Source organism: Coregonus lavaretus (assembly GCF_964263955.1).
Source record: "Coregonus lavaretus genome assembly, chromosome: 27".
NCBI lineage: Eukaryota > Metazoa > Chordata > Actinopteri > Salmoniformes > Salmonidae > Coregonus > Coregonus lavaretus.
The window spans coordinates 4814258-4958436 of record NC_140014.1 but is presented as its reverse complement, the minus strand read 5'-3'; the positions used below and the strand labels follow the sequence as shown (position 1 = coordinate 4958436).

General features: G+C 43.9%; 1 protein-coding gene across 1 annotated transcript; it reads left to right on the top strand.

The window, feature by feature from the left end:
* Positions 1-45613: 45613 nt before the first annotated feature.
* LOC311103151 (prostaglandin E2 receptor EP2 subtype-like) lies at positions 45614-66433 on the top strand (the record flags this gene model as incomplete). The annotated part of the gene is made up of 2 exons (XM_084144701.1): positions 45614-46429; positions 66140-66433. The coding sequence occupies 2 exons, from the start codon at positions 45614-45616 to the stop codon at positions 66431-66433; spliced, it is 1110 nt and encodes a 369-aa protein (XP_084000827.1).
* Positions 66434-144179: the final 77746 nt, after the last annotated feature.

The following is a 144179-nucleotide window of genomic DNA, read 5'->3' as shown; positions in this document are numbered from 1 at the left end:
GACACCCGGCAGCGGTCCCATCATAGGCCCTCGGGAGCGAGAGTTGAACTCCTCTGGGTTCCGGAGCGGGAAGGGGATGACTTGCCGATGGTGGGGGCAGGGAAGATGGCGTTGGGGGTGTCCCTCGGGTCTCCCAGCGTTGGAGGGTGGTGATCACCTCCTGCAGGGCGGACCCCATCCACAGGATCTGGTCATTCTGCTCCCGGACTCTGTCCTCCAACGTCTCCTGTGCGGCTGCGGCTCCTGCTGATTCCATTCGAGCGGGTGTGTGTTTCTGTCAGTGTAGCTGTAGGTGGGTGTGGTGGTGGAATCAGGCGCAGGACGCAGAACGTTAGTCCAAAAGACTTTAGTAGATGCACAAAACACAAGCACGAATAAACGCCCTGAGGCGAGAACTCCGCACGCAGGCGAAAACAAACGGGCGCACTAAACAGGTGCGACAAAACACTCCAAACACTATGGAGAACAGCTCAACCGAGCAAACAGTAGAAGTACTAGCCAACCGCACGACAGTAAAACAAACACACACAACACTTGACAAACACAACGAGAACTTATAGGACACTAATGACACTAAACGATAACAGGTGTAACAACAATCAGACAAAAGCAAACGAACATAGAAACATGCAACGGTGGCAGCTAGTATTCCGGAGACGACGAACGCCGAAGCCTGCCCGAGCAAGGAAGAGAGGCAGCCTCGGCCGAAACCGTGACAGGAATTATGAAAAACTGAGTTTAAATGTATTTGGCTAAGGTGTATGTAAACTTCCGACTTCAACTGTAAGGCTAATGTTAACTTGCTAACGTTGCCCATGAATGGAAGTTAGGTTAGCGAGCAAACATTTTAGCCAGGTAGCCTGTTGCAGGGGAATTAACGAAGAGGCAACTCGAATGAGCTTTTACAATTATTTTTCAGGCCACGAGAGGAACCAGATCCGGCAAAATAGGTTCCGGAACGAAACTGTCCAAAACAGAGAGCTGGCTCAAATTAAGCACTGGTGTCAGACAGTGTGGTGTCTGTGTGGTGCAGTATGTCACTGACCCATACGTTCTCGCTCAGACTGGTCTGACTCCTCTCATGGAGGCTGAGGTGGGGCACGTGTCTCCCGAGACACATGCTCACCCTCGCTGCAGACAAGGGCCACTACTGTGAGCTCCTCATCAACAGGTAATTACTGCTACAATCAACTTACAGTATGAGAGTGAGAATGCCATTGCAGTCAGAATATCATTCCTCTCCAGTCTCACTGCCCAGACCTGCGACTCCTCACTGAGTGAGTTATTACAATGTTACAGCCAGCAGTATGTGTAGTTAGACAGTTGCGTCTAGCTAAAGTCCAAATAATTCACGTCTTCTCTCTCTCTTTTAGTCCCGTCGATCTCAGAGCTGTGACCAACCCTCATCTCCCGGGCCTAGTCCTACGACTCCTCTCTGAGTGAATGTGTGTGCTGTTGTGGATGGGACTCTGATACCTACTCACTACCCTGTGATTTGTTGCTTGAATGGCTTTGATCTGAGACTGTAGTTTATATATATTTTTTTGTGTGTGTATTTGTATAAGGGGACAATGCTGTTGTGTATGTGTGGCACAGGCCTCCCTACTCTCTATATTGAATTTTGTTGTATCAATTGTAATAATATTTTTCCAGTTTTTTCTAGTTTTTTTAATCAAAAACAATTCTGAGCAAGGAGTAAATGTCTACTTGTTCATTGTTTAAGGTTGTTATTTACAGCTATTTGTGGTTTTATATAGTATAATGCAACTGAATTGAAAACTATCAGGGGGGTGGCTAGGTAATATGAATATGAATTTGAATCGAGCAACTGCTGGGGGGATTCTGGCAAGACACTGGCAGTGTCGGCTTAGTTCTGGCAGACGGGATGGGCCGATTCTGGGCAGTCATTCAATATGACATTGAACTGAGCCTGGCACCCGGATTCAGGTTGATTAAATCAGTTCTGGCGCACCAGAATAGGGTCAAGATTGGGCTGAGTCCTCATTGCTAGCTGGGGTGTAATTTACTGTAGATGAAACAGTCACATTAGCCTACAGGGAATAAATAAATATTGGATGCAGTAATGGTTGTACTAGCTAACTCATGTATGACTACAACAGTGTACTAACGAGCAGCAACAAACCCAAGCCAACCCAAGGCTATAGCAAAACATGTCACAGTTGGTTACATAGTGTAACGGCATCACCGGCCTGAACCCAATCTGGAACCAGTCAGTCTACATCTGTAAAGCATACAATTAGCTTCCAAATGAGATTGCGTTATTTCTCAAGCTATGTATATAATTGAGAGTTGATGACAATTGTTGAGCCTGTTTTTCTGTTAGACAAAGTGCACAGTTGTGTCCCAGACTGATCTACTGGTCATGCCGGGACCTACAAGAAGGAGCAAAGGTGCGTATCATAACATGTCCAGCAATGTGATTGCAATGGCTTAGGGACCTCCAAAAATCATTTAATTCACTGTTCACTTGCTATTTTCACAGCTTGTCAGGTAAGAGCTCAGACTAAAAGTGTGTCATGTGACACAAGTACCTTTGTAGACTCCTCTGTTGTTGCCAGAGTCTCCCTCAACTCCTATGAAAAGCACACGCCATCATGAGGCCTCTGATAGTGACCCGAGTTACTGCCCTGATGACACAGACGGCTTCATCAACAACGACAGGTAATGTGTGTTATGTGAAAAGTTGTATTCAAAAATACCCAGCTTGATAAACTAGTAGGCTAATTCCCCAGCCAAGCAGATACAACTAGTAAGTGCATTAGCAAAAAGCTTTGTCCTTTCTTTAGAACAAAAAGCAATTTACCACTTTTCTTTGCAAATGTATTACAAATAAAAAACTGAAATAAAACATTTACATAAGTATTCAGACCATTTACTCAGTACAATGTTGAAGCACCTTTGGCAGCAATTACAGCCTCGAATATTATTGGGTATGACGCTAAAAGCTTGGCACACCTGTATTTGGGGAGTTTCTTCCATTCTTCTCTGCAGATCCTCTCAAGCTCTGTCAGGTTGGATGGGGAGCGTCACTGCACAGCTATTTTCAGGTCTCTCCAGAGATGTTTGATCAGGTTCAAGTCCGGGCACTGGCTGGGCCACTCAAAGACATTCAGAGACTTGTCCCGAAGCCACTCCTGCATTGTCCTGGCTGTGTGCTTAGGGTCATTGTCCTGTTGGAAGGTAAACCTTTGTTTTCATCAAGGATCTCTCTGTACTTTGCTCCGTTCATCTTTCCCTCGATCCTGACTAGTCTCCCAGTCCCTGCAGCTGAAAAACATCCCCACAGCATGATGCTGCCACCACCATGCTAAACCGTAGGGATGGTGCCAGGTTTCCAGACGTGGTGCTTGGCATTCAGGCTAAAGAGTTCAATCTTGGTTTCATCAGACCAGAGAATCTTGTTTCTTATTGGTCTGAGATTCTTTTGATGCCTTTTGGCAAACTCCAAGTGGGCTGTCATGTGCCTTTTACTGAGGAGTGGCTTCCGTCTGGCCACTCTACCATAAAGGCCTGATTGGTGGAGTGCTGCAGAGATGGTTGTCCTTCTGGAAGGTTCTCCCATCTCCACAGAGGAACTCTGGAGCTCTGTCAGAGTGACCATCGGGTTCTTGGTCACCTCCCTGACCAAGGCCCTTCTCCCCCAATTGCTCAGTTTGACCGGGCGGCCAAGAGTCTTGATGGTTCCAAACTTCTTCCATTTAAGAATGACGGAGGCCACTGTGTTCTTGGGGACCTTCAATGCTGCAGACATTTTTTGGTACCCTTCTCCAGATCTGTGCCTCGACACAATCCTGTCTCGGAGCTCTACGGATAATTCGTTCAACCTCATGGTTTTTGCTCTGACATGCACTGTCAATTGTGGGACATTATATAGAAAGGTGTGTCTTTCCAAATCATGTCCAAAAATTTGAATTTACCACAGGTGGACTCCAATCAAGTTGTAGAAACATCTCAAGGATGATCAAAGGAAACAGGATGCACCTGAGCTAATTTTCGAGTTTCATAGCAAAGGGTCTGAATACTTATGTAAATAAGGTATTTCTGTTTTTTTATTTAATAAATGTGCTAACATTTCTAAAAACCTGTTTTCGCTTTGTCATTATGGGGTATTGTCTGTAGCTTGATGAGGATTTTTATTTTATTTAATTCATTTTAGAATAATGCTGTAACGTTACAAAATGTGTAAAAAGTGAAGCGGTCTGAATATTTCCTAATGCACTGTACATTTACATTTGAGTCATTTAGCAGACACTCTTATCCAGAGCGACTTACAGGAGCCATTAGGATTAAGTGTCATGCTCATGGGCACATCGACAGATTTTTCACCTAGTCGGCTGAAAAATCTTAACTGCTAGGCTACCTGCCATCATAAGATTGCCTGCTGCAGTTGTTCGAGATGTCCAGTTTGCAGCCGAACATGCAGCATAGAGAAGACCAGCAAGGGGGCCCTCATCGGCATCATGCAGACATGCCCTTGCTGTGAGCATTCCTATGACTGGAACAGTCAGCCACATGTTGGCAAGTATCCGGCCAGCAACCTTCACCTGTCAGAGGCAACAGCTTTCACAGGCTCATCATTTGTACAAATACAGAAGGTAACCCACTTCATTGCTTTGATACATTTTAGAATCCAATTGTGACACATAATTTATGTAAACTGACATTATTTGTTTTATTTTCTATATAATGTCCAGGGCAAAACCTAGCCTGGTGGAACCAGCCTGATCGCTGTGTTCACCATTCTATTTCACTTCACAATTTATGATATCTGAAGTGAAATAGAATGGTGAACACAGTGATCAGGTTGGTTCCACCAGGCTAATCATAACCACCATTGATAATATAATCAGTGCTCTCTCTCTCTGTGTGTGTGTGTGTGTTTGTGTGTGACCGACCAGTATCTTTGATGAGGACCCAGGAGCTGATCTTTACTGCTATGGGGCTCTGGCAAAGACCTCACCTCCAGCCTCACCTCTTGCCGGCTCACCAACGGTTGTCGATTGGGAGAACAGAATTAGGTTGGTGACTTGTTCAAACTTCAACATAGTATCTGTTTGTGTGTTATAGATCACCTATTCTAACTGCCATTGGTAATAGAACAGTGGCTATGTGTGTACAGTGCCTTTAGAAAGTATTCATACCCCTTGATTTATTCCACATTTTGTTGTGTTACAGCCTGAATTAATAATTAATTAAATAGATTTGTAAAAATATGTTTTTAGAAATCTTTGCAAATCTATTGAAACTGAAATACAGACAAATCTAATTTACATAAGTATTCACACCTGAGTCAATACTTTATACAAGCAACTTTGGCATGATTACGGCTGTGAGTCTTTCTGGGTAAGTCCCTAAGAGCTTTCCACACCAGGGTTGTGCATCCTTTGCCCATTATTCTTTTCAAAATTCTTCAAGCTCTGTCAAATTGGTTGTTGATCAGTGCTAAACAACCATTTTCAGGTCTTGCCATAGATTTCCAAGTAGATTTAAGTCAAAACTGTAGCTCGGACACTCAAGAATATTCACTGTCTTCTTGGTAAGCAACTCCAGTGTTGATTTGGCCTTGTGTTTTAGGTTATTGTCCTTGTACAAAACCCCTCCCACTCCCGACCTACCTGGAGGGGAGCCCTCGCCTCATTGGTCAACACACACCTCCATCAAAGCTCGTTAAGAACAATCATGTCCATCTGAACGAGGTGAGGCTACCCCTTTAAATGCCCCACCTGCAGTCATTTAGTCCTCTTTCAACCAAACTAGCACAGACCACTACAGGAACATTATTGACTGTGAATATTGCAGGAGTGTGGTGGCCAAGGTATTTAGTTCGTATTGTTATGTAGATATATATTGTTTGATTGTTGTGCATGTACAGTGGGGAAAAAAAGTATTTAGTCAGCCACCAATTGTGCAAGTTATCCCACTTAAAAAGATGAGAGAGGCCTGTAATTTTCATCATAGGTACACGTCAACTATGACAGACAAATTGAGATTTTTTTTCTCCAGAAAATCACATTGTAGGATTTTTAATGAATTTATTTGCAAATTATGGTGGAAAATATGTATTTGGTCACCTACAAACAAGCAAGATTTCTGGCTCTCACAGACCTGTAACTTCTTCTTTAAGAGGCTCCTCTGTCCTCCACTCGTTACCTGTATTAATGGCACCTGTTTGAACTTGTTATCAGTATAAAAGACACCTGTCCACAACCTCAAACAGTCACACTCCAAACTCCACTATGGCCAAGACCAAAGAGCTGTCAAAGGACACCAGAAACAAAATTGTAGACCTGCACCAGGCTGGGAAGACTGAATCTGCAATAGGTAAGCAGCTTGGTTTGAAGAAATCAACTGTGGGAGCAATTATTAGGAAATGGAAGACATACAAGACCACTGATAATCTCCATCGATCTGGGGCTCCACGCAAGATCTCACCCCGTGGGGTCAAAATGATCACAAGAACGGTGAGCAAAAATCCCATAACCACACGGGGGGACCTAGTGAATGACCTGCAGAGAGCTGGGACCAAAGTAACAAAGCTTACCATCAGTAACACACTACGCCGCCAGGGACTCAAATCCAGCAGTGCCAGACGTGTCCCCCTGCTTAAGCCAGTACATGTCCAGGCCCGTCTGAAGTTTGCTAGAGTGCATTTGGATGATCCAGAAGAGGATTGGGAGAATGTCATATGGTCAGATGAAACCAAAATAGATCTTTTTGGTAAAAACTCAACTGGTCGTGTTTGGAGGACAAAGAATGCTGAGTTGCATCCAAAGAACACCATACCTACTGTGAAGCATGGGGGTGGAAACATCATGCTTTGGGGCTGTTTTTCTGCAAAGGGACCAGGACGACTGATCCGTGTAAAGGAAAGAATGAATGGGGCCATGTATCATGAGATTTTGAGTGAAAACCTCCTTTCATCAGCAAGGGTATTGAAGATGAAACGTGGCTGGGTCTTTCAGCATGACAATGACCCCAAACACACCGCCCGGGCAACGAAGGAGTGGCTTCGTAAGAAGCATTTCAAGGTCCTGGAGTGGCCTAGCCAGTCTCCAGATCTCAACCCCATAGAAAATCTTTGGAGGCAGTTGAAAGTCTGTGTTGCCCAGCGACAGCCCCAAAACATCACTGCTCTAGAGGAGATCTGCATGGAGGAATGGGCCAAAATACCAGCAACAGTGTGTGAAAACCTTGTGAAGACTTACAGAAAACGTTTGACCTGTGTCATTGCCAACAAAGGGTATATAACAAAGTATTGAGAAACTTTTGTTATTGACCAAATACTTATTTTCCACCATAATTTGCAAATAAATTCATAAAAAATCCTACAATGTGATTTTCTGGAGAAAAAAAATCTCAATTTGTCTGTCATGGTTTACGTGTACCTATGATGAAAATTACAGGCCTCTCTCACCTTTTTAAGTGGGAGAACTTGCACAATTGGTGGCTGACTAAATACTTTTTTCCCCCACTGTAAGTGCACTTCCCTTATTTGCCAATTGTGTAACACTGTAGTGTTTGGAGTATTTATTTTCGGTATGTTTGCCCTTTATTTACCATGTGCCACTGGTTTACCTTAACGTTGTGTTTCTGTCTGTACCTAGACCTTACCATCTTTCATCACCTGTCAGCTTTGACATTTCTCATAATTTGAAGCCTACAAAATACCAACAAACCTGTTACAAGAAAAGGTAAATGGGCTACCCTCTCCTTGTGTTCTTGCAGATATACCCATTACGTTACCTCCCACCCAGTGCTTAATTTGTCAATTGGGAGGTGCCGCAACAAAATGTGAGCCCCAGAGGGGGGTGACCTGGGGGGTCTGAGGTACCAGAACGCATGAAAGAAATCACTTTTTATAATAAAGTATTGCATACATTATTGCTTTTGCGTACCGGCATAGAGCAGTGGAGTAGAGGCTCTTTCAGAAGTTGCATACATGGGGAATATTTTTAGTAGCCTAGGGTCCGGGAAAGAATTGATGTAGAATTGCATGAAATGCAATTCTACATCATTTGAGGTAACTGGGGACTTTAGCAGAATCTTAAATACCTCACAAATGATCAAAATGACAGGCTATACTTTGACACTGAGAATCTGAGATCAATAAAAACGACCCTGTCTTGAATCCATCAATAGCCTAGGTGTGTGGAGACAAATATTGTACAATCTGAGGAGGAAATTATAGTCCTAAAGGCTTTCCAGTTTCACTGACTCACCCAATGATGCGCAGCTCACTCACCGGCGATGGCCAACGCACTCGTGCCAAAAGTGCCAAAAGCTTATCTCCGTCTTATTTTACTTTGTATAACAATGCGGTTCGCTCTATAGGTCTATTTGGAAATTGATAACTTGGTAGCGTACAGACAGATTAGTCTTCTCATTTCAGCAGGATCTGTGCTTTCCTGTGATTGTATTTGAAACATCGCAAAAGGCCTGTTTTGGCTGACAGCAGTAATTCTCTAAATTTGGCAAATGTATTTAAATTTATCAGGGGTACCCGCAGCTATAATTCTATAAGGAAATACATGATTAAGAGCAACCCTGGAGAGATGAGACTTGAATACTCATTTCAATCAGAGCAGGAAGAGTTCATAGAAAGTGAATCTCATTCTAGTTCTTTGAGATACAGGCGTGCTTCTCTCACCACAGCAATGGTCACGCGTTGGTCTATGTAGGCTGCAATGTTGCGCAAACCATAAACCCAGGCCAGGCCAGCCCAACACAAATACATTCTTAGAATACCAGGCACTGTTTTCACATTACGTTTTTTAGGGGGCAGCCAGGAGAATTAAAGGATCAACCTGCAATAACTCTGACTGCTTTTATTAGAGTTGTTACATTGCAAACAGTGAAAATAAAGTTTAATGTCACGAGAGGTACCGGATCCTGGCAAATGGGTTCCTGAACGAAACAGTCCAAAACTGAGAGGTTCCCGATCCTGTTCCGGCAGGATCGGGCACTGCTCCCACCCATCCTACTTCCCACACAGGGCATCAAGGCCTCGCCCGAACCCAGGTCCTAAAGGCCTCCACACAGGGCATCAAGGCCTCACCTGAACCCAGGCCATCCCAGCCTCCCCAGATGATCGCGTAACCCTCCAGAGACCAGTTCGCACATCGAGTGGGGGTCCCATGGATCCCATCCCAGCAGCCTACAGGCTCCACCATTATCCGCTACCTCACCACCTGATCTGACCCAGGGGCTGCAGTACAGGACAAAGTGAAGCCTACATATACTGGACAGACCCACGACTTCAATGTCATTCTAGAACACAGTCGGCCCCTGACCCCCGTTGGGCACTGCCCTACCAGCCCCCGGCCCATCCATACCAGGCTCCAGCCCAGGATCCCGCTCAGCCCTACCAGATCCTGGTCTAGCAATTTGTATTTGTTATGGATCCCCATCAGCTACTCTTCCTGGGGTCTGGCAAAATTAAGGCAGCTATACAATTTCAAAAACATTACATTACATTAACACATTTCACAACACACTAAGTGTGTGCCCTCAGGCCCCTACTCCACTTCCACATATCTACAACACAAAATCCATGTGTATAGTGGGTATGTTATCGTGTGTATGAATGTGTCTGTGCCTATGTTTGTATTGCTTCACAGTCCCAGCTGTTCCATAAGGTGTATTTTTATCTGTTTTTCTAAATCGGATTCTACTGCTTGCATCAGTTACCTGATGTGGAATAGAGTTCCATGTAGTCATGGCTCTATGTAGTACTGTGCGCCTCCCATAGTCTGTTCTGGACTTGGGGACTGTGAAGAGACGTCTTTTGGGGCATGCATGGGTGTCTGAGCTGTGTGCTAGTGGTTTAAACAGACAGCTCGGTGCCTTCAACATGTCAATACCTCTCACAAATACAAGTAGTGATGAAGTCAATCTCTCCTCCACTTTGAGCCTGTCACGGTTTCGGCCGAGGCTGCCTCTCTTCCTTGTTCGGGCAGGCTTCGGCGTTCGTTGTCTCCGGAATACTAGCTGCCACCGTTGTATGTTTCATGTTCGTTTGCTTTTGTCTGTTTGTTGTGACACCTGTTTCTCGTTTAGCATAATTAGTGTCCTATAAGTTTCTCGTTGTGTTTGTCTAGTGTTGTGTGTTATTGTATTATTTGCTGTCGTTGTGTTGCTTGCTTGTTGCATTCTCGCTCGGTTGAGCTGCACTCCACTTCGTTGGAGCATTTTCGCACATGTTTAGTGCGCCGTTATTTTGTCGCCTTCGTGCGTAATTTCGCCTTCGGGCAAGTGTGTTTATATTTTCCTTGTTGGAAATATTACTAAAGTCTTTTGGACTATACTTCGGTGTCCTGCGCTTGATTCCACCACTACACCCACCTACAGCACGCTTGACAGAATAACACACCTTTACAAATGGAATCAGCAGGAGCCGCAGCAGCCCAGGCGACGCTGGAGGACAAGGTTCGGGAACAAGGTGACCAGATCCTGCAGATGGGGACCGCACTGCAGGAGGTGATCACCACCATCCGAGGCTGGGGGACGCCTCCACCGCCATCCTCCCTGCCAGCACCATCGGCCAGTCAGCCCATTCCCGCACCGGAACCCCGAGGAGTCCGACTCTCGCTCCCGAGGGCCTACGATGGGACCGCGGCCGGGTGTCAGGGATTCCTTCTCCAGGTGGAGCTGTACCTGGCCACCGTGCACCCGGCACCCTCGGGACATGAGAGCGTGTCCGCCCTGATCTCCTGCCTTTCCGGGAAGGCGTTGGAATGGGCCAACGCGGAGTGGAGGAAGATCGACGCGGACACCATCACATACGACGAGTTCTCCCGCCGCTTCAGGGCAGTGTTTGACCATCCCCCGGAGGGGAAAGCGGCGGGGGAGCGTCTGGTCTTCCTCCGGCAGGGGAGGAGGAGTGCCCAGGAGTTCGCCCTAGAATTCCGTACTCTAGCGGCAGATGCAGGGTGGAATGAGCGGGCTCTCGTCGATCACTACAGATGTAGTCTACGAGAGGACGTCCGTCGGGAGCTGGCCTGTAGGGACACCAGCCTCTCGTTCGACCAGTTGGTCGACATGTCCATCAGGCTGGATAACCTGCTAGCTACCCGCGGACGTCCCGTGGGGGGTCCGTCCATTTCACCCTCCAGCGCCTCCGAGCCGTGCCCCATGGAGCTCGGGGGCGCTGGCGCTAGAGAGAGGAGGGGTCGGCTTTCTAGGGGGTCTATCTCCTGCACCAACTGTGTTCGGGGAGGACACACCACGGCTAGGTGCTGGGGATGGCCTCCTAGGGGAGAGGACGACAGGTCCCGCACTGGAGATTCCTTCCAGGTGAGTAGGCGCCCCACTCACCCAGAGCTCTCTGTTGCACATTTCTGTATACCTGTGAGTTTTCCACAGGTAGCACCTCATTCCCAGCATAAGGCGCTGGTAGATTCAGGCGCGGCTGGGAATTTTGTTGATAAGAAGTTTTGTTTAGCGTTAGGGATTCCCCTTCTTCCTGTTGATGTCCCGTTCCCCGTTCATGCCCTAGATAGCCGTCCATTGGGTGCGGGCTTGATCAGGGAAGTCACTGCGCCACTTAGGATGTGTGCGCAGGGGGGTCATCAGGAGATGATTCAGCTATTTCTGATTGACTCGCCTGCGTATCCGCTGGTGCTGGGCATGCCCTGGTTGAGTACCCATAACCCATTTATTTCGTGGCAGGAGAGGGCTCTGATGGAGTGGTCTGCCCAGTGTGTGGGTCGATGTTTGGGCGTTTCCGTAGGGGCTACCTCGGTGGAGAGTCCAAACCAGGTGCCCGCATTGCACGTTCCCCCTGAGTATGGGGATTTGGCTATTGCGTTTAGTAAGTCGAGGGCGACGCAGTTGCCGCCCCATAGGCAGGGAGATTGTGCGATAGTCCTCCAGGCAGGAGCTGCGCTCCCACGGAGCCATGTGTATCCTCTGTCTCAGGAGGAGAAGAAAGCTATGGAGACTTACATAGATGAATCTCTGAGACAAGGATACATACGGCCTTCCACTTCCCCTGCGTCCTCGAGTTTCTTTTTTGTGAAGAAAAAGGATGGTGGTTTACGCCCGTGCATCGATTATCGTGGTCTCAATCAGATCACGGTGAAGTACAGTTATCCACTCCCGCTGATTGCGACCATGACTGAGTCATTGCATGGGGCACGTTTCTTCACTAAATTAGATCTCAGGAGCGTGTACAACTTGGTGCGCATCAGGGAGGGCGATGAATGGAAGACAGCCTTTAGTACCACCTCGGGCCATTACGAGTATCTTGTCATGCCATACGGGTTGATGAACGCTCCGCCAGTTTTCCAATCATTCGTGGATGAGATCTTCAGGGACATGCAGGGGCAGGGGGTGGTTGTGTACATAGATGACATTCTCGTGTACTCGCCTACCCGTGTCGAGCATGTGGCCCTGGTGCGCAGAGTGTTGCGGAGGCTGGTGGAGCACGACCTGTATGTTAAGGCAGAGAAGTGTCTGTTTTTCCAGGAGTCTGTCTCCTTTTTGGGGTATCAGTTGTCTGCGTCAGGGGTGAAGATGGAGGTAGACCGGGTGTCAGCCGTGCGTAATTGGCAAACACCAACCACTGTGAAGGAGGTGCAGCAGTTTTTGGGGTTTGCGAATTACTACCGGAGGTTTATCCGGGGTTTTGGACAGGTGGCAGCTCCCATCACGTCTCTTTTGAAGGGGGGTCCGGTGCGTCTGCAGTGGTCTGCCGAGGCGGACAGGGCGTTTGGGAGGCTGAAGGACCTGTTTACCTCGGCCCCGGTGCTGGCGCATCCAGATCCCTCTTTGCCATTTCAGGTAGAGGTGGACGCGTCTGAGGCCGGTATAGGTGCCGTGCTTTCACAACGGTCAGGCGCGCCACCTAAACTCCGCCCCTGTGCTTTTTATTACAAGAAGCTCAGTCCGGCGGAGCGAAACTATGACGTAGGGGACAGGGAGCTGTTAGCCGTGGTACAGGCCCTAAAGGTGTGGAGGCACTGGCTTGAGGGGGCTCAACACCCTTTCCTCATTTTGACGGACCACCGTAACCTGGAGTACATCCGGGCAGCGAGGAGGCTGAACCCTCGCCAGGCGAGATGGAATATGTTTTTGACCCGGTTTACATTTAAGATCACGTACATCCCTGGGTCACAGAACGGTAAGGCAGATGCACTGTCTCGGCGGTCCGTCTCCTGAGTGGCACAGTGGTCTAAGGCACTGCATCGCAGTGCTAACTGTGCCACTAGAGATCCTGGTTCGAATCCAGGCTCTGTCGCAGCCGGCCGCGACCGGGAGACTCATGGGCGGCGCACAATTGGGCCAGCGTCGTCCAGGGTAGGGGAGGGAATGGCCGGCAGGGATGTAGCTCAGTTGATAGAGCATGGCGTTTGCAACGCCAGGGTTGTGTGTTCGATTCCCACGGGGGGCCAGTATAAAAAAAGTAATATATGTATTCACTAACTGTAAGTCGCTCTGGATAAGTGCGTCTGCTAAATGACTAAAATGTAAATGTAAATGTAAATGACACGGAGGAGAGGTCCGTGGAGCCCACTCCCATACTGCCGGAGTCGTGTCTGGTGGCACCGGTAGTGTGGGAGGTCGATGCTGAGTTCGAGCGGGCGTTACGCACCGACCCTAGTCCACCGCAATGCCCGGAGGGTCGGAAGTACGTTCCGTTCGGGATCGATTGATCTATTGGGCTCACACGTCACCCTCCTCTGGACACCCTGGTATCGGCCGGACAGTGCACTGTCTTAGTGCCAAGTACTGGTGGCCCACGTTGGCAAGGGATGTGAGGGTTTATGTTTCCTCCTGCTCGGTGTGCGCCCAGTGTAAGGCGCCTAGACATCTGCCTAGGGGTAAGTTACTACCCCTGCCCGTTCCACAACGACCATGGTCTCACCTCTCGGTGGATTTCCTTACTGACCTTCCTCCTTCTCAGGGGAATACCACTATACTGGTCGTTGTGGACCGGTTTTCTAAGGCCTGTCGTTTGCTCCCCATGCCGGGCCTTCCTACCGCCCTGCAAACTGCCGAGGCACTATTCACCCATGTGTTCCGGCACTACGGGATACCCGAGGATATTGTGTCTGATCGAGGTCCCCAATTTACCTCCAGGGTCTGGAGAGCCTTTATGGAGCGGTTGGGGGTCTCGGTGAGTCTCACCTCGGGTTACCACCCGGAGAGTAATGGGCAGGTGGAACGCGTGAACCAGGATGTGGGTAGGTTTCTTAGAACATACTGCCAGGACCGGCCGGAGGAGTGGGCAAGGTACGTTCCCTGGGCCAAGATGGCCCAGAATTCCCTACGCCATTCCTCCACTAACCTAACCCCTTTCCAATGTGTGTTAGGTTACCAGCCGGTTCTGGCACCTTGGCAGCAGAGCCAGATCGAGGCTCCTGCGGTGGATGAGTGGGCACGGCGCTCGGAGGAGACATGGAACGCTGCACACGTCCACCTGCAGCGGGCCCTCCGACGTCATAAGGCGAGCGCCAATCTCCACCGCAGTGAGGGACCGGTGTACGCACCTGGTGATCGAGTCTGGCTCTCTACCAGAAACCTGCCCCTCCGCCTGCCCTGTCGGAAACTGGGTCGGCGGTTTGTAGGGCCATTTAAAGTCCTGAGAAGGTTGAACGAGGTGTGTTACAAATTACAACTACCTGTTGAATATAAAAGTATTAACCCCTCGTTCCATGTGTCTCTTCACAGGCCGGTGGTAGCTGGCCCACTCCAAGAAAGTGAGATCAGGGAGACTCCTCCGCCCCCATTGGACATCGAGGGGGCACCGGCGTACTCCGTGAAATCCATCTTGGATTCGAGACGTCGGATGTGGGGTCTCCAATATCTAGTGGAGTGGGAGGGGTACGGTCCGGAGGAACGGTGCTGGGTGCCGAGGAGAGACATTTTGGACCCGTCTCTCCTGACGGAATTCCATCGTGGGCACCCGACGCACCCTGCTCCGCGTCCTCCTGGTCGTCCCAGAGGCCGGAGTCGGCGCACGTCTGGAGCCGCGCGTCAAGGGGGGGGTACTGTCACGGTTTCGGCCGAGGCTGCCTCTCTTCCTTGTTCGGGCAGGCTTCGGCGTTCGTTGTCTCCGGAATACTAGCTGCCACCGTTGTATGTTTCATGTTCGTTTGCTTTTGTCTGTTTGTTGTGACACCTGTTTCTCGTTTAGCATAATTAGTGTCCTATAAGTTTCTCATTGTGTTTGTCTAGTGTTGTGTGTTATTGTATTATTTGCTGTCGTTGTGTTGCTTGCTTGTTGCATTCTCGCTCGGTTGAGCTGCACTCCACTTCGTTGGAGCATTTTCGCACATGTTTAGTGCGCCGTTATTTTGTCGCCTTCGTGCGTAATTTCGCCTTCGGGCAAGTGTGTTTATATTTTCCTTGTTGGAAATATTACTAAAGTCTTTTGGACTATACTTCGGTGTCCTGCGCTTGATTCCACCACTACACCCACCTACAGCACGCTTGACAGAGCCAGGAGAGATGGACATGCATATTATTTATGTTATCTTTCTGTGTACATCCAAAGGCCAGCTGTGCTGCCCTGTTCTGAGCCAATTGCAATCGCCTTGTTAGTGCTTTAAATAAGGCAGAGCTGCACTTTATTATGGACAGACTTCTCCCCATCTTAGTTACTGTTGTATCAAAATGTTTTGACCATGGCAGTTTACAATCCAGGATTACTCCAAGCAGTTTAGTCACCTCAACTTGCTCAATTTCCATATTTTTTATTACAGGATTGAGTTGAGATTTAGTGAATGATTTGTCCCAAATAAAATACTTTTAGTTTTTGAAATATTTAGGACTAATTTATTCCTTACCACCCATTCTGAAACTAACTGCAGCTCTTTAAGTATTGCAGTCATTTCAGTCGCTGTAGTAACTGACGTGTATAGTGTTGCGTCATCCGCATACATACACACTGGCTTTACTCAAAGCCAGTGGCATGTCGTTGGTAAAGATTGAAAAAAGTAAGGGGCCTAGACTGCTGCCCTGGGGAATTCCTGATAAGTGCTGTGCTTGTTGAATGTCCTTCCCTATAAGCGTGCTGAAAGTCTGTCAATTTGTTTAGGGGGGTGTAGGTGGTGGAATGGCTCTATTTGCTCAGCTTTATTCATTTGTTTAGTTCTTCAAAGCGCCACATTGGTGAATGTCAGAAGACCCTGTGACCCTTTTCTACTGCGCCTCCTCAGGGGTGAGCTCCCTCACTCGTTGAATAAAGGCCTGTGAAAAGTGCAAACACAAGGGATGGAGCGACGTCTTACAATTACAAATTAAGACACAGCTTATGTCAATGAGTATCCAAATGTGTACAGGTCTGATACAGTTCGTATGAAGACTCTGACACTCAGTTTGACACACTGAGAAACCGGTATGTCTACATAATATCCATCCACCTCATGAACGAGTTATAGCTTTTCATTATTTTTTTAAGTAATTATTTTTTAACTCTTATGAATCAGCTAACAACTGGGTTTAACAGTGGGTTAAATAATCTGGCATACAACAGTGGCTGAGGTGGATGGTGCTGTATTGTCAAATGTCCAGTGCAGCCGAACACCAGTATAGGGTGTAATTTCCCTAAAGATCCATAGGAGGGCAGAAGAAAGAAGGATAATGAATACATATAACAGCACACCTCATGGTATTTGGTTGGTGTCACAGGGAGGAGGGAATGCTGTCCTTACTGCAAATATCTGGACATTGTTCTTTCTCATCATGTTCTATCTCGTGTGTGTGCATAGCTAAGGAGATATGGACAGCTGGGAAGTATAGATCATAAAAGTTGTGGGAGAAATAACAGTGACTGCTATCTGTATCTTTAAGTTAAAAACAAGTTTGTTTAAAATATCATAACTCATCCCAGTGGAACGCAAGCCATGATTTAAAGGGGCAGTCTGATTTGAACATGCATTTTTTATATATATATCCATTGGTACTTGAAGAATATAACTTAGGTCGGGATTCATTCTGATCTGTGCTAGATCCGCCTAACCGCGTGCTAGAAATTGTAAAGATAATTTCCGATTTAGCTGACATGCAGTGTTTACCATGAGTGCAGTCTCCGCAAACAAAGCTTCAGAACAGGGTTAAAACTATCGTTTTGATCTCATGGATGGTCAGTCTTTGCATCCACATCTCTATGAATTTAAAGGGAAAGGGGATACCTAGTCAGTTTCACAACTGAATGCATTCAATCGAAATGTCTTTAACCCAGCAGAGCAATTGTCTGAGAGTGGTCAGAGTGTGGAGGGAAAACAGAAAACTAGCTGTTATTTTCAGAGGTTTGGAATTATTTCTTTTTGGTCTAACTCATTTACCGCCTGGTGATATCATCAGGCAGGCCAAAACTCCATCCCATCAAAACAGGCAAATTTCAGGTGTCTTTTCAAACCCTTCTTACACTAAAAGGGCATAATCATTTTCACAGTATTATTCCAACCTCATAGTGTGGAAATATAAAGAAAACACAGGAAAATCACGTTTTGGACTGCATTGGGCCTTTTAAGAGTGGTTAAATTTCTCCAGCGTCATCCTTCTGCTGTTTACCAAAACAAGGGCGGGTTGACCGCTTTGTTGTTTTTTCGAATTGCCCCTTCAAAAAGATACTCCATGTTAATGTTCTGCTATTGCAGGGGCCCTGAGGTAAAGACTGCTAAAGAACATGACCTTGATATCATATAACCCCTCAACATCAATTTTACATTATAATCCCTGCCAAGAATTGTTCAAAATATCTATAACTACTGAATCAGAGTTTTACACAGGCACCCCTTACAACCCCTATTTCCTAGCTTGGTCCCTTTGGTAGAGCTGGGTCCCCCTGATCACATTCTATGGGACCTTTTTGAAAAAGATGAGAGGTTTTTCACTAGCACAGTGTTCCATAAATCAGGGGCCTTATCAGTCCAAACCAGTAACCCGGGTTATGTTCATAAGGGCAAAACGTTTTGAAACTAAAACAATACGCAGTGTAACGCTGTCGTGTTCAGTGGGGAAAACCATAGTGAAACCTTTAATCTGAAAACTAAAATGAGTTTCTTTATAGGAAAAGTTCAGGAAGTCCCTCCCTGTTTGTCAGTTTTCTATGGTTTGGGGCATGAGGTTTCCCAAGTACAAAAATTAACATCTTCCAGTGTTGCCATAAAACATGTTTGAATGAACATGCGGTTACTGTAGGTACCTTTTTTGTCTGTTACAACAAACAGGATGTTTATTGTAACAGACAATCATTATTGCAGGGCAAAAAAAAATGTTTTGTCTTACCCAGACCATTTTTATTTGATTGAATAAGGCCCTTTGTTTTAATGTGGGTTTTATATTTCCATAAAAAGGCATTCTATGGAGTTAATGCAAATCCAAATCAAATAACAAGTTATGATCTATTTTGAGTTTTATTTGACTCTGACAATATCCTGCATTATTTGCCATAGTAAGTGACTTGAAATCGAATTACAGTGAAAGGGATGTGTCCAAAATCGTTTCTGTGTAAGCATTACCCTCTGTGTTAAATGCCAATCTGACCGGTTCACTCACACAATCAATTATGAATGGGAGTCACTGTACTGCACATTGTGTTGCTATACGACCCCGACAGCATCACAGGACTCATCTGAAGTCTGTACCACCGATCTGCCAACTTCTGTCTGTAGCGTCCAAATAGTTTGGGCTACACGCTAATATGAAAGGTGAGACTCACGAATACGTACATGTCATTTGTTTTACTCTAGGAACCCACAAACCTGACAAGACTTGCCTGAAGGTAGCCCGGTACCGGTTAAGAAAATGTGTGGAAGTACTTTAGTGCCAGAAAAAGGGGGTAGATATGGTTAAAATAAACTCAGCAAAAAAAGAAACGTCAACTGAGTTTATTTTCAGCAAACTTAACGTGTAAATATTTGTATGAACATAAGATTGAACAACAAAGGGGGTGAGTGTCGAAATAAGTAAGTCAGTATCTGGTGTGGCCACCAGCTGCATTAAGTACTGCAGTGCATCTCCTCCTCATGGACCAGATTTGCCAGTTCTTGCTGTGAGGATGTTACCCCACTCTTCCACCAAGGCACCTGCAAGTTCCTGGACATTTCTGGGGGGAAATGGCCCTAGCCCTCACCCTCTGATCCAACAGGTCCCAGACGTGCTCAATGGGATTGAGATCCGGGCTCTTCGCTGGCCATGGCAGAACACTGACGACCCTGTCTTGCAGGAAATCACGCACAGAACGAGCAGTATGGCTGGTGGCATTGTCATGCTGGAGGGTCATGTCAGGATGAGCCTGCAGGAAGAGCGGAGGATGTCTTCCCTGTAACGCACAGCGTTGAGATTGCCTGCAATGACAACAAGCTCAGTCCGATGATGCTGTGACACACCGCCCCAGACCATGACGGACCCTCCACCTCCAAATCGATCCCGCTCCAGAGTACAGGCCTTGGTGTAACGCTCATTCCTTCTACGATAAACGCGATTCCGCACATCACCCCTGGTGAGACAAAACTGCGACTCGTCAGTGAAGAGCACTTTTTGCCAGTCCAGTGACGGTGGGTTTGTGCCCATAGGTGGTGTTGTTGCCGGTGATGTCTGGTGAGGTCCTGCCTTACAACAGGCCTACAAGCCCTCAGTCCAGCCTCTCTCAGCCTATTGCGGACAGTCTGAGCACTGATGGAGGGATTGTGCGTTCCTGGTGTAACTCGGGCAGTTGTTGTTGCCATCCTGTACCTGTCCCGCAGGTGTGATGTACCGATCCTGTGCATGTGTTACATGTGGTCTGCCATTGTGAGGACGATCAGCTGTCCGTCCTGTCTCCCTGTAGTGCTGTCTTAAGCGTCTCACAGTACGGACATTGCAATTTATTGTCCTGGCCACATCTGCAGTCCTCATGCCTCCTTGCAGCATGACTAAGGCACGGTCACGCAGATGAGCAGGACCCTGGGCATCTTTCTTTTGGTGTTTTTCAGAGTCAGTAGAAAGGCCTCTTTAGTGTCCTAAGTTTTCATAACTGTGACCTTAATTGCCTACCGTCTGTAAGCTGTTAGTGTCTTAACCACCGTTCCACAGGTGCATGTTCATTAACTGTTTATGGTTCATTGAACAAGCATGGGAAACAGTGTTTAAACCCTTTACAATGAAGATCTGTGAAGTTATTTGGATTTTTACGATTTGTTTTTGAAAGACAGGGACCAGTGTTTTTTATATATATACAGTGCCCTCCACTATTATTGGCACCCCTGTTTAAGATGTGGTCGAGGACTTCCAAAAATTCTCATTTTTTTTAAACATAGAACCCAAATGCAAAAAAAGAGAAAAATCCAACCTTTTATTTAAGTACATTACTTTGGTGGTAAAAAAAAATCACACATTTAGAAAAAAAAAAACTTGAAATCATGTGTCCCACAATTATTGGCACCCCTAACAATTCCGCTGAAAATTTTTATTGAATTTTTTAAAAATATATTTTTCTGTAGTTGCTAAAGTTGGTCAGGGTATCTAGGAACTTTTAATTAGTAATTCATGACTTCCTGTTTCCCTGGGGTATAAATATGACGTGACACAGAGGCCTAATTCTCTTACCCATTTGTCAACATGGCAAAGACAAGAGAACACACCATTCAAGTAAGGCAGATTTGTGTCGACCTTCATAAGTCAGGCAATGGCTACAAGAAAATAGCCACTCGCCTTAACTTGCCCGTATCTACAGTCAGAGTAATCATTAAGAAGTTTAAAACAACTGGAACAGTGACAAACAAGGCTGGAAGAGGTCCCAAGTTTATCTTGCCACAACGCACAGTGAGGAGGATGGTAAGAGAAGTTAAAAAAAGTCCTACGCTCACTGTCACAGAATTGCATCAAAGAGTGGCATCTTGGGGTCACAAAGTCTCCAAAACAACCATCAGACGCTCTCTACATGCCAACAAGCTGTTTGGGAGGCATGCAAGGAAAAAGCCTTTTCTCACTAACACTCACAAACGTAAACGTCTGGAGTTTGCTAAGCGGCACTGGGACTTCAACTGGGATCGTGTGCTTTGGTCAGATGAGACTAAGATTGAGCTTTTTGGCAACAAACACTCTAAGTGGGTCTGGCGTAAAACAAAAGATGAGTATGCCGAAAAGCACCTCATGCCCACCGTGAAGTATGGTGGAGGATCTGTGATGCTGTGGGCCTGTTTCTCTTCCAAAGGCCCTGGGAACCTTGTTAGGGTGCATGGCATTATGAACGCTTTGAACTACCAGGACATTTTAAATAAAAACCTGATGGCCTCTGCCAGAAAGCTGAAGATGGGTCGTCATTGGGTCTTTCAGCAGGATAATGATCCAAAACATGTGGCAAAATCTACACAAAAATGGTTCAGCAGTCACAAACTCAAGGTCCTCCCATGGCCATCTCAGTCCCCAGACCTCAACCCAATCGAAAACCTGTGGGGCGAGCTAAAGAGGAGAGTGCATAAGAGAGGACACTGGATGATCTAGAAAGATTGTGCAAAGAATGGTCAAAGATCCCTCTCTCTGTGTTCTCCAATCTTGTGAAATGTTATAGGAGGAGATTAAGTGCTGTCTTGTTGGCAAAAGGGGGTTGTACAAAGTATAACATCAGGGGTGCCAATAATTGTGGGACACATGATTTCAAGTTTTTTTTTTTCTAAATGTGTGATTTTTTTTTTTTACACCAAAGTAATGTACTTAAATAAAAGGTTGGATTTTTCTCTTTTTTTGCATTTGGGTTCTATGTTTAAAAAAAAGGAGAATTTTTGGAAGTCCTCGACCACATCTTAAACAGGGGTGCCAATAATTGTGGAGGGCACTGTGTGTGTGTGTGTGTATATATATATATATATATATATATATATATATATATATACACAGTGGGGAAAAAGTATTTAGTCAGCCACCAATTGCGCAAGTTCTCCCACTTAAAAAGATGAGAGGCCTGTAATTTTCATCATAGGTGCTCCGTGGGATGTTCAAAGTTTCAGATATTTTTCTATAACCCAACCCTGATCTGTACTTCTCCAAAACTTTGTCCCTGACCTGTTTGGAGAGCACCTTGGTCTTCATGGTGCCGCTTGCTTGGTGGTGCCCCTTGCTTAGTGGTGTTGCAGACTCTGGGGCCTTTCAGAACAGGTGTATATATACTGAGATCATGTGATAGATCATGTGACACTTAGATTGCACACAGGTGGACTTTATTTAACTAATTATGTAACTCTGTATTTAGTCCGCCACCAATTGTGCACGTTCTCCCACTTAAAAAGATGAGCGAGGCCTGTAATTTTCATCATAGGTACAAGTCACATTGTAGGATTTTTTATGAATTTATTTGCTAATTATGGTGGAAAATAAGTATTTGGTCAATAACAAAAGTTTCTCAATACTTTGTTATATACCCTTTGTTGGCAATGACACAGGTCAAACGTTTTCTGTAAGTCTTCACAAGGTTTTCACACACTGTTGCTGGTATTTTGGCCCATTCCTCCATGCAGATCTCCTCTAGAGCAGTGATGTTTTGGGGCTGTCGCTGGGCAACACAGACTTTCAACTCCCTCCAAAGATTTTCTATGGGGTTGAGATCTGGAGACTGGCTAGGCCACTCCAGGACCTTGAAATGCTTCTTACGAAGCCACTCCTTCGTTGCCGGTGTGTTTGGGATCATTGTCATGCTGAAAGACCCAGCCACGTTTCATCTTCAATGCCCTTGCTGATGGAAGGAGGTTTTCACTCAAAATCTCACGATACATGGCCCCATTCATTCTTTCCTTTACACGGATCAGTCGTCCTGGTCCCTTTGCAGAAAAACAGCCCCTAAGCATGATGTTTCCACCCCCATGCTTCACAGTAGGTATGGTGTTCTTTGGATGCAACTCAGCATTCTTTGTCCTCCAAACACGACGAGTTGAGTTTTTACCAAAAAGTTATATTTTGGTTTCATCTGACCATATGACATTCTCCCAATCCTCTTCTGGATCATCCAAATGCACTCTAGCAAACTTCAGACCGGCCTGGACATGTACTGGCTTAAGCAGGGGGACACGTCTGGTACTGCAGGATTTGAGTCCCTGGTGGCGTAGTGTGTTACTGATGGTAGGCTTTGTTACTTTGGTCCCAGCTCTCTGCAGGTCATTCACTAGGTCCCCCCCGTGTGGTTCTGGGATTTTTGCTCACCGTTCTTGTGATCATTTTGACCCCACGGGGTGAGATCTTGCGTGGAGCCCCAGGTCGAGGGAGATTATCAATGGTCTTGTATGTCTTCCATTTCCTAATAACTGCTCCCACAGTTGATTTCTTCAAACCAAGCTGCTTACCTATTGCAGATTCAGTCTTCCCAGCCTGGTGCAGGTCTACAATTTTGTTTCTGGTGTCCTTTGACAGCTCTTTGGTCTTGGCCATAGTGGAGTTTGGAGTGTGACTGTTTGAGGTTGTGGACAGGTGTCTTTTATACTGATAACAAGTTCAAACAGGTGCCATTACTACAGGTAACGAGTGGAGGATGGAGGAGCCTCTTAAAGAAGAAGTTACAGGTCTGTGAGAGCCAGAAATCTTGCTTGTTTGTAGGTGACCAAATACTTATTTTCCACCATATTTTGCAAATAAATTCATTAAAAATCCTACAATGTGATTTTCTGGAGAAAAAAATTCTCAATTTGTCTGTCATAGTTGACGTGTACCTATGATGAAAATTACAGGCCTCTCTCATCTTTTTAAGTGGGAGAACTTGCACAATTGGTGGCTGACTAAATACTTTTTTCCCCCACTGTATATATACAGTGGGGAGATGTTTTCCTACTTACAAAGCATGTAGAGGTCTGTTATTTTTATCATAGGTACACTTCAACTGTGAGAGACGGAATCTAAAACAAAAATCCAGAAAATCACATTGTATGAGGGAAGGAGGTTGTTGGCCAAGATCTCGCGATACATGGCCCCATCCATCCTCCCCTCAATACGGTGCAGTCGTCCTGTCCCCTTTGCAGAAAAGCATCCCCAAAGAATGATGTTTCCACCTCCATGCTTCACGGTTGGGATGGTGTTCTTGGGGTTGTACTCATCCTTCTTCTTCCTCCAAACACGGCGAGTGGAGTTTAGACCAAAAAGCTCTGTTTTTGTCTCATCAGACCACATGACCTTCTCCCATTCCTCCTCTGGATCATCCAGATGGTCATTGACAAACTTCAGATGGGCCTGGACATGCGCTGACTTGAGCAGGGGGACCTTGCGTGCGCTGCAGGATTTTATTCCATGACGGCGTAGTGTGTTACTAATGGTTTTCTTTGAGACTGTGGTCCCAGCTCTCTTCAGGTCATTGACCAGGTCCTGCCGTGTAGTTCTGGGCTGATCCCTCACCTTCCTCATGATAATTGATGCCCCACGAGGTGAGATCTTGCAGGGAGCCCCAGTCCGAGGGTGATTGACCGTCATCTTGAACTTCTTCCATCTTCTAATAATTGCGCCAACAGTTGTTGCCTTCTCACCAAGCTGCTTGCCTATTGTCCTGTAACCCATCCCAGCCTTGTGCAGGTCTACAATTTTAGCCCTGATGTCCTTACACAGCTCTCTGGTCTTGGCCATTGTGGAGAGGTTGGAGTCTGTTTGAGTGTGTGGACAGGTGTCTTTTATACAGGTAACGAGTTCAAACAGGTGCAGTTAATACAAGTAATGAGTCGAACAGGAGGGCTTCTTAAAGAAAAACTAACAGGTCTGTGAGAGCCGGAATTCTTACTGGTTGGTAGGTGATCAAATACTTATGTCATGCAATAAAATGCAAATTAATTACTTAAAAATCATACAATGTGATTTTCTGGATTTTTGACCTCTACATGCTTTGTAAGTAGGAAAACCTGCAAAATCAGCAGTGTATCAAATACTTGTTCTCCCCACTGTGTGTGTGTGTGTGTATATATATATATATATATATATATATATATATGCAGTAATTTGCCATGTATGAATACGCTATTCAATGTGTTTCTATGGGCTAATAGCAGCAAGGCCAAATTCACCGCGACGCGGTTAGCTTTTAACAGCTAGGACCGCTATTTCTTGTCTCGGAATCCCGCTTAATTGACAGGTTAGTCTAATTGAAAGAGCCGCTAAGCTGCTAACTTTAGCCTTCAAGCTAACAAAGTTAGTCCCAGATGAGTTTTCCAATGGAGATCTCTTTGTCTGGAGAAGTAAATGAACGGTTCCAGCGCTGTAGGAGCTGTATCTACTACGCTTTATTTCGGGACAAACTGGATCACTCAGAGTTCCAATGCGGCGATTGTTTGCTTGCCGAGGAGTATAGGCTTGAGGTGGCTTCCTTGATCATGCAAGTAGCCAGCCTACTATCGTATCTGAAGATTATGCCTTTGTTAAATGTTTTTCATGACGAAATGGAATGTTGGTTGTTAGTATAATGTAACATATAATAGACAGGAAGTGTATTGTAAACTGGCCAGCAGAGGGAGCCATCTTGTTGCATTGGTTATAAATAGGGGTACACGAAGAAGATAGGTCAGAGCAGACATCAGAATTGGACGACACTACTGCTCTCCGGGTGTCATGTCACCTGTTACTCATGCTGAAGCTTATGATCTGAATAAACCTTATGATCGACGTTCAGTATGAGCAGACTCCTTGATTGACGGTAACACCTACGAATAACATACACTACACTACATAAGAAACTGGGGAAAACGCAGAGTGGAATGTTTACCTCTTCTACACCGGTGGCTGGATGGTTTTCATGCATGTTGGATGCATCTCCATCTTGTTGTTTGTCGTTATCCGACTGGCTGGTGTTGCCCGGAGTTCATCCGCCAGGGGAGCCATCTCCTGCCTCTCCTCCCCCATCTGATAGCGGAGTCAAATGAGCACAGCAAGAGGAGCATGGCAATCAATGATGGTCGCATGCCACGGAAGCCTAAGACAGCGGCCTCCCGCAAAGCAGTCTACACGCCCAACGAGTGGCCCGGGGCGGATACAAACAACTAATAGTTTGGTGTTAAGAAATGTGACTGTTCCTGGTGCAAAAACAATGTCCTATCCCGGAGCTAAAGTAAATTACATTACTAAGCTGCTCCCGAATGTACTACGCAAGGACATGGCAATCGATGCTATCATAGTCCATGTGGGTTTTAATGACATTATGAAGGGCAGCTCTGAACAGTTGAAACTGGATTTCAAAGAGCTGATTGACTCTGCTAGACACTAATAAAAGACCCATCATATCTGGCCCTGTGCCCCCTCTGAATCGTGGCATTGAATGCTTTAGTAGGACAACTGGCTACGTGATTATTGCAGCTCAATGGGTGTAACTTTTGTTAACAATTTCGATACCTTTTGGAAGAAAACACATTTTATAAGGAGGATGTTATCCACCCAAATCATTTGGGTTCCTGGATCCTTTCACAGCATTATAAGGCTACGTTGAGACAATGACCCAAACCCAGCTCCGTTAATCCCTACCATTGTGTCGCTGAGTCATCATAATGCTTTAGCAAATGTACATTATACCAGGAGCATTGGTAGACACAATCTAAGTAACCTAATGTATGTCCCTCTATCTGCCCTGAATGCCTCTACTGATCCTACAGCTATTGTATGCAGCAATCATGTCTATGAACCAGATTTATACTGTTAGCACTGAGGTGGTGTGCCCTAGTAGGAAGTGCACTGTGTGCAGCTCGCCCTGCACTAACAAAAACATGAACATCTACTTCTGCTAAGCTTCCCAGTAAAGCAATGACCACAAGCAAGCATCCCAGAATAGTGCTCAAAATAGCCCACGTTAACATATGTAGCTTAAGAAACAAGGTTCATGAAATTAATAATTTGCTAGTAACCAATGACAGTCAGAATATGAATATCTCTGAAACTCACTTAGACAATACCTTTGATACAGTGGTAGCAATACAATGTAATAACATTTACAGAAAAGACAGAAATGCCAGTGGTGGAGGTGTTGCTGTTTTTATATTCAGAACCACATTCCTGTAAAGATTAGAGAGGATCTCTAATCCCCCGTTTTAATTTTTTTTTTCTTTCTCTCTGATTACTATTAACTTGAAATTCATAAAACACCAAATGCTTCTGTAGTGAAAATGTAAACAAAATTGAGCATAGGCCTATTTATTTCTGCAACAACACACTCACTCATCACAAACTGTAAGCAAGCTAGTTACAGGGCCTCCTAAAGACATGATTGACATCAGGAAAAGAGGGTGGCCTATCAGCTGATCAATGATGTTGATGATTGATATAAATCTGATAGTTAGCTAGCTCGTTTTCTTTTACTAATTGTGATTTACCTCTGTCTTTCTGCCTCTCTCTGCAGCTTCTACCAGCCAACCAGGCTGAATATTGATGTAGGCTAAATCAAGCGTTAATCAAATGTTAATGGCGCCGGAGGGGATGGCTGCTGTTTTATGGACTCGTAACACAGTTGGTTTTTTTCGGCTTGTTTGTAACTTAATTTGTACATAATGTTGCTGCTACTGTCTCTTATGACCGAAAAGAGCTTCTGGACATCAGAACAGCGATTACTCACCTTGAACTAGAATAAATGTTTTTCTTTAATGAGTCGGACGAGAGGAATTTGCTCCAGAGACCCGACAGGGCCCTCACCCCTGTCATTCGCAGTAGAAAGAAAAGGAGATATCGCGGCAGGAGATCGGGGAGCTTGGTAAGGAGCCGGCGACGAGTGGCTAATCTGATACTATTGGCCAACTTACAATCGCTTGATAATGAAGTGGACAAAGTACAGGCACGAATATCCTACCAACGGGACATTAACTGTATTTTATGTTTCATCGAGTCGTGGCTGAACGAAGACATGAATAACATACAGCTCTATTGGCAGGATAAAACAGCAGCCTCTGGTAAGACAAGGGGTGGCGGTCTATGTATATGTGTAAACAGCTGGTGCATGATATCTAAGGTAGTCTCAAGGTTTTGCTCGCCTGAGGTAGAGTATCTCATGATAAGCTGTAGACCACACTATCTACCAAGAGAGTTTATCTATATTCTTCGTCGCTGTCTATTTACCACCACAAACCGATGCTGGCACTAAGACCGTACTCAATGAACTGTATACGGCCATAAGTCAACAGGAAAACGCTCATCCAGAGGCAGTGCCCTAGTGGCCGGAGACTTTAATGCAGGGAAACTTAAATCCGTTTTACCTAAATTCTACCAGCATGTTAAATGGGCAACCAGAGAAGGGAAAAAAAAAACTCTAGACCACCTTTACTCCACACACAGAGACACATACAAAGCTCTTGCTCGCCCTCCATTTGGCAAATCTGACCATAATTATATCCTCCTGATTCCTGCTTACAAGCAAAAACTAAAGCAGGAAGCACCAATGACTCTGTCAATAAAAAAGTGGTCAGATGACGCAGATGCTAAGCTACAGGTCTGTTTTGCTGGCACAGACTGGAATATGTTCCGGGATTCTTCCGATGGCATTGAGGAGTACACCACATCAGTCACTGGCTTCATCAATAAGTGCATCAATGACGTCATCCTCACAGTGACTGTACGTACATACCCCAACCAGAAGCTATGGATTACAGGCAACATCCGCACTGAGCTAAAGGGTAGAGCTGCCGCTTTCAAGGAGCGGGACTCTAACCTGGAAGCTTATAAGAAATCCCGCTATGCCCTCCGAACCATCACAGGCAAAGCGTCAATACAGGACTAAGAGCTCTGACGCTCGTCGGATGTGGCAGGGCTTGCAAACTATTACAGACTACAAAGGGAAGCACAGCCGTGAGCTGCCCGGTGACACGAGCCAACCAGATGAGCAAAATTACATCTATGCTCGCTTCGAGCCAAGTAACACTGAAACATGCATGAGAGCATCAGCTGTTCCGGACGACTGAGTGATCACGCTCTCCATAGCCAATGTGAGTAAGACCTTTTTAAACAGGTCAACATTCACAGGGCCAGACGGATTACCAGGACGTGTACTCCGAGCATGCAATGACCAACTGGCAAGTGTCTTTACTGACATTTTCAACCTGTCCCTGACTGAGTCTGTAATAACAACATGTTTCAAGCAGACCACCATAGTCCCTGTGCCCAAGAACACTAAGGTAACCTGCCTAAATGACTACCGAGCCGTAGCACTCACGTCTGTAGCCATGAAGTGCTTTGAAAGGCTGGTCATGGCTCACATCAACACCATTATCCCAGAAACCCTAGACCCACTAAATTTGCATACTGCCCCAACAGATCCACAGATGATACAATATCTATTGTGCTCCACACTGCCCTTTCACACCTGGACAAAAGGAACGCCTATGTGAGAATGCTATTCATTGGCTACAGCTCAGCATTCAACACCACAGTGCCCTCAAAGCTCATCACTAAGCTAAGGACCCTGGGACTAAACACCACCCTCTGCAACTGGATCCTGGACTTCCTGACGGGCCACCCCCAGGTGGTAAGGGTAGGTAACAACACATCCGCCACGCTGATCCTCAACACGGGGGCCCCTTAGGGGTGCGTGCTCAGTCCCCTCCTGTACTCCCTGTTGACTCATGACTGCATGACCAGGCACGACTCCAACACCATAATTTAAGTTTGCCGACGACACAACAGTGGTAGGCATGATCACCGACAACGACGAGACAGCCTATAGGGAGGAGGTCAGAGACCTGGCCGTGTAATGCCAGGACAACAACCTCTCCCTCAACGTGATCAAGACAAAAGAGATGATTGTGGACTACAGGAAAAAGAAGAGGACCGAGTACGCCTCCATTCTCATCGGCGGGGCTGTAGTGGAGCAGGTTGAGAGCTTCAAGTTCCTTGGTGTCCACATCACCAACAAACTAACATGGTCCAAGCACACCAAGACCGTCGTGAAGAGGGCACGACAAAACCTATTCCCCCTCAGGAGACTGAAAAGATTTGGCATGGGTCCTCAGATCCTCAAAAAGTTATACAGCTGCACCATCGAGAGCATCCTGACTGGTTGCATCACTGCCTGGTATGGCAACTACTTTGCCTCCGACTGCAAGGCACTACAGAGGGTAGTGCGTACGGCCCAGTACATCACTGGGGCCGAACTCCCTGTCATCCAGGACCTCTATACCAGGTGGTGTCAGAGGAAGGCCCTACAAATTGTCAGACTCCAGCCACCCTAGTCATAGACTGTTCTCTCTGCTACCGCACGGCAAGCGGTACCGGAGCACCAAGTCTAGGTCCAAAAGGCTTCTTAACAGCTTCTACCCCCAAGCCATAAGACTCCCGAACAGCTAATCATGGCTACCTGGACTATTTGCATCCCCCCTCTTTTACGCTGCTGCTACTGTTTAATATCTATGCATAGTCACTAACTCTACCTACATGTAAATATTACCTCAAAACGGCGGAACTGGGCATGAGCTCAGTACTGGGCAGATTAATTGGTCGTTATCAATAAAACGTCACAATATGATGCAGAGCGTTCGATTTGGCTGCTGGGGGGCAAGGAGATTTATAATTACGTGCCATTTTCAAGGGATATCAACACATTTCAAATTATTCCAAATTCAGCTCTATCATCAGAGGTATACAGCAAGTAACTGCATGCTTTTCAGGATCAATAAACATCAATTGATTATGTAATTTCAGACAATCTATTTGCCAGCTAGCTAGCTAGCTAGCTAACCAAACAACGTGTCATTTAGCTTGCTTCATCAGAGATTAGGCTTTTGGAAAGAGCTTGACATCGGCAAGTCCTCGTCCTAGTAAAGTTGTCTGTCGGACTACTGTCGTCACCACTATAGATGGCAAGCAAATCAAACAATTTTTGGATATAGCTATAGCCGTGGGAAGTAGGGGGTGCACAGTGGAGGCTCCTCAGGGGAGGAAGGGGAGGACCATCATCCTCAATTAATTTCAGAAAGATTAAAATAGTGAAACATTAAAGTTATCCTTTCTTGGAAAAACTATACTAAATATATTCACGTCACCAAATAATTGATTAAAACACAGTTTTGCAATGAAGGTCTACAGTAGCCTCAACAGCACTCTGTAGGGTAGCACCATGGTGTAGCTGGAGGACAGCTAGTTTCCGTCCTCCTCTGGGCACATTGACTTCAATACAAAACCTAGGAGGCTTGTGGTTCTCACACCCTTCTATAGCCTTACACAGTAATTATGACAACTTTTGGAGGACATCCTCCAACCTATCAGAGCTCTTGCAGCATGAACGGACATGTTGTCCACCCAATTGAAGGATCAGTGCATGAATCTAGTACCTAAAGCATAAGCTACAGCTAGCTATCACTGCAGTGCATAAAATGTGGTGAGTAGCTAGTTGACCCAAAGAGAGAGAAGTACAATAGTTGAACAGTTGTTAACAAAATAATTTCTTCAAAAATGGAGGGAGAGAGATTTTGTATTCTTTTCACTTACTTTTCAAGTGAATACAGCTGGCTAGTTTGGCCTACTCAAACACCCAGCTCAAACAGAGAGGGATGCTATGTTAGCTAGCTGGCTATGGCTATCCAACACTGGAACTCTTCCAAGTCAAGGTAAGCTTTTGGTATTATTAATTTATTGCCACCTGGGCCCACCGGTGTAACTGCTGAACTCCTTGCTGACTGTACACTGTACTGCGTGATTGTAGCGGGTTTACTAACGTGTTAGTTCTAGTAGCTATGTTGACTATAACGTTATAAAATGGTGACAACTATGTAGGCTGTGTGTAGCGGTTATGATATGAAAGTTAGGCTTGGAAAGATTTTTTTCTCCTGTTCCCAGGGAGCTGATGTGTTGTGCACTGAAGTCCACAAACGACGGGAAAAGGTGAGAGGAGGAGAGTGTAGATGCAAGAACAAATGATACAACGATCAAAGGGATCATGCTGTGGCTGCTATGAAAGTGAACTGTGTTTGTGTGATCAGGGGTGTATTCATTCTACCGATTCTGTTGAAAAACGTTTCTTAAACGGAACAAAACTGGGATAAATATACCTGAATTTGTCCAATAGAAACTCTCGTTTGCAACTTTTGGACTAATGATTACACCCTAGATCAGCTAGATGCAGGCAAGAGTGTGCAAGGTAGTATTGAATGTGTCAATGTCTGTCACCTTGATTACTCACATTTCTTTCGACCTGTGCACCTACATTGTAAAATTTAATTCATAGGCTAGGTTGTAGCAACCTCATGATGGGTATAGGGAAAATTAGAGTATCATTTAGTAGCTAACACCTATCGATGTTACATTGAGCTGGGTGAATGGAATATGAATGACAGTCATCCAATATGCTGTAATAGAAATAAGGCCATGCTCATTAAAAAAAATATCTGCCTCCCTCATCTAAAACGGCACTGACCGCCACTGGTACTGCAGCACCCCCAGAAAAATCTGGAGAAAAAATAATAATCTGTTTTTTTCACAAGTAGTGCACTGGGCCTTTAATAGTCCTGTATTAATGGACAGATATATCCATCTGCAGCGCCAGCACTGATGGAACAATGCTCCTATACGAAGGTTATAACAATTAACTTAGCCTTAAGATGCTTTTGGGAAACCGGGCCGTGATCCGTTGTTAGTTAGTTAGCTAGCTAGCCAATTTGACGTGGTCCATCAATCAATCAATGTAGCCTATCATTTCTGTCAGCAGCAATCGTGATTAAACACTTTTAAAAACAATGTTGAAAAGGGGATGTTGGCAAACGTCGCTAGGTAGGCCTATATTGGTTGGAGAAAAAAGTTAATCTACTTAACACTATGTTTGGCCAACTGTACAAAGTTTCTACAGGTAGGCCTAAACATTATCAGCTAACAGTAGGCTACATCGGCAAGTGTGCCCTTCTACTGCTTGGCAGGCAGAGCCCACAGAGGATGGGAAATTAACCTAAACCACTTATACTTGTCAGGTATAGTTAACTTTTTATTTTATATCCCTCAACTATCCAATTAATGGTGGTCAATATTGAACGATATCGTGAGGCTACCCACATGTACACTACATTACCAAAAGTATGTGGACACCTGCTCGTCGAACATTTCATTCACAGAAATCATGGGCATTAATATGGAATTTGTCCCACTTTGCTGCTATAACAGCCTCCACTCTTCTGGGAAGGCTTTCCACTAGATGTTGGAACATTGCTGCGGGGACTTGCTTCCATTCAGCCACAAGCATTTGTGAGATCGGGCACTGATTAGGCATGGCTCGCAGTCGCCATTCCAATTCATCCCAAAGGTGTTCGATGGGGTTGAGGTCAGGGCTCTGTGCAGGCCAGTCAAGTTCTTCCTCACCGATCTCGACAAACCATTTCTGTTTGGACCTCGCTTTGTGCATGGGGGCATTGTCATGCTGACACAGGAAAGGGCCTTCCCCAAACTGTTGCCACAAAGTTGGAAGCACAGAATCGTCTAGAATGTAATTGTATGCTGTAGCTTTAAGATTTCACTTCACTGGAACGAAGGGGCCTAGCCCGAACCATGAAAAACAGCCCCAAACTATTATTCCTCCTCAACCAAACTTTACAGTTGGAACTATGCATTGGGGCAGGTAGCGTTCTCCTGGCATCCGCCAAACCCAGATTCGTCCGTCGGACTGTCAGATGGTGAAGCGTGATTCAACACTCCAGAGAACACGTTTCCACTGCTACAGAGTCCAATGACGGCGAGCTTTACACCACTCCAGCCGACGCTTGGCATTGCGCATGGTGATCTTAGGCTTGTGTGTGGCTGCTCGGCCATGGAAACCCATTTCATGAAGCTCCTGACGAACAGTTATTGTGCTGACATTGCTTCCAGAGGCAGTTTGGAACTCAGTAGTGAGTGTTGCAACCGAGGACAGACGATTTGTACGTGCTACACGCTTCAGCACTTGGTGGTCACGTTCTGTGAGCATGTGTGGCCTACCACTTCCCGGCAGTGACCGGGGCAGCTCTAGCAGGGTAGAAATTTGACAACTGACTTGTTGGAAAGGTGGCATCCTATGACGGTGCCACATTGAAAGTCACTGAGCTCTTCAGTAAGGCCATTTTACTGCCAATGTTTGTCTATGTAGATTGCATGATAGTGTGCTCTGTTTTATACACCTGTCAGCAACAGGTGTGGCTAAAATAGCCAAATCCACTAATTTGAAGGTGTGTCCACATACGTGTGTGTGTGTGTGTGTGTGTGTGTGTGTGTGTGTATATATATATATATATATATATATATATATATATATATATATATATATATATAGATAGATAGATAGATAGATAGATAGATAGATAGATAGATAGATAGTGTATCTGGAATTACATGATCAATTGATGTTTACTGATCAGGAAAAGCATGCAGTTACTTGCTGTATAACTCTGATAGAGCTAAATGTGCACAATTGTTTTGCATGGAATAATCAGCATTTGTAGTTTTGACTATGCTCTTCAAGAGGTTAACCAAACAGTTAGCATTTATTTAATCATCCCTTGAAAACGGCAGGCAGTTTTCAATGGTTTTAGCAGAGCTTTGCCCCCCAGCAGCCAAATCGAACGCTCAGCACCTTTTTATTGTGAAGTTTTATTGATAATGACCTATAGGTGGAACCAGTGTGTTCCGAACAACAATAACAAAAATGTATTTAAAAAACTACATTTTTGTGGAAATTATACCAGCACCCAAAAGGGCACTTTGGAGACTGGAAGGGCAAAGGGGCATGTGCTCTGCACAGGTAGAGCCTTATCTGTGCATGTGCCTGACATCATAGCCATACTTAGACCAATTAAATTACAATTTAAATACTTAATCTAATTTAATCCACTTTATTGGCAATAGAATAGCCTATTCTCAACTAATCTTATCTAAATAAATGTTAAAATGCATTGAATCAGACCTGTCTATAAAATATAAACTGATGACTAATCTACATTACCATGACAGTCATCTCAATCAGGACCGGCTGTCTTGCTCAGAAGTCCAGAGGACATATTTAATAAATAAAACAATTCCCTCATTTATGTCTAGATCCCAACTTATTTATGTCATGATCACTACATAATAAAAGTTATTTTGTCGAGATCACAAGATAATCAAAAGTACCACGCGGCATCCATTCATTTGTTCATGTAACAGTGTTTCTTCCGTCCCTCTCCTCGCCTCTACCTGGGCTTGAACCAGGGACCCTCTGCACACATCGACAACAGTCACCCTCGAAGCACCGTTACCCGTCGCTCCACAAAAGCCGCGGCCCTTGCAGAGCAAGGGAAACAACTACTTCAAGGTCTCAGAGCGAGTGACGTCACCGATTGAAATGCTACTAGTGCGGACCGCTAACTAGCTAGCCATTTCACACCGGTTGCATTCAGATGGACGATAACCACCTCATCAAGGAGCCCATTGGCTGTGTTGATTGCAATGCGCTCGATGGGGGCATTTTAGCCCTGAGATCCTACAAGACAACATCCTAATTTATCAGTCTCTGGGGCTGCTATTGAATCTAATCAGCCTCCCAGGAATAGAGCACACCAACTCTTGATCACATACAGTGGGGAGAACAAGACGATTTTGCAGGTTTTCCTACTTACAAAGCATGTAGAGGTCTGTAATTTTTATCATAGGTACACAACTGTGAGACGGAATCTAAAACAAATCCAGAAAATCACATTGTATGATTTTTAAGTAATTAATTTGCATTTTATTGCATGACATAAGTATTTGATACATCAGAAAAGCAGAACTTAATATTTGGTACAGAAACCTTTGTTTGCAATTACAGAGATCATACGTTTCCTGTAGGTCTTGACCAGGTTTGCACACACTGCAGCAGGGATTTTGGCCCACTCCTCCATACAGACCTTCTCCAGATCCTTCAGGTTTCGGGGCTGTTGCTGGGCAATATGGACTTTCAGCTCCCTCAAGATTTTCTATTGGGTTCAGGTCTGGAGACTGGCTAGGCCACTCCAGGACCTTCAGATGCTTCTTATGGAGCCACTCCTTAGTTGCCCTGGCTGTGTGTTTCGGGTCGTTGTCATGCTGGAAGACCCAGCCACGACCCATCTTCAATGCTCTTACTGAGGGAAGGAGGTTGTTGGCCAAGATCTCGCGATACATGGCCCCATCAATCCTCCCCTCAATACGGTGCAGTCGTACTGTCCCCTATGCAGAAAATCATCCCCAAAGAATGATGTTTCCACCTCCATAATTCACGGTTGGGATGGTGTTCTTGGGGTTGTACTCATCCTTCTTCTTTCTCCAAACACGGCGAGTGGAGTTTAGAGCAAAAAGCTCTGTTTTTGTCTCATCAGACCACATGACCTTCTCCCATTCCTCCTCTGGATCATCCAGATGGTCATTGGCAGACTTCAGACGGGCCTGGACATGCGCTGGCTTGAGCAGGGGGACCTTGCGTGCGCTGCAGGATTTTAATCCATGACGGCGTAGTGTGTTACTAATGGTTTTCTTTGAGACTGTGGTCCCAGCTCTATTCAGGTGATTGACCAGGTCCTGCCGTGTAGTTCTGGGCTGATCCCTCACCTTCCTCATGATCATTGATGCCCCACGAGGTGAGATCTTGCATGGAGCCCTAGACCGAGGGTGATTGACCGTCATCTTGAACTTCTTCCATTTTCTAATAATTGTGCCAACAGTTGTTGCCTTCTCACCAAGCTGCTTGCCTATTGTCCTGTAGCCCATCCCAGCCTTGTACAGGTCTACAATTTTATCCCTGATGTCCTTACACAGCTCTCTGGTCTTGGCCATTGTGGAGAGGTTGGAGTCTGAGTGTGTGGACAGGTCTTTTATACAGGTAATGAGTTCAAACAGGTGCAGTTAATACAGGTAATGAGTGGAGAACAGGAGGGCTTCTTAAAGAAAAACGAACAGGTCTGTGAGAGCCGGAGTTCTTACTGGTTGTTAGGTGATCAAATACTTATGTCATGCAATAGAATGCAAATTAATTATTTAAAAATCATACAATGTGATTTTCTGGATTTTTGTTTTAGATTCCGTCTCTCACAGTTGAAGTGTACCTACGATAAAAATTACAGACCTCTACATGCTTTGTAAGTAGGAAAACCTGCAAAATCGGTAGTGTATCAAATACTTTTTCTCCCCACTGTACATAATGCACTGACTGCTAATCTGCCTTTTTACAGTTTTTCACTTTTTTGGTACATAATGTTTCCGCCATCGCTTCCTATGACTGAAAAGAGCTTCTAGACATCAGAACAGCGATTACTCACATCGAACTGGACGAGGATTTTTTTTATTTAATGAGTCGGACGCGAAGGATATACTGCTCTTCCCGGACCAGGCCCAAATCCCTGTCATTCGTATGAAGAGGAGATGCCGTTACAGAAGTCGACGAGCCGGATGCCTGGCGAGACTGCATCGGTGAGTGGATAATCCTGATTTACCCTCCGTTCTAATGGCGAATGTGCAATCACTGGAGAATAAACTGGATGAGCTCTGTTCAAGACGTGTAATATCCTATATTTCACCAAGTTGTGGTTGAACAAGGACATGGATAATATACATTTAGCTGGGTTTTCCGTGCATCGGCAAGACAGAACAGCAGCCTCCGGTAAGATCAGGGGGGTGGTGTGTGTCTTTGTCAACAACAGCTGGTGCGCGATCTCCAACATGAAGGAAGTCTCGAGGTTTTGCTCGCCTAAGTTAGAGTACATCTTGATAAACTGTAGACCACACTATTTACCAAGAGTTCTCATCTATATTCTTCATAGCTGTCTATTTACCACCACAAACTGATGCTGGCACTAAGACCGCACTCAACAAGCTGTATAAGGCCATAAGCAAACAAGAAAATGCTCATCTGGAGTTGGCGCTCCTAGTTGCCAGGGACTTTAATGCAGGAAAACTGAAATCAGTTTAACCTAATTTCTACCAGCATGTCACATGTGCAACTAGAGGAAAAAACTCTAAATCATCTTTACTCCACACACACACAAACGCGTACATAGCTCTCACTCACCCTCCATTTGACAAATCTGACCCTAACTCTATCCTCCTGATTCCTGCTTACAAGCAAAAACTCAAACAGGAAGTACCAGTGATGCGCTCAATATGGAAGTGGTCCGATGAAGCGGATGCTAAGCTACAGGACTGTTTCCATAGCACAGACTGGAATATGTTACGGGATTCATCCCATGGCAATGAGGAGTATACCACATCAGTCACCGGCTTCATTAATAAATGCATCGACTGCGTTGTCCCAACAGTGACCATACGTGTATATATCCCAACCAGAAGCCATGGATTACAGGCAACATCCGCACTGAGCTAAAGGCTGCAGCTGCCGCTTTAACGGAACGGGACACTAATCCGGACGCTTATAAGAAATCCTGCTAGGTCCGCCGACGAACCATCAAAAAGGCAAAGTGTCAATACAGGATTAAGATCGAATCCTACTACACCGGCTCTGATGCTCGTCGGACATGGCTTGGATTGCAAACTATCACAGATTACAAAGGGAAACCCAGCTGCGAGCTACCCAGTGACGCGAGCCTACCAGATGAGCTAAATTTAATTTCTGCTTGCTTCGAGGCAAGCAACACTGAACCATGCATGAGAGCACCAGCTGTTCCGGACAACTGTGTGATCACGCTCTCCGTAGCCGATGTGAATAAAACCTTTTAAACAGGTTAGCATTCACAAGGCCGCAGGGCCAGACGGATTACCAGGACGTATACTCAGAGCATGCGCTGACCAGCTGGCAAGTGTCTGCGCTGACCAGCTGGCAAGTGTCTTCACTGACATTTTCAACGTCTCTCTGACCCAGTCTGTAATACTTACATGTTTCAAGCAGAACATCATAGGCCCTGTGCCCAAGAACGCCAAGGTAACCTTCCTAAATAACTACCGCTGCGTCGCACTCCCATCTGTAGCCATGAAATGCTTTGAAAGGCTGATCATGGCTCACATCAACCATCATCCCAGAAACCCTGGACCCACTCCAATTCACATACCGCCCCAACAGATGACGCAATCTCTATTGCACTCCATACAGCCCTTTTCCACCTGGACAAAAGGAATGCCTACATGAGAATGCTGTTAATTGACTACAGCGCAGGGTTCAACACCATAGTGCCCCCCAAGCTCATCACTACGGACCCTGGGACTAAACACCTCCCTCTTCAACTGGATCCCTGACGGGCCTCCCCGAGGCGGTGAGGGTAGGCAACAACACATCCCCCACGCTAACCCTCAACACGGGCCACTCAGGAGTGCGTGCTCAGTCCCCTCCTGTGCTCCCTGTTCACCCACGACTGCATGGTCTTGCACAACTCGAACACCATCAAGTTTGCCGACGACACAACGGTGGTAGGCCTGATCACAGACGACGATGATGCAGCATATAGGGAGGAAGTCAGATACCTGGCAGTGTGGTGCCAGGACAACAACCTCTACCTCAACATGGGCAAACAAGGGAGCTTATCGTGGACTACAAGAAACGGAGGGCCGAACATGCCACCATTAACATCGACAGGGCTGTAGTATAGTGGGTCCTTAGTGATGTGGAAACATACCAACAAAGTTGTGAAGAGGGCATGACAACGCCTCTTCCCCTTCAGTAGGCTGAAAAGATTTGGCATGGGCCCTCAGATCCTCAAAGTTCTACAGCTGAACCATTGAGAGCATCTAGCCTGGCTGCATAATCGCTTGGTATGGCAAGTGCTCGGCATCCGACCGCAAGGCACTACAGAGGGTAGTGCGTACAGCCCAGTACATCAATGGGGCCGAACTCCCTGCCATCCTGGACCTCTATACCAGGCAGTGTCAGAGGAAGGACCTAAAAATGTCAGACTCCAGCCACCATAGACAGTTCTCTCTGCTACCGCACGGCAAGCGGTACCGGAGTACCAAGTCTGTGACCAAATGGCACTTGAACAGCTTCTACCCCCAAGCCATAAGACTGCTGAACAGTTAATCAAATGGCTACCCGGACAATTGACCCACTGTAATTTATTTATTTATCTTAAATATTTTGCACTGACTCCCTTGGCTGGCTCTATGCACACACACTAGACTCTACGCACACACTCACATATACTACACGCACACACTTACATTTACATTTTAGTCATTTAGCAGACGCTCTTATCCAGAGCGACTTACAGTTAGTGAGTGCATACATTTTCATACTGTCCACCCGTGGGAATCGAACCCACAACCCTGGCTACATACGCTCACACACAAAACGCACACACTCAAAACACACGCGCATATTGACGCCACACACACAAACACACTTTCACACTTCACATAAGCTGCTGTTACTCTGTTTATTATATTTGCTGATTGCCTAGTCACTTTTAACCCTACCCACATCTACATACTGTATTACCTCAACTACCTTGTACCCCGGCACATTCACTCAGTACTGGTTCTCCTTGTATAAAGCCTCATTGTGTTTACTGTGTTACTATTTCCTTTTTTATTCAGCAAATATTTCTTACTTTTTAATGATGCATAGTTTGGAATGGGCTAGTGAGTAAGCATTTCACTGTAAAGTCACCTGTTGTATTCTGCACATGTGACCAATAAAAATCGATTTGAATTGATTTTCATGTAAATATTCTAAAAACAACATGCACATTTTCCCATCAGAGTTGTTTCAGTCAAGTTGACTTGTTGCGGATAAAAGTCTGTAAATAAGTAGTGCACATAAAATAACTTTTGTGGTTAAATTCCCATGTACTGAATAAAAAATAGAAGTTAAATGGGTTTCCATCACATTTTAAACTCTAGGCTTTCTGAAGGTTCTGTCACTCTAGGCTTAATGATGGTTCTGTCACTAAAAATGTTGCATAGGTATAGCGAATGTGCCCACTCCGGTATTGGCACATGCGCTCTAGCCAGCAGCTCGCAGAGACAGTGCGTACACAATGAGATTATTATGAACAAAAGTGAGAGATTGACAAATAAAAATAAACTATCGATCATCATGTGATGAGCTTGATGCTTCTTTCAATAAATATCGAGGGTCTTATTCTGGAGACCTAATGATCGATGCTTGGCTGCCCTGTGAAGTTCATCATTTCTTCTGTAGCGTAATAAACTACATGCTTTCCAATGATGTCGTGACATTTTTCATCTGACATGTACTTGCATAAAATGGTCGGATAAGTTTGTTAATGTCAAACCACCTTGAGGATGCTGAAATTATATTTTTGGATGAACCTGCGCATGTCTACAGGAGACTTCTGAAGTAGCCTAATCAGATTAAAACATTGACTGGTTTTGTTTATGCCACATACTGTATAATGGTACTACATTTTAAAAGTTAGATTACAATTATTTAGGCTATATTGAAACGTTAAGTTCCAGGTGCGCGAGGAATAGGCGCTCGGATTGGAGAGGAGGCAGAGCGTGCATTAAGCTTTCCTGAATAACTGGGCCTGCCAGGACCATATGTGGCCACGTTATTATAAAACGACTTGGGAGAATGATGATGTGTAACAGAGCTCACATCTCAGTCAAATATAAAACAAAGTAAAAAATACAGCCAGTCTGGCCTGCTACTGTGCCTTTCTAGACCTTATAAACTGTAGAGGGTAGACCCACAACTGATCCAAATGGAATGAAACATTCAAATCACAGGGATTTTGCGCCTTTATTCAAATTACGTTTTCACTGCATTTTTTACTCCCTTGAAAACAATAATGCAATTATTCAATGCATTGTGGTGTTGTAGGCTATACTAGGTAGGATCATTGTATTGTCCCAAAAAGAGATCAATAGGAGAGCTTTTTCCGTTGCATGTCTCATTTCTTCACTGTCCTTTCATGTGCAATTCTACTCGCTAATGTTCAATCTTTAGTTAACAAAGTCGACGAACTACGGGCAAGGATTTCTTTCCAGAGAGACATCAAGGCCTGTAACATACTCTGTTTCAAGGAAACATGGCTCTCTTGGGATATTCTGTCGGAATTGGTCCAGCCAGAGGGGTTCTCAGTTCATCGCACAGACAGGAATAAATATCTCTCCGGGAAGCAGAAGGGAGGAGGTGTGTTTCATGATTAACGACTCGTGGTGTAATTGTAGTAACATAGAGGAACTCGAGTCCTTCTGTTCACCCGACCTAGAATATCTCACAATCAAATGCCGACCATATTATCTCCCAAGATAATTTTCTTTGGTTATAGTCACGGCCATGTATATCCCCCCTCAAGCCGATACCATGACGACCCTCAAAGAACTTCACTGGACCTTTATGCAAACTGGAAACCACATATCCCGAGGCTGCATTTATTGTAGCCGGGGATTTTAACAAAGCAAATTTGAGGACTAGGCTGCCTAAGTTCTATCAACATATCGACTGTTGTACTCGTGCTGCTAAAATCCTCGACCATTGCTATTCAAACTTCCGGGATGGTTATAAGGCCCTCCCCCGCCCTCCTTTCGGCAAATCTGACCACGACTCCATTTTGCTTCTCCCTTACTATAGGCAGAAACTCAAACAGGAAGTACCCGTGCTAAGGACTATTCAACGCTGGTCTGACAAATCGAAATCCACGCTTCAAGATTGTTTTGATCACGCGGACTGGGATATGTTCCGGGTAGCTTCCGAAAATAATTTAGACATATACACTGAAACCGTGACTGAGTTTAGCAGGACGTGTATAGGTGATGTTGTTTCCACCGTGACTATTAAAACCTACCCTAACCAGAAACTGTGGATAGACGGCAGCATTCGCGCAAATCTGAAAGCACAAACCACCGCATTCAACCATGGCAAGGTGACTGGGAATATGGCAGAATACAAACAGTGTAGCTACTCACTCCGCAAGGCAATTAAACTGGTAAAACATCAGTGTAGAGACAAAGTGGAGTCGCAATGCAACGGCTCAGACACGAACCTTATGTGGCAGAGTCTACAGACAATCACGGACTACAAAAAGAAAACCAGCCATGTCGCCGACACCTCGCTTCCAGACAAGCTAAACACCTTTGCCCGCTTTGAGGATAACACAGTGCCACTGACGAGGCCCACTACCAAGGACTGTGGCCTCTCCTTCTCCATGTCCGACGTGATTAAGCATGTTAACCCCCGCAAGGCTGCCGGCCCAGACTGCATCCCTAGCCGCGTCCTCAGAGCATGCGCAGACCAGCTGGCTGGTGTGTTCATGGACATATTCAATCTCTCCCTTTCCCAGTCTGCTGTTCCCACATGCTTCAAGAGGGCCACCATTGTTCCTGTACCCAAGAAAGCAAAGGTAACTGAACTAAATGACTATCGCCCTGTAGCACTCACCTCTGTCATCATGAAGTGCTTTGAGAGACTAGTCAAGGATCATATCACCTCTACCTTACCTGTCACCCTAGACCCACTTCAATTTGCTTACCGCCCCAATAGATCCACAAACGATGCAATCTCCATCACACTACACACTGCCCTATCCCATCTGGACAAGAGGAATACCTATGTAAGAATGCTGTTCATTGACTATAGCTCAGCATTCAACACCATAGTACCCTCCAAGCTCATCATTAAGCTCGAGGCCCTGGGTCTGAACCCCGCCCTCTGCAACTGGGTCCTTGACTTCCTGATGGGCCGCCCCCAGGTGGTGAAGGTAGGAAACAACATCTTGCTGATCCTCAACACTGGGGCCACACAAGGGTGCGTGCTCAGCCCCCTCCTGTACTCCCTGTTCACCCATGACTGCGTGGCCAAGCACGCCTCCAACTCAATCATCAAGTTTGCAGACAACACAACAGTAGTAGGCTTGATTACCAACAATGACGAGACCGCCTACAGGGAGGAGGTGAGGGCTCTGGGAGTGTGGTGCCAGGAAAATAACCTCTCACTCAACATCAACAAAACAAAGGAGATGATCGTGGACTTCAGGAAACAGCAGAGGGTGCACCCCCCTATCCACATCGACGGACCGCAGTGGAGAAGGTGGAAAGCTTCAGGTTCTTTGGCGTACACATCACCGACAAACTGAAATGGTCCACCCATGCAGACAGTGTGGTGAAGGCGCAACAGAGCCTCTTCAACCTCAGGAGGCTGAAGAAATGTGGCTTATTACCTAAAACCCTCACAAACTTTTACAGATGCACAATTGAGAGCATCCTGTCGGGCTGTATCACCCACCGCCTGGTACGGCAACTGCATCGCCCACAATCGCAGGGCTCTCCAGAGGGTGGTGCGGCCTGCCGAACGCATTACAGGGGGCAAACTACCCGCCCTCCAAGACACATACAGCACCCGATGTCACAGGAAGGCCAAACAGATCATCAACGACATCAACCACCCGAGCCACTGCCTGTTCACCCTGCTATCATTCAGAAGGTGAGGTCAGTACAGGTGCATCAAAGCTGGGACCGAAATAATGAAAAACAGCTTCTATCTCAAGGCCATCAGACTGTTAAATAGCCATCACTAGCACATTAGAGGCTGCTGCTGCTGCCTATTGAAATCACTGGCCACTTTAAGAAATGGAACACTAGTCACTTTTTAATAATGTTTACATATCTTGCACTACTCATCTCATATGTATATACTGCATTCTATTCTATAATATTCTTCTGTATCTTAGTCCATGCCACTCTGTCATTGCTTGTCCATATGTATATATTCTTACATCCCATTCCTTTTTTTTGTGTGTATTGGGTATATGTTGTGAAATTGTTAGATATTACTGCACTGTCGGAGCTAGAAGCACAAGCATTTGGCTACACCCGCTATAACATCTGCTAAACACGTGTATGTGACAAATACAATTTGATTTGCTATGATGCACCTGGCCTCCGCTTCCTATCAGCTATTGCTATTTGTTCTTGTGGATTCATATTGAAAATTTATACAGCTTTGAATGCTTTTATGTGTGGTATGATTGCTAGTTAGCCTATTGCAGATCTGGACAAAGGATCCACCTACCACTATTATCACTATGAAGGGTGGATATAGGGCATGTTAGACTGGTAGACTATACTGACCTGTGGTATAGTAAAAGTTAGCACATGTAAAAGCTTAGTGCATTAGGGAAGTACCAAAACACCTTGATATAGGAGAGGCCCATGCAAGCAGATGAGGAATTGTGGCTTGGATGGAATAAATTATATAGTAAAACCTGCAAAAGAGCGAATGTAAACCAGGGAAAAAACGCACTACCCTCCCCTGTGCCCAATAAAAAAAACACACAATCTTATGATCTCGACAAAACAGCTTTTATTATGTAGTGATCATGAGATAAATAAGTAGTGATCTCGACATAATGAGGGAATAATTGTTTTATTCAGATGTCCTCTCTGGAAATCTGTACTTGAGTCTCCCAATACTTCCACCATGGTATTTGAGAAGAGGGTGTGTCGACATGTTGGTAACTTCACTGCATCACCAAACTTCACTGAATCACCACTCAGACAGCTCATTCGGAGAGAGGAACCCTTAGCTCACTAGACTTCGCTGGTGATTTGTAATTCGTGTGAAGAAAAGGTGGAGAGAATATGCTTGCTGCGCCATCACAATAAATGCAGTCCTCTCTCATCACAAGCTCCCAGACACCGCAACCCAAGGACACAAACTTTTAGAGGAACGGAAGTGGGTCTCTACTACACTTTGCGCCTTTTTATTTTTAAAGTGCTGAAACTAAAGCACTTAAATATTATTCTGAGGAACAGCAAATATATTTTTCGAATATCACCCAGATAGAGCAGGACTGAAGTATTTGACGGAGGCAAAACTCTTCTTATGGCAAATTACACAGAGAATGACCCATGCCACAGCAAGCTGCACATTGACAAGGGGAACCCGCGCATTAGCGCGATCATGTTCTCCGCGGGAGTGATAGGGAACTTGGCGGCTTTGATCCTTCTGGAGATCCGCCGCAGGAAGGACCAGAGCCGTCAGCGACTGTCGCTTTTTCACGTTCTGGTCACCACGCTGGTCGTCACAGACTTGATGGGCACCTGTCTGGTCAGCCCTTTCGTCCTGGCAGCCTATTCCTTCAACACCACCATTATTGCTATGATTAGCACTAAACCGCCTGCAATGTGTGAGTATTTTGGATTCTGTATGACTTTTTTCAGCTTGGCCACTTTATTTCTCCTCTTCGCCATGGCGCTCGAGCGATGCCTCTCAATTGGCTATCCCTACTTCTACGGGCGGCACATCACTAAACGTTGTGGATATATCACCATTCCTTTCATCTATTTAGTTTGCGCGGTGTTTTGCATTATGCCCTTCTTGGGTTTCGGGGACTACGTGCAGTATTGCCCGGGAACGTGGTGCTTCATTGACATGAATCCGTTAATGCCTGAAGACCGTGTTTACCCAGTACTGTACGCAACTGTTATGCTCATTTTAGTCCTTTCTGTAGCGGCCTGCAACGCCTTTGTCGTTTATCACCTGGTTTTGATGTACCGGAGGCGCAAACTAAATGGGGGATCCGTGACAACTCGGAGTAAGAAGGACCGGAGAGTCCTCTCCATGTCCGAAGAGGTCGAGCATCTCATCGTACTGGTGTTCATGACGGTGATATTCATGATTTGCTCCCTTCCTCTGGTGGTAAGTTTTAAAACTATTATAAAGTTATAAAAGTTGTACTGTTTGCCTCCCAAGTGTCCCCTTTGATTGTCTGACAGATATTTTGCGCAATCGAGTCGAGCTATATTTGATTTCTCACTTGATAGGTAATAACATTTTACTTGGTCTGCAGACAGCTCTAATGCTATATTAATTGTTATAAGAGTGGTAGGCTACCTAGATAGTTTGTGTGTATGTATTGATAAAGTTACGTGTGCCTTTAACATTTTTAAAAAATGTTCTTCTGTCCTTGAGCTGTTCTTGTCTATTAATGTTCTCTATTATGTCATGTTTTGTGTGGACCCCAGGAAGAGTAGCTGCTGATTTTGCAACAGCTAATGGGGATCCTAATAAAATACCAAATACCAATATGGTAGGCTGTCTCTCTATGACATCTTTAACGTACTCAAAATTACTGTTATTTAATCAGGATCGTTATGACATGATAATAGTTAGACAAGCTAATAACAAGTCGTACAATGCATTAACTGCATCACAATGCATTATACCTTGCCATATAGTCTACTGAAAGTAAAAGGCATATCTAACATCCAAACAGTTATTATATTAGGATGCCTGTATACACTGAAAAAAGTGACTCATTGGATAAACTTTAATGAGTTACTTCAAGTGGTAACACGCAAATAAGTTTAGTTTTTTCAAGACAAATATATACTTTGGATTGAAGTAAATTATTAGGTCAATGCCACTTGTATCATTTGATTACAATGAAGTCAATAATTTACCTCAGTGCAACCTAATTATTCTGTAACTCAACTTACATTTGCATATAAAAAAAAAGTGATTATTTACTTTACCAAAAACTAAAATACTATTAAATTCCAACCAAAAAAATCAACTTGGATGAAAGCAAATCTCTGGATTGGAGGAACCCAACTATTTCCTTCAATTGGTAACATGTAATAGAACCAATTTCCTGCTAAACAAAATATTAGGTTGGTTTACACACACCTAAGTATGACTCAAAACATGGAAGAAATTCTAAGTCTCACATTTATTAGACCAATAAAGTGCTTTTGAACACAGTACAAATACATATACATTATGTAAACAAATGTAACACTTCCTCTTATTAAACGTTCAATATTTGCCACAGAATTCATTTTAAAATAAATGCATTTGCAACCTGCATTAATAAACAGAATTGTTTCCAGGTACGGTATTTGACTTCAATAAAACTGTAGAAGCTACCATACACATGTAAGTAGAGTGCTGTTGTACATTTAACAATATTTTCCAAGACAGAGCATATCGTTGCTGTCGGATGAAACTCCAAATATGAAGATATATTTTTTTGACATATAAATTGAAAGGCAGGACAACCCTTTTTGAACCTCGTAACATTTCAGATCTAGGAGCAAAGACACTTATCTAAAATACAACCTAATTAGAATTTGACCATTCATTAACATAGAAAAAACATTCTAATAATACTTTCACCCGACAGCGACGATATGAAGTCTTCTCTAACCAACAGCACAGCAAGAAAATGCTCCATTCCACTTAATGTTCAGCTGTTAGGGTCCATGATGGTTGCTTTATTTAAGAGCTCAAATCTGTAACCAAAATCAAATAGTAAAAACATACACTTTTAGGGCCCGAGCAATAACATCATAGTCTTGGTTATTGTGAGCTTTGCAGTTTGCAACAAATACTCTGCACTTTGGAAAATGTTTTGATGAACTTGGCCTGTAAGTGAAAGCTCAAAGACAACTCCTTATGTAAACAACTTTTTCCCCATAGTATAAAATCAAAGTGGTTTTTCTGGCAACCTGTATGAATAAACCAAACTATTTAGAGGTATATTTGAACTTTAAATGGTGTGTTTATGTTAGGAGCTACCTGGAACGTCCTTGCACACACTCAAATGAATTCAAATCTGTACCCAAAATCAAGTTGAGTGTAAAATCTGTAAACAAAATAAACCATAAGAGAAACACTATCAACACCTTGGTGTTGATTTACTGTGAGCCGTGCAGTTTGCAACAGATTCTGCACTTTTGGAGACATCTTGTGTCGATCAAGCTGCATTGGGACTTTCTGTAAGACTTCAAAAGTGAAACGGCATGATTTGGATAAACCAAGTTGAGTACATACATGAAACCCAAAAGGAAGGCACAAACAGATGCGACTGAACTCAGTTCATGCACCACCTCCACTCCTTCGATGACTATGCCGATTGCAGTAGTCCTTCACCTTCCTTACGAATGACAAACACTGCCATGGTGAGCTGCTCCAACTCCCTCTGAGCCTCATCAGCCTGGATGTCCTACAGAAGGCAACATAACATAAAGACAAAATGTTGAAAGGACCCCATTCACTAAGCTTTTTCTGTAATCTAAATAAATATATAATCAGTACAGGACATGCTGACAGAAACTAGGTACCAAGTATTCCTTGATCAGGTCCTTCTCATCTAATATTAGTGTCCTCCATCTGGGAAAACACAATCTTGATCAATTCTCATATTCCCACTCACCTGAAGTTCACCCGCTCCATCTCTCTCTCTTAATGAATCATGTTTAGCTCGCTTGTAGATACAAACACACACAAATGTGATAGATGCACCTGATACAAAATCTGCATGATTTCAGTGGTCTTTTCCCGAGTTACTCCTCCTTTGGCTCGGATTACTCTAATCAGCTGAGTTGAAAGCATGTCTAACTGGGCCATGAACTTTGATTCTAAGGGAACAGGCTTGAGCCTCAAACTCAGCATTGATCTGAAACATAAGACAGCAGGGCAGGGGAGGGGATCACTAAAACAACCTCCACCGTGTCAACAAATATCACCTACATCATCTATCTTCTTTTAACCTTCCCAAATTGTGACCAAGGTATCATAGCTGTACCTAAAACCAGTCACTCCAGCTTCTACATCAGGGGTGTCAAACTCATTTTAGCTCAGGGGCCACATGGAGGAAAATCTATTCCCAAGTGGGCCGGACCGGAAAAATCATGGTATATATAACTTAAAAACAACAACTTCAGATTGTTTTCTTTGTTTTAATACGATCAACATACAACATAAAGCTGGAGCCTGAGGACAGTGTGTCCAAAATAGTACAAGCACAACATCACTATTAATCATAAAACACCTCAAGTTATTTGAAAGTTCTGAGGACAAAAAACACACAATGCCTCAGTGATTCACAGAAGTATATCACAGATCACAGAACTATATCAGGGTGTCATTTCTCAGGCAGAAATGTAGATAAAAATAATGAAATCCTGTTCCCCAAACAAGTGCAAGAACCACAGAGTCAAGAATAGGTTAAATATACAAATAAAATAAAATCAATTAAAAACAATAGCACATCAACATAAAAACATATAAACATAAATCTGAAAGCGTTGCTCAAACTCCCGTAACAGTCCAGTTATTTTATCTTTGAACCGCTTCATGTCTGCCACATGTTGGGTCGCGCACACATTTTTCAGACAGGGGAAGTGAGCTGCATCACCACCGGCAAGTTGCGTCTCCCACAATGACAGCTTCAACTTGAAAGAACGTATGCTGTCATAATACTGTGTGACAACTTTGTTGCGCCCTTGCAGCTGTTTGTTCAAGTTATTCAGGTGCTCTGTAACATCCACCATAAATGCAAGGTCCGGCATCCATTCTGCGGAATGAAATTCTAACACTGGTTTGCCCTTTTCTTCCATGAACTGTTCAATTTCTTCTCGTAAATCAAAGAAACGCCTCAGCACAGCACCTCGGCTTAACCATCTTACCTCAGTGTGGTATGGCAGGCCATAGATGTGGTCTTTCTCTCTGAGAAGGCTGTCAAACTGACGGTGATTCAGGCTTCTGGATCGGATGAAATTAACAGTTTGGATGACCACCTTCATGACGTTATCCATCTTTAATGACTTGCAACACAAAGCCTCCTGGTGCAAAATAAAGTGAAAAGTCAAAAAATCACGTCCTCCATTTGCAGATTGCACTTTCTCTCTGAACTTTGTCACAACGCCTGCTTTTTTCCCGATCATTGAGGGCGCACCATCTGTAGCCAGGCTGACAGCGCGGGACCAGTCCACTCCGACCCTGTCCAGCGCGCCGACGAGTGCGGTAAAAATATCAGCTGCTGTCGTTGTATCTGTCATCGGCACCAACTCCACGAACTCCTCGGTGACGGTCAATGTGTCATCAACTCCGCGGATGAAAAAATGGCCAGTTGTGCAACATCTGTAATGTCCGTGCTTTCATCAATTGCAACCGAAAACGCAATAAATGACTTTACTTTTTGCTTCAACTGGCTGTCCAAATCCACTGAAAGATCGGAAATCCTGTCTGCAACTGTGTTTCTTGTCAGGCTGATATTTGCAAAAGCCTGCCGCTTTTCAGGGCACACAATCTCCGCTGCCTTCATCATGCATGTTTTTACAAATTCACCCTCACTAAAAGGTTTTGAAGCCACTGCGATTTCATTAGCAATGAGGTAGCTAGCTTTCACTGCAGCGTCACTGATGTCTCGGCTGTGAGTAAACACAGACTGCTGTTTCTTCAGACCCGCCAACAGTTCATTCACCTTCTCTCATCTCCGCTGTCCTTGAAAGTTGTCATATTTGTCGGCATGAAGACTCACATAGTGGCGACAAAGGTTATATTCTTTCAGCACTGCAACATGCTCTGAACACACCAAACATACAGCTTTCCCATTCAATTCCGTGATTAAATAGGATTACCATTTTTCTTGGAACACTCTGCACTCTGCGTCCACTTTTCTCTTTTTTGACAGAGACATATTGGGGCAATGAAGGTGCCAAAGCACATAATGTTAAAAGTAGAAGCCGTAATAAATATCGCGGGCAAAACAAAGTAGCTCATTGGCTGCACGTGCTTGACCTACTTGCTCTGCCCCAGTATAAACAGTTTGCTTGCTTAACACAATTGCTATTGCGCCATCCAGTGGACGTAATTGGAACAGCAGTTTATTTTATTGAAAAATTGCAGCGCATTTTTATACTTCAAAATCATCTCGCGGGCCGGATTAAACCCGTTTGCGGGCCTGATCCGGCCCGCGGGCCGTACGTTTGACACCCCTGTTCTACATCCTCTCATTTTACCTCTTTCTGTTGGAACAGAGCAGGCCATCTGGCCTTGACGTCCACAATCCTGGGTTCCTTGTTCACCACCGCCTGACATCTGTAAGCAAAGGTCTGAGCCATTTTGTCCGCGACTGTCCTCTCATTGTTCCTTTTTCTAATCTCTTTAAGAAGTTCAAGTCTCTCTTTTTCAAGGCTTACGGGAGTTTCACCAATTGGCAAGGATGGGTAGAAGTTAGCCTCAGCTCGTTTTGGCTTCTTCACCTTTTTAGCAGGGAAAGCATCTTCAGCTGCTTTGGATTTTATTGAGTTAACTGAGAGCTCAGGACACCTGTGTGATTTGAACTGGGTCCTGTAGTTTCCCATTTTGTGCTTCAGTCTTTGTTTCATTTTACATTTACATTTTAGTCATTTAGCAGACGCTCTTATCCAGAGCGACTTACAAATTGGTGCATTCACCTTATAGCCAGTGGGATAACCACTTTACAATATGTTTATTTTTTTTCTTTCTTTGGGGTGGGGTAAAGAATGATTACTTTATCCTATCCCAGGTATTCCTTAAAGAGGTTGGGATTCAAGTGTCTCCGGAAGGTGGTGAGTGACTCCGCTGTCCTGGCGTCGTGAGGGAGCTTGTTCCACCATTGGGGTGCCAGAGCAGCGAACAGTTTTGACTGGGCTGAGCGGGAACTGTGCTTCCGCAGAGGTAGGGGGAACAGCAGGCCAGAGGTGGATGAACGCAATGCCCTCGTTTGGGTGTAGGGACTGGTCAGAGCCTGAAGGTACGGAGGTGCCGTTCCCCTCACAGCTCCGTAGGCAAGCACCATGGTCTTGTAGCAGATGCAAGCTTCAACTGGAAGCCAGTGGAGTGTGCGGAGGAGCGGGGTGACGTGAGAGAACTTGGGAAGGCTGCGGCATTCTGGATGAGTTGTAGGGGTTTAATGGCACAGGCAGGGAGCCCAGCCAACAGCGAGTTGCAGTAATCCAGACGGGAGGTGACAAGTGCCTGGATTAGGACCTGTGCCGCTTCCTGTGAAAGGCAGGGTAGTACTCTCCGAATGTTGTAGAGCATGAACCTACAGGATCGGGTCACCGCCTTGATGTTAGCGGAGAACGACAGGGTGTTGTCCAGGGTCACGCCAAGGCTCTTCGCACTCTGGGAGGAGGACACAACAGAGTTGTCAACCGTGATGGCGAGATCATGGAACGGGCAGTCCTTCCCCGGGAGGAAGAGCAGCTCCGTCTTGCCGAGGTTCAGCTTGAGGTGGTGATCTGTCATCCACACTGATATGTCTGCCAGACATGCAGAGATGCGATTCGCCACCTGGTTATCAGAAGGGGGAAAGGAGAAGATGAGTTGTGTGTCGTCTGCGTAGCAATGATAGGAGAGGCCATGTGAGGATATGACAGAGCCAAGTGACTAGCGAGAATAGGAGAGGGCCTAGAACTGAGCCCTGGGGGACACCAGTGGTGCGAGCACGTGGTGCGGAGACAGATTCTCGCCATGCCACTTGGTAGGAGCGACCGGTCAGGTAGGACGCAATCCAAGAGTGAGCCACGCCGGAGATGCCCAACTCGGAGAGGGTGGAGAGGAGGATCTGATGGTTCACAGTATCAAAGGCAGCAGACAGGTCTAAAAGGACAAGAGCAGAGGAGAGAGAGTTAGCTTTAGCAGTGCGGAGAGCCTCCGTGACACAGAAGAGCAGTCTCAGTTGAATGACCAGTCTTGAAACCTGACTGGTTTGGATCAAGATGGTCATTCTGAGAGAGATAGCAAGAGAGTTGGCTAAAGATGGCACGCTCAAGAGTTTTGGAGAGAAAAGAAAGAAGGGATACTGGTCTGTAGTTGTTGACATCGGAGGGATCGAGTGTTGGTTTTTTGAGAAGGGGTGCAACTCTCGCTCTCTTGAAGACGGAAGGGACATAGCCAGCGGTCAAGGATGAGTTGATGAGCGAGGTGAGGTAAGGGAGAAGGTCACCGGAGATGGTCTGGAGAAGAGAGGAGGGGATAGGGTCAAGCGGGCAGGTTGTTGGGCGGCCGGCCGCCACAAGTCGCAAGATTTCAACTTCCAGAGCCAGGCTCTTTCAAACAAGGATACTTACTGATTAAGGCCTCTGAAACGGCACAGAAGTCTAATTCTTCTGGGTAGGCCTTGTATTTGAAGATTTCCTCTGCTAGTTTATCCAGTATATCGGACTTCATCTTGGAGCTGACAGTCAGCATTGTTTGGCTAACCTGTTATTCAGCATTTTCCCTCTCGAGTTGGATCTCAGTGTTTATATGAGAAGCGTGGAATCGGAAAGTCCTTTGGCCACTGTTCCGTTCGGGACGACACAGACTCAGAGGATGACATAATCAGTGTCATCTGATACTATGGAAATGCTGTCATCAGAGCCATGTGAGGTTGAGTGACATGCAGTCTTAACAGGGGTACTGGTCAAAGTTGGGTTAGTGTGCTGCTGAATCGCCTTTACTGTCCCCAAATCCCTGAGTTCAGAGGTAGAAGTCAAATTGAAGAACTCGTTGCCAAAATCTTGGTCCATAATTTGCAGTCTAATGCTGCCTTTTAACCCAAAGACACTTTATCGTTTCGAGCAGGTCATCCAAGAACTCTGGGATACCATTTTGGAGGGTACGTTTTTCAGAGTTGTTCTCCCCAAAGACAACTTTCAATCTTGTGGGCTTGGTTCCAGCCATGTTGATCTGAAAAGGAGAGCAAGGACACATTATTTTACTTAGTTTGATACATCTATCAATTTGCTTTAAAGTCAATAAAATGTAGGGCTCAATTGAATATAATGAACTACTATTACATTCACCAGTCTATCCTTTTCACTGTGACGAGACGCATCCCTCTTATTCTGTAGTCTAGTAGTGGGTATGCATCTTGGAGTTCTTGTGGCTCTACAAGTTCCACTTCCTTATTGGGCGACATTTTAAGGTCATATGGTCTAGAGTGTTCAATATACCACCCACAAAGCCTCCTGACAATGAAGATCAACTTCTCCTGCAATATTATCATGTTAATGATTTCACTCAACTCTGGCAGTCCCCCGAGTGAGCCATGTGCCAAGATCATGCCATCCCTGTAGTTAACTCCATTGTGTGTCACAATTTTAGCTAGGCATACTATGTCCACATTTGAGTAGTTCTGTCTCAGAGCATTTGAGATTTCCTCTTTTAGAACATCAATGTGAATAGTTGAAAAATGTGTCACTTCCAACAAAGGTTTGGGAAGGCTACATGTGTGCAAATAATATGCCTTCTGATACTGATGTCTCTCTGAGACTGAAAGGAGCACATTTCTGAAGCAGCTGATGTGTCTTACAACTTTCTTAAAAAAGCTATGTTTGGCTTCAAAACGCATTGTCCATAGTCCAACTAGTGGTCCAAACTGGCGTATCAATTGTGGATAATGTTCTAAGAAATGGTGTTTAGGCTTAAGGTCAGAGTCAGGGAAAACCACTTTAAATCTCATTCTGTGTACTGAGATTTTAAAGTCAAGATATGCAATGGATTCCTCAGTATGAATAGGTGTAACTACAAGGTCCACTATGTCCTTTAGGTCTGTTAAGATTTGCCAAGCTGGTTCCTCAAAGGGAATGCTCAGCAGACTCCAGTTCTCATGGGCATTTCCTCCAACAGTTTTTCTTGATCCAAAAGTAAGTGGCACAGGATGAGGCCGATTGAATTTTGTCAGTCCACTTAAAAGGAAAAGTTATTGCCTCGTTCAAAGTGGATAAAGTGAAGTACTTTTTTGTGATGCATACATTGAGGTACAGTGCAAACTCAAAAGGGACAATGCCTTCAAAGAGATCATGAACAATATCTGGAGGAAAACCAGTGGTCACATCAAAATAGGAGAGGTGCTTTGACAAAACCGTTTTTTTTTTTCACACCATAATAGTTGGACAGTTGCTTTTCCTCAAGCACCTTCAGATGACCTGCATGAATGTTCTTAGACAGAAAGCTCCACTTCTAACTTCTTTTGTCTGATATTCTAACTTCTCTGCAGTGCAAAATCTACAGGTGTACGCCCCTGTGAAATTGTCAACAAATCCTGCAATACCATGTGCACCAAGGTTGTCTGCGACAACACACTGAACTGTGCCTTTCACTGTTCTGCCCAACTTCGAGATAAAGACCCTATTCTGTTCTAAATGCACAAGATCACTAATCAGAGGTGCTAAAATGTTTTCATAACCATAGCACTTCACATCATTACTTTTGATTAAAGCAGCCAAATATATAGACGACAAAGTGGACTGACAACCTGGCTGCAAATTACCCAATATCCAATAAACGCCACAGATTTTTCTTTCTAGACGCACCGAGAGTATTGCAAATTTCAAAGTCGTCAAGTGCTATGAAAAAGTATTTGCCCCCTTTCTAATTTTTTCTAATTTGGCATATTTGTGATACTGAATGTTATCAGATCTTCAACCAAAACCTAATATTAGATAAATGGAACATAAGTGAACAAATAACACAACAATTACATATTTATTTCATAAACAAAGTTATGCAACACCCAATTCTCCTGTGTGGAAAAAGTAATTTCCCCCTTTACACTCAATAACTGGTTGTGCCACCTTTAGCTGCAATGACTCCAACCAAATGCTTCCTGTAGTTGTTGATCAGTCTCTCACGTCGCTGTGGAGGAATTTTGGCCCACTCTTCCATGCAGAACTGCTTTAACTCAGTGACGTGTGGGGTTTCAAGCATGAACCTTTCGTTTCAAGTCCTGCCACAACATCTCAATTGGGATTAGGTCTGGCCATTCCAAAACTTCCAATTTGTTGCTTTTTGGCAATTTTCATGTAGACTTGATTGTGTGTTTTGGATCATTGTCTTGCTGCATGACCCAGCTGCGCTTCAGCTTCAGCTCACAGACGGATAGTCTGACATTCTTCTGTAGAATTCTCTGATACAGAGCAGAATTCATGGTTCCTTCTATTAAGGCAAGTCGTCCAGGTCCTGAGGCAGCAAAGCATCCCCAAACCATCACACCACCACCACCATGCTTGACCTTTGGGATGATGTTCTTACTGTGGAATGCAGAGTTTGGTTTTCGCCAGGCATTACTGGAACCATGTCATCCAAAAAGTTATACTTTTGAATCATCTGTCCATAGAACGTTCTTCCAAGAGTCTTGATGATCATCCAGGTGCTTTTTGGCAAACTTGAGTCAACTTTTTGGACGAGATGGGTCCCATTTATGCCTGGCGAAAACCAAACACTGCATTCTACAGTAAGAACATCATACCAAAGGTCAAGTATGGTGGTGGTGTGATGGTTTGGGGATGCTTTGCTGCCTCAGGACCTGGACGACTTGCCTTAATAGAAGGAACCATGAATTCTGCTCTGTATCAGAGAATTCTACAGGAGAATCTCAGACCATCCGTCTGTAAGCTGAAGCGCAGCTGGGTCATGCAGCAAGACAATGATCCAAAACACACCACCACCAACAGCAATTTCCCCCCCCACACCAGACGCGATCAGGACACACAGGTTGAAATAAACTCTGAACCAAGTTATATTAATTTGGGGACAGGTCGAAAGCATTAAACATTTATGGCAGTTTAGCTAGCGAGCTTGCTGTTGCTAGCTAATTTGTCCTGGGATATAAACATTGGGTTGTTATTTTACCTGAAATGCACAAGGTCCTCTACTAATTAATCCACAGATAAAACGGTAAAAGTTTGTTTTCTAGTAATCTCTCCTCCTTCAGGCTTCTTCCTCTTCTTTGGACTTTATATGGCGGTTGAAAACCAACTTTATGGTGCATTACCACAACCAACTGGACTGGAGCGTAGACCTCAGTTCATATTTTAAGCATGTAAGGAGAAAAACCCATTTCTATGCTTCCGATTAAACAGAAATATTAGAATGAGGGGAATGTAAATGTGGATTCGCTCAACCTAAAATACAAGAAAAAGGTTGAAACCACTAAAGTATAATTTTTAATAAAACGAATCCAAAAACATATATACATTGAGGACTTTTTTCAGTGTAATACATTCAGCATAAAAATGTGCATGGATCAACAGTGTTTCTCAGAAAAAGAAAGACGAAAAATGAATAGCACATGTTCTTATTCAGTACATGCAATAAAGAGGGCATTGCATTTCAATAGACATTCACATATGTCTTATATCTCTACGCATTTTGCCACCTCTTAAATAAAGCATGAAAGGTTAACCACAACTAGCATGTCAAATCGTGTCCATATGTTGGAGCTATATTTCTCCTGAACTCCTACAAATCCTCCTGTCATTGATTGAGGAATTGCCTCAATACCCTGTTCATGGCATATTCTGAGGATCAATGTACATTTACATTAGATGAGATTTTGTGAATCTGTGTGGAATGGTATGTCAGGGGTGGCCACTTGTCTCTGTCAGCTGTGATTTGTTGTGATTAGCAGATTCAGTGCTGTAAAGACACAGAAATCCTAGTGTCCCATCTGCTAAATGACGTAAATGTAAATATCACCATTTATGGAGTTACATGGTCATTAGACAATAAAGTGGAGATTGAATCCTCCTGCCTCTTGATTTATGTCAGATTAGACTAGCGTTCCCTGAGGATAGTGTGCCAGTTATGCTATGATATAAACACATTACACAAATGGATGTACTTCAACACTTACTACATGGAGTTTGTGTTATTATTCGTATATTTGATGAAAGACACTCAGAAGGGGAAGGAAGTAGACAACAATAGGAAACAGAGTGGTACCTACTTATAGATCACCATATCCGTCATGTAGGCAGGAAACCAAATTCCAACCAACCAGTGACATTTCACACAGAAAAAGTCCCCCACAAAACCAAAACAGTTTAGTAAAAAAGTCAACTTTGGTAATTTAACTTTGACAGGTATACTCATTTTACTGTGCATTGACATTTATGATGTCTCGTTATAAGGCTATAAGGGGTCATACATTACGAAAAGTCAATGCATTATAACTGTATCATAAGGCATTCTGTCAGTCAGCTCTCTCACAACCTATAGAGATCCCATCACAGGACATTGGTCTCGTTCTAGGCTTCATAAGGGTCGCACAGTGGTGGTCCAGGGCCCCAACAGTGGGACCAATTCAGTTTCCCTCTCAACCATCCCCGCTCAATATGATGGATGAGATGCATTGATTGATTTTTAAAGGTCACCAATAGGTAGATGGCATGAAAAATGTGCTTGTTACCAAAGAATGCTCTACTGCTAAATTGACAAGGTGCCTGCCCCTATGGAGAAAATCAACAACAGCCCTAGGCACAAACGCATGGATGTCCCATGACGCCATTTGTAAATCAATCGTGAAAGCGGAACATCGGACTTGCTTATCATGCCAAACACAGGACCCCACATACTTTTAAAAGTCTGGTTGTTAACCACATAACTTGTATAGGTTATCAATAACAACATAATTAGTTCAATTTCAAACATTCTGTTGCGTTCGAAAACGGACTCTTTAAAAGGTGATAAATGAGGATCCTATACTTTTAAACGTATTTCCCATGTCTTGGTTAATCTTTTCTTATCTTGCAGAGGTAGTCCTATAGGCAGTATAGAGTACTAGACTCTATCTAAGGTAATGCAGACACATTCAGACCCCCCTGTGGGATTCGAGCCTATACTCTAGGTCGGCCTGCTGTAGATGAAACCGCATCCTGCCTCTGTGCTCTTAGTCACAGATGATATGATGAATAATTAAACATTGTTTCACTGTTGCGATTAGACACCTACTGAGAAAACCGCTATCTGCATGTCTCATCAACATCCACCCAGAGTGTTCTCTAACTAAACAACAAGCATCCGCATCAAACAATCCAGCCAGAGTTTTCTCAAAGTTCCAGGGTGCATAGGGTTCAGACATAACATAATTAGTGGACATTTTTTATTTAGTAGATTAAACCCTGGGGATAAGGTGCTGTTCCCTAACCCCCTGACTCTTGGCAAACAAAATGGCACCTCGGTTGGGGGGAATACCAAAATGACGCTTTTTCTTCATTTGTCTTTTGCTCGATCCCTCAAGTCCTATCTCAACGCTTCCTTCTCAAAAACGCATTGGAGGAGAAAGTCCGAAAGGAGGAACCATGGATGGTCTTCTCCAATACGTTCTGAAGAGCCATAGAGAAAGGACACAAGGAAAGAATATTGAGAAAGAGTAGTAGAGAATCAACATCTGGAGGTACTTATAACGCTTACTACATTTGCCTAATGCATACTGATATAAGAATGCATTTAGAGCTCTAATCAACCCTCTCACACTTAGCAGTGTCAATAATTCATATGTATGAGTTCAGCTCATTAGCTTGGCCCCAGGTATTCACAAAGTACAATAAGGTCCTGTACACAGTGCAGACACAAACATGTTTTTCACTCTACTCAAGGTTGTTCACACTGCTAGTTCCACCCACAGGATATTGGAGTAATTATGGTTGTTTCAGGAAATTGGCCCGAAAGTGTCTAGAGTACTTTCACTGGGAAACCCAAACAGTACACATAGCTTAGTCGCATAGAGCAGGGGCTGTGTGTTTTGTGTGTGAGCCCGGTCGAGGAATGTCTCACTAATACCGAGAGTAATAACCTGTGAGATGGTCACATTTACCCATCATTATTGTTGAATTGCTTGAGAGGGATATTGATGGCATTTGACTTTATTTCAGAAAATAGCATCTGTTCTAAGGTATCTAGTGACAGACAGACTGGTGGAAATTTGTACCATTGTTATTTCAGCTGTCTGAAGCTGGTGTACAAAACTGAAAGTAAAAGACTGATCAGTTCTGAACCTTTCTATTCTCATAGTTTCTACAGATTGGAAATTAAAGAAACATTTTTGCTAAGAGTATTATTATATTATTGATCGATTGACTATGACTTTTTAAGTCACCCAGCAGTGCTATTTGCAGAGTTAGCTCCAGGTAAATGTTGCAATTCTTCAGCCATTCCTGAACTTGCGACCAAAAACAAGCTACATATGGACAGTACCAAAACAAATGATCTAATGATTCTGTCACTTCGTAGCAAAATCTGCAGAGCTGGGATGGTTGTATCCCCTATATATATATATATATATATATATATATATATATATATATATATATATATATATATATATATATAGCAAGAATTTTGTATAATTTAAATAGGAAAAACTAAGTTTTGAATCAAGTGTCGTTTTGTGTATCGGTTCATAAACCATGTACCATGGAATCGGTACATAAAATCTCTTCCCAACTATTTTGCAATCTACATGGCACAGCTGTCCATTTTTTGGTCCTTAAATTAAACTGGTATACTTTATTTTATTTTTGTCAATTTTCTTTAACCAATTTTGGTCTTTAATGCAGGGCCGACAGACAAGTTCCTTACTTTCTCCCCCTTCCACTTGCCGCTTCCATTTTTGCAGTAATGCTGCAATTAGTTGGTTGTAATTTTGAGTAGAGCAGACATTTCCATATATTTTTGTTAGCTGCATGTGTGACAACACTACAAGTCCTATTTATGATATCATTTACAAAGATTATACTGTTTTTTTTATCAATTAGTATATTTGAGTTTATCCATAATATTTGTTGTAATATTTGTTCAGTTTTTTTCTGGTGGATTAAACTGAAATTGCAACCAACTTTCTATGGCTTTTTTTAATAGCGATATTTTGGAGATTTCATTTTCAAATAACCGAAAGTGAGAGATTGTAATCTGATTAAAGGGAAAGTGCCATTCTTGCATATGGTGTGAGACTTGTTTACTAATCTTCTAGAAAACCAGTTCGGGTTTAAGTATAACTTTTGTATGACTGAAGACTTTAGTGAGAGGTCTAATGCTTTAATATTTAATCATTTTTGCCTTCCGAATTCATATTCGTTATATAAATAGGTCTGTTTAATTTTGTCTAGTTTGCTGTATTTTTTGCTCATACAATAAATTTAAAAAAGTCACTAGGTGTAGGCAAGGCCGTAAGCAAATAGGTAAACTGGGATATGACTAAAGCGTTTAATCAGGGTGATTTTTCCACAAATAGACAGGTATTTTCCTTTCCATGGTAGCAAGATCTTGACGGAAGCTTGGGAGGTGTGAGCATGGCCGCTAAAGTGCTAGGGAAGGTTAATGCCAGGACTAAGTTTTTGGCTAGAAAGTCCAAGCTGCTTGATAAGGACTCCATGAGAGTGCTAGCCACTGCCCTCATTCAATGCCATTTTGACTACGCTAGTACTTCTTGGTTTGGGGGTTTATCTAAGCTTCTGAAAGGGAAGCTCCAGATAGCTAATTAAGCTGATCAGGGCAGTATTGAAGGTGAGTCCACGGACTCACATAGGCAGGAGCTGCTTTCAGGATTTCAAATGGCTGCCTGTTGAGGCTATAGTGTCCCAGATTAGACTGAGTTTGGTTTACAGGAGTATTTATGGTTCTGCGCCCAGATATCGAACATTATTAGATTACTTTCCCCATGTTAGCGACGCACACAACCACAGCACCAAATCAGGTGTTGCTAATGTGTTCTTATACAGGTTCAAGAGTAATGCTGGGAAAGCTACTTTCTTGTATACTGGAGCCTCAGAGTGGAATGTGTTGCCTCTGCCCATAAAAACAACGTCTTCTCTGGGCACCTTTAAAAATAAAGTAAAAAACTGTTTCCAGTACTTGTCTTGTCTTTATATTATCTCTAACGCATCGTCCATGTAAAATACCTTTCTAATTAGGATGAATAATATCCAACAATACCTTTTAAATTCTGGGCTAGGCACACCTGTATTTAGGGAGTTTCTCCCATTCTTCTATGCATATCCTCTCAAGTGCTGTCAGGTTGGATGGGGAGCGTCGCTGCACAGCTATTTCCAGGTCTCTCCAGAGATGTTCGATCGGGTTCAAGTCCGGGCTCTGGCTGGGCCACTCAAGGACATTCAGAGACTTGTCCCGAAGCCGCTCTTGTGTTGTCTTGGCTGTGTGCTTAGGGTCATTGTCCTTGAAACCTGTCTAATTAGGATGAATAATATCCAACAATACATTTTACATTCTGGGCTAGGCACACCTGTATTTAGGGAGTTTCTCCCATTCTTCTATGCAGATCCTCTCAAGTGCTGTCAGGTTGGATGGGGAGCGTCGCTGCACAGCTATTTCCAGGTCTCTCCAGAGATGTTCAATCGGGTTCAAGTCCGGGCTCTGGCTGGGCCACTCAAGGACATTCAGAGACTTGTCCCGAAGCCGCTCTTGTGTTGTCTTGGCTGTGTGCTTAGGGTCATTGTCCTGTTGGAAGATGAACCTTCGCCCAAGTCTGAGAACCTGCTCCAGAGCACTCAGGACTTCATCAATGGATCTCTCTGTACTTCGCTCCATTCATCTTTCCGTCGATCCTAACTAGTCTCCCAGTCCCTGCCACTGAAAAACATCCCCACAGTTTGATGCTGCCACAATCATGCTTCACCGTAGGGATGTTATTGGCCAGGTGATGAGCAGTGCCTGGTTTCCTCCATACGTGATGCTTGGCTTTCAGGACAAAGAGTTCAATCTTGGTTTCATCAGACCAGAGAATCTTGTTTCTCATGGTCTGAGAGTCCTTTAGGTGCCTTTTGGCAAACTCCAAGTGGGCTGCTGTGCCTTTTACTGACGAGTAACTTCCGTCTGGCCACTCTACCATAAAGGCCTGATTGGTGGAGTGCTGCAGAGATGGGAGAACCTTCCAGAAGGACAACCATCTCAACAGAGGAACTCTGGAGCTCTGTCAGAGTGACCATCGGGTTCTTGGTCACCTCCCTGACCATTGCCCTTCTCCCCCAATTGCTCAGTTTGGCCGGGTGGCCAGCTCTAGGAAAAGTCTTGGTGGTTCGAAACTTCTTCCATTTAAGAATGATGGGAGGCCACTGTGTTCTTGGGGACCTTCAATGCTGCAGACGATTTTTGGTACCCTTCCCCAGATCTGTGCCTCGACACAATCTCGTCTCGGAGCACTACGGACAATTCCTTCGACCTCAAGGCTTGGTTTTTGCTCTGACATGCACTGCCAACTGCGGGACTTTATATAGACGGTTGTGCCTTTCCAAATCTTGTCCAATCAATTGAATTTACCACACGTTGTAGAAACATCAAGGATGATCAATGGAAACAGGATGCATCTGAGCTCAATTTTGAGTCTCATAGAGAGTCTGAAGTCGTATGTAAATAAGGTATTTCTGTAGATTTTTTTTATTAGCAAAAATGTCTAAACCTGTTTTCGCTTTATCAATATGGGGTTTTGTGTGTAGATTGATGAGGAGAAAAATATATTAATCCATTTTAGAATAAGGCTGTAACGTAACAAAATATTAAAGTGAAGGGGTCTGAATACTTTCCGAATGCACTGTATATGCCAATTATTTGATGGTGTCTGTCCCCTATCAACACTTTTATTTTTTTTACTTTTGGTGCCAGCGAGAATGGCATAAGAAAGTAATCAAGACGACTAGCTTGATTGAGCCGCCACCATGTATATCTCACTAGGTCAGGATATTTAAGCCTCCATATATCCACTAGTTCCAATATAATCATGATATTTGTGATTTCCTTAAGTGCATAAGGGTGATAGTTTGTGGTGTGATTTCCTTGAGGTATTTAAAAACATATTATAATCTCCCACCATAATAATAGAGTCTTGTATTTCTTATAGGCTTGATATATATATTATTATATACTGAACAAAAATATAAACACAACATGTAAAGTGTTGGTCCCATGTTTCATGAGCTGAAATAAAAGATCCCAGAAATGTTCCATATGCACATAAAGCTTATTTCTCTAAAATGTTGTGCAGAAATGTATTTACATCCCTGTTAGGGAGCATTTCTCCTTTGCCAAGATAATCCATCCACCTGACAGGCGTGGCATATCAAGAAGCTGATTAAACAGCATTATCATTACACAGGTGCACCTTGTGTTGGGGACAATAAAAGGCCACTCTAAAATGTGCGCACAACACAATGCCACAGATGTCCCATGTTTTGATGGAGCATGCAATTGGCATGCTGACTGCAGGAATAGCCACCAGAGCTGCTGCCAGAGAATGTAATGTTAATTTCTCTACCATAAGCCGATTTGTTTTAGAGAATTTGGAAGTTTGTCCAACCAGCCTCACAACCGCAGACCACGTGTAACCACGCCAGCCCAGGACCTCCACATCCGGCTTCGTCTGAGACTAGCCACCCAGACAGCTGATGAAACTGAGGAGTATTTCTGTCTGTAATAAAGCCCTTTTGTGGGGAAAGATTCATTCTGATTGGCTGGGCCTGGCTCCCCAGTGGGTGGGACTGGTCCGAAGTGGGTGGGCCTATGCCCTCCCAGGTCCACCCATGGCTGCGCTCCTGCCCAGTCATATGAAATCCATAGATTAGGGCCTAATTTATTTATTTAAATTGACTGATTTCCTTATATGAACTGTAACTCAGTAAAATCACTGAAATTGTTGCATGTTGCGTTTATATTTTTGTTCAGTATTTAAGGTATATTTTCAAAGAAGCGTTGATCATCATTATTCTTATACTTGCTTTCAAGTAGAATTATGAATCTATAACTTAGGCTACAGTTACAGTAAAGATCCATATAATTATATTTTAATATTCTCCATAGGTAGGATTGCATATTTCCATCTTTGGTCCAGTTAATGTACTCAAATGTGAGGCTATGTTAGATAATAAACAAATTCTCAAGTGAAAGGCAGTCTTAAATAATCTAAATACAGTACTCTCTCTCGTGTGAAGGGTTACGAACATTCAGTGCATGGTTGTGTTGGTACATTTTCTCACCCACAGTCAATCATTGTTATGGCCCTTCATGGGCCCAGTAGTGTGTTGTATTGAATCACTTTTTATGAGCTTGCGAAGGGTGGTGTTCGAGAGGGCACAACCAAGGTTCCCATGCTGCTATCCACTGAGGTCCTGCCAAAATGTGTTTCTATATTTATTTGTTACTTTACAGCCTTCCTTTTTCTTTATTTGAGAGCGTAACTCCATAATTAGCTTCATCTTCTAATGTTTTTTGTTTCACCAAAGACAATCTGTTTCCGATAATCTGACATTGATCTCCTAAAATGCATTTTATCTGCTGGCCCTTGCCAACTTCAACCATTGCCGATCCTGTGTTTGAGGGTTTCAAAACATACAATGAGGATACAAGGAATGTGGTTTGGCTGGTTAGGTACTTGCAAGGAGTACATTCTGGTCTGTTTGACTTTTGGGAGAATGAGATCTACAGGATGTTTGCGAAAGCTTAAAGAATCTGCTCTGTTAAGCCTTGCCAGTGATTGATGGTGACAGCGTTGTGATCCAGTGCTTAGACAGTTGGTGACAGAGGTGGGATCCCACCCTTTTTTAAAGTATTATTTTGGGGTTATTTCATTTTATTCAGATAGGGATAGGATGAAATGAGTGGGGAGCCAGAGTGTGGGAATGTAGAATAGTAGTGGGGCTGGGATTCGTACCCACGCTGGGGGGGGGGGGGGTACAGTATGTGCTGCAGGTGTTGGCGTTACCCGCTAGACAAGCCTCAGGCATGGATACCACACTTAGACAGTTGGTGGCAGTGGTGGGATCCCGTGGTGAGACGTTAGGACTCGCTATTCAGTGTCTTCTCTTCTCTCTTGTCTCTTAGATCCGTGTCTACATAAACTCTGTGGGCCAGCGGAAAGAGAGCCACAACATGGACCTCATCGCCCTCCTCTTTCTCTCCACCAACTCCATCGTGGACCCCTGGGTGTTCATCTTCCTCAGCCCGTCGGTGCTGCGCTACTTCTGGGGAGCGTTGTGCAAGGTTCCCCTCCTGCGCCCCAGGGAGTCCTTCTTCAAGTCCTCCCTGGGGAAGGACACGCACGCCCAGCTGGAGCTGTGCCATCCCAGTGCCTCCTCTGAGTTCACCCAGCTCCCCGTGTCCACGCAGATGGTTTGAACCTCTGATGTATTGGACCTGAATGGGGCCTTGTATATTGCCTCCGAAGGGAGTAGCCACTCAGAATAGAGCTACTGCCCACATGTCCCGGGGGGGGTGTTGAGCTACTTAGGGGCAACAGCTGGAAAAGCGGAGCAGCAACCTTCACATTCCTGCGAACGTAGGCTGCTGCTACGTTCTTGTTTTGGAACAAGCTCTGAGAGGCTCAAATTGGAAGCCTCCGGAGGCCAGCAACAGACGTTTGATGGACAGTTGGACTCGAACTCCAAGGAGAGTGGGGTTGCAACACGGGTCACGTTCTTAAAAGCACCACACGTTATTTGTTTTTACAGCATGGACTCCCAGACCAGACGCCACTAGAAGGACAGCAACATAGGATTCACAACACTCAAGGGACTAAATCGGATAAGGACTGTTTATTCTATATGAGTTGATCATGTTCCAGAGGCATGCGTTGTTGGCACCATGCCCTTTTAGCACACCCTGGACCTCCAAGGGAAGTTTCCATGAATTCTTTGTATTGAGATGTTCCTTCCACTGTCATATGGCATCCTTGTGGTTTTGGGAATTGCGCATCATGATCAGGACATTCAGAGACTTCATCCATGTGATGCAAGCTGGATTCACACACACACTATCCCTGCTCCCTGCAGCTATGACCCGTTGACCTTTTCTCTTTCATCCGACTGGGCGCTCACCTCGAAAAGCCAAAGGGCAAGAGCTCAAGCATGACATTCCTTTTTGACACACTGATTTTTTTTCTCCTTTTGTCAGGTGGTGGAGCGGCACAAGAACTTCGAACCAGATGTTGGTTATTTGAAGTTGGGTAGCATGGAAAATTGTATGTGGTGATGTTATGCTAGAATCGTGAGAAGATAAAGGAGTAAGTCCTGTGTACTCTTATGAGGTTCCTTTGTGTTGAAATGACAGCCTGAGTATTTATTATGATGTGTGCTCAGATCTCAATGATGTATTATTGCACCTGATGACAAGGTGCTTATGATGATCAGTGTGCAGTTTTAAATCTGTCGTTCCCGTGTGTACGTTTGTGTGTGTGTGTCAGTGTCAAAGAGATGGCACCGAAAATACATGATGTTTACAAGGAATCCTACCTGTAATTGTCATGTACCAATTATACCTATTGTTCATGTATTCGCATTAATCAGTACTGCAGACGATCCTGATTGAGACTGTGACAGGCATGTGTATTAATGTGTGCGTGTGTTAACACTTCTGTAAATATGCGCCTGACTCATCCATTCGTCAGCCTTTATCCGTCAAACCCTTTCTGGAGCCCCACCTCCTGTCATAGGTCCACGTCGGGGATGACATCCAGATGTGTGTGTTAACAAAGTTAGACCCTTAACCACCCCTTTAAAAAGCTATTACTCTTCCATAATCGAAACAAACTGAGGGATCTGACTAGCTCCACCAATAGAACATACACAAGCAAATCAGATGCTCATGTGGCCTTTGGGAGAGCACATTGAATTAACAACATGCAGACCCTTAAAATGGATCACTAGTCACGAATACTAATGAAATAAACAGAATAATGACATCATAATTACATAGTGTTGATTACATTGCAGCTGGCTCCCCGGGAACAGGCATGTGATTTCGATTACAAATGTGATTAATTCTGTTTTCTCTCTGAAGTCATGTCATGTGTAAGTCCTGGGTCATGTTCATTAGGCACCAAACAAAACATAAACGGAGGAACTAGCTGAACCTTTCCAATAAGAAAGGCTCAATTTCGGTTTTAGCTGCAAAACATTTACTGTTGTGTGCCCTAATGAACATGACCCATAGAGCCTTTGAGGTTGGAGATGCCATAGCTAAGGTCTGTTATGGTAAGGCAGCCTAAGGCCCCCTGCCTCGTGGTGGGAGGATGTTTGGTTTTATATGATCATGCTCCTGCAAAGGGGAATGGGAGACCAGAGGCACGAACCTCCTTTTCCAGAGTGCTTTCATAAAGTACTCACACCCCTTAACTTGTTCCACATTTTGTTGTGTTACAAAGTGGGAATATAATTTATTTAATTGTCCTTTTTGGTCAACGATCTACACAAAATACTCTAATGTCAAAAAACTCCCAGCTCAGAGTAGGTTTTAGGATGATGTTAAGACACTGCCCAGATAAACACTGAGTCAGGAGTAAAATCAACTCCTGACACAATCACATTTCGCACTTAGCTCTTAATTATCGCCTAATATGTTGGCATGCGGAACCTTTTTTTTACCAATTCTGCTAGTTGTTAAAGGTCTCACTTGCCAATAATGTTGCATACAACGTTTGAAAGGTCTATCATTTTCATCGAACGCATTCAAAGTTAACATAGGACCTAGACGACTTCAATTGCCCAATTTATAGGCATGCCCAATTTAGGCATAATTTTTTTTTTACACTGTGATATTGCACATAATTTAGGTAATTAAATAATAGAAAGAAAAACATTTTATTTATTATCCTAGTGGCTATAAGTATTTAGGCATATCATGTGGAATAGGCCTAGTGAAATCATTGTCAAAGGCACAAGAGATACTGTTGCATGTAGGTCTTGATTATTTATGGATTGATCATATAAAAATATCAAAACATTATTTTAACAACTCCAAAGCAATTGCATGTGGCGCAAGAATCACTGACTCGCTGTATTTTTCTATTACCAAGACACCTGCTGGTAACTCTTAACGGGTTAGGACAGCTCATGAGGTGTCCTAAATATCTGTCTACTAGGTGTGATACTTATGACTGAAGAGGCTTCATGCATAGCTTTTGTTTTTACTCATGAAAGTAGGAGTAAAATGTCTCTTCTCAGCACTTACGACCAATTTTCTACTCTGAGACGCTTTGTGGATACGGGCCCAGGTTGATTTAAAATGTAATGATATTTAGTGATATTGAATTATGTTTGGTTGTCAACGCAACCAAATATCAACATTTGAAGGAGATGTACTGTATCTTCTGCTTGGATAGTTCCATATGTGCCACTGACTTTCTGGCTTTAATTCCAGTTTGCAAATAGTCTGGGTAGCCATTTGATTAGATGTTCAGGAGTCTTATGGCTTGGGGGTAGAAGCTGTTTAGAAGCCTCTTGGACCTAGACTTGGTGCTCCGGTACCGCTTGCCGTGTGGTAGCAGAGAGAATTTTTAGGGACTTCCTCTGACACCGCCTGGTATAGAGCTCCTGGATGGCAGGAAGCTTGGCCTCAGTGATGTACTGGGCCGTACGAACTACCCTCTGTAGTGCCTTGCGGTCGGAAGCCGGCAGTTGCCATACCAGGCAGTGATGCAACCAGTCAGGATGCTCTCGATGGTGCAGCTGTAGAACCTTTTGAGGATCTGAGGACCCATGCCAAATCTTTTCAGTCTCCTGAGGGGGAATAGGTTTTGACGTGCCCTCTTCATGACTGTCTTGGTGTGTTTGGACCATGTTAGTTTGTTGGTGATGTGGACACCAAGGAACGAACCTCTCAACCTGCTCCACTATAGCCCCGTCGATGAGAATGGGGGCGTGCTCGGTCCTCTTCTTTTTCCTGTAGTCCACAATCATCTCCTTTTTCTTGAACACGTTGAGGGAGAGGTTGTTGTCCACACGGCCAGGTCTCTGACCTCCTCCCTATAGGCTGTCTCATCGCTGTTGGTGATCAGGCCTACCACTGTTGTGTCATCGGCAAACGTAATGATGGTGTTGGAGTCGTGCCTGGCCATGCAGTCATGAGTCAACAGGGAATACAGGAGGGGACTGAGCACGCAACCCTGAGGGGGCCCCCGTGTTGAGGATCAGCGTGGCGGATGTGTTGTTACCTACCCTTACCACCTGGGGCGGCCCGTCAGGAAGTCCAGGATCCAGTTGCAGAGGGAGGTGTTTAGTCCCAGGGTCCTTAGCTTAGTGATGAGCTTTGAGGGCACTGTGGTATTGAACGCTGAGCTGTAGTCAATGAATAGCATTCTCACATAGGTGTTCCTTTTGTCCAGGTGTGAAAGGGTAGTGTGGAGCGCAATAGAGATTGCATCATCTGTGGATATGTTGGGGCGGTGTGCAAATTGGAGTGGGTCTAGGGTATCTGGGATAATGGTGTTGATGTGAGCCATGACCAGCCTTTCAGAGCACTTCATGGCTACAGATGTGAGTGCTACGGGTCGGTAGTCATTTAGGCAGGTTACCTTGGTGTTCTTGGGCACAGGGAATATGGTGGTATGCTTGAAACATGTTGGTATTACAGACTCAGACAAGGAGTGGTTGAAAATGTCAGTGAAGACACTTGCCAGTTGGTCAGCGCATGCTCGGAGTACACGTCCTGGTAATCCGTCTGGCCCTGTGGCCTTGTGAATGTTGACCTGTTTAAAGGTCTTACTCACATCGGCTATTGAGAGCGTGATCACACAGTCGTCCGGAACAGCTGATGCTCTCATCCATGTTTCAGTGTTACTTGCCTCGAAGCGAGCATAGAAGTAATTTAGCTCGTCTGGTAGGCTCGTGTCACTGGGCAGCTCGCGGCTGTGCTTCTCTTTGTAGTCTGTAATAGTTTGCAAGCCCTGCCACATCCGACGAGCATCAGAGCCGGTGTAGTACGATTCGATCTTAGTTCTGTATTGACACTTTGCCTGTTTGATGGTTAGTCTGAGTGCATAGCGGGATCTCTTATAAGCTTCCGGGTTAGAGTCCCGCTCCTTGAAAGCGGCAGCTCTACCCTTTAGCTCAGTGCGGATGTTGCCTTTAATCCATGGCTTCTGGTTGGGGTATGTACGTACAGTCACTGTGGGGACGACGTCATCGATGCACTTATTGATGAAGCCAGTGACTGATGTGGTGTACTCCTCAATGCCATCGGAAGAATCCCGGAACATATTCCAGTCTGTGCTAGCAAAACAGACCTATAGCTTAGCATCTGCTTCATTTGATACCATTCTGCTCCAGACATTACCACGAGCCCGTCCTCCCTATCTAAGGTGCCACCAACCTCCTGTGGTATATAGTATAAGGTTAGCATGCTAGCTAGCTACACTGACAGCTGTCAGTGTCCTATTTGTTGATGTTCATCAATTCCCACATCCAATTCGTGAATATGTGTAAGTAGCCTTTGTCATTCTTCGGAGGTGGAACCTAAACGTGCATTTCCTCTCTAGGACAGGAAATTACGTCGAAATAGTGGTGGTAACTTCATCTGGGGGGATCCTTTAAATGGTTGAAAGTGCAGTGATAGATTTGGGTGAGAACTAAACCACAAATCTGACATTGTTTATCCATTGGAATTTGGTTGTGCTTTTAGATGGTTGAAAGCATAGTGATAACACATTGGAAATTCAATTAACTTTTGTCTGTCTTTTTGCATGGGTGAATATAGGTTGGAATCTCATTTATCAACATCTCAAACAAATATTACCCAATTATGCACGTTGAAATGATGTGGTGTGCCCAGTGGGAGCCTTCCTCTCTCTAGGCTATTACACAGCCATGCCCATGATATCAGTACAAATGCCAATGTGCTCCTTTAGATAAATGATGTGGTTTTGGGTGGTTCAATACATTGAGCTTTAAGGCATAAAACAATAACTGACTTTGTATGATTGCTGCTGACATTGCCCGTGGGGAGTTCAATTCTCTTCATTTTGTTTTCTCCCAGTCCCCCCCTCTCCCCCCTTTCTCTTTGTTAATCTCTGTCACCCCCTATCTCTAGTTCTCTCAGTCCCCCTCCCTCCCTCCCTGCTTTCTCTCTTTACCTTGTTAATTTGCCCCTCACCTTATTCAGAGAGACTTCTTGGACACATTTCAAATGGCCTCGTCCTCCTTTTCCCGCACCTGAACACACACACAGCGCATTAATGAGAGGGAATGTGATTAAGTCTGAGTCATAGACTCTGACAAGAGACAGAGAGAGAAATAAATGTGTTTATCACCAACGGCAATGCTGTGTCTGTCAATGTGGCACGCGTCGCCAAGAGCTGCGATCGTCTGATTCCCCTCAATCAACCTGTCTGGTGGCATTTGGGTTTGGCTGACTTGTACGTTTTGCACATTTAGAATGTACACGTGGTTGCCTTGATGGAAACCCAACGTGACATATTCCAGGCTTTGTACCTACGTATCATTGCAGGATATGATAATTTCAAGAAAGGCAGCTCGAAAACAAAGTCAAAGTATGTGCTTTTTTGCCTTGTCGCTTGCAGCTAGTACTGTTTGTGTCTCAATGGCAGATTTCTTAAATATATCGATAAAATTATAAATGTTTGTAACATGACGTAATAAACCTGGTACCACTACAGATGATTTCTGTGCCATGTTCCTTTTTTCCCGCTTTCGTCAGCAGCTCTACCATTTCCTGTGAGATTGTTATCACTTAAACCAAGGACCTCATCATGAGTCACGTCCAAAATGTCAGCACTGTTTCGTCCTTCATCAATAATCCAATTCAATCTCATATTATTAAAGATGTCCTTCATCATCTCTTGGCAGCCCTGGGTTTAATGGGTGCAGAGGGAGGAAGCATTTGTGATGTTGATGTGTGTTTATTGCGTTCCTCGGGACAGGCAGAGCCAGGGCACTGGTAGATCTACAGAAGAGAGTCAGAGAAAGGGGCAGACGGGAAACAGCTGCTATGTGGCATGTTGAGCGATAGGAGTGCGGTGAGTTACACACACACACACACACACACACACACACACACACACACACACACATACATACAGTTCAAGTGAGATAGGGGAGACCTCATGGGTGGAGAGCGCTAGACGCCAATCACAAAGGCCAAACAACTCAAAAATGACTCAAGCACTTGGAGAAAGATAAACAATACATACACAGAGATGGTACATGAATAAATATACATATATTACACAAACACACTGAAATATGGGTATTGGGTAAATAAAGTTATTCTATTGATTTTAATATTCACCACAGGTACATAAGTGTACACACAAACACACAGATAAGCCACTGATCTATCTTTTGTTGGTGTTTGTGTGTAGACGTATGCACCTGTGGTGTGCACGTGCACACACAAACCAATAAGCAACTGATCTGTCCATATTTTGATAGTGTGTGTGCGGCAGTCATGGCTGATCTAGTAATAAGCCACTTGCTGAGCAGAGGACTTGAGTGTTCCCTGGCGTCTGTGAGATAACCTCCATGCCCAGCTCCCTCCGTCGGGCTACAAAGGGGATATTTGGCAGTTTGGCACTGTTCAAGCAGTGTGTGTGTGTGTGTGTGTGTGTGTGTGTGTGTGTGTGTGTGTGTGTGTGTGTGTGTGTGTGTGTCAGCATCTTGACTCCCCTGGAAATTGCAACAGATAGCTACCATTAAACCCCTTAAACACATCTCACAGTCTCACAGATTCAAGGTACTGTATGTATCAGGAATTACTGGGAAGTAATGCGTCACTATCTTACAGTATATTACTCATCTAAGAGTAGCTTGATTGAACCCAATGAGTCCCACTGTCACGATTTAGGGCTTCTAACCCCTTTTAAACATTGTGTGTTTGAGCTACATACTTCTAGGTTGTACCATTAGATTTGTCTATTTCTTCTGTATCCGTTACCAACCATTAGTCTCTGTGATTAATGGGGGCTGAACTAGAGCAGTGTTCGTGAGACAAGGGAGGATCCCGAAGGGGCCAGGTTATCTTTTACAAAAAAAACGTCTGTAGAGTCAGAATGGTTTGGTTTACAAACTATTAAACGCTATCTATGAAAAGCTGAGACATGTTTTGCTCAATGACACTCACAAGCTACACATTTACGTCATTAGAAGGTAAGGGGTTCTTCTACATAGACAATCATAGGAAATCCCAGGACATAGTGTCTATAATAATGTAATAAGCTCATATAGTTGCTGTCAGAAACTCCAAACAGTTGTCACTGACTAGTTGGATATCCATTTCCCACTGAGCAAATGTAACAGGCCTCGGGCATGAGATCCTGCTACAAATAATAAAGTCCTGTTTTACACAGGGAGAAAGAAGACACAGGAGATAAGTTCGTTTTTCAGTCAGGCAATTACTTCCTATTTTTTGGCTTTAATAAAGTAATATATAAAATTTCCAGTATTGTTCTCTTTTTTCCAGTTTTTTCCATTTCACACCATATTCAAATTTAATATCATAAAAGTACAAACATATAGACCAGTATGTCCACAATATAAAAGAAAATACAAAAATAAATTCAATCTGTCAATGAGTATTCCTTTCACATACATTAAATAGAAACTAGTAATGACCAATTAGGCTGTTCTGTTACATATAACAGTATAAAGTTATTGTCAACAGATCTACACAGATAAACTGTTTCATTACAAATAAATCAAACAATGAAAACCCATGATTGAGGAGCCCTGTTCTCTGACCAAAAGTTAATGCTAACCCTGAACAGCGCTATTCCATAGCAATGAAACGTACACTTTTTCTACAAATGTAAACTTTTAAATCCCAAACACAGAGTAACCTTTAGGAAGTCAGTACAACATACACTGCTCAAAAAAATAAAGGGAACACTTAAACAACACAATGTAACTCCAAGTCAATCACACTTCTGTGAAATCAAACTGTCCACTTAGGAAGCAACACTGATTGACAATACATTTCACATGCTGTTGTGCAAATGGAATAGACAACAGGTGGAAATTATAGGCAATTAGCAAGACACCCCCAATAAAGAAGTGGTTCTGCAGGTGGTGACCACAGACCACTTCTCAGTTCCTATGCTTCCTGGCTGATGTTTTGGTCACTTTTGAATGCTGGCGGTGCTTTCACTCTAGTGGTAGCATGAGACGGAGTCTACAACCCACACAAGTGGCTCAGGTAGTGCAGCTCATCCAGGATGGCACATCAATGCGAGCTGTGGCAAGAAGGTTTGCTGTGTCTGTCAGCGTAGTGTCCAGAGCATGGAGGCGCTACCAGGAGACAGGCCAGTACATCAGGAGATGTGGAGGAGGCCGTAGGAGGGCAACAACCCAGCAGCAGGACCACTACCTCCGCCTTTGTGCAAGGAGGAGCAGGAGGAGCACCGCTATAGCCCTGCAAAATGACCTCCAGCAGGCCACAAATGTGCATGTGTCTGCTCAAACGGTCAGAAACAGACTCCATGAGGGTGGTATGAGGGCCCGACGTCCACAGGTGGGGGTTGTGCTTACAGCCCAACACCGTGCAGGACGTTTGGCATTTGCCAGAGAACACCAAGATTGGCAAATTCGCCACTGGCGACCTGTGCTCTTCACAGATGAAAGCAGGTTCACACTGAGCACATGTGACAGACGTGACAGAGTCTGGAGACGCTGTGGAGAACGTTCTGCTGCCTGCAACATCCTCCAGCATGACCGGTTTGGCGGTGGGTCAGTCATGGTGTGGGGTGGCATTTCTTTGGGGGGCCGCACAGCCCTCCATGTGCTCGCCAGAGGTAGCCTAACTGCCATTAGGTACCGAGATGAGATCCTCAGACCCCTTGTGAGACCATATGCTGGTGCGGTTGGCCCTGGGTTCCTCCTAATGCAAGACAATGCTAGACCTCATGTGGCTGGAGTGTGTCAGCAGTTCCTGCAAGAGGAAGGCATTGATGCTATGGACTGGCCCGCCCGTTCCCCAGACCTGAATCCAATTGAGCACATCTGGGACATCATGTCTCGCTCCATCCACCAACGCCACGTTGCACCACAGACTGTCCAGGAGTTGCCGGATGCTTTAGTCCAGGTCTGGGAGGAGATCCCTCAGGAGACCATCTGCCACCTCATCAGGAGCATGCCCAGGCATTGTAATGAGGTCATACAGGCACGTGGAGGCCACACACACTACTGAGCCTCATTTTGACTTGTTTTAAGGACATTACATCAAAGTTGGATCGGCCTGTAGTGTGGTTTTCCTCTTTAATTTTGAGGGTGACTCCAAATCCAGACCTCCATGGGTTGATAAATTCGATTTCCATTGATAATTTTTGTGTGATTTTGTTGTCAGCACATTCAACTATGTAAAGAAAAAAGTATTTAATAAGATGCATTGACCTGTCTGGTGCACACATATTTCTCTGTCATCAGTTTGATTTAAGGCCTCAATCTGTATTTTTGCCTTGTAACTGATTGCTTCTAGAAATAGAGAAGGAACAACACATGATCAAGCTACTAGTTTGAAGCAATTACATTTCAGCAGACACGCTTATCCAGAGCGACTTACATGAGCAATTAGGGTTAAGTGCCTTGCTCAAGGGCACATCGACAGATTTTTCACGTAGTCGGCTCGGGGATTAGAACCAGCAACCTTTCGGTTACTGGCACAACGCTCTTAAGCATATTGGTATTAAAAGACAGAAACGTATTCACCTGAAAATGTAAGTGTTTAGGCAAATCATTAGTTAGCTAGTTACCTATCACATGAATTGTGCAAAAATATGATAGCTAACATTAGCTAGCTAAACGCTAGCCAGTCAGTCAGTGGGGCTGACAGATTGAAACTGGTATCAACAAAATGTGTTTCACTCTATCCCATAAAACATGACATTGCTAACGAGGCATAATTTAGCTAATAAAATGTTAAAGTTTATTAGGGTGTTTAATTAATAAGTTAGACACATACCGGACAACTTTGGTAGGTACTGTAGCTAGCTAGGTTTCCATTTTCCAACAGATGTTTTTAATCCACTTGATTGGTCATCAACGTTTACTAGTCGTTTACTGTGTTCACTAGAAAAAAAACTCTGGCGAACTGTTTGCCACTAGTAGCAATAAATATGATTGTTGCCAAGGTTTTGCCGCAGATTCACCAATAGTGGCAAACTTTTGCAAACTTCTGGCAACATTTTGAGGCACACTATTTAGTTTGCAGTAAATTTGCCACGAACTTGCGGGAAGTTTTCAGCAACAAATTCATTTTTGTAAGGGCCCATTGGATGTATATGAAAAGCTCAAATAAAAACAACAACAATAAATACAAATACATAAAGACAATAGCTTAGAAAAAGAACAAACTATTCTCAAACACCAAATTGTGACCAACGTATTTGTGTACATCACACAACAATGTCTCAGGTTTTTGCTTTGGTGGACCTTGTTTTTTTTAGTTGTCAATAAAACGCAGGAAGGCAACAGTTTATGTCAAATTGTTTTGTATTCTACTTGTAACCCTGGTTTTCCTGAAAATAAAATGGTAAAACACTTCATTGTGAGGCTAAATTTAAGGGCTGGACATGCAGATAAATGAAAAGCCGATTTTTGCTGGGGTCTCAGGACTGATAGGGTTTAATTAGGTATGAAGTGTACTCTGCCAGATAAGATAATGATGCTTTGATACTTTACATATTTAGCAGACGCTCTTATCCAGAGCGACTTACAGGAGCAATTAGGGTTAAGTGCCTTGCTTAAGGGCACATCGACAGATTTCTCACCTAGTCGGCTCGGGGATTAGAACCAGCGACCTTTCGGTTACTGGCACAACGCTCTTAACCACTAAGCTACCTGCCGCCCCTTGATGCTTTATGTTCTTATGTGAGATTTCTGATAAATAATGTGATATGTTGGCTTGCTTTCAAATGTGTTTCAGGTGCCTTTGGAGATTTTTCTTTGTCCAGTTCCAGTTGTTTTCTCTATCTCAGTGCATAGTTCTACCTAAACAGCTCAAGGCTTGAGAAATGCATTAGCACTCCCCTCGTGATGGCTCATGATAGGTTCTACAAAATAAATTAATACACATACACTTAACTGTGTTACAATCATTTTTCATGTTGAAAATATTTAAAAGTATGAATAATCGAGTAATATGCACTTCAAACATACTTATAATTTCATTTAGAGAAAGTGTCCCATCCCTTTTCAAATATACAGTACCATACTGTTTATAGACATCTCTCACTTGCTTTGTTGCTTGTGAAGGAAATCAATCAATGTAGGCACAAAAATTCTGAAACAAATGCTGTGTTGCCACAAGCCAAGATACTGTACTTTCTTCTAAACGAACAATGACCAACTAACTGGTGAAATATTCTCAAAATATGATTAAATGGTACTGAGGTCATATCTATGAGACTAAGCTTAGCTGGGGGCTATGTCACTTATTTACTACCATGGGAAACAATAAACCACAAGGCTCAATGTAATTTTAGCTCACGAGATGACCACAACATCTGAGAGGTCCTCGCATATCTGCTCTCCTCGCACGCACAACCCCTCATGTCCAAACATTCTTCCTTTTACTCCAACAGTTTGAGATCATGCCAGAGAAAACATAGAAAGATAGATGATTTGACTGGCTTTTGTCAAGATTGAGGAATATCCTTTCATGAGACAGCTCCAAATGGTGAAACCACAACAAGTTTCAACCACTTCGGGACTGGTATTCATAAAGCGTCTCAGAGTAGGAGTACTGATCCAGGATCAGTTTTGACTTTTAGATCATAATGAATGATATTACATGGTCAGGGGTGGCCTGATCCTAGATCAGCACTCCTACTCTGAGATTTGATACATAAGGGCCCAGCTCATGTGAACAGAGGGATTAATTAAATACCATATGTGTATGGCTTTTGGAAAAAAATTGTGTTTTACCAGATACAATGCTATTTCACAGTAAACAAATGAACAACAGACTTTCAGAACGCTTATAGGGAAGGGCAATCAACATGTACGGCACTGACACAAATGACTGATGATTGGCTGAAAGAAATTGATAATAAGAAGATTGTGGGAGCTGTTTTGTTAGACTTCAGTGCAGCTTTTGACATTATCGATTATAATCTGCTGCTGACAAAATGTATGTGTTATGGTTTTACATCCTCTGCCATATTGTGGACTGAGACCTACCAATCTAAAAGCTCAGACACACCGGTAGGATTGTCAAACGTTTGCCTGACGACAGTACTTACACCTTGATCACACCTACAGCGTAATTGTGCAAAATGGTACACAGCATCATCTGGATATGTGTGCAACAAAAGTTTAACATTCACCTTCTGCTACCATTTCTGTCAAGCCGTCCACGCATACAGTTTGACGCATACTTTCGATAAATCCAACGTATGCACCACAAAGAACGCACTGCAACTGCCTCTGCAATGCAATGCTGCAAGGCAAACGCAGCATTCCAATGGAAATGAATGTACTTCTGGTGTACCAAAATGCAATGATGCTGTCGGTGTGATCGAGGCGTTAGCACCTCTGAACAGAGTGTTGGCAATCAATCTCTTTTGTGTTCACACAGCAAAGACCTTGGAAGTTGTCAGCCACTCAGCCTTGTTAAAAAACTCCAAACCAGAAGGTGGCAGTAGCGTTATTTGGCAGTGCATATCCATGCGTATTACTTATGGTCTAAATTCCAAGCTATCTGAGCTAATGTTGCTATTTTGTAGAAAGCCCTTGTTGATACTAGCCAGATGGCCACTACCTAGCAAGATGACGAAGAAACAATTGAATTAACTCTCCATAATCCCATACTGCCAGTGCCAGCCCATAGCCAAATGTTTAGCTAGCTAGCTAGCTAATGTTAGCATATTCGCTACCTAGCACAACATAGCTAGCTAGCTAAGGACACTGCACTAACTCGGCAGCTAACACAGGCAGTTGTTTCATGGAAACTAGGTAATCCATTGTGATTTAATTATAATGTCATTACTAGCTACAGTGGTTAGCCAGCTTGGAGGAAGTATTTAATGTTTAAGATTTAAGATTTAAGTCATTTAGCAGACGATCTTATCCAGAGCGACTTACAAAGAGGTAGGATTTCAAGTGTCAGTGACTCCGCTGGCGTCGTGGGGGAGCTTGTTCCACCATTGGGGTGCCAGAGCAGCGAATAGCTTTGACTGGGTTGTGTGCATTGCGTCTATGAACTTAACTAGCTAGCATCCCATAGCCTACATTGCATACAAAGTGTAACTAGCTCATCTGTGGATGTACAGAGAAAATGCCCTATTTTGTACCATGTTTTGTTGGCTCCCCCACGTGGGGGTTCAGGCTCTCTGATTGGCTCAAAGTCAAGTTGTTGGCCGCTGACGAGCATTGCAATTCTACAAGTAGAATTGGTAGGTTTGTCGCTACCAGGTCGGCATACAGCAGGTACCGCTTTTGTTCTAGCAAGAGAAGGAACGGCCACCCACTGTGATAAGTACCTATTGGCAGTCTATCGGCAGTGAGATTCTCTGCGTGTTTCTGCTTAACCTTTTCACATGTACCAACAAACGGGTGTGATCTTTCTACAGTGGTCCCTGCAGCGTACGCTCAAACTGGTGTGATTAGAACGCTTATTTAGAACGTCCAGTTTCGATTGACGCAACAGTCAGCATTTGAGCTGGCCACACTGTTTTTTCACAGAAACATTTTGCACAAACACAGTCCTTACAAAGTTATGTCCTGAATGTGATCCATTTATTTTTGGATGCAATGTTCAGACATTCAAAGAAGTAGCTACAGCAGAACACAATCATCCAAACCGGAAAATGTAGGCTACATTTGTCCTAGCGCTAACTGAGGAAAGATTGACGTAACACAAGTGGTCATATTTAGATAACTCTCGGCTGATAGAAACCACAATCTGAATTAGCTAATAGCAATTACTATTTATAATTCATCACATCACGGGTGAGCTGACCATTGATCGAAATAGTTGAGTAAAACACTTTCTAGAAATCGAAAGTAATCCGACAATGGGTAGTTTGTGTGCGCCGCCATGTTTTTTTTTTTTTTTTCGTCAACCAAAGATAACAAGAGGAGACAAGATTAGTTTGTTCTGTTTGCAGTATGCATGTTGAAGGGGGTGTGTTGTCTACCATCGTTCACATCCCATCATTCACTTCCGGAAGTATACTTGAAAAATGAGTTAACCCTCCCTCACCTCATTTTGTTATAACATCTTTTGTCCGACAAACATTTACGTGAAACCCAGAAGGCATTGTATGTCAACAAACATGGTTCCACACATAGCTGGAATTAGCTTAGCTCATCATAATCAGTACAACCTTCAAAACATTATTTTACACACATAATATGTGTCCATTACAATCTATGCAAGAATCGGAATGCATGATTGATCATTTTCTGATAGTGATTTATTGATACAAGTGGTGCATGCCGGCAGTCAATCACGTAACCTCTGACTCCCACTCTGAGCCATTCAGTGTTGTTGTTTATGTATGTAGCTAGTGGGCTAAGCTGTAGAATTCGCAATTCTTTCAAAAGGAAACAACTCACAAATGCGGAAATTCTGGAGATTTTTTATAAATTCTGCCAATGTGTCCGAGTATGAAAGTCAGGAATCAGATTTTGACAGTGACAGTGAGGAGCTGCCCCCCAACCTTGTACACATTGAGAACCCTGAATCTGAGGACCCTTTGCCTACTGACGAAGTCCAAGGTCCCTTTGAAGATGGTGGTGATGGAGGCAGACCGACAGTGGATGAAGTACAGGTGGTCTGTGGTAGCTGGAAGGCCGCCAGCCATTTCACTCCTCCTGGCCCTGCTGTTTTCATTGATGAGTCCCAGTCTGGAGTGCAAAGCCCCTTGCCATTTCCCTCTGAAGCAGAGTGCTTCAAGCTGTTTCTGACAGAGGAGCTGGTGGGAGACATAGTAGAGGAGACCAATCGCTATGCCTTGGAGCTACAGGAGAAGAGAGAGCCAGGAGTGAGGGGGAAACTCGCTAAATGGGTGACAACCACAATAAGTTAAATGTATACCTTCCTGGGGACAGTCCTTCTCATGGGAATAGTAAAGAAGAACTCCATAAGAGAATACTGGAGCACAGATCCTATGTTTGCAACTCCCTTCTTTGCCACTCTCTTTTCCCAAGAACGCTTCCTAGTTCTGCTCCGATGCCTGCATTTCGTCAACAATGCTACTGCCGACCTAAATGACCCGTTACACAAATAAGAAATGTTCTTACCAGCCTAACATCAGCATTTGGTCGGGTCTTTGTGCCATACAAGGACCTATGCATTGATGAGTCCCTGATGTTATGGAAGGGTAGGCTGGCGTTCCATCAATATATTCCCTCCAAAAGGCACAGGTTTGGGGTCAAGTTCTTTGTTATGTGTGACGTGAAGACAGGATTTGTCCAGGACATTATAGTCTACACAGGCTCCACCACTGACATCCAACATTATGAGGGGCTTGGGGTGTCCGGGTCCACGGTGATGAACATGCTGGCTCCTCATCTCGGCAAGGGACACACTTTGTATGTGGACAATTGGTACAGCAGTCCCACATTCTTCCAGCATCTGCTCTCCAACAGCACAGGGGCCTGTGGCACACTCAGTTCAAACAGGAAGGGGATGCCGGCTTTCGGATGCAGGACGATGCAGAGAGCGAAGGTGGAGTTCAAGGAGAACGGTCAACAGCTGGCAGTAAAGTGGCATGACAAACAAGACGTCCATGTCCTCTTCACTGTCCGTACAGCAACCATGTTGGCCACAGGGAAGGTGGACATTTTACATTTTCACATTTACATTTTTTGTCATTTAGCAGACGCTCTTATCCAGAGCGACTTTCAGTTAGTGAGTGCATACATTTTCATACTGGCCCCCCGTGGGAAACGAACCCACAACCCTGGCGTTGCAAGCCATGCTCTACCAACTGAGCTACAGGGTCTACCTGACGGGAGAGAGAAATCAATCAATCAATCAATTTTATTTTATATAGCCCTTCTTACATCAGCTAATATCTCGAAGTGCTGTACAGAAACCCAGCCTAAAACCCCAAACAGCTAGTAATGCAGGTGTAGAAGCACGGTGGATAGGAAAAACTCCCTAGAAAGGCGAAAACCTAGGAAGAAACCTAGAGAGGAACCAGGCTATGAGGGGTGGCCAGTCCTCTTCTGGCTGTGCCGGGTGAAGATTATAACAGAACCATGCCAAGATGTTCAAAAATGTTCATAAGTGACAAGCATGGTCAAATAATAATCAGGAATAAATCTCAGTTGGCTTTTCATAGCCGATCATTAAGAGTTGAAAACAGCAGGTCTGGGACAGGTAGGGGTTCCATAACCGCAGGCAGAACAGTTGAAACTGGAATAGCAGCAAGGCCAGGCGGACTGGGGACAGCAAGGAGTCACCACGGCCGGTAGTCCCGACGTATGGTCCTAGGGCTCAGGTCTCTCAGTTGGCTTTTCATAGCCGATCATTAAGAGTTGAAAACAGCAGGTCTGGGACAGGTAGGGGTTTCGTAACCGCAGGCAGAACAGTTGAAACTGGAATAGCAGCAAGGCCAGGCGGACTGGGGACAGCAAGGTGTCATCATGCCCGGTAGTCCTGACGTATGGTCCTAGGGCTCAGGTTCTCAGAGAGAAAGAGAGAACGAGAGAATTAGAGAGAGCATACTTAAATTCACACAGGACACTGGATAAGACAGGAGAAGTACTCCAGGTATAACCAACTAACCCCAGCCCCCCGACACATAAACTACTGCAGCATAAATACTGGAGGCTGAGACAGGAGCGGTCCGGAGACACTGTGTCCCCATCCGAAGAACCCCCCGGACAGGGCCAAACAGGAAGGATATAACCCCACCCACTCTGCCAAAGCACAGCCCCCGCACCACTAGAGGGATATCCTCAACCACCAACTTACAATCCTGAGACAAGGCCGAGTATAGCCCACAGAGGTCTCCACCACAGCACAAACCAAGGGGGGGCGCCAACCCAGACAGGAAGATCACGTCAGTAACTCAACCCACTCAAGTGACGCACCCCTCCCAGGGACGGCATGAAAGAGCACCAGCAAGCCAGTGACTCAGCCCCTGCAACAGGGTTAGAGGCAGAGAACCCCAGTGGAGAGGGGAACCGGCCTGGCAGAGACAGCAAGGGCTGTTCGTTGCTCCAGAGCCTTTCCGTTCACCTTCACACTCCTGGGCCAGACTACACTCAATCATATGACCTACTGAAGAGATAAGTCTTCAGTAAAGACTTAAAGGTTGAGACCGAGTCTGCGTCTCTCACATGGGTAGGCAGACTGTTCCATAAAAATGGAGATCTATAGGAGAAAGCCCTGCCTCCCGCTGTTTGCTTAGAAATTCTAGGGACAATTAGGAGGCCTGCGTCTTGTGACCGTAGCGTACGTATTGGTATGTACGGCAGGACCAACTCGGAAAGATAGGTAGGAGCAAGCCCATGTAACGCTTTATAGGTTAACAGTAAAACCTTGAAATCAGCCCTTGCCTTAACAGGAAGCCAGTGTAGGGAAGCTAGCACTGGAGTAATATGATCAAATTTCTTGGTTCTAGTCAGGATTCTAGCAGCCGTATTTAGCACTAACTGAAGTTTATTTAGTGCTTTATCCGGGTAGCCGGAAAATAGAGCATTGCAGTAGTCTAACCTAGAAGTAACAAATGCATGGATTAATTTTTCTGCATCATTTTTGGACAGAACATTTCTGATTTTTGCAATGTTACGTAGATGGAAAAAAGCTGTCCTTGAAACAGTCTTGATATGTTCGTCAAAAGAGAGATCAGGGTCAAGAGTAACGCCGAGGTCCTTCACAGTTTTATTTGAGACGACTTTACAACCATCAAGATGAATTGTCAGATTTAACAGAAGATCTCTTTGTTTCTTGGGACCTAGAACAAGCATCTCTGTTTTGTCCAAGTTTAAAAGTAAAAAGTTTTCAGCCATCCACTTCCTTATGTCTGAAACACAGGCTTCTAGCGAGGGCAATTTTGGGGCTTCACCATGTTTCATTGAAATGTACAGCTGTGTGTCATCCGCATAGCAGTGAAAGTTAACATTATGTTTTCGAATAACATCCCCAAGAGGTAAAATATATAGTGAAAACAATAGTGGTCCTAAAACGGAACCTTGAGGAACACCGAAATGTACAGTTGATTTGTCGGAGGACAGACCATTCACAGAGACAAACTGATATCTTTCCGACAGGTAAGATCTAAACCAGGCCAGAACTTGTCCGTGTAGACCAATTTGGGTTTCCAGTCTCTCCAAAAGAATGTGGTGATCGATGGTGTCAAAGGCAGCACTAAGGTCTAGTAGCACGAGGACATATGCAGAGCCTCGGTCTGACGCCATTAAAAGGTCATTTACCACCTTCACAAGTGCAGTCTCAGTGCTATGATGGGGTCTAAAACCAGACTGAAGCATTTCATATACATTGTTTGTCTTCAGAAAGGCAGTGAGTTGCTGCGCAACAGCTTTTTCTAAAATTTTTGAGAGGAATGGAAGATTCGATATAGGCCGATAGTTTTTTATATTTTCCGGGTCAAGGTTGGCTTTTTCAAGAGAGGCTTTATCACTGCCACTTTTAGTGAGTTTGGTACACATCCGGTGGATAGAGAGCTGTTTATTATGTTCAACATAGGAGGGCCAAGCACAGGAAGCAGCTCCTTCAGCAGTTTAGTAGGAATAGGATCCAGTATGCAGCTTGAAGGTTTAGAGGCCATGATTATTTTCATCATTGTGTCAAGAGATATAGTACTAAAACACTTAAGTGTCTCTCCCGATCCCAGGCCCTCGCAGAGCTGTGCAGATCCAGGACAGCTAAGCCCTGGAGGAATACGCAGATTCAAAGAGGAGTCCGTAATTTGCTTTCTAATGGTCATGATCTTTTCCTCAAAGAAGTTCATGAATTTATTACTGCTGAAGTGAAAGCCATCCTCTCTTGGGGAATGCTGCTTTTTAGTTAGCTTTGCAACAGTATCAAAAAGAAATTTTGGATTATTCTTATTTTCCTCGATTAAGTTGGAAAAGTAGGATGATCGAGCAGCAGTGAGGGCTCTTCGGTACTGCACGGTACTGTCTTTCCAAGCTAGTCGGAAGACTTCCAGTTTGGTGTGGCGCCATTTCCGTTCCAATTTCCTGGAAGCTTGCTTCAAAGCTCGGGTATTTTCTGTATACCAGGGAGCTAGTTTCTTATGACAAATGTTTTTCGTTTTTAGGGGTGCAACTGCATCTAGGGTATTGCGCAAGGTTAAATTGAGTTCCTCAGTTAAGTGGTTAACTGATTTTTGTCCTCTGACGTCCTTGGGTAGGCAGAAGGAGTCTGGAAGGGCATCAAGGAATTTTTGTGTTGTCTGAGAATTTATAGCACGACTTTTGATGCTCCTTGGTTGGGGTCTGAGCAGATTATTTGTTGCGATTGCAAACGTAATAAAATGGTGGTCCGATAGTCCAGGATTTTGTGGAAAAACATTAAGATCTACAACATTTATTCCATGGGACAAAACTAGGTCCAGAGTATGACTGTGGCAGTGAGTAGGTCCAGAGACATGTTGGACAAAACCCATTGAGTCGATGATGGCTCCGAAAGACTTTTGGAGTGGGTCTGTGGACTTCTCCATGTGAATATTAAAATCACCAAAAATTAGAATATGATCTGCTATGACTACAAGGTCTGATAGGAATTCAGGAAACTCAGAGAGGAACGCTGTATATGGCCCAGGAGGCCTGTAAACAGTAGCTATAAAAAGTGATTGAGTAGGCTGCATAGATTTCATGACTAGAAGCTCAAAAGATGAAAACGCCATTTTTTTTTTTGTAAATTGAAATTTGCTATCGTAAATGTTAGCAACACCTCCGCCTTTGCGGGATGCACGGGGAATATGGTCACTAGTGTAACCAGGAGGTGAGGCCTCATTTAACACAGCAAATTCATCAGGCTTAAGCCATGTTTCAGTCAGGCCAATCACATCAAGATTATGATCAGTGATTAGTTCATTGACTATGACTGCCTTTGAAGTGAGGGATCTAACATTAAGTAACCCTATTTTGAGATGTGAGGTATCACGATCTCTTTCAATAATGGCAGGAATGGAGGAGGTCTTTATCCTAATAAGATTGCTAGGGTGAACACCGCCATGTTTAGTTTTGCCCAACCTAGGTCGAGGCACAGACACAGTCTCAATGGGTATGGCTGAGCTGACTACACTGACTATGCTATTGGCAGACTCCACTAAGCTGGCAGGTTGGCTAACAGCCTGCTGCCTGGCCTGCACCCTATTTCACTGTGGGGCTAGAGGAGTTAGAGCCCTATCTATGTTGGTAGATAAGAGGAGAGCACCCCTCCAGCTAGGATGGAGTCCGTCACTCCTCAGCAAGATCAAATCAGACTGTGTGCTTGACTATAACCTCAAAATGGGGACAGTGGATAAGGCGGACATGACAAACAGCTTTGTGGAATGCGCTCGGAAAACTACCAAGTGGTATAAGAATATATTTTTCCACCTGATCGACACTGCTGCCCTCAATGGCCACATAGTTCACTGCCAACTAACAGGTGAGATGATGACGGAACAAGGTATTTTTTGTAATTGGACATACAAATCACATACAGTTCCATTATGCAATTATAGTGACAATATCTCTCCCACCCTACCCACTGCCTCATCATCCTCTCCCTTCCCTCATCCTCCCCACTCCCTCTCCCCCATAGGTAAAGTAATTACCTACCAAAAGTACAGAGAAAACCTAAAGAGAGAGTTGCTGGAGTAGCACCTCACCCCTCGGCGTCCATCCACTGGGGGCTGTCCTGCTGCAGACAATCACCTACGCCTCACCGCACAGCATTTTCCTTGCGAAGTCCCTCAAACCGCTGCTCAAGGTAGTTGCACACGGAGGCACTGCAAAGTCTGCCTGTCTGGCACCAGGAGAAGGAAGCAGAGGATGTTGACAAAGTACATGTGTTTAACTTGTGACACACCTCTATGTGTTTCACCATGCTTTGGGGAGTACCATATGCTCAAGCACTATTGAGCACATCTGCAGCAATTACTGACTGACTGACTTGACAGGTGACTTGACAGGTGACCTGCCATGATACTATGCCTTTAGAGGTTGGGGGTGGAAATGCAGTTGTTGTTCAGTCACTGCATAGTGACCAATATGACAAATATTTCAATAAAATAGACGACTATTACATATAGGCCTATGTGTTTTCTTGCTGTGTTTTCATCCAGTAAAACTGTTAAGGAGTGTACGCTAGCATACAAAAGCTGGCCTCAATCTTCAGCTCGAAAGATGTCCAGTTCCAGTTATGACATTGGCAAATAATGTTCAATACTGTTTGTGTGTGTGGTGTCTGAAATTACAGAATAAACAGGAATTATTAGTAATTAGAATGCAATATCAGGATATAGCAATAAAACAATATTACAAAGAAGTAACATAATAACACTGCTATAAAAATAATTAATTGCATTGACAAAATCACAAATATGAGTTATATAACAGTAAGAAACAGTAACTGTTGAGCTCCACAAGGGGGCAGGGCGGGGCAAAACAGAGCTATGCTAAACATGCCAAATGAAAACAAACCATGGTCATAAGGCCAGGTTAGCTTCAAAAGACAACACAAGCTAATACTTCTCTTACGCAATTAGCATTGTTTTACAGAGCTAATAGAAGAATGTAGCTAGCTACATAAGCACAATTGAGTATAACACAATAAAGGTTATGAAATTAATAACGTTACCTCGTGTGTCCACGGTTATAAGGAATACACACATATTTTATGCTCCATACATACAGTGAGCTACAGTAGAAACAACATAACACAACATACAGAAACTATTATAACTTAATAAGGCACTTATTTTGATAGAAAAGCACACGTCCAAAGTTATTATCATGTAGTAATGAAAATAACAATGAAGGCGATGCGGGCACCAGCCAGAAAATGTGAAAAGGTTTGTGCAGGTCCTGTTCTGACTGGAGATGCGCAAATGTCTGCATACTTGATCTGCGGAAACAATGGGGAAATGCTTGGGGAAGCTCAATAATGCCTAAAAAAATAATTTTCCGCAAAAGTGAAATGGCCTACTTTTATGTGAATTAATGAGGCGGAACACACCTCAATTCAAACTGTTGTTAGAAAATAAAACTTGTTAGAAATCATTTGAAATTGACATGTTGACACAGCCTATAAATAAAAGCAGGCAGCGTGCCTTAGTTTGAGGGCAGCGCAGATTAACTGTCCTGTTGCGTAACAATCACATTTTGGAACAGTGAGCGCATTCTGACATCACGTGCATAAAAAACTCACGCTGGGGCGACCATTAGAGATATTTGGAACTCACATGTGAAAAGGTTAATAAAACACTGAGGGTTTTCTTTAATGGAAGCCTTTCTAACGTAAACCAGGTAGAGTGTGGTAGTGGTATACCTCAAGGCAACTGACTTGGTCCTTTACTGTTTTCAATTTTTACTAATGACCTACCACTAGCCATATGTAAAGCCTCTGTGTTTATGTATGCTGATAACTCAACATTATACATGTCAGCTACCACAGCAAGTTAAAACTGCAACCATTAACAAAGAGCTGCAGTCAGTTTTAGAATGGCTGGCTAGTAATAAGCTAGTCCTAAATATATAAAAAACTAAAAGCATTGTATTTGGGACAAATCACTCTCCAAACCCTAAACCTTATCTAAATATTGTAATGAATGTGGCTTTTGAGCAAGTTGAGGAAACTAAACTCCTTGGTGTAACCCTAGATTGTAAACTGACATGGTCAAAACATATTGATGCAACGGTTGCTAAGATGGGGAGAGGTCTGTCCATGATAAATTGCTGCTCTGCTTTCTTGACATCGCAATCAACCAAACAAGTCCTACAGGCCCTAGTTTTATCACACCTGGACTACTGCCCAGTTATATGGTCAAGTGCTGCAAAGAAGGACATAGGCAAATTACAGTTGGCCCAGAACAGAGAAGCACGGCTGACCCTTAAATGTACACGGAAGGCTAATATCTCTCAAAGTAGAGGAGAGATTGACCGCAACACTACTTGTCTTTGTGAGAGGTATTGACATGTTGAAAGCACAACATTGTCTGTTCAAACAGCTAACACACTGCTCAGACACCCATACATAACCCACAAGACATGCCACCAGGGGTCTCTTAACAGTCCCAAGTCCAGAACAGAGGCTGGGAAATGCACAGTACTACATAGAGCCATGACTACATGGAACTCTCTTCCACATCAGGTAACTCAAGCTAGCAGTAAAATCAGATTAAAAGAAAACAGATAAAACAACACCTCACGGCACAACGTGGACTGTGAAGAGACACACACTAACACTCTACACATACCCAACATTGTAATATTCTAATATTGTATTGTTGTAATATTGTACATTTAAATTTGTAATGGTGGAGCAGTGTACATGTTATAGTGCACAATGTCTTGTGTGATTTAATGTTTTATTTATGATGTAGACTATTGTTTTGTTGTGTTGTTTTGTTCCTGTTTGGACCCCAGGAAGAGTAGTGGCTGCCTTGGCAGCTGTCTTCAGTTAGCTAGATCTGAGTACTATTAACCGAAGCTATAACAACATTCCACCAACAAAAAAGCTGAAGGCGATATACGGAAAGAGAAAACCTCAGGCTTCAATTGGATTCAGATGAGGCAGAGATAGGAGTGTTCGCATCTGTGGTTGCCATGGCGCAGTAAGGCAACCTAAACAGAGAGCTCTGTAAATGTACATATATTTGATGTTTTTACATGTTTTTTGATCGTTTTTTAATCAGCTTTTTTTGTTTTTGATAAGTCATTGAGTTGTTGATGAGATATATCTGGTTATTTCTACCCACAGAATTGCAGGACTGATGGCGGGTTGACTTGTCTAGTTTGGCTAGCTAGCTAATGTTTGCATTTAAAAGATGCATCTCAGAACCGTCTGCTTCTTGATCAATGAGACCTGACTGCATTATGGAAATGGCAGAGAGCTCATCGTGAGGATGTCTACTGCTCTGGACTGATGTGTGGTGGGCTTTTTTTGCACTGTAACAGCAGCAGAGGCATCACCCAAGTGGGTGCTACATGTTAGTTGTAAGGGAGTACAAAGTCCAGGCTACAGAGAGGCTGAGCTGATGACGACATCAGGGCCTGAAAACCAACTCCATCACCATCACCTGGCATCACAGGCTACAGAGAAGCCCAGGATAACATCAGAGCCGGCAAGCCAACTGAATCACCATCATCTGGCATTACCTGGCATCATCATCATTAAACCATCATCTAACTCAGTTTAGGAGCCTGAGATCACTGATCTACTGAGGGAGTCCGGCTCTATGGCTATGACAATGTCGTTTTGTCCTTTGTTTCGTTATGTGTAATCCAAATATGCCTAGTAGGCTGGGTCTACTGTGTAGCCTAGGCCTTCAATGTTTACAGTATGTTTGTTAATTTTTGAACCATTTATTTAAGAGGACCACAATGGAAATACGTTTTAAAACGTTTTTGTGTCATCCTCAATGATTTTAAATTCACATCCACATGTTGTATTTTAAATTATCAAATAAATAAATAAATAAATCTATCCATCCATCTATGGTACAAATCTTAAACTGTAATATGGCCATTTATTAGACCGTCTAAAGCAGCTTACAGTTTCAGTTAAGTGGCGCATGAGGGATTAGAACTTTCAACTACTATAATCGCATTCTCGCAACCACCTGATCCATAACTTTCTGAGGATGCTTGAACCAACCCACTCTTTTCACCATATTCTTCATCAAACCACTTCCTTTGACAAAACACTCCTGTTTACCCAACTGCTCAAAACCACCGCACTACTCCAGATGTTGTTCGCTGAGAAAGGGAGTTCCCCTCTGGTTAAAAAAAGAACAGATGTTGCCCAATTCACAAATGCCCAACATTACAGCACTGTCTGACCTCATGAGGCTGAGACTAACTTTGCGCTCGTCTCCATGGGACCATCCGAGCAGGGAGCTCCCCATCCCACTTCTGACAGCAATGTAACAAATTGACAATTGACAATTTGGCCACTCCCTCTTCTGAACTAGGAGATGGAGACACACAAATAAATATAACGAGGTGCAGGCTAAAGACCATAAACTATGAAAAATAAAGAAAGTCACTCTCTGTATTACTCCTAGTTATGTATTATTACGTGACTGAAACAACATTTTGTTGAGTCAGTGCCCGGGGCCGTAACTTTCTCTATTTTTTCTAATCTCCTTCAAATCAACCACAAAATTGGTCTGAGAAAAACCCCTCTCCAAAGACCACTGGGACCCTTACAGACCATTATAACCCAGTGAGTCAGCTGATAGTCTGCAGTGTTATACACTGCAGGAAATTTCTTAATGCCGAAAAAACAAGGTAACACTTTATTTGGAAAGTCCATCTGTAGATGCTCTAGACTATCAGTAACATTTCAACTAACTATCTACTAACCCTAACCTTAATCCTTATCCTAACCCTAAATATAACCATTACCCTAACCCCAGCCCTAACCTTAACCCTTATTCTAACCCTAACCTTAGCAAGCAGTTTGTTGAAAGTATGACTATCTGGACTATCCAAATAAAGTGTAACCACCAACAAGAACCGAAATGGAAGAAATGTTCCAAAAAATATGAGAGTTGGTATTGTTTCTATATCATATTTTTCTGTTTCTGCATCTCATGAGGAATGACTAAGACTGATTAGGTGAATGACACATTTTTGGAATAATTGGAAAGATATATGAATGCCATGAGTAATGTTGAATTCATAGATGTGTTGGCAGTGCCAGTCTATAGCCTAATCATGATCCTTTGGGTTTTTTGGGAAACTCCAGGTCAGCTCAGTGGCAGAGCAATTAAAATTATTTAAACATATGTGATTCCTTACTCACCAAGCCTTTTTATAGGAGTATCATTCGAGGCTTGTCTCAACACATTCTGAGCAACACGCTATTCACAGTTTCTCTCTCTCAGATTCTTGGATCCTTGCATAGGCCTACCTCTCCCTCCCTTCTGCTACACAAATGGTTGCCACAATGAAGTAACAGTACTTGAGGTGGGTGTGAATCAACAACAACCACTCAATCCATTTAAAGTAAGATCTTCATTTTTATTTAACCTTTATTTAACTAGGCAAGTCAATTAGGAACAAAATCCTATGTATACTGATGGCCTATCAAGAGACAAAAGGCCTCCTGCGGGGAGTAAGGCCTCTTCTTTAGAGTGGTGTGTCATGGAAGGGAGCCATGAACATTTCTTGTGGTATTTCTCATCAAACAGGAAGTGCAAGTCAGTGGAGCGTATCGAAAGTTATGGACAAGGAATTAGGGGTTTGTCTCTCAGGACCAAAAAGTATCAGGGGACTGATACAACACAACTGGGTGCAGTTTATAGAGAAGCTGGTGGGGCATCAAACTTTTAAACGACCACCCATGCGACTGGAAATTTCCTATGGCATATTTCCTCAGCAAATTGCTTGTTCCAATGGAGTTTATTTTTAATTATTGGGTGTAATTACCATAAAATGGCATACAATTCAAAAATAAAGAAGCACTCCACACACTTTTTATGTATTTTATGTGAACTCCCTGAATGGTTTTTAATTTAGCCCAGTAAGTAAAATATGTATGCTATCAACAATGCCAAATTGCTTTCCTAGTAAAAGAGGATCAGATCTCAAAATGGGAATGGTTCCCGGATTCCCACGCTCCATGGTTAAGGATTTCGTAGGAGGGTCTTCTTGGCACCAAGATACCACTTGGTGCATGGGTAACACTTTATAATAACGTTCAGTAATAAACTATTTATAAGGCATATACAAATGGTTTGCTCATAATTTATTAATAATCACCTCCCACATTCACACATAAATTATATCAATTACTTTTAGATTATGTATTAACGATTCATAAGATCATTCATAAGATGTTTAATAAAGGTCCTTAAAAAAACATTTACTAATCATTAGTAAAATATTTTTGCAGTCCCTAATCTAAATTGAGGGCTATTTATACAGACATCACATGCCATTGGTAGATGTTCCAGCAGTAGCCTACCTGATTCTCCTTAAGGTCTCAAAATGGCCTAGAACATCTCAATGGTAGAACATATCAATGGTAAAAACACATGATGATTAAGAATATGCACACAATACAGGATGTTACCGGTGCCTGAATTGATGTGTTGTATCCAGTACTTGAGGTGGACTAAAATAGGTGCTGGTACTCATTTTTTCTTTAGGTGCCTGCTGTACTCATAATTATTTTAAGCCAATATTCTATAAGAGGTGCCAGTACTCAGGCAGTAGAACATGTGAGGTTTGTACTGGCCCAATTCTAGCACTGGTTGTACCTAACAAGATGGAGAAGAGAGAATATACCTTATACAGTCAATCACCAGACAGGGTGAGGAAAAAAAACTATAAAGTAGTTTTGCAAACTGGCATCTGAATTCCATATTTCTATCATTGTCCTTCTCTGTCTTTTTCTCTCTCTCTTCTCTCTCGAAGGATAAGGAAATAATCTCTCTTTCCATCTCTCTCTCCTCTGCTCCCTCTCCCTCTCAATCTCAATCTTTCCCCCATATTTCTTGTGATTACAAATGACGGTTTAATAGCTCCCACATGCAACAAAATGCGTCTGGTCAACTCAGGCATATCACTGGACTGGACAGTAAAGAGAGGATCTGCCAAAGGTACCATATGTCCTGTGTGGGCTAGCAGGCCTCATCAACAAAACCTCACAACACACACACACACACTGTTGTAGATACACACATGCACAAGCACACACCAAACCACCCACCCACCCAAGCAACCACACACACACACACACATATTTGTTTTACTATCCTTGTGGGGACCAAACAATTGATTCCCATTCAAAATCCTATTTTCCATAACCCCAACCATAACCCGTTAAACTAACCCTAACATTAACCCAAACCTTAACCCCAAACCATAACTCAAAAACACCCTAACCCTAATTGTAATCCTAACCGTAAACCTTACTCCTAAACCTAAAATATCATTTTTCCTTGTGGGGACTGGCGAAATGTCCCCACTTGTCCGAATGTTCCTTATATTACTATCCTTGTGAGGACTTCTGGTCCCCACAAGGATAGTAAAACCAAAAATACACACACGCACATGCACGCGCGCACACACACACTGTTGTTGATCCACACACAGAAGCACACACACACACACATTTTCTCACACAGGGAATTTTACCTCCGACCTGCTAATGATGGCTGTGATCGCTGACACTCTCTGAGTTAAAAGCCTGACCTTACCATCGGCTCAAGAGACAACAACTATTCCGGTCAAGGACTTTAGCAGAACCTTTGGTGAAATTTCAATGAAATGATGGCTAGACTGTCTTTGACGGGAACAACAGGCAAGCATTAAGCAGCCACATGTCTGGTTTTGATATCAGTCCCCTGGTGTTATTTCTAACAGATTTTGACCTTTCTACAGTGGGAGGCGAAACTGGACAGAGGGTTAGGAAACTGCTATGAAAGAGCTGGCACATGGCTACGGCTAGGGTTCAGTTCAGCCATGTCTGTTAGCCACTTGCTAAAGATTGGGCCTGTGTCCCAAATGGCACCCTATTCCCTATGTAGTGCACTACTTTTGACCAGGGCCTATAGGATGTAAATTGATCAGTTTAATGGATGCTTAATTTGCTAAAGAAGTATTGACAGTTAACATTGTGATCATTGCTTATTTGCTAAAGAAGTATTGACAGTTAACATATGTTCCCTCAACCTATGTTGCCTCAGCCCTATGGGCCCTTACCCATCTACACACAATACCCCATAATGACAAAGTGAAAACATGTTTTTAGAAATGTTTGCAAATGTATTGAAAATGAAATACAGAAATATCGAATTTACATAAGTATTCACACCCCTGAAGCAATACTTTGTAGAAGCACCTTTGGTAGCAATTACAGCTGTGAGCCTTTCTGGGTTAGTCTCTAAGAGCTTTCCACACCTGGATTGTGCAACATTTTCCCATTATTATTTTCTGAATTCTTCAAGCTCTGTCAAATTGGTTGTTGATCATTGCTAGACAACCATTAAATCAGGTCTTGCCATAGATTTTCAAGTAGATTTAAGTCGAAACTGTAACTCGGCCACTCAGGAACATACACTGTCTTCTTGGTAAGCAACTCCAGTGTAGATTTGGCCTTGAGTTTTAGGTTATTGTCCTGCTGAAAGGTGAATTCATTCATCTTCCAGTGTCTGAAACCAGGTTTTCCTCTAGGATGTTGCCTGTGCTTAGCTCCATCCAAACATAGCACTTTGTATTCAGGACCCAAAATTGCTTTGCCACATTTTTTGCAGTATTACTTTAGTGCCTTGTTGCAACCAGGATGCATTTTTGGGAATATTTCTGTACAGGCTTCCTTCTTTTCACTCTGTCAATTAGGTTAGTATTGTGGAGTAACTACAATGTAGTTGATCCATCCTCAGTTTTCTCCTATCACTGCCATTAAACTCTGTAACTGTTTTAAAGTCCCCATTGGCCTCATGGTGAAATCCCTGAGCTGTTTCCATCCTCTCCTGAGTTAGGAAGGACGCCTGTATCTTTGTAGTGACTGGGTGTATTGATACACCACCCCAAGTTTAATTAATAACTTCACCATACTCAAAAGGGACATTCAATGTCTGCTTTTTTTTAACCAATCTATCAATAGGTACCCTTCTTTGTGAGGCAGTCGAAAACCTCCCTGGTCTTTGTGGTTGAATCTGTGTTTGAAATTCACTGCTCGACTGAGGGACCTTACAGATAATTGTATGTGTGGGGTACAGAGATGAGGTAGTCATTCAAAAATAATAATAAATAAAAACAATTGCACACAGAGTGAGTCCATGTATTGTTACTCATGAACTTATTTACAGTGGGGGAAAAAAGTATTTAGTCAGCCACCAATTGTGCAAGTTCTCCCACTTAAAAAGATGAGAGAGGCCTGTAATTTTCATCATAGGTACACATCAACTATGACAGACAAAATGAGGAAAGAAAATCCAGAAAATCACATTGTAGGATTTTTTATGAATTTATTTGCAAATTATGGTGGAAAATAAGTATTTCGTCAATAACAAAAGTTTCTCAATAATTTGTTGTATACCCTTTGTTGGCAATGACACAGGTCAAATGTTTTCTGTAAGTCTTCACAAGGTCATCTCCATGCAGATCTCCTCTAGAGCAGTGATGTTTCGGGGCTGTCGCTGGGCAACACAGACTTTCAACTCCCTCCAAAGATTTTCTATGGGGTTGAGATCTGGAGACTGGCTAGGCCACTCCAGGACCTTGAAATGCTTCTTACGAAGCCACTCCTTCGTTGCCCGGGCGGTGTGATTGCGATCATTGTCATGCTGAAAGACCCAGCCACATTTCATCTTCAATGCCCTTCAGTGGCGGCTCCTGAAAAAATTCTCAGGGGGGGCAATTTTTCTGATGATTTAGGTGACCTACACACATTTTAAAAAAGATATGTCCAGCAACAACATGAAGACAGGGGCAGCATATAAGTCAATACCAGAAGCATTTATTGACTGATCTCAAAAGTGTTGGCTTACAAAAGCAACATAAGTTATCACAGTAAAAATAATCAAGGGTGTTCTTTCACATTCCTCAACACTGCATAAACAATATGCATTTCCATAAACAAATGAAATATCAGCTGAAAATACAGCATCTTGGTATTTGTTAAGATTGCAGGATCAACAAGAGCTTTTACCACATTTTTTGATATTGTTTAATCTTACCTTATGGCCTGCACTTGCTTGTGAAGCTGTCGAGGGCACGTTTGATAAAGACAGCATCGATGTCCTTCTTCTGTAGCTTCTGGTACAGAATGTCGACGTGGGGCATGATTTTGTGAAAAAGCCGCAGGAAAAAAATTTAATCTTCATCATGTAGTATCCTCACGTAGCCAGCTGCCTCTCTCACGGTGTCCTTGTCAAATGAACCCAATGAACCCGTCCGGATGGCTTCAAAACATTCTATGAGGTCGTCTCGATTCTCATAGACAGTGTTCACGACTCTGCTGTTGCTAACCTCATCGTTGTGGCGGCGGACAGCTAGCCTGTATCCCTCATCCAGTTGAGTGGCAATATTCACTCTCCCCAAAGCAGACAATCTCAAACAGCTATATGTGGGTCTTTGACAGCTCATTTTTCTTAATCTTTTCTGAAAGATGGTGCATGTCGGTTACACCAGTCGCTGTCCAAGCGGTGCTGTCTGCCTTGCCGCCTTCAGGGTGAAAGAGTCGTTTTTTAGTTACGTTCAGGTTACGTTACGTTACGTATGACGAAAGCGCGTAAGTGCAAGCCCTCAGAAACCCATAGAGATTGTATTGAAAGCTCTGATTTTTGAAAAAAATAGATTTTACATGGGAGTCTATGACAGACTTCTGGGCGATTTTCAACCTGACTGAAATCGCCTCAAAATGGGGGGGGGGGGGGGGGGCATTTGAAGCACGACTTTAGCCTGATTGGACATTTAGTGGCAGTGTGGCACTGTGGCAGATCAGACGTCTAGATTACAACACTGATAACTACTGTTGCCGTGATATAATTAATTAGAAAAAAAATCCCTTCCTTTTCCCGTTTGGCAGTGCGTCGCCCATATCGCCCTAATGAACACACCGCCCCTGATGCCCTTGCTGATGGAAGGAGGTTTTCACTCAAAATCTCACGATACATGGCCCCATTCATTCTTTCCTTTACACGGATCAGTCGTCCTGGTCCCTTTGCAGAAAAACAGCCCCAAAGCATGATGTTTCCACCCCCATGCTTCACAGTAGGTATGGTGTTCTTTGGATGCAACTCAGCATTCTTTGTCCTCCAAACACGACGACTTGAGTTTTTACCAAAAAGTTATATTTTGGTTTCATCTGACCATATGACATTCTCCCAATCCTCTTCTGGATCATCCAAATGCACTCTAGCAAACTTCAGACGGGCCTGGACATGTACTGGCTTAAGCAGGGGGACACGTCTAGCACTGTAGGATGAGTCCCTGGCGGCGTAGTGTGTTACTGATGGTAGGCTTTGTTACTTTGGTCCCAGCTCTCTGCAGGTCATTCACTAGGTCCCCCCGTGTGGTTCTGGGATTTTTGCTCACCGTTCTTGTGATCATTTTGACCCCACGGGGTGAGATCTTGCGTGGAGCCCCAGATCGAGGGAGATTATCAGTGGTCTTGTATGTCTTCCATTTCCTAATGATTGCTCCCACAGTTGATTTCATCAAACCAAGCTGCTTACCTATTGCAGATTCAGTCTTCCCAGCCTGGTGCAGGTCTACAATTTTGTTCCTTTGACAGCTCTTTGGTCTTGGCCATAGTGGAGTTTGGAGTGTGACTGTTTGAGGTTGTGGACAGGTGTCTTTTATACTGATAACAAGTTCAAACAGGTGCCATTAATACAGGTAACGAGTGGAGGACAGAGGAGCCTCTTAAAGAAGAAGTTACAGGTCTGTGAGAGCCAGAAATCTTGCTTGTTTGTAGGTGACCAAATACTTATTTTCCACCATAATTTGCAAATATATTCATTAAAAATCCTACAATGTGATTTTCTGGATTTTTTTTCTCTCAATTTGTCTGTCATAGTTGACGTGTACCTATGATGAAAATTACAGGCCTCTCTCATCTTTTTAAGTGGGAGAACTTGCACAATTGCTGGCTGACTAAATACCTTTTTCCCCCACTGTAGGCTTGCAATAACAAAGGGGTTGAATACTTCTTGACTGAAGACATTTTAGCTTTTCATTTTTAAATGTTAAATACTATTATTGCACACAGAGTGAGTCCATGCAACTTATTATGTAACTTGTTAAGCAAATGTTTACTCCTTAACTTGTTCCCTGGGCCTTATGTTCCCTCAACCCTATGTTCCCTCAGTACCCACTGAACCAATTTCACAAGTGCTTATTGTCCAAATAATTTGTATTGTAATCAAATTTGGCCTTGTTTGGGGAAGGAGATCATTAGAATAATACCCAGTGTGATTTGCGAGTGTTCAATTTCACATAACATTTAGGTAATTTAGCAGAAGCTTTTATCACACCATAGTGCCATTACACTTCTGACACCAATGCAGTACATTTGGGGTGATAGGGGGCCATTGTAGTTCAGGCCAGTGAAATACAAATGACATAATACCCCAAAGTAATTTAAATACATATTTCAAAAACATGTAACAGAAATACTGGGTGTTTCTCAATATGCATACTACCGTGCTCCACACTCTCATGCTCTGAGTGCATTCTCCGACCACGTTCTCTTTAGTACGTTCTTGTGAGGACGAGAGTGTGGAGAATGCATAAAACAATACATTTAAGAAGCGCTCGCACTCCCCCAACTGTATTACCTCACGCTTCACCTCCCCATTCACTGAACCTTCTTCCAGCCAGGACAATGGCAACAATAGGTGAAACAAGATATACACAAAGCAAATGTTTTACTTCATAATTATTAGCTTGATATGTGAATTGTAATAATCTAGCTAGCCAGCTAGTTAAACAGGCAAAAATGACCTAAATCTAAAGTTATGCAAGGAACTGTAGATGTACATTTTTCATGGGTAGCTACAAATTCTTCGTTGCTAGCTAGCTAGCTAGCCAGTTATCCCTATTGACATGGACTTACCCATTCACTGAACCATCATCCAGCCAGGAGAACAATGGCAATCGAGACAAAATAAGATATACACAAGCAACCATTTTACTTCATAACTATCAGCTAGCTATATGTGAATCGTAATAATGTAGCTAACCAGATAGTTTAATAGGCAAAAATGACCTAAAACTAATATTATGCAAGACATGTCAATTCTTTGTGGGTAGCTAGCTAACAATTGTTCGTGGCTATCTGGCTAGCTAACAGTTCTAGTAGCTAGCCAGTTAGCCCTACCGACTTATTATGGACTTGCGATATATGGTGCGTAGGCAGGTAAACATGCCAAAATTAAAAAGCATGTTTTTATTATCGTATCAAGACAAAATATTTTAGTCAGGCAACATATGAGATATGAATAGGCAACATTTCATTCCGAAGACGGAGTGTATTTTCTCTCACTTCAGCTCAAATAATGTCTGCCATTGATTTCAATTAATTTTGCGTAATTTTTCTACGTGGTTGCGTCATATTTCTTTGCATATTTTCGTTGAAGCTTGCATCAATGCGTGCTTCAAAATACATACAAATGGAGTACGAATTCGAGAAGTGCCCTCCGTGCTCCGTTTCAAATTTTTTGATTTGGACTCATACTCCGACCCTCCCTGTGCTCCAATTTGCATGCTCGGAGCACAGTAGTATGCATTTTGAGAAACACCCACTGCCTATCTCTGTTCCATCATGCAACAGTGGATCAACTCACCAAAAGACAATAAAAAACAAATATTATTTATGTAAAATATTTATCACTCCCTCGACCTCTGGTTTAGAAAATATAACTGAGGAAACATAGGCCTGAGGGAACATAGGGCTGAGGGAACATAGGGCTGAGGGAACATAGGGCTGAGAGAACATAGGACTGAGGGAACATAGGCCTGAGGGAACATAGGCCTGAGGGAACATAGACATGTCCCAAATATTTGTTCTCACTCCCTTCCCCTCTCCACAACCACTGGCTCTCTAGAAACGATGGGAGTTAGAAGTCAACAACCACCATGTTAAATCTGAAATCCATTTTTGAAAACCAGTAAGACATGAGAGAGAGAAAGGAATGCTTTTCCACTCATGGAGTTCACAAGAGTAATTCCAGCAACTAAGCAAGTACATGCTTAGAGGGCATGTCACATATCCAGTAATGATGACGGATTGTATTTATTTCATGTGCAATGGAATTTACACACAATGGTGATGTATCACCTGTCCTTCCCATGTAAAATATACCCCAGATGCATCGAACATGGAGGTGAATTTCAACGCTTACGCCGCAATACCTCCTCATTGGTATGCTTAGCCCTAGTTGACTCCAGATTCAGCTGGGGACAAGCTTTAGGGAGGACTTGAGTCTGAGATAAGATTAGGCTCATGTCTGTACAGAACTCCCCTCTCTCTCTCCCAGACCTCTATCTCTCTGATAGCATCAGGTCTATGTGAATATCATGTCCCCTCGCATTCCAAATCTCCCTCCCTCAGGACCTTAGTCCCATTTCACGCAAGCACACTCTATTTTCTTAGACCAAAACGTGGCACGGGAATTAATGTGGGTTAGAGGGGGGAGATGCTGTTGTATTAATTTGGGAATTGCCCGAATTGCAACTTCTCCTCCCGTCTTGTCCCCTTTCCCTCTCCTCCTTTCCTCCAGAGAGGATGTCACTCTTCACCCAGTGGTCAAGCTGCCTTATTAAATGGCTAAAGTAAACAGATAAAAATATGATTGACATGCTGTTCATGCATTAATTCATGATGAATAAGGTGATTGTCATGATGAATAATGCATGATGGTTAATACATTTTCCAACAGCACTAACTCATGTTAATGAACCCAATTGATGAACCCTTATTACAGAGTAACATTACCGCTTCCTCTTGTTCAGGAGGTTATCACTCTTCACCCAGTGCTCCAGCTGTGTTTTCTTGGGACGTGACACAATGTTTGTTTGTCTGTCCAGATAGACCTCTCACCTGTATCCTGTAGGACAGAGTTTAACCTCCCCTCAAGAGACGGTACCAATTTAGAATCTTATACGTCCCAAGATTGTCTTGAATCTTGCTTCTAATTTATGATGAGAGGAACCTTGTAAATAAGTAGCTCACTTTTCTGTAACAAACACACAACAACCCTCAGGATAACATTCCACCAAGTACAAAGTCATTTCTGGACTGGGTTAAGTAACATGACAGCACTTGTTAGTCGTTAGATTGTATACCTTCTAATTCTACTTAATTAATGGAAGAACAGCTGTATGGTGTTGCCAAAACCACTTTGTAAGAAAATATGGATTACTGACTGAATAAAATACAGTGCCTTCAGAAAGTATTCATGCCCCTTGATTTATTCCACATGTTGTTGTGTTACAGCCTGAATTAAAAATAATAATAATCTCACCCATCACACAATTGTCACACCCTGATCTGTTTCACCTGTCTTAGTGCTTGTCTCCACCCCCTCCTGTTTTTTCTCTAGTCCCTGTTTTATAGTTTTCCAGGTTTTGAGCATTCTGCCTGCCCTGACCCTGAGCCTGCCTGCCGTTCTGTACCTTGTGACACTGCCCTGGATTACTGACTTCTGCCTGCCCTGACCTGAGTCTGCCTGCCATTCTGTACCTTTCGGACTCTGCTCTGGATTACTGACCTCTGCCTGCCCTAGACCTGTCATTTGCCTTCCCCTGTTTTTGTAATAAACTTTTGTTACTTCGAACTGTCTGCATCTGGGTCTTCTCCAGAGCTGTGATAGTACGAACTGGACATTACGGACCCAGCAGACTCGGACCAGCTCCGCAACGCCATCTCCTCCCAAGTAGCCACCATTAGAAGGCACAAGGAGTTGCTTCGTGGTCATATGGAAGGTTTCCAGGCCTTGGCCGAACGCCATGACCGCGCGTTCAACACATTGCTGGAGCAATTCCGTGGGTTGTCTGTTAGGCAGCCTACCACGACGGTAACCTCCCAGCCCCTCAGTAACCTGGCTGTTAGCAGCGCGGCTCTCCCGGCCACCCCGGCTTCCAGAGAACCCCGCTTACCTCCCCCGGAATGCTTCGCTGGAGAGTCGGGAACCTGTCAGGTGTTTCTCGCACAGGGATCTTTCATCTTCGAGCTGCAGCCCTCCTCCTTCCCCTCTGACCGCTCTAAGATAGCATACCTCATCACACTGATGTCTGGGAGGGCTCTCGCCTGGGCTACGGCTGTGTGGGAACAACAGTTGGCCGTATGCTTCAGTCTGGAGGAGTTCATGGCGGAGGTGAAGAAAGTTTTCGATTCTCCATTGTCCGGGAGAGAGGCTGCCCGGAGGTTGCTCCAGCTCCCACAGTGTGGCAGACTGTGCGGTGACTTTCCGCACGTTGGCAGTTGAGAGTGCCTGGAACCCAGAATCGCTGTTCGACACATTCCTGCACGGATTATCGGAGGAAGTTAAGGACGAGCTAGCAGCCCGAGAATTACGGACGAATCTCAACTCGCTCATCGCCTTGACCATCCGGATTGACGGGTGGCTACGGGAACGTAGGAAGGAGAGGAGGTCCGATTCCATTCGCCCGTCCAAAGATTCCACCTCGCCTCCGAGGCTTCCCGGAAGACCCCGATGTCTCCGTTGCCGAGAGAACCCGAGGCTACCCGAATTACCCCGAGAGTCTCCGAAGTCTGCCGATTCACGTCTTCCCGAGTCCATGCAGCTAGGCAGAGCTAGGCTGTCACCAGCCGAACATTTACACAGGCTTCACAAGAAGAGTTGCCTGTATTGAGGGACTTCTGGTCATTTCTTGTCCTCCTGTCCACTAAAAGACCAGGCTCACTGGTAGGGGCGAGTACTCTGGTGGGCCATATGGATAACTTTTCCTCTCCCCTTACTCGCACCCCTCTCCATGCCATCCTGCTGTGGGGGAACCAGTCTAAAGCTCTCTGGGTACTCATCATCTCTGGGGCAAATGAGAGTTTTATGGACGCTACCCTGGCGTCCGAGCTGGGCATCCCCACTCAGCCCCTCTCCATTCCCATGGACATTAAAGAGCTGGGCGGGCGTTCTATGGTCCGGGTCACCCACAATACCAGCAAGGCTATCCAATTCATGCTAATTAAGTCTCCTCAGGTTCCTGTGGTATTGAGATTCTGTTGGCTCCAGCTACACAATCCCCTCATCGACTGGACTGCTGGTGCCATCATGGGCTGGAGTCCGTTCTGTCACCACCATTGCCTGAAGTCAGCGCAGCCTGCCCCGGGACGTCTTCCTAGGGGCTCGGAAGTTGCCCCAGACCTCTCCGCCATTCCCGCAGAGTACCAGGACCTCTGGGAGGTTTTCAGTAAGGCCCGGGCAACGTTACTTCCTCTGCACCGACCCTATGACTGCGGTATCGAACTTCTCCCACCCCGGAGACGACTGTACTCTCTGTCGGGTCCGGAAACCAAGGCTATGGAGACCTAAATCGAGGACTCCCTGGCTGCTGGGTGTATCCGTCCTTCTGCCTCCCCCGCTGGCGAAGGGTTCTTCTTTGTGGAGAAGAAGGACAAAACCCTGCGCCCGTGCATCGACTACTGGGGCCTCAATGACATCACGGTTAAGAACCACTACCCGCTACCACTCATCGCCTCGGCCTTCGAGAAGCTCCAGGGGGCCACCATTTTCTCCAAGTTGGACCTGCGGAACGCCTACCACCTGGTGCGGATACAGGAAGGGGACGAGTGGAAGACTGCCTTCAACACGGCCAGCGGTCACTACGAATATCTGGTCATGCCATTTGGTCTAACCAACGCTTCAGCTGTGTTCCAGGCCCTGTTAATGATGTTCTCCACGACATGTTGAACCGGTTTGTCTTCGTCTACCTCGATGACATCCTCGTTTTCTCCCACTCCGCCCAAGAATACGTGCTCCACATCCAACAGGTCCTCCAGCGCCTCCTGGAGAACCAGCTTTTGTGAAAGCAGAGAAATGTGAATTCCATTGCTCCACCATCCCCTTCCTTGGTTACATGATCACTGCAGGGAATGTACAGATGGATCCCGGAAAGGTGAGAGCAGTGTTGGATTGGCCCCAGCCTACATCCAGAGTGCAGCTGCAATGTTTCCTGGGATTTGCCAACTTTTATATCCGCTTTATCTGGGGTTATAGCACCCTGGCTTCCCCCCTGTCTGCACTCACCTCTCCCAAGGTTCTGTTCACGTGGTCCCCAGCTGCTGACCGGACGTTCCGGGACCTCAAGTACCGTTTCATCACAGCTCCCATATTGGTTCATCCTGACCTGTCCCGTCAGTTCTTAGTGGAGGCCAACGCTTCGGATGTCGGCTTGGGGGCTGTCCTGTCCCAGTGTTCTGCCCTGGACCTCAAGTTACATCCCTGCACTTTCTTTTCCCATCGTCAACACCATGGAGAGGAATTACGATGTGGGGAATCGTGAGCTTCTCACGGTGAAGATGGCGTTGGAGGAGTGGAGGCACTGGTTGGATGGGGCGGAACATCCTTTCATTGTGTCTCGTTTTCAGGCAAGCTAGGTGGGCCCTGCATTTCACCTGGTTTAACTTCTCTCTCTCCTTCCGACCGGGATCCCAACATTTCAAGCCGGATGCGCTGTCACGCCACTATAGCCCCGCGGCTACACCCTCGGACCCCGAGACCATCCTTCCCACCTTTTGCCTGGCAACAGCATGCAGCTGGGGAATAGAGAATCAGGTCCGTGAGGCACAGCGTTCCCAGCCAAACCCCGGGGGGGGGGGGGCAGATAACCGGATGTTTGTCCCTGATGCAGTCCGCCCCCCAGTCCTGAAGTGGGCCCACTCATCCAGGCTTGCCTCCCACTCGGGCTCCCGTCGGACCCTGGCCTTTGTGCGATAACGCTTTTGGTGGCCTACCATAGTCCCTGACATCTCCGCATACGTCACCGCCTGCACGATCTGTGTGCAGAACAAGACTCCTCGGCAAGCTCCGGCTGGTCTCCTTCAACCACTTCCTGTCCCTCACCATCCATGGTCACACATATGCCTGGACGTCGTCACTGGTCTCCCCCCGTCTGATGGCAACACTGTCATCCTGACAGTAGTGGAACGGTTTTCCAAAGCCATCCATTTCGTTCCTCTCCCCAAGCTACCATCTGCCAAAGAGACGGCCCAGCTCATGGTGCAGCATGTTTTCCGGATCCATGGACTCCTGGTGGACATAGTCTCCGACCGCAGTCCTCAGTTCTGGTCCCGGTTCTGGAAGACATTTTGCACGTTCATTTGGTCGTTGGCCAGCCTGTCCTCCGGGTTCTACCCTCTTTCTAAGGCCAGTCGGACAAGCCAATCAGGACCTGGAGATGACTCTTCGCTGCCTTGTCTCCGCCAACCCCACCACCTGGAGCCAGAAACCTGTGTGGGTTGAGTAGGCCCGCAACACCCTTCCCTGCTCTGCTTCATGGAAGACAGCCCGGTCAGCTCTTCTCAAGACCATCTCCAGGTATCGACAACAAGCGGACCGCCACCGAAATCCGGCTCCCCGGTATCATCTCGGGCAGAGGGTATGGCTGTCCACTCGAGATCTGCCCCTCTGGGTGGAGTCCCGCAAACTTTCCCCCCGTTTTATCGGCCCTTTCCCCATCTCCAGGGTTCTTAGCCCCTCTGCTGTTTGTCTTCTGTTGCCCATTACCCTCCGTATACATCCCACTTTTCATGGGTCTAGGATTAAACCTATGTTTCACAGCCCTTTGTCTCCTGTTTCCGATGACAAGCATACCCATAACATGCAGCCACCACCAGGCTTGAAAATATGAAGATTGGTACTCAGTGATTGTGTTGGATTTGCCCCAAACATAACACTTTGTATTCAGGACATAAAGTTAATTTGCAGTTTTACTTTAGTGCCTTATTGAAACAGGATGAATGTTTTGGAATATTTGTATTCTATAAAGGCTTCCTTCTTTTCACTCTGTCATTAAGGTTAGTACTGTGGAGTAACTACAATGTTGTTGATGCATCCTCAGTTATCTCCTATCACAGCCATTAAACTATGTAACTGTATTAATCCCTGAGCGGTTTCCTTCCTCTCCGGCAACTGAATTAGGAAGGACGCCTGTATCTTTGTAGGGACTGGGTGTATTGATACACCATCTAAAGTGTAATTAATAACTTCACCATGCTCAAAGGGATATTTTTTTTATTTTATTTTTTTACCCATCTGCCAATAGGTGCCCTTCTTTGCGAGGCATTTGATAACCTCCCTGGTCTTTGTGGTTGAATCTGTGTTTGAAGTTCACTGCTCGACTGAAGGACCTTTCAGATAATTGTATGTGTGGGGTACAGAGACGAGGTAGTCATTCAAAAATAATAATAAATAAAAACAGGCTTGCAATAACAAAGGGGTTGAATACTTCTTGACTGAAGACATTTTAGCTTTTCATTTTTATTAAATTGTAAAGATTTCAGAAAACATAATTCCACTTGGACATTATTGGGTATTGTGTGTCGGCCAGTGACACAAAATCAAAGCTGTAACAGAACAAAATGTGGAAAAAGTCAAGGGGTGTGAATACTTTCTGAATGCACTCACTGTATGTACAGGATTTGTTTTTTATGCATTTCTCCTAGCCTAGACTTGGGTGGGCTATAGGTTGGGGCTAAATACAGGGATAAAGTACCTCTTTAAATGCAGAGGGCCCACTGACAGGCAAATTACACTGGAACCGGAGGTGAGCTTTCTCACTAAACACTGAATTAGGATAATAATAGAAATAATGGAAAACACATTAAGAGAGAACGTAAAATTGATAGCGAAAACGCAAGAGAAAGTGAGAACATTTCCCATTGGGCACAGACATTAGTTCAATGTCAAGTTTTGATTTACATTTGATTGAGTTGTAAAGTAACGTGGATTCAACATTAAATACAAATAAAATCGTATTTAGGTCGTTGGATTGAGGTTCAAAATTGAAAAAAAAGGATAAACATCCCTGAAATTCCGTTATGTTGATGACTTTGTGCAAATCCAATCAGTTTTCCACGTTGATTCGTCATCACATTACATTTCTGGGTTGAAATGACGTTGAAACAACGTTGATTCAAACAGTTTGTGACCAGTGGGTACCATGCATGCCAATTTAGAAGAACACACTGTAGTCAAGGGAGGATGCTAGTGAGGTTGAGGGCCTATGTACCCTATACCCTTGTCCAAAGATTTGGATAATAGGAAACATAGAGGAGAGAAGTGAAAGAAAGAGAGCCTACAAACCGGCCGCGACCGGGAGACCCATGGGGCGGCGCACAATTGGCCCAGCGTCGTCCAGGGTAGGGGAGGGAATGGCCGGCAGGGATGTAGCTCAGTTGGTAGAGCATGGCGTTTGCAACGCCAGGGTTGTGGGTTCGATTCCCACGGGGGGCCGGTATGAAAAAATACAAAAATCATGTATGCACTCACTAACTGTAAGTCGCTCTGGATAAGAGCGTCTGCTAAATGACGTAAATGTAAATGTAAACCATGCCAACATAGAAGAGCACACTGTAGTCAAGGGAGGATGTACCCTCCGTGCCCTTGTCTGAAGATTAACGAGTGTATGAAAATACCCATTCTGCGTGTAATGGATAAAAGCATGTTTGCCCCTGCCAAGACGGAGGAGCATAACATGCAGCGATGCTATCAGGGAGCTACTGTAACATGATTTATCCTCTACCAGGTTTACCAGGATAGGATGACAAAGTGGGGAGGGGGGGGGACTTTTCTCAAGGACACAGTAACACAGATCCACTTGGGATTTGAGCCCACTTTCTACATATGTAATCCAATATCTTGATCGATAGTCCATCCAAATGTTCAGAGTCAATGTATCGTGCAAAACGTGAGAGGAGTGGGTGATCAGCCTTGTCTCTCACTATTTTCTTACAAATCATTAGCGACCGTTACACCCCATTACCATCATAACATGTTGCGATTCTGTGATTCTATGCCAGAAAGAAAGTAGTTCTGAAAGGAGTTGATGAACTTCAAATTGCTCTAGTGACTCATTGAATGGATGGCTGAGAGTCGAGTTGACCGGGTTTGACGTCGAAACTTGATCCCAGTCTTTCCTCCATCTATAATGGTGACTCCTAGGCTATATCAAGAATGTGTCCTAAATGGCACCCTATTCCCTATATAGTGCACTACTTTTGACCAGAGCCCTATGGGCCCTCGTCAAAAGTAGCACACTTTATAGGGAACACAGTATGGTGCCATTTGTGAAGGAACCCAAATCTTTATCGATAGGCTTTGTTGTTTTTCCTATGTAGCTAGAATGATGAACAGTGGAATTCGAATTAAAATATATATTTCAGATTTAAGTCTTATTGGCATGAATGTGGTTATATCATATTATTTACTTTATTTTTGATATCTTCTCATTTTTAAAGGTAAGAGTTCTTTGCAGAGATGGAGCACATCTGTCTTTTCCTTTATTTTGGCAAATCACTGATCGTTTGAAGATGCAGCAGAACTAACATTGGTCTTCATTCTGTTATGTTATTATGCAACGTATTGGGTTACGTTATGACTTCCTCTGTAATTGTTCGTTTTGGCACAACCTTCATGCTTAGACCCACAGCGAACCTGGAAAGTGTTCAATCAACACAATGTAGAATGACATCCGAGTTGGCCAATATACATTGTTTCTCCGAAATACCTCTCTTGTCATAACCACAGCATGAATCCATGTGATGTACTGTAAACACGTCACAGATAGGAGGATGTTTTTACTGTGTGGCATGCTTATGCTTTTCACTCCAAGTTCCGCTCATCAAAGGGACCTCAAATCTATCCCCTGGGAAAATGTACCTACTGTACAGACAATTGTTCCCCTTTTTTTCAGTTCCCCTTGTTTTTCATCAGACAGTAGTTTCTGAACAGTAAAAACGTGTATACAGCACCAGATCAGAATATAACATTTTCTGGACGTGACTGAAGTGTGCTCAATTTGTCCATTACTTACTGGCCGTCAGACTAGGGATAGATTGACCATACATGTGCGTGTCTGTGGTCTGCAACTACTTACTGCATACTGAGTGGTACCAGTGAAAACCACCAAATCAATGATGGTCAGTGAGGAACATGAAATAGTTGTCATACGTGCATCACATAGGCTATGACACAGCAGAAAATGCACAGTACTTATCTTTGAGGAGACAGCATTTCTTTTTTTAGTGGTTGAATGCATTATGCAAAGGAAGTGACCACACGAATTCCCTTTCGAAATTCTAACTCGTTTTTATGTTCATCTGGTCCCCCATTCTACGCAGAATAAAAAATATAAAAAACGTTCAGGGGAGACCTGAATGTATTTGAAATCGTATACAGGTGCATTGCTTTTTGTTTCTACAAATTAGAAATCCATCCAAACATGCTATTCTGTAGCGTGAGGTTTTTGTTGTTGTTGTTTTTTGTCTTTGATATCCCTGAGAATTCTAGAAAAATGTTTTGATTGCACAGAGCATGGCAGCACTGCAGCATAGCTTGTAGCCCCCTGTAGCTCAGTTGGTAGAGCATGGAGCTTGCAACGCCAGAGTTGTGGGTTCGTTTCCCACGGGGGGCCAGTATGAAAATGTATGCACTCACTAACTGTAAGTCGCTCTGGATAAGAGTGTCTGCTAAATGACTAAAATGTAAATGTAAATGGTCATTTCATTAGAAGCATACTGGTTTCACTCAGTGAGTTCTCTGATTCTTCACTTTGCAATCTCCTCCGCCCTGCTTGTGCAATGACCTCAAGCCTCCACTCAAGCACTTCAAACCGCTTTATGTGCCTGTTATTATCATCACAATTTCACTCAGAACAAAAGTAGAAAGTGGGAAGTGGTGAGCAAGAGTCAGGAAGGGAAATGCTAGAATGTACTAATATATTCGATCTGTGAGAATAAATTAGGTTTGGGGAAAAGACTTAGATAACAATGTTATGTATTTGTTTTTCGAGACATTTCTCCAGAAATGTTGGATTCATTTCCGTTGAGGTCAGGCTTCCTATAAAGATCTGCATCCTACACTCTATCGGAAGATCTTAATGTTGATTGATGATTCCTTAGAAAAAAAACAGGAAAGCAGGTTACCTAATCAACCATTGTTTTATTCTAAACTTATGTACACTACAGTCACATACAGTGAGGGAAAAAAGTATTTGATCCCCTGCTGATTTTGTACGTTTGCCCACTGACAAAGAAATGATCAGTCTATAATTTTAATGGTAGGTTTATTTGAACAGTGAGAGACAGAATAACAACAAAATAATCCAGAAAAACGCATGTCAAAAATGTTATAAATGTATTTGCATTTTAACGAGGGAAATAAGTATTTGACACCCTCTCAATCAGAAAGATTTCTGGCTCCCAGGTGTCTTTTATACAGGTAACGAGCTGAGATTAGGAGCACACTCTTAAAGGGAGTGTTCTTAATCTCAGCTTGTTACCTGTATAAAAGACACCTGTCCACAGAAGCAATCAATCAATTAGATTCCAAACTCTCCACCATGGCCAAGACCAAAGAGCTCTCCAAGGATGTCAGGGACAAGATTGTAGACCTACACACGGCTGGAATGGGCTACAAGACCATCGTCAAGCAGCTTGGTGAGAAGGTGACAACAGTTGGTGCGATTATTCGCAAATGGATGAAACACAAAATAACTGTAAATCTCCCTCGGCCTGGGGCTCCATGCAAGATCTCACCTCGTGGAGTTGCAATGATCATGAGAACGGTGAGGAATCAGCCCAGAACTACACGGGAGGATCTTGTCAATGATCTCAAGGCAGCTGGGACCATAGTCACCAAGAAAACAATTGGTAACACACTACGCTGTGAAGGGCTGAAATCCTGCAGCGCCCGCAAGGTCCCCCTGCTCAAGAAAGTACATATACAGGGCCGTCTGAAGTTTGCCAATGAACATCTGAATGATTCAGAGGAGACCTGGGTGAAAGTGTTGTGGTCAGATGAGACCAAAATCGAGCTCTTTGGCATCAACTCAACTCGCCGTGTTTGGAGGAGGAGGAATGCTGCCTATGACCCCAAAAACACCATCCCCACCGTCAAACATGGAGGGGGAAACATTATGCTTTGGGGGTGTTTTTCTGCTAAGGGGACAAGACAACTTCACCGCATCAAAGGGATGATGGACGGGGCCATGTACTGTCAAATCTTGGGTGAGAACCTCCTTCCCTCAGCCAGGGCATTGACAATGGGTCGTGGATTGGGTATTCCAGCATGAAAATGACCCAAAACACATGGCCAAGGCAACAAAGGAGTGGCTCAAGAAGAAGCACATTAAGGTCCTGGAGTGGCCTAGACAGTCTCCAGACCTTAATCCCATAGAAAATCTGTGGAGGGAGCTGAAGGTTCGAGTTGCCAAACATTAGCCTCGAAACCTTAATGACTTGGAGAAGATCTGCAAAGAGGAGTGGAACAAAATCCATCCTGAGATGTGTGTAAACCTGGTGGCCAACTACAAGAAACATCTGACCTCTGTGATTGCCAACAAGGGTTTTGCCACCAAGGACTAAGTCATGTTTTGCAGAGGGGTCAAATACTTATTTCCCTCATTAAAATGCAAATCAATTTATAACATTTTTGACATGCGTTTTTCTGGATTTTTTTTTACTATTCTGTCTCTCACTGTTCAAATAAACCTACCAATAAAATATAGACTGATCATGTCTTTGTCAGTGGGCAAACGTACAAAATCAGCAGGGGATCAAATACTTTTTGCCCTCACTGTATATACACACACACACACACACACTCACAAAGACATGCACCTAATATACTGTTAGATAGTGACAGACATTGTGGTTCTGACTTCCAAGCAATTCCTGGTACATACAGTCCCTTGACTCCAGGACACTGTGAGATGTGGTTAGGAGCTTAACTGTACCTACACTATATATACAAAGGTATGTGAACACCCCCTTCAAATGAGTGGATTCGGCTATTTTAGCTACACTTGTAGCTGACAGGTGTATAAAATCTATAGTGCAATCTCCATAGACAAACATTGGCAGTAGAATGGCCTTACTGAAGAGCTCAGTGACTTTCAATGTGACACAGTCGTAGGATGCCACCTTTCCAACAAGTCAGTTGTCAAATTTCTGCCCTGCTAGAGCTGCCCCGGTCAACTGTGAGTGCTGTTACTGTGAAGTGGAAACGTCTATGACCAACAACTACTCAGCCGCGAAGTGGTAGGCCACACAAGCTCACAGAACGGGACCGCCGAGTGCTGAAGCGCGTAGCGTGTAAAAATTGTCTGTCCTCGGTTGCAACACTCACTGCCGAGTTCCAAACTGCCTCTGGAAGCAACGTCACGTCAGCACAAGAACTGCTCGTGAAATGGGTTTCTATGGCAGAGCAGCTGCACACATTTACATTTTACATTTACGTAATTTAGCAGACGCTCTTATCCAGAGCGACTTACAAATTGGTGAGTCATATACATTCACCTTATAGCCAGTGGGATAACCACTTTACAATATTATTATTATTATTATTATTTAATTTTTTTTGTGGGTGGGGTAAGGGGGGGTAGAAGGATTACTTTATCCAATCCCAGGTATTCCTTAAAGAGGTGGGGTTTCAAGTGTCTCCGGAAGATGGTGAGTGACTCCGCTGTCCTGGCGTCGTGAGGGAGCTTGTTCCACCATTGGGGTGCCAGAGCAGCGAACAGTTTTGACTGGGCTGAGCGGGAACTGTGCTTCCGCAGAGGTAGGGGGGCCAGCTGGCCAGAGGTGGATGAACGCAATGCCCTCGTTTGGGTGTAGGGACTGATCAGAGCCTGAAGGTACGGAGGTGCCGTTCCCCTCACAGCTCCATAGGCAAGCACCATGCTCTTGTATCAGATGCGAGCTTCAACTGGAAGCCATTGGAGTGTGCGGAGGAGCGGGGTGACGTGAGACCACTTGGGAAGATTGAACACCAGACGGGCTACACACAAGCCTAAGATCCCCATGCGCAATGCCAAGCGTCGGTTGAAGTGGTGTAAAGCTCGGCGCCATTGGACTGGAGCAGTGGAAATGCGTTCTCTGGAGTGATGAATCACGCTTCACCATCTGGCTGTCCGACGGACGAATCTGGCTTTGCCGGATGCCAGGAGAACGCTACCTGCCCGAATGCATAGTGCCAACTGTAAAGTTTGGTGGAGGAGGAATAATGGTCTGGGGCTGTTTTTCATGGTTCGGGCTAGGCCCCTTAGTTCCAGTGAAGGGAGATCTTTAACGCTACAGCATACAACTACATTCTAGACGATTCTGTGCTTCCAACTTTGTGGCAACAGTTTGGGGAAGGACCTTTCCTGTTTCAGCGTGACAATGCCCCCGTGCACAAAGCGAGGTCCATACAGAAATGGTTTGTTGAAATCGGTGTGGAAGAACTTGACTGGCCGGCACAGAGCCCTGACCTCAACCCCATCGGACACCTTTGGGATGAATTGTAACGCCGACTGCGATCCAGGCCTAATCGCCCAACATCAGTGCCCGACCTCACTAATGCTCTTGTGGCTGAATGGAAGGAAGTCTCCGCAGCAATGTTCCAACATCTAGTGGAAAGCCTTCCCAGAAGAGTGGAGGCTGTTAAAGCAGCAAAGAGGGGACCAACTCCATATTAATGCCCATGATTTTGGAATGAAATGTTTGACGAGCAGGTGTCCACATACTTTTGGTCATGTAGTGTATCTGTTGCAATGTCCATACACACACAAATACTGTTGGTCTCCTTGGACCATTGCATTTCTCAAGAAAAGTCCAAGTCAACAAAAGGTATGTGCCAATTACATAATGATTACCGAATAACTACCCTTTGGTTTCTGTCATTGACACAAACACCAACACGTAGTGTAAAATGTTATTTCAATTACTGTATTGTGTCGAATTCTTTGAAGTAAGCACAAGAGACTATCGTTACTATACCATTTCCCAGCACATACGAGGATCTGAAAAAGAAGGACTGTCAAATAAAGTATTACCAAACAAAGTTCACCGTACGACTCCAGTAAAGATGACCTTTCTATAACCACTCTCTCCAATCTCAGACATTGTGGTCCTCTGTAGCTCAGCTGGTAGAGCACGGCGCTTGTAACGCTAAGGTAGTGGGTTTGATCCCCGGGACCACCCATACACAAAAAAAATTATAATAATGTATGCACGCATGACTGTAAGTTGCTTTGGATAAAAGCGTCTGCTAAATGGCATATTATTATTATTGTATAACACAGGGAGGACTTAGTCTCAGGGTACTTTTATCACAATTACTAATAACGGCTAGTAGGCTATAAGGTGTTGAGCAAGGAATTCATTAACCGTGAGGGCGAAAGGTTTCATTTTATTTAATTACTCCATCTAAACAGCCTTTCTCTAGGTTTGTACTATTTCAAAGACCCGGGAGGACTAGAAAAATGTTAACACTGAACTCCCACTGAAACCCTTTGGCTTCTGCTGGTTAGAGACGACCGTAAACATAAAACAGCTGTGCTGCTGGCTTGGCTGCTGCTTTTGTCCATAGCGTACCCTTTCTGAGGCTATCGGGGCTAAAGCTTTATTCTTGGCACAGAGAGCAAATCCCAGAGCATTAGACTAGAAGCTAGAAACATAGCCAGAAGAGACAACACTCTGTGACCATAATGTTTCCTATTCTCCTGTTGTCTCTTCAAAAGAAAGAAAGCATGCCTTTTATTTTTCTACGTGAGGATACATTTTTTTATGGGCTATTTGTGACCTACAGTATTTGCTCAACTAGCCCAGATGTCTCTCTTACACAAAATTATTTCACTGGTCAGCGGTCAAGATAGTGTTGACTCACCCTTGTCATCATACCTCATGAATAATGGCTTATTCACGCAATTACCTACACTACAGAAACGTAAACACTTCGCAATTAAAGACAGTCCTCCCATACAGGACTCCTCTGATCACCCCCCTTGGTGAATCAGCTGACATATTGCTCTTTGACCCCTACAAAATGACTCCTTGTTGACTCCCCAGTCTCTATTGACTCTGACACCGCCACGCCCCCTGGCTATGACCTAACGTCAGACAGTAGTGAGGCAACGGGACATCAACTTCCTGTCCTTCTAAAGCGGCGCCGGATTCTCCCTGGAGGTAAGTATTAACACAATTCCTCTTTGTTTGCCTCACTAAAAAGCCTGTAAAATGTCTAACGGGGTCTGAAATAACAGGGTTTGGGACAATTCATGGGAGAGGAGAGGTGGGAAAATAGCTTTCTGTACACCCATGTTACTACCAAAGACACAGTGTAAATTATGACTAGTTATTGAGGATTTATCAATGCATCTGAACAGTCTCCAGACTCTGCTTTGGCCATTAAACGCCCACACCAGTAGAAATTATAGAATTATTTTATGTATCATTAAGGCAAATGTAGGGAGAGGTCAAAGGTAAAATATGATGAACATGACTGTGTTTTAAATGAATGTATATACTCTTTCACAAAAGCTCTCAACAGTATGTTACATTAGTTCTTTTTTAAGAAGGGGCCTAGGCCACGCAGCCAATAGAATGATAGAATGAGAGGCTTCATATAGAAAAAAGCATTCATGACCTTTTGGAGTGGACATTGTGTGACAGCTGGACGTTGGAAAAGAAGGGTGGTGCAGAACTAAAATAAGTTAGGAATTTGCCATAAGGGGGTAACTGAATATGCCATGGAAGTATGTTTGTGCATTTGTGTGTGTGTATAAAAGGGAGCTCTAAGCCAAAGAGAGACAGCCGTTTCATGGAACTGCTCGGCTTTCGTTATTAGATAATAAAAGTCTAATTTTTGGATTCACAGGCTCCAGTTTCTTGAGAGATATGTTTGAGTTGACTACTTTCGAGTCATATATTTCTACGACATATTTGGCGAGCTTGCCAGGAGATGATAAAAGGGGCCAGAGACGGTGTACATCAGCAGTTATGAAACGGCTTGGACGGACCATACAAACAAAAGCGGCCGCTTTTAATAGGTAAGCCACGTTCTTACTTATATAGTATAAAGTTGTATGGTTCGATCCGGGGCCCGGCCTCAGCAGCAGAATACCAAGTTGGTCTCTCCAAATTTAAGAACCAGAAAATTAGAGACTGGGAGCTTTTGGATTTAAGAATACATGTCGATGTCACTCTGTTGTTCGTCTGAACCGTTTGTTCAAATCATATGATTCATTTATTCGTCCCGTCTGTTCGATTCAGTCGACTCATTTGATTCATCTTGCTGATCGCTCTGTCTGGGTCATTTCGGCACGGGCGGCTGTCCAGCTGGTTGAGCGATCAGACAATAACATGTTAAAAAGACCTACAGATACCGCTCTAGACGTGTAGTGGAAGTGAATCGTCTTGAGGACTGCTTAGGTAGGCAAAATCCTGTGCAATAACGCTCTTTCTCTGTGTCGTGGAAGTGTATCAGAGAAAGAGGGCCAAATTTACAGGTCGCTTAGGAAAGCGATAGGTAGAAGTTCAGGTGTGTCGAGGAAGTGTATCACCTAGGGGGCTAAATAAATATAAATCCTGTATAAAATCGTCTTTCTTGTGTTGGGGAAGTGAATCAGAAAGGGTCGCTCAGGTAAAAAAGATAGGTCATCCGGAGTAGGTGACATAATTGGAGTTAACACCGGTCATCCTGAGTTGGTGAACGGGTTAAACAGCTACTGAGGCTTCAAAATATAGAGAAAGTGTTAAATAGAGTAGGTCTGCTCATCTCGTATGGGTGAGTGGTTTGCTTGGGCTACTGTGAGTCATTCAACTGTCTGATTCATTTGGGCACAAGTGGCTGCTCATCTGTGTGAGTGAGAATAATAAGAAATCCTGCAAGTAAATAGGCTTTCTGTAAGGAAAGGACATATATTTGAGGTCGTTTGAAGCTTCCGCCTGGTGGAGAAAGGGCATGCCCAATCTCGCATTAGGAAAAAGAAGAATATGGATGTGGATATACGTTTACCAACTGAGTGGAAAATTCACATTACTAGGAGGGGTATGAGGAATCCGGTTGGAGGAACAGGTCACATGTACCGGTGTGATCATATGACGTCTATGCATTGTATTTTGATCAATCTTTTAGGGTATGTTTCTGACATTATATTTAGAAAATTTAGAGGGGATGCAGTATTATGATAAATTGACTACAGTAAAATAATAACTGGGATAGGGTTAACATTCCAAATTTGGGCCCTTTGATAGAATAAAATATTCCTGTAGGTTATACAAATAGTAATTAAGCGCGTTTGAGAACAACATTGTATGAATATGGAATAAGAGTGGTATAAATGGTGTAAGTGAGTCGCACTCTGAAGTTTGAATGATGAGATATAGAGGTGTGTAAGATAATTATATATACGGTGGAATAATAAGCGATTCTTGTAAATGATATATTGGAGTTTCGTACAACAATGCCTGTCATAGAATTTTGTAAGATCAGGGACCAGCATATACGATTCTGGGAGGATTCTATGACTGAGAGGAAGGATTTGGGTAATTTGTTGTTCGTTCCGCTGAGACTAGATTGTGATTAATTGATTTGTGGCAATAAAGAATCATTAGAAACATGAATGGTTTGGTAGATGTGAATATATTAGAATAGAATGAATTTTATGGGAGTGTAATTTATTACGAGGGATTGGATAAAATTATAGGTGTTGACTTGCACGCCCAAACACGTAGACGTACGTAGAGATGAGAGAAAGTACATAGGGCATGTGGTAGAATTAAGCATTATAATAAGTTATCTATTACAGTGGGGAAAATAAGTATTTAGTCAGCCACCAATTGTGCAAGTTCTCCCACTTAAAAAGATGAGAGAGGCCTGTAATTTTCATCATAGGTACACGTGAACTATGACAGACAAATTGAAAAAAAAAATCCAGAAAATCACATTGTAGGATTTTTAATGAATTTATTTGCAAATTATGGTGGAAAATAAGTATTTGGTCACCTACAAACAAGCAAGATTTCTGGCTCTCACAGACCTGTAACATCTTCTTTAAGAGGCTCCTCTGTCCTCCACCCGTTACCTGTATTAATGGCACCTGTTTGAACTTGTTATCAGTATAAAAGACACCTGTCCACAACCTCAAACAGTCACACTCCAAACTCCACTATGGCCAAGACCAAAGAGCTGTCAAAGGACACCAGAAACTAAATTGTAGACCTGCACCAGGCTGGGAAGACTGAATCTGCAATAGGTAAGCAGCTTGGTTTGAAGAAATCAACTGTGGGAGCAATTATTAGGAAATGAAAGACATACAAGACCACTGATAATCTCCCTCGATCTGGGGCTCCACGCAAGATCTCACCCCGTGGGGTCAAAATGATCACAAGAACGGTGAGCAAAAATCCCAGAACCACACAGGGGGACCTAGTGAATGACCTGCAGAGAGCTGGGACCAAAGTAACAAAGCCTACCATCAGTAACACACTACGCCGCCAGGGACTCAAATCCTGCAGTGCCAGACATGTCCCCCTGCTTAAGCCAGTACATGTCCAGGCCCGTCTGAAGTTTGCTAGAGTGCATTTGGATGATCCAGAAGAGGATTGGGAGAATGTCATATGGTCAGATGAAACCAAAATAGAACTTTTTGGTAAAAACTCAACTCGTCGTGTTTGGAGGAAAAATAATGCTGAGTTGCATCCAAAGAACACTATACCTAATGTGAAGCATGGGGGTGGAAACATCATGCTTTGGGGCTGTTTTTCTGCAAAGGGACCAGGACGACTGATCCGTGTAAAGGAAAGAATGAATGGGGCCATGTATTGTGAGATTTTGTGTGAAAACCTCCTTCCATCAGCAAGGGCATTGAAGATGAAACGTGGCTGGGTCTTTCAGCATGACAATGATCCCAAACACACCGCCCGGGCAACGAAGGAGTGGCTTCGTAAGAAGCATTTCAAGGTCCTGGAGTGGCCTAGCCAGTCTCCAGATCTCAACCCCATAGAAAATCTTTGGAGGGAGTTGAAAGTCCGTGTTTCCCAGCAACAGCCCCAAAACATCACTGCTCTAGAGGAGATCTGCATGGAGGAATGGGCCAAAATACCAGCAACAGTGTGTGACAACCTTGTGAAGACTTACAGAAAACGTTTGACCTGTGTCATTGCCAACAAAGGGTATATAACAAAGTATTGAGTATATCACACCATTTGCAAACGTCAGCCAAAATTATAAACTGTTTAGATACTACACATTCCAATGTTCAATTCATCAAAGTATGATATATTTGAACTTGAAGTGACAAATCCGAGCTGCCCACTTCGTGCAAATACGTGTGAATGCGGTGTCTTTTCCTATGATATGACACACAAATTATTTTCAGCCTACGTTTCATTTCAGGGCTGGGGTTTATTTAAACATTACCACCCACCAGCATGGCATTGTTTAATAATCAGAAATAGCTATTACTCTTTGTGACTGAGATGAGCCAAACAGCCTTGTGTCCACTTGGCCGCCTGAGCCATTGAGCAAATTATAATAAGGGGTGCAAACTTGCACCTCCACTTTTTTTTACTAGAGAATTATCATAATTTTTATATTTCAAATGTATATACAGTGGGGAGAACAAGTATTTGATACACTGCCGATTTTGCAGGTTTTCCTACTTACAAAGCATGTAGAGGTCTGTAATTTTTATCATAGGTACACTTCAACTGTGATAGACGGAATCTAAAACAAAAATCCAGAAAATCACATTGTATGATTTTTAAGTAATTAATTTGCATTTTATTGCATGACATAAGTATTTGATACATCAGAAAAGCAGAACTTAATATTTGGTACAGAAACCTTTATTTGCAATTACAGAGATCATACGTTTCCTGTAGGTCTTGACCAGGTTTGCACACACTGCAGCAGGGATTTTGGCCCACTCCTCCATACAGACCTTCTCCAGATCCTTCAGGTTTCGGGGCTGTCGCTGGGCAATACGGACTTTCAGCTCCTTCCAAAGATTTTCTATTGGGTTCAGGTCTGGAGACTGGCTAGGCCACTCCAGGACCTTGAGATGCTTCTTACGGAGCCACTCCTTAGTTGCCCTGGCTGTGTGTTTCGGGTCGTTGTCATGCTGGAAGACCCAGCAACGACCCATCTTCAATGCTCTTACTGAGGGAAGGAGGTTGTTGGCCAAGATCTCGCGATACATGGCCCCATCCATCCTCCCCTCAATACGGTGCAGTCATCCTGTCCCCTTTGTAGAAAAGCATCCCCAAAGAATGATGTTTCCACCTCCATGCTTCACGGTTGGGATGGTGTTCTTGGGGTTGTACTCATCCTTCTCCTTCCTCCAAACACGGCGAGTGGAGTTTAGACCAAAAAGCTCTATTTTTGTCTCATCAGACCACATGACCTTCTCCCATTCCTCCTCTGGATCATCCAGATGGTCATTGGCAAACTTCAGACGGGCCTGGACATGCACTGGCTTGAGCAGGGGGACCATGCGTGCGCTGCAGGATTTTAATCCATGACGGCGTAGTGTGTTACTAATGGTTTTCTTTGAGACTGTGGTCCCAGCTCTCTTCAGGTCATTGACCAGGTCCTGCCGTGTAGTTCTGGGATGATCCCTCACCTTCCTCATGATCATTGATGCCCCACGAGGTGAGATCTTGCATGGAGCCCCAGACCGAGGGTGATTGACCGTCATCTTGAACTTCTTCCATTTTCTAATAATTGCGCCAACAGTTGTTGCCTTCTCACCAAGCTGCTTGCCTATTGTCCTGTAGCCCATCCCAGCCTTGTGCGGGTCTACAATGTTATCCCTGATGTCCTTACACAGCTCTCTGGTCTTGGCCATTGTGGAGAGGTTGGAGTCTGTTTGATTGAGTGTGTGGACAGGTGTCTTTTATACAGGTAACGAGTTCAAACAGGTGCAGTTAATACAGGTAATGAGTGGAGAACAGGAGGGCTTCTTAAAGAAAAACTAACAGGTCTGTGAGAGCTGGAATTCTTACTGGTTGGTAGGTGATCAAATACTTATGTCATGCAATAAAATGCAAATTAATTACTTAAAAATCATACAATGTGATTTTCTGGATTTTTGTTTTAGATTTCGTCTCTCACAATTGACGTGTACCTATGATAAAAATTACAGACCTCTACATGCTTTGTAAGTAGGAAAACCTGCAAAATCGGCAGTGTATCAAATACTTGTTCTCCCCACTGTATATCTGACCATTTTATAAATGGTATAATTGCCTGATATGATAGCATGTTGCAAACCCGCTCCATCCGTTGCCCCAAGATGAAATGATTGTCCACGACACGTGTGCTTCACTCCACTGCTTTGACTTGTGTAACGTTAGCTAGAAACCACGAGTGTCTATCCAGATAATGAAAAGTCACCGCAAAAGAAAACTCAAGGAACTTATAGTTCCATTTGCAGAGTGCATGATCATGAGCAAAGTCATTGTAGCTTATCATTTCACTTCCCCTGTGAAAACCATGAGCATGGGCTGACTAGGCTTTGCTGTACTGCAGCCGAAGCCTGCCAGCAGCCTGCCTACCAAATGTTGCACAGTGTCCATTACAATGTATAAAAAAGCATTTCAGCTATCTTTCAAGCTATCTTTATCCATCTTACCGGAGCTTCATCTTATTCTTTCTAAAGTACTTCTATGGCAGATTAGCAGACGCAATTTATGGAAGATGCTAAAACTTTGGACATAACAGTAGATGGCAAAGTCAAAGATAGGCCAATGGTTTCCATCTGTGGCAAAGTTTTCCCTAAATCAATGCTTATGACAAATCCAGCTCCAGAACCAGCCATAGAGCCAGCTGGCTAATCTTTTATGAAGTAAAAAAAACCCAACAACAACAGTTAACATTAACTAGCTAGATAAGGTTAGCATGCTAGCTGGCTACACTGACAGTTGTCTGTGCCCTAATTGTTGATGTTTAGCAACACAATTTGTGATTATGTATAAGTACAGTGCCTTCAGAAAGTATTCATACCCTTGACTTATTCCACATTTTGTTGTGTTACCTTCCTGGTCTTTGTGGTTGAATCTGTGTTTGAATATCACTGCGTGATCATGTTAAACACTATTATTGCACACAGAGTGAGTCCATGTAACTTATTACAGTATGTGACTAGTTAAGCAAATGTTGACTTCTTAACTTATTTAGGCTTGGCATAACAAAGGATTGAATACTTATTGACTCAAGAAATGTCATCTTTTCATTTTTTATTAATTTGTAAAAATATCTGGAGACCATGTCTGGAGACCAAAATCATGTTTTCCCACACTTACATGAGGTTGGCCACAGGAAGAATAACAGTACAGCAAGACACAGCAGAATAGTCATATCTAATTCTGGAAGTGACAGGGATTCTTCAGTTCAGATGTTCATCACCACAGTGAGTCAACATGACCGTCTAGAGGGAGACCATGGTTGCATCCCAATAATCTCTCCTTTCTCCCAAAATATGTATTTTCTTCTTTGATTTGAAAGGAAATAACTGGTATGGAAACTCCCTCTAGCCCATTCCAACACCAATCCAATGCTTTTACATTTGTGGGGAGGGGTGAACTAGTGCACACTTCAAGAAGAAGCAGAGATTATTGAACCCATGCCTGTGTCTGAAAATGTTGCTTGCTGTCAAATCCTTGCTTTCTCTGTCCTTCTTTCCTCAATTCCTCTCAAAGCTCATTGGAGGACAGAATCCAAGTTCCTTCCTGCGGACCTCTTCCACCAACGAGCTTTGAGAGGAATTGAGGAAACAAGGACGGACGAAGCAAGGATTTGACAGCTAGTAGCATTTTCAGTCACAGCTCAAATCCCCTGTGATTAAGCCACAATGACTGTGAGGACAGGAAATTACATCAGCTGTTGTCCCCTTTGTTAAATACAGCTCTTCAAATACCATACAAATCCTCATGACTCCTTGATCCATGAGCTTCGAAGGAATTAGTGTAGAAGCCTGTGATCTCACTGAAATAATGGTCAGATTTTCCATTCAACCACATAGTCACTAAATTTCGGAGGAAAGCTTCTCTCTAGGTACCCACCTCTACATCCCTAGATATTGTGTTCCCTTTCCCAGAATTGTGTGTTAGCAAGCCAATAAAATATGTGCTCTCAGACACACAAGCATACACACAACACTCATCACACACACGCGTCCAAGCACACACGAAAACGGGCACGCACACGCACACACACACACACACAGCTGAGCCAGAGAATGTCCTCTCAATCATCATTCCTGAGTTTGAACCACAGACCTATAAAAAGCCCAATGATCTCCCAGGTGACAGATTAGGACAGCCTGAGACAAAACAAAGAAACTGGGGATTCATAGTCTGACTAATACTTCTTAGATCCCCAGTATGTTTCTCCACATGACCTCACTAACCACAATGGACTATCAAATATGCCCATTACGCCATTGTACCGATTCATCAGGAAATCTGATATCCTTCATTAGACAACATTAAAGATTATCTTTATGGTTTATGAGGAAATTAATAGGGTATTTCAGTACATTATTCCCCTTGTGATCTCTTCCAGATACAGGAAATTGATTTTCTGGCTAATGCACAGATGCTCCAAAATTCCCACAATCCTTTTCTGTTTCAAAATCAAATCAAATCAAAAGCATTCTTTATGAAGAAATAGGGTTCTACCAAGAACCGTTTTCATCTGAAGAACCCTTTTTGGCAGACAATGGTTCTTTGTAAGGCAAAGACTTCTACCTAGAACTGTTTTTGGAAGAAAGGGTTCTTTGATAATTGTTTGGAAGGCAAGAAGGATTCTTTGGAAGGCAAGAAGGGTTCTACATAGAACCCTTCTGAATCTGAAAGAGCTTTTATTATTATAATAATATTTTTAACAGTGACTGAGCATTAGATTAGATTTTAGATTTGATTTGATTCGAAGTTTAATAGTCACATGTACAGGGTTGCAGGTGTAGTTACAGGGTACAGTGAAAATCTTAAGCTCCGAGCTCCAACAATTCAGGTAAAAGAGAAATAAAAACAATAAATGTAATAATAAAGAACATAAATAAATATAAATAAAATAGCTGGGGTCCCTGATTATCTTCTTGGCCTTCCTGCGACACCTGGTGTTGTAGGTGTCCTGGAGGGCAGTCAGTGTGCACCCAATGGTGTGTTTGGCAGAGCGCACCACCCTCTGTAGCGCCTTGCGGTCCGCAGCGAGTTGCCGTACCAGGCTGTGATGCAGCCCGACAGTATGCTCTCAATAGTGCTCCTGTAGAACACTGCGAAGACCCTCTGGGACAGGCCTAATTTCTTCAGCATTCTGAGGGGGAAGAGTCGCTGTCGTGCCTTCTTCACCACGGTGTCCGTGTGGTTTGACCAGTTTGACCAGTTCCTTTCCATTTCTTGGGCTCTGGGATGAGAGAGGATATCTTGAAGCAGGTAGGGATAGTGGCCTGAGCTAGAGAGCGATTAAACATTTCCAAAAACGCAACAGCCAACTGGTCTGGACATGCTCTGAGGGCGCGGCTAGGGATGCCATTTGGGCCGGCAGCCTTGCCAGGGTTAACACTTTTGAATTACTTACATACGTCCTCCGTTGAGACCATAAGTACATACATTTTTGTAATCCATGATCGTTAGGAGCCCCTGCCACATACGCCTCGTGTCCGACCCACTGAATTGCTCCTCCACTTTGTCTCTATACTTGTGTTTCGCCATCTTGATCAATCTGCGTAGGTCGTATTTCTACTGTTTAACCAAACTATTGTCCCCAGTCACCTTGCCCAGTTTATAAGCAGCATCTCTCTCTTTCAGTTTCTCTACAAGGCTACCATCAATCCATGTTTTTTATATTCTGGTAAGTTTTGAAAGACTCTATCGGTATCACATCATCTATGCTTCTTTGAGACCCCTTTTTCAAAGTCACTCTTCTTCTAGCCATGGTAGCCAAAATAATGGGCCACTGTGCATTTTTATACATGGGATGGGATGGGATGTTAATTGCTTAATTAACTCAGGAACCATGCCTGTGTGGAAGCACCTGCTTTCAATATACTTTGTATCCCTCATTTACTCAAGTGTTTCCTGTATTTTGGCAGTTGCCTGTAGGTAGGTAGGTAGGTAGGTAGGTAAACTAATTTCACCAAAAATAGGAATAGCCTATCAGTAACCACAGCTGTCACCGAAAGGTGGAAGCAAAATCATCATATAAATATCACTCTCCTTATTTTCTAAATAATTGTGTGTATGAGTAACCTGTGTCACTGAGCTGATACGTTTTGAACGTTCAAATAGAAATATGCTATTTAGAACAAACACCCCTCTCTGACATGTAGTATATGGAATCACGTTGGCTTTATTCGTATAATCTAGCTGCAATGTTCGACAATGTTTGGCTACCGACCGTGGCCCTGCTGAAGATAGATAGATTCATTGATGGACATGTTATTAGTCTTATATTCTAGAATCATACTCATATTTTTAATAATACAAATAATAAACTCCTGCTCACTCAACTATAAAGCCTTGTTCACACTGCAGGCCTTAATGCTCAAATCAGTTTTGTTTCTCAGATCCGTTTTGGAATACTGACTGTCCAAACAGCAAGTTACAAGTGACCAAATCGGATGTGTGTTCAGACAGCAGTCATTTGCTGACATTCATAGTAACGACGGGTGTGTGCACAGTGGTGAAGACTGATTGGTGGTGGTGCTCGTGCTTCCTATTACTGTCTACAGAGTAGCTAGCAAGCAACAAGATATGCCAAATAACAGTCTAAAAACCACTTGTGGGCAAATAAATCAGATTTGACTGTTTAGACACAAGATTTGTAACCTACAAAGGTGGTTTGAAATGTGGCTTGAAATATCTGATTCCCTATGCTTTTTGGCTGTTCAGACTGCAGGAAAAATAACAGATTCAAATCAGATATGGCAAAAACCTGGATTTGAGTCACTTCAATCTGACACAAATCCAGATTAGATGATATTAGATTTTTATTTAGTCACATGCTGACTCAACTCCTACTGAGAGCATCCTAATATGGACAATGTATACATGACACACCTCTGGCCTCTCATGGGAACTTTGTTCTGCCAATCACACTGACCCTGCCCTGTGACTATCAGAACATTAGGCCTGGACTGATATATTATATGTCAGGCCGCCCAGGGCGGGGACAGAAGTCATTCTCACTTTCCAGAGAAAGGATTATCAACAAAAAGCTGGACCTCTTCCATGGACAATAACTGCATAATAAAAGTGTGAACTTGATTCTGTGTCCTGTCCAGTCATTGTGCCTCTAACCGAGTACCCAGAGCGATCGTCACTTAACTAAACCGGCACCATTATCAGTTGGTGGTGCTCTTTTTCAGGATCGATACTTTTGATCATCAAATATAATATAATACAAAACAAATGATGTGAGGAATGCAAAACACTAATGGTGAGTACTACTCACAATTTCTTTTGTATTCTGTTTGATGATTAAACATATTTTCTACTCACTGAGTAGACTACATATAAAAAAAAAATGCTTTAGGTTTTGTTAAGACACCCAATACACAGCAGAAATTCAAGGGGAAGTTCAGGATTTTATAACATGATGTTACAGTGCCTTCTGAAAGTATTCATACCCCTCAAATTACTCCACATTTTGTTGTGTTACAGCCTGAATTCTTATTGGATTAAAAAAAAAATAATTCTCACCGATCTACACACAATACCCCATAACGACAAAGTGAAAACATGTTTATGGAAACTTTAGCAAATGTATTGAAACCTAAATACAGAAATATTTAATTTACAAAAGTATTCACACCCCTGAGTGAATATATCTAAGAATCACCTTTGGCAGCGATTACAAATGTGAGTCTTTCCGAGTAAATCTCTAAGAGCTTTGCACACCTGGATTGTACCATATTTGCACTTTATTATTTTTAAAATTCTTCAAGCTCTGGCAAGTTGGCTATTGATAATTGCTAGACAACCATTTAAGTCTTGCCATATATTTTCAAGACAATTTAAGTCAAAACTGTAACTGGGCCACTCAGGAACATTACATTTAATCTTGGTAAGCAGTGTATATTTGACCTGGTGTTTCAGGTTATTGTCCAGCTGAAAGGTGATTTAATCTCCCAGTGTCTGTTGGAAAGCAGACTGAACTAGGTTTTCCTCTGGGATTTTGCCTGTGCTTAGCTCCATTCCGTTTATTTTTTATCCTGAAAAACTCCCCAGTGCTTAAAGATTACAAGCATACCCATAACATGATGCAGCCACCACTATGCTTGAAAATATGGAGAGTGGTACTCAGTAATGTGTTGTATTGGATTTGCCCCAAACATAACACTTTGTATTCAGGACAAAAAGTTAATTCCTTTGCCGCAATTCTTGCAGTATTACTTTAGTGCCTTGTTGCAACCAGGATGCATGTTTTGGAATTTTTCTGTACAGGCTTCCTTCTTTTCACTCTGTCAATTAGGTTAGTATTGTGGAGTAACTACAATGTAGTTGATCCATCCTCAGTTTTCTCCTATCACAGCCATTAAACTCTGTAACTGTCACCATTGGCCTCATGGTGAAATCCCTGAGCAGTTTCCATTCTCTTCGGCAACTGAGTTAGGAAGGACACCTGTATCTTTGTAGTGACTCGGTGTATTGATACACAATCCAAAGTGTAATTAATAACTTCACCATGCTCAAAGGGATGTTCAATGTCTGCTTAAAAAAAATATATATATATCTACCAATTGGTGCCCTTCTTTGCGAGGCATTGGAAAACCTCCCTGGTCTTTCTACTTGAATCTGTGTTTGAAATTCACTGCTCAACCGAGGGACCTTACAAATAATTGTATGTGTCGGATACAGAGAAAATAAATCACGTTAAACACTATTATTGCACACAGTGAATCCATGCAATTTATTACAGTAAAGTATTACAAAATGTTACTCCTGAACTTATTTAGGCTTGCCATAAGAAAAGGATTGAATACTTATTGACTCAAGACATTTCAGCTTTCTATATTTAATTAATTAGTACAAATTTCGTAATTAAACATAATTCCACTTTGACATTATGGGTTATTGCATATAGGCCACTGACAAAAAAAATCCTCAATTTAAATCAATTTAAAATTCAGGCTGTAACAAAACAAAATGTGGAAAAAGTCAAGGGATGTGAATACTTTCTGAAGGAACTGTATACCCATTGATTTTTGACGAATATAACTTATAAATGCCTCATGAGCTTAGTTCAACTGTCATACCCCATCAGAACCCCAAATATAAGTTTGTTTTGCTCCATTTTTTGTAAACAATGTAATTGTAAACAAACACTGTATAGCCTCAAAACATAGTTAAAACTATAATGTTGTTATCGTGGATGGTCAGTCCTTGCACCCATTTCATAGCTCTGTCTATGAATTTGAGAGTGGTTACTTTATTCCAGACCCCATCCCTCAGCTGTTGTTTCACCTGCAGATTGCCGCTTTAAAGACCTGGGGGACTCTAGTTGGATTATCTTTTAGACAATGAGACAGGCCTGTGGTTTGCTGACGTCAACATTTTAGGTGGCGGTGGGGTTATGGTATGGGCAGGCATAAGCTACGGACAACGAACACAATTGCATTTTATCGATGGCAATTTGAATGCACAGAGATACCGTGATGAGATCCTGAGGCCCATTGTCGTGCCATTCATCCACCACCATCACCTCATGTTTCAGTATGCACGGCCCCATGTCGCAAGGATCTGTACACAATTCCTGGAAGCTTAAAATGTCCCAGTTCTTCTGGCCTGCATACTCACCAGACATGTCACCCATTGAGCATGTTTGGGATGCTCTGGATCAACAAGTACGACAGCGTGTTCCAGTTCCTGCCAATATCCAGCAACTTCGCACAGCCATTTAAGAGGAGTGGGACAACATTCCACAGGCCACAATAAACAGCCTGATCAACTATGCGAAGGAGATGTGTCGTGCTGCTTGAGGCAAATGGTGGTCACACCAGATACTGACTGGTTTTCTGATCCACACCCCTACCTTTTTTTTACAGTATCTATGACCAAGAGATGCATATCTGTATTCCCAGTCATGTGAAATCCATAGATTAGGGCCTAATGAATTCATTTCATTTGACTGGTTTCCTTATATGAACTGTAACTCAGTAAAATCGTTGAAATTGTTGCATGTTGCGTTTATATTTTTGTTCAGTGTAAAAACAAAAACAATACACATAATCCAGAAAAATAAGAAAAGTTATATAGGATGAGCCATGACTAGAATACAGTATATACATATAAAGTGGGCGAAACAGTATGTAAACATTATTAAAGTGACCAGTGTTCAATACTATGTACATAGGGCAGCGACCCCTAAGGTGCAGGGTAGAGTACCGGGTGGTAGAATAGTGACTAAGGTTCAGGTACTGGGCGGAGGCCGGCTAGTGGTGAGTGTTTAAAGAGCGACTGCCTTTAAAAAGCAACGAATCCCTTTGAAAACGGCCAATGCGGCAGCATCAATATGAATCAGAAACTGTTATTCTAGTGTAAAAAATAGGATCATTTTGGTCATAAAGTCAGTCTCGTCTAAAACAGAGTTTGGAACATCCGTGAGTTACAATGGGTAAATGAATGTTGGGTTTTGATTTGACGATGTACATTTGCCCACTAACATGGGGTGAACAGCTACGGTGATTGTGCTCTATCCAACAGCATCGACAGTGAGACAGACCTGCCCAGCAGCTTGACTTTGTTTACATAAGACAACACATCGCACATTTATTTACTTGAAAAATACTGCACCAAACACCATAGTCATATGTAAAATTGCGCAACTAAAACATCCTCGGCAAAAAGTCAACATTAATTACAGATTTATTGAGTTATCTTGAGGCAAATAATTCATTCTAGGGATTTTGAGGAAGTGAAATAGGCTTCCGCGTCTACAGTGCCTCATGGGGGACAAACATCATTAACCAAACGCGGAATCGGTCAGGAAACACCTAAAATACTTTTTCTAAGGAGCAACAGAAAAACTCACGTGCCAATCTGCGTGTTCAGTGGCTCTTTAACAGACTGATGGCCTGGAGATAGAAGCTGTTTCTCAGCCTCTCTGTCCCAGCTTTGATGCACCTGTACTGTCTCCACCTTCTATGGTAGCGGGGTGAACAGGCCGTGGCTCGGGTGGCTGAGGTCCTTCATTATTTTCTTGGCCTGATCTTCTTGCTGTAGATGTCCTGGAGGGCAGGCAGTGTGCCCCTGGTGATGTGTTGGGCTGACTGCACCACCCTCTGGAGAGCCCTGCGGTTACGGACGGTGCAATTGCCAGGCGGTGATGCAGCCCAACAGGATGCTCTCAATGGTGCATCTGTAGAAGTTTGTGAGGGTCTTAGGGGCCAAGCCAAATTTCTTTAGCCTCCTGAGGTTGAAGAGGTGCTGTTGCGCCTTCTTCTCCACATGGTTTGTGTGAAGGGATCATTTCAGGTTGTCAGTGATGTGCACGGCAAGGAACTTGAAGCTTTTGGCCCTCTCCACTGGGGACCAGTCGCTAATTGCGACTGAAAACTTGGGTATAAGTGAATTCACCGCGACAAGCTGTTTTATAATAGAAGCCATGCCATAGCCATGTAATACAATTCCTCATTATTTGTCAAAGTGCACAATAAGTCTGTGCTTCAATCTGATCAACTGTAGCCTACTGATAACAACCACAGCTGTAGGTAGACTAGAGAAGCCTGATCTCATGTGGGCCTGGTCAGGGAAAATGTAACGTTGTTTTTATAGCCTAAGCTATACAGTGGCATCTGCATTTATATAGACGATATTGCCATAGTCAATAACCGGAATGAATGTTGACTGAATTATTTGTTTTCTGCTATTTATCGAAAGACAGGACCTGTTCTTATAGAAGACGCCTATTTTAATTAACTCATCATAAATCATCAGATACATTTTTACGTGATTTGGAAAATAACATATACTTGGTTTTACCTACATTAAGTACCAATTTCAGTTCAACAAATACTTTCTGCAAGGCAATAAAGGCACATTGAAGCTCTGACATAGCCTGGTCAGCTGTGGGGGCAATAGCATACACCACATTGTCATCTCCAAAAGGAACACCTATGTGAGAATACTGTTCATTGACTACTGCTCAGCGTTCAACACCATAGTGCCCACTAAGCTCATCACTAAGCTAAGGACCCTGGGACTAAACACCTCCCTCTACAACTGGATCTTGCACTTCCTGATGGGCCACCCCCAGGTGGTAAGGGTAGGCAACACATCTGCCACGCTGATCCTCAACACAGGGGCCGCTCAGGGGTGTGTGCTCAGTCCCCTCCTTTACTCCCTGTTCACCCATGACTGCGTGGCCAAGCACGACTCCAACACCATCATTAAGTTTGCTAACAACACAACGGTGGTAGGCATGATCACCAACAACGATGAGACAGCCTATAGGGAGGAGGTCAGAGACCTGAGTAGGTGTGTCCAAACTTTTGAGTGGTACTGTATATACTAGGCGGTGTCAGAGGAAGGCCCAAAAAATTGTCGAACACTCCAGTCACCCAAGTCATAGACTGTTCTCTCTGCTACCGCACGGCAAGCGGTACTGGAGTGCCAAGACTAGGTCCAAAAGGCTCCTTAAAAGCTTCTACCCCCAAGCCAAAGACTGCTGAACAATTAATCAATTGGCCACCCGGACTATTTGCATTGACCCCCCTCCCCCTACCTACGTGTACAAATTACCTTGACTAACCTGTACCCAAGCACATTTACTCGGTACCGGTACACCCTGTATATAGCCTCATTATTGTTATTTTATTATGTTAGTTATACATATTTTTTTACTTTAGTGTTTTTAGTAAATATTTTCTTAACTCTATTTTCTTAAAACTGCATTGTTGGTATTCGGCTCCTATGACAAATAACATTTGATTTGATTTGATAAAGGCATGTCTAGAGGAATAGGTTCCAGAATATTTCTATAATAATATGATGGATGCTTTTACAGCAGTCACTTTATTTGTGGCTATTTCCATCTTCCATTTCCACCTTTCCATGCGTAGGCTATAGATAATGACTTTGTGGCAGTTTTCTCCGAAGCTGTCTCGAGGAAATGGACAATTAAGTAATTACCATCCTCTTCATTGAGTGGTGAGTTGAATGCATTAGCCTTTAATCCATAGAGAGGGTAGCCAAAGTCCAACTAGACTGTCAAACCAGGCTTTAGTGGTGGGATTGAGCTGGTCTTTGAAAGTAACTGTAAATATACTCAGATCATGAGACAATGCTTGAATAACATGGTAGAATCATGATGCAGGTTGTGTGCATTGTCGCCTGGTCATCCATGACAGGAGTCATTTGCTATCCTGCCAATGGGTGTAGAGCAGGGGTGGGCAAACTACGGACCTATATATTTATGAATAACTGCCCTTTTTCTGGCCTGTAAATTGCTTTTGACGAACAAATCGGTCCGAAAAACAATCTGTCAAGCCCTTCGCTGAATTTTTTAATCATGATGTGGCCCTTAAGCCATATTTATTGCCCACCTCTGTCCTAGAGGTTAGAGAGAACCTGAGGGTAGCCGGCTCAAACCCCAGTTCTGACGGAAAGGGGTAGATGGCATCAAATAGATGCCCATCTCCTGCCGTTGTGCACTTGAGCAAGGCACATAACTTCCAACTGCTCCAGGCTTTACTATGGCTCAAGGGCTTTCAAAATTCAGTGAAGGGCGGGCCTCCCGAGTGGCGCAGTGGTCTAAGGCACTGCATCGCAGTGCTAGCTGTGCCACTAGAGATCCTGGTTTGAGTCCAGGCACTGTCGCAGCCGGACGTGACAGGGAGACCCATGGAGCGGCGCACAATTGGCCCAGCATCGTCCAGGGTAGGGGAGGGTTTGGCCGGCAGGGATGTTCTTGTCCCATCGCGCACTAGCGACTCCTGTGGCGGGCCGGGCGCAGTGCACGCTAACTCGGTCGCCATGTGTACAGTGTTTCCTCCGACACATTGGTGTGGCTGGCTTCCGGGTTAAACGGCCACTGTGTCAAGAAGCAGTGCAGCTTGGTTGGGTTGTGATTCGGAAGACGCACGACTCTCGACCTTCGCCTCTCCCGTGTCCGTACGGGAGTTGCAGCGATGGGACAAGACTGTAACTACCAATTGGATACGACGAAATTGGGGAGAAAAAATACAAAATATATATATTTAATTCAGTGAAGGGCCGCACAGATTATTATACTTTTTTTACTATGACCCTGTGCTTCAACATCTTCTCTCTTTGTGTGTGTGTTGTCTGTGTGTGTGTGTGTGTGTGTGTAAGGGTTGGGATAAAGCAGAAGTAACATTTCCAATTCCCTGTGACAATGGACAATGCTCATCATCCTTGTGTGGTGAGTGGAATGCATTAGCAGTCAATATGTAGAGAGAGAGAGAGATCAAGAGAGGGGGAAGAAACATGAGCCAACACAGTCTACTGTCAAATCAGGCGTTAGTGGGATTGGGCTAGTCATTGAAAGTAAGCGTAAATGTACTCAGAAAATGAGACAATGAGTCAATGCTTCAATTACATGGTAGAGTCATGATGTAGGTTGTGTGCATTATCGCCTGGTCGACTGTAAAAGGACAACTTTAGAATCCATTTGTCATCCTGCAAATAGGTGTAGATCTCAGAGGTTAGAGAGGGGTGCCAGCAACTGAAGGTCTTACTGAAAAATCTGCTGGTAGGGGTAGCTGGTTTCAAATCCTGAATTCCATCTCCTACCGTTGTGCCCTTGAACAAGGTATTGAAGGGGGGGGTCCCTTGTTTTGGGGGTCCGGGGTCCCCCCCCAGATAAGTTTTACGTAGAAGGACTACCTCCTGTAGCTCAGTTGGTAGAGCATGGCGCTTGCAACGCCAGGGTTGTGGGTTTGATTCCCACGGGCGCCAGTATAAAAATGTATGCACTCACGAACTGTAAGTCGCTCTGGATAAGAGCGTCTGCTAAATGACTAAAATGTAAATAATTTCCCACCCCAACACTTTCCCTGGTTGCCACTACACTTGCTCAACTACAAATGTAATCTGTCTCATCACAATTTAAGTCACTCCCCCCAAAACATTGAGGTAGGTTGGCGTTTTACCACAGGTTACCCTACAATTGACCTCGTGTTACATTTAGTCCCACTCTCCCCTATGTACTCACAAATTGCTGAGCAGTAACTTGCTTAAACATGCAAACTCCAGGTTTAAAATGGTGCAGTTTGCATATATTTAGAAGTTGAGAAATAAATAAAGTAGGAATGGAAAGCTGGGCTCCCCCTCGTTTTAGGCCATTTAAACTGCTGTTTTCACGATTGCAAGAATTGTTGTGCACTGACTGCTTGTCAGAATGTATGTTTCCCTCCCTATGGCACGTGTAACTTGAATGCGCCTTGAGAGGAATATTTGTCTTGCATAGAACACACAACAACAAGCCGACTAGGTAAATAGATAAACTATTCTACAATGGGGTTGTCTGATTTTTCTATTCATTACTCATTTTGTTTGCAAAGGAAAAGTAAATGTGGACCGTTCTAGCGTCTTCAAAGTGAGCATCTTAATCCATGTGAGCCAATCAAATGTATAATACAGTAAGCTTGTTGTAGACACATGAGTATCATAAGATGCCCTTTCAGTCAATTGAAAGTTCCATCAAAGTTTTTTGAACAACCCCAATATTTTACTGAACCACTGTAATTGATGTCAAGGAGTTTTTGATTATGATGGATGAATTAGTTCCAGAAGAAAACCTGAGCTTAAACATCAACACTTCTCATATTTCGCAGAACATAAATCATCTTAACCAAGGCTGACGAATGACATGCGTCTCCAGACATTGAGAGAAAAAAGCAGGGTGGGGTTCATTAGTGCATCCAACAGAAAACGTTTTAAAACATTACGCAACAGAACGCGAAAACAAGCGTTTATTATTGGACAACTCCAGGTGAGCCCTCCCTGTTTCAGTTTGTTTTCTTATGCTTGACGCCTAATGAACACAGCCCAGATAGAGCGGCCATTAGCGTGTAAATAACCTCATGAACCTCAATCTATGGGGAGTGAGGTATGATGATTCAGGAAAATAACTGGCAACCATCAGACACAATTAAGGGATACAGTTCCCTCCAGAGACAGAGGAAGTGGATGGGAAGCTGCTACTGCGGCTGCTGAGAAGAGAGGGAGGAGGGAGTGGGGAAAACTACACAGAAAGCCCTCATACATTGGCAAACACCCTCCTTCTCCCTCTTCCTCCCTCTCTGTGCCACCAGAAGTGGAATAATTGGAAGAAAAACCTGACCGCCTAGTCTTTGGAGGTTTGTCGATTTTGGAGAGAAACCAGCAAGACATCAACACACAGTCTGTGTCACACACACATACACTTACTAATTCGCCAACAAAACAATAGCGATTGTATTACTTTAAAAGGCACTGGAGAAAGAGGGACAAATGAATGAATAGAAGAGGTTGTGATCTCATCCATGGTGGTGACAGGTGGACCTGTGTGGTACAATGTTCACAGACAGTCGGACAGGTCACAGTCACCTCAGATGTTTGAGTCTTGGCAAGATCTCAATGGGGAGGTGGCAACAAAGAAGCACACATGTACACAAGATGGAATGAATCAGTGCCATATATTTAGAGAATTGGGCCAAGTTTTATCATTTTGAATATTGTTCTAATTCTAGACTTTGAGTTACTTTGCTTTGTTTAAATATTCCCCATAAAATGGCCGTGCCTGCGAATACGAAGCTTTTGGCCCCGCCTGCCACTCAGGAAACCGCTTTCTTAAACCTAAAAGATCCGGATCACGTTCTTAAAGCTAAGGATCCGGATCTAGTTATTTTACGTGCAAAACGTAGCTGCTGATCACAATAATTCTAGACTCTCAGTTGCATAGCTTTGTTTCAACATTCCCAATATAATGGCCATGGCTGCGAATACAGAGTTTTCACCCCCGCCCTCTCCTGACCTTCCGGAAACCTCTTTCTCAAAGCTAAGAATCTGGATCACATTCTGTGCCTGTGTTATTTCACGCACAATACGTAGCTGCTGCTGCTCACGCTCACACTCCCACTCCCTTTACATTGCTCTTTACTCACCCTCTTCATTATGATGTAGCCAACAGTGCCTTCAAAAAGTATAAACACCCCTTGACTTTTTCAAAATGTTGTTGTGTTACAGCCTGAATTTAAAATGAATTCAATTGAGATTTTGTGTCACTGGCCTACACACAATACCCCATAATGTCAAAGTGGAATTATATTTTGACATGTTTACAAATTAATACAAAAGTAAAAGCTGAAATGTCTTGGGTTGAATACTTATTGACTCCTTTGACTGCCTTTGTTTCGTGCTTATGTTAGCAATACTGTTACAACAGACAAAGTCTGTACGAACATGCCGATCATGTCTTTTGAGTACAACATGATCGCTGCATGTAGCCTAACACCCCTCCTGAAAAAAATAACATGAAATTCAGCTTGAGGTATGGAATGTATAGTTCGAACATGTTGACCATATCTTTAGTGTACAACATGATGTTTCCCACTCCATGTCAAGGAGGGGGAAGCGGCAGCAGAGCAGTGGGAACACTGAGCAGAATCTACGTAGGCAGCCACATAAAATAAATAGCCACAGCAAGTCGGGTTGCAGTAAATCTGGAAACGCAGCCACTCTTAAAGCTGCAATATGTAACTTTTTGGGTGGTGAGCCAACCAAATTCATAGAAATGTGAGTTATAGATCTGTCATTCTCATTGAAAGCAAGTCTAAGAAGCGAAATATATGTTCTATGTGAGCTATTTCTATGCTTCCCGTTCTTAAGTTTCGTTTTTTGCGTCTTTTACTTTAGATTTTGTACACCAGCTTCAAACAGCTGAAAATACTATATTTTTGGTTAATGAAAATATATTTCACAGCGGTTTAGATGGTACAATTATTCTCTACACTATACTTTGCTTCTTTTGTCACAAACTGAAATTAGGCTAACTATTATAACTTTAGCAAACAGGAAATGGCAGAGCGATTTCTGCATATTGCACCTTTAATGTTAGCAGGGCTCTACACTGGCATATTTTACAAGGAGCACATGTGCACCTTAGTTGAAAGATGTAGGCACACACAATGAAATGTAGACGCACAATGAAAAGTAGTCAAGGTAGAGTGTTTTTAATTGTCTCTAGGGTTGGCACAATGATCAGATAATCATGTAACCACGACAATTATGGACAATAACCGGGAGCTGAAAACAATAAACGTCATAATGTATTCATTTATGTATAGTATATATATATATATTCTACTTGGAAATATATCTATAAATGTATAACTACGTATAACAATTTCAGCAGCCAACAATTTCAGCTGGCAGAATGACGAATAACTAATTGTGAAGGTGTGTTTGTGAAGATCGTTGCCTGGCACAATGGAACCAATTAAATAGCTTATGTTTTTTTAAGTGCAAACGCCTGCCCACCTGGCAAACAAGCAGGCTCCAAGACACCTTGAATGAAAGCATTAAAAACATAAGACAGAATCAACACTAAATAAACTTCATAAAAATAGATCAACTACTCTCCAAGGGCATGGGAGTGTTTCCAGCTTCTGTTGCCCCACCAGAAGATTTACAGGCTTCCCATCCTCCAAAAGGCGCACAAAGACGATCTCGCACTCCATGTTAGAGATGTCTGTGTCTCCATCTATTATAGGCCTTTCGCTCGCGGGGGGTGACAAATTGCAGGGGACTTTCTGGGTATTTATGTTTCCAGTTTTTCGCTGCTGCAGTAAAGGCAGCTGCTGTACACTAAGGGCACAGATATAAAGTAAACTTTCTTCTAAACTAAGCTAGAGCGGTTTTTATGGCCATTGTTCTATTGCCTACACTTGATACTAGCTAGCTAGCAAAGTTCACTTTTTCAAAGCTAGCTAGCTAGGTAGCTAAATATTTTAGCGAAAAAAGCTTTGCTTGCTGCCAAAGAGCTTGCTAAGACTATGTATATAACGTATACACACCAAGTGTACAAAACATTATGAACACCTGCTCTTTCCATGACATAGACTGACTAGGTGAATCCAGGCGAAAGCTCTGAACCCTTATTGATGTCACTTGTTAAATCCACTTCAATCAGTGTAGATGAAGGGGAGGAGACAGGTTAAAGAAGGATTTTTAAGCCTTGAGACATGGACTGTGTGTGTGTGCCATTCAGAGATTTAAATCAAAAGATTTAAGTGCCTTTTAACGGGGTATGGTAGTAGGTGCCAGGCGCACTGGTTTGTGTCAAGAACTGCAAGGCTGCTGGGTTTTTCACGCTCAACAGTTTCCAGTGTGTATCAAGAATGGTCCACCTCCCAAAGGACATCCAGCCAACTTGACACAACAGTGGGAAGCATTGGAGTCAACATGGGCCAGCATCCCTGTGGAATGCTTGACACCTTCTAGAGTCCATGCCCCGATGAATTGAGGCTGTTCTGAGGGCAAAGCATTAACAGTAAATAATGTTTTATAGCTATAATATAGCTAATGAAAAGCTGATCTCTGCTGGATGCTTTCACGTTTAGCTCGTCTGGGTTTGTTGCTGTTAGCTAACACATGGACAAGCAGTACTGCAGTAGTCAGACATGACACGAATTACCAACATAGTTGGATCTTTCATTTATTTTTGTACTACACAATAAACGTTTATGAGAACAGTCAGTCCTCGAATGCTAGCTAGCTAACATTAGCTTGCAAATCAGAGTTGAAACAAGTTAGCTAGCTAAATTAACATCTTGCTAGCTACCTAGTTATCTAGCTAGTTGTAGCCAAATGACTTTCTACCATTTCTAGCTGCACAGTCATGTTGGTTAGCTAGCAACATTACCTCATTTCATATTCTGGAGGCAGTGGAAATGCAATTTGAACTAGCCCACCAAGGCCAGCCCATCCCAGGTTGACTTCAAAGTGTGAGGCTTTAGATACTGTCACACCCTGATCTGTTTCACCTGTCTTTGTGCTTTTCTCCACCCCCCTCCAGGTGTCGCCCATCTTCCCCATTATCCCCAGTGCATTTATACTTGTGTTCTCTGTTTGTCTGTTGCCAGTTCGTCTTGTCAAGTCTACCAGTGGTTTTCCTGTAGTTTTTCTCTAGTCCCTGTTTTCTAGTTTGCTGGTTTTGACCATTCTGCCTGCCTGCCGTTCTGTACCTTGTGACAATGCCTGTCACGATGTTCGAAAGGGTGTGGTGTGGAATCAGGCGCAGAAGCAGAGAGACAGTCCAACAAGGCTTTACTGGAGAGTGCAAAATAATCCAAAAACAGCCAGAGGCCAAAAGACGCACACAGGCGTCCAAACACGAGCGCACAAACACAGGGCGCAAAACTCTCCTCAACCGAGGAGGAAGCTAATTAGCAAATGGCGTGCCGAAACACGGGACACGCATAAACACCTGACACAAAACAATTACACACAACACTACACTAAACACAAGGAAACTAAATAGGGTGCTTAATGAGACATAACACAAGACAGGTGTGGCTAACAGACAAAACTAATCAAACAGGAAACATGGAGCGGTGGCAGCTAGTACTCCGGAGACGACGACCGGCTAAACCCGCCCGAACAAGGAGGAGGAGCTGCCTCGGCCGAAACCGTGACAGTACCCCCCCCTTGACGCTCCAGCCGCGCGCCGCCTCCGGCCTCGGGGACGCCAGAACCGGCCAGAACCGGCTGGTACCCTAATACACACTGAAAAGGGGTTAGTCTAGTGGAGGAGTGGCGGAGAGAGTTCTGTGCCATCTCGGCCCAGGGCACATATCTCGCCCACTCCTCCGGCCGGCCCTGACGATATGACCTCAGAAACCTACCCACATCCTGGTTAACTCTTTCAACCTGCCCATTACTTTCCGGGTGGTAACCCGAGGTAAGGTTCACCGAGACCCCCAAACGTTCCATAAATGCTCTCCAGACTCTGGAGGTAAACTGGGGGCCTCGATCGGACACTATATCCTCGGGTACCCCGTAATGCCGGAAGACGTGAGTGAATAGAGCCTCAGCGGTCTGTAGGGCAGTAGGAAGACCCGGCATGGGAAGGAGACGACAGGCCTTAGAGAACCGATCCACAACGACCAGGATGGTGGTATTCCCCTGTGAGGAGGGAAGATCGGTAACAAAGTCCACCGATAGGTGAGACCAGGGTCGTCGTGGAACGGGCAGGGGCTGTAATTTACCCCTGGGCAAGTGTCTGGGTGCCTTACACTGGGCACACACTGAGCAGGAGGAGACATAAACCCTCACATCCCTGGCTAACGTTGGCCACCAGTACTTCGTACTAAGGCAGTGCACTGTCCGACCAATACCCGGATATCCAGAGGAGGGAGACGTGTGAGCCCAATAAATCAACCGATCCCGGACCTCGAGCGGGACGTACGTCCGACCCACCGGACACTGTGGAGGACTAGGGTCGGTACGTAACGCCCGCTCGATCTCCGCATCGACCTCCCACACCACCGGTGCCACCAGACAAGACTCCGGTAGTATGGGAATGGACTCCACGCACCTCTCCTCCGCGTCATACCGGCGGGACAGAGCATCTGCCTTCCCGTTCTGGGACCCAGGGATGTAAGTGATCTTAAACACAAACCGGGCGAGAAACATAGTCCATCGAGCCTGGCGAGGATTCAGTCTCCTAGCTGCCCGAATGTATTCCAGGTTACGGTGATCGGTCAGAATGAGAAAAGGGTGCTGAGCCCCCTCAAGCCAATGCCTCCACACCTTTAGGGCCTGTACTACGGCTAACAGCTCCCTGTCCCCCACGTCATAATTCCGCTCCGCCGGACTGAGCTTCTTAGAATAAAAAGCACAGGGGCGGAGCTTAGGTGGTGTACCCGAGCGTTGAGATAGAACGGCCCCAATACCGGCCTCAGACGCGTCCACCTCCACTTGGAAAGGTAAAGTGGGATCCGGGTGCGCCAACACCGGAGCCGAGGTAAACAGGTCCTTCAGTCTCCCAAAAGCCCTGTCCGCCTCAGCCGACCACTGCAAGCGCACCGGACCCCCCTTCAGAAGAGACGTAATGGGAGCTGCCACCTGTCCAAAACCCCGGATAAACCTCCGGTAGTAATTCGCAAAACCCAAAAACCGCTGCAACTCTTTAACCGTCGTTGGGGTTTGCCAATTACGCACGGCGGACACTCGGTCCACCTCCATTCTCACCCCTGACGCAGACAACTGGTAACCCAAAAAGGAAACTGACTCCTGGAAGAACAGACATTTCTCAGCCTTGACATACAGGTCATGCTCCAACAGTCTCCTCAATACCCTGCGCACCAGGGCTACATGCTCGGCCCGAGTAGGGCTGTACACCAGAATATCATCGATGTACACCACCACTCCCTGCGCCTGCATGTCCCGGAAAATTTCATCTACAAACGATTGGAAGACTGATGGAGCATTCATTAACCCATATGGCATGACGAGATACTCGTAATGGCCGGAGGTAGTACTAAATGCTGTCTTCCACTCATCGCCCTCCCTAATGCGCACCAAATTATATGCGCTCCTGAGGTCCAATTTTGTGAAGAACCGTGCCCCGTGCAATGACTCCGTCATAGTCCCAATCAGCGGAAGTGGATAACTATATTTAACAGTCACCTGATTGAGACCGCGGTAGTCAATACACGGACGCAGACCTCCATCCTTCTTCTTCACAAAAAAGAAGCTCGAGGACGCGGGAGAAGTAGAGGTCCGTATGTATCCCTGTCTCAGAGACTCGGCAATGTAAGTTTCCATTGCCCTTTTCTCCTCCTGTGACAAAGGATACACATGGCTCCGCGGAAGCGCGGCTCCTGTCTGGAGGTCTATCGCACAATCCCCCTGTCTATGAGGTGGCAATCGTGCCGCTCGGGTTTTACTAAACACGAGTGCCAAATCCTCATACTCAGGAGGAATGTGCAGTGCTGACATCTGGTTCGGACTTTCCACCGAGGTCGCCCCTACGGAAACACCCAAACATAACCCCTCACACTGAGCAGACCACCCTTTAAGAGCCTTCTCTCGCCACGAAATAGTAGGATCATGGGTAGTCAACCAGGGAAGCCCCAGTACCACCGGATACGCAGGAGAGTCAATCAGATAGAGTTGAATCATCTCCTCATGACCCCCCTGCGTCACCATCCTAAGTGGCGCTGTGAGCTCCCCAATCCACCCAGATCCTAATGGACGACTATCTAAGGCATGTACGGGGAAAGGCTTATCGACTGGAAGGAGGGGAATCCCTAACTTAACACAGAATTTACGATCTATAAAATTCCCAGCTGCGCCTGAATCGACTAGCGCCTTATGCTGGGAACGAGGTGCAACCTGTGGAAAACAAACAGGTGATGTAAAGTGGACGACAGAAAGCTCTGGGTAAGTAGGGCGCCTACTCACCTGGGAGAACTCCCCACTGTATGGCCTGCCATCTCCCTCCTCAGAGGACCCTCCCCAGCACCTAGCCGCGGTGTGCCCTCCGCGGCCACACCTGGTGCAGGAGACTGCCCCCCTCGGGTTCCTACCT